We start from the raw sequence: 125,952 nt of genomic DNA, 5'->3' as shown, positions 1-125,952 counted from the left end.
CACAAACCCCAGACTTTAAGGCTGTACTCTCAGTTCCCACCAGGAAGGAGGGCTGGGGTCCCAATGCCAGGAAGTCTCCAAGTTTTCAAGCAAGTAAGTGTTTCTGATCAAATTTCAGGATGACAGTCTAAAACAGATGTCTAAGGCAATTCAGGTTCAGTTAAAAAAACATAAATCTCATCACAATTTAGACATGTATATATTTTAAGATAATTTTTTTAAAATTTGAAGGGGAGGGGGGCAGAGCATATGTGAAGAATACTTGAATTCAACTGCAGTATAGATACAACTGAACCAACTGTTTATTTACAACGATTCCTGAAAGTCAGCAGCCTGAATACACACCAAGATAGCAGCAATTACCTGGTCTATTTAATGATGCCACATGTCCTCCCTTCTGCAGACAAAGAATGATTGTTCGGAGGTCACTGTTTAGTTTCTTGCACGAGGGAAAATAGTACGTGCAAACAATTCCTTGATTTCAAGAGATTAAATCATATCTACGTAACAGCTGTGAGAACAGCATGAAGTTGTGTTGCTCTTCGTAATCAGAAGCACATTTATCTTGCTTCTGAGGAGGACAGAAAGCTTCTCTGATGTAAATGTGCCTTTAGAAAGTGAGAACTGAAGACATTAATATAAAAAAAGTCAAATAGTTAACTAAGTATTTCATGAAACTATATATATAAAAATTGAGTTATCACAACTAAAGCAGCAAATCAAAATCTGCTGAGGTTTTCTGGTATAACTAAAAAAAAAAGTTAGTTTGTGTCCAAGTTCAGTAAGTCAAATGCTACCATTGACACAACAAAACTAAAACCCACAAGAGGAAATTGAAAAGTGCACAATGAAATTAATAGTCTTGGATCAAGTATTTATGGAAAAATGGAAATGTTTTGTCCGGTGGACTTGATAAGCGAGAATTAAAAGGAGGTATTAAAGTTTATCTGATCCAGATTTGGCTTGCCGCTCCACGTAGAAGAGGATGTAGGCCTTGGCCTTTACCACAGTCTCCTCGTCAGTCAAAGTTACAGTACTGTCGTTGAAATGGAACCAGCGGCCTTCATGAGCTGCATACGCCGTGTAATGTCCGGAGCCAACGCTGTCAGCAGGGGCGGGCAGGGAGAGAAAGGACAATCAGCAGGAGACAGACCACCTCATTCTCCCATGCGTTCTCTACTAGGGCTAAGAGACTTCGGGCCGCAGAGGAAGAACGGAACTGACAGCCCCCCACAACAGTTGGTAAGATGCTTCCCTTCTTAGTCTGTGGAGCTCAAAGTTCTCCAAATTACACGTAAAATAACCACTTACTGGGATGAGTTGAAAGGCTGTTTTGTATGAACTTACTAGCATCCCACAGGTTTTGTGCAAGCAAGGCTTCTTGCAGCACTGAACTTCCATGTTTGCCTACTTAGAAATCAAGTCCATCATCTGTTGCTGTTATTCAAGCATTAGCTATAAAAAATTTCACTATGCTCTATTTTCAGAAATCTTTCCCATTTCCATCTAGAGACACTCACAGTCTAAATAGAATCGAAAGCACTCGCAGCAAAAGGAACCCCAGAATATCAAGACAACAATTTTTCAAGTTCATCTTAAACAGATCCACATCCTGAAGCCACAGTTCTTGAATCTAACATACGAGAACTATAAACTCACCCATTGTCATTATGCTGCCACCCCACGATAAGGCCTGCTTTCACTCGCTTACGTGTTCTAACACACGCTCAATGGTTTCCAACCATCTACTTCCCTTCTAATTGTCATCAGCTTTCCTTTGCTGTCCATGTAGTTTTCTTATGACTCGGAAGCACCAGTCAGATGCACTGTAGGTGCATCAAGATAGCATCACGCTATCATAGATAGCTATAAGAGCTGCTACGTTTAGTAGCCAAATCTTTCTTTTTTATTTAAGAGTCCAGAGCATTCCTCTGGAGAAAGCAAAGAAAAGGGCTTTCTGGACAGAACTACTGTTTCAGATCTTTCAGTTACATTCAGGTATCGGCAAGGTTTTGATTAATAGGGCTTAGTTTCTTTAGGAAAACTCCTGTCACAGCGCACACCCATAGAGTGATTGCCTAAACGACAAGAACGCATTTCTTCCAGGATAAAGTTGTCTTGTCTCTACTACGGTTACTCTCAACAGATCTATCCAGGGCTGGGAAAAGGAAAAAAAGAAAACAAAACACACCCAGCAACTTTACTTGAAAATACGAACACTAGCCAGCCTTGTGGCACAGCTATCGGCATTCGCTTTGCAGTTCACTCCTGTAGCAGGGACTCTAAAGACAGGATCGTTGCTTTCACTGCGCCAAGCTGAAGCCTACAGTTGTTCCAAACATGCACACGCATTCTTTTGACATAAATGCACGTGTGCCTTTCAAAGTGAGTAAAAGAGGAAAAAATATTTTTGCGTAGTACTAAGAATTTCAAAATGAGGGGTTAACTTCTGGAAGGACCCTTGATTAACGCTCTTGGTTTGGGGCTTTCCATTCCTGGAGGAACTTTTCTTTCTGTCTCACACACTTTTAGTCATTACCCTCAAAGACGGCCAGTGGGCATTCACAGGAATAATTGGGGGAAGTTCATTCAGCTTCGTTCCACGCAAATTTATAAATCACTGCTTATTCCCACCAGTAAAATTACAGCCATTCACTAGGGACCGAAAAACCTCAATTAACTCTGCAGGTACGTTGGTAGGGAGGTGGTCTCTGCCGAGCAGCAGGCTTACTCCATGGACTCACCCGGAACCATGATGCACGACGACGGCCGCAAGGTCATACAGACAACTTTCTGGGCCACTGTTCTCGGGCTGTGGAGAAAAAGAGAGAAAATTCTTCAGGTCGCAATAGTGCCTGCTATAATTTGTAATAAAGATAGGTGGCATGGAAGAAATTTCTACAGAAAGTATCACTGAGTCTTCATACCTCTAACAAGTAGCATTTCATGTCTAGGCCTCGTAAGGGAAACTCAACATACGTATCAACCTTGTTTCTCAGATATGCTGTCCAGTGAAATCGTTTCAAGTGTAAGCATAGCACCTAGGATTTAAAAAAAAAATATTTAAAGAACAGATGCATTAGAGAAAGAGGCTGAACTTAGTGCTAGACATCTGCAGTAGTCTGTGGGAGAGTTAGGTGTTGGTCTGCTAACAGTTGAGTCGTTATTTCCTTTGACATATTGTCACACTGTTACTTCTCATGCTTATACGAACCTTTGGTAGTTTCTGAATCCAGAATTTTTTGGTGGACTTCTGTTTCTTTTTGCATTTGTGACACATATACAGCTCTGTCTCATCAAGTTCTTCCAGGTCTGTAAAACTGCGAAGACAGTCTAAAAAAGAAAAAGATACAAAAAACCCCAAAACACTCGCACAAAGAAACCTGGTTCAAGACGACATCAAGTGTTGGGGTTTTTTTGTGACATGAAATACAACAAATATGGCACTAATGAGAAGGTGTGTGCATCTGCTGCAGTTATTCCAGTTATAACATGAATTTGTGCAGCATAAAGCTGTGTAATAATGCGTTTTAATACTGTAACACGTTGCAACATGCAGCACTCCCTGTTCCTTATAACATAGCTGTAAGCAGCTGAAGAGAAAAAAAAAAATAAAGGCAATTCACAAAATCTCCATTTTTCAAACAAGATGCCATCCAACATTCGTCACAACTATTTTCAAAAGAAACTTAATGACTTTCTAACAAAGAAAGAATATTCAACTTTTAAAGCTGACTTGGGTTTAGGTACAAAGTGAACCGAGAAAATAATGGAGGTTTGATTAATATTTCACAATCCGCAATACATATATTGACAAATCTGTAAAAATTAACATCCTTTAAAACAGGGTCAGTAGCAGCACTACTGCCCAACTTTGCAGGATTGTATTTATGTTGTTTAAAAAGCAGAACACCCAAGAGCCATTCTTACTACACACAAGGAGCCCATACTTCTAAGCACAGAGCCTTAGCAAATAACAGTAGGCAACAATGCAGATGAGTGCCGGTTGGAAAGACTGGAATACATTAGAAATACTCTGACCACAAAGGAAAACCTCTGCTGAAACTATCTTTGATATTTAGCTGACCTCCCGAAGCACTCCTCGGCCCCGGTTTATCAGTGACTGGGGTAAAACCTGAACGGAAAATTAGTTTGGCACCTTTTTGTACCACAAGATCTCACAACATTAGATGGCAAATGGCACCAAGCCACACCCTGGGTGGGCCTGGCACCTCTGAAAAGTGTATACTCTTAGTCCTGGTAATGATCTCATTATGCAAGCACTCTTACCTCGTAGTGTGCACATTGGTCCGTTTTCTTGATTTTTAGTACGTTTATTTCTGAACTGACTCGGAATATCTAGCGAAAGGTCTAGAAGAACAAAGATTGTTTTTAAAATTTAGAGCTGACTAGAACAATGCCTAATCTTGTCAGGCTAAAACTTTGGTACAGTCATGTGACATCTAAACAACATACCGAGCTTCAGCTTTATTTTTCTGCCTTAAGTCACCTGGTATTTTGAAAGCAAGAGGCACCTTACCTAGGAATGGGTCAAACTTTCTAGATTCAGTCCCACATATTAGGCAGTTGACTTCATTTTGAAGAATGCCTCCAAAAATCGCTGTGACAACAGTAGACGCTCCATTTCTAGACAAACCACATCGGAGAGGCCAAGTCAGTCAGAAAGTCTGAGCTTAACTTTCAATAGCTGTTAACATGTTTACTGCCTACGACTCACCACTGCTAGGCAGAGCGGTTTTGTCTCTGTCTAACAGACAGAGACCCAGCATTTCCTTCACCTCTGAAGTGCACAGTGCAAGTATTTAGCTGCTATAACACTTTTGCTTTATTTCGTACCTGGAGAAAGCGCGAACTGCGTACGCTTTAAGCAGACACTCGGAATTTCAGTGTTGAAAGCATTCCGGTTGATTGCATTTCTATAGTGGAGAGCTGCTGCTCACAGGGGTGCAGTATTTTAACCCTGTACTTAAGGCTGTTTCGCAAACAAAAATTCTCCCCTCTTAGGTAGGTCGAGCAGTTTTGTTTTCATTCTATACCCTTTTTACAAGTTTGACTTCTTAAAGCACATTTCTGCACTTCACTTCCAAAGACAGCTTAAGGTGCATTAAGATAGGATAAACAATGTGCATCATCATAGTCATTCTCTATGCTTTCATTACGCTCTCGATCTTTTTAGATTAGGTAATGGACTTACTTCTCGTAGTCCAATTAAAAAAAAACACGCATTTTGAAGTTATATTATTATACAGCTTCTAAACTTGCTAGTTTGTGCTTGCAGATCTGATACCACAAGCCTGCAGAAACCTGTGTTCCTTACCTGCACTCCACCTACATCTTCACAGTTAATTTGAACACTCCTTGTGGAGCAGAAGGAAACAGCTGGCCAAATACACGGGTGCTCAGGAAGAGAGCACTCACAGCATATTTATTCCTTTATTCTTTTACTGTAGGCATTTAGGCACATGTGACCTTAAGTCACCCTTCATTCCTTCCTTCCTGAAGGCAGCTGACTCTACCTCACCATGCACTGGAATAGCCATTCTCAAGACAAATTTACAGTAGAGACATGAACTTTTAAATTCCCCTTGGCTTTTGACGCTCAGAATGCTGACAAAAGAAAATTGGTTTAGTTTTCTAATACACTTCAATTCTAACAATATTTTAGGATTCTTTTGTGGGATTTTTAAGCATCAGCAAAGCAACATAAATAGGCTAAAGAGCACAGCCCAAAGCCTAGGCTTTCCCTACTGAAGCATCTGTAAAATCCTGCATCCCTCAGACCTGCTTACTGTGTTCCTAATTGGTATAGGAAGGGAAAACTCACTCAACTCTTACATAGGGAATCCAGCCACTTAGGGACCAATGTGCAGGCTGAACTTTCCTTCCCGAAGCAAATTAAAATGTTTTCTCTCTGACAGTTTCAATCTGAGAGCAAACACAACGGGGTCAGAATTCAGACAAAACAGTAGTTTGAGAGGTACAGAAAGAGAAGAGAAACACAGGGAATACCTCTGTTTCAAGACACACAGTAACAGGAAAATCAGAATTACCAGGAAAAAAAGCAACATCTTTAACTGTGTCAAGAGATATGCAAATACAGCAAGATCATCTGCAGGAAAATCAACTTCAAACTAACTGCATTGCTCACTCATTGATCCAGGAGGTCTGCTGACAATTTAAACCTACCAATACTTCACCATCTTTTTTGTTCCTGTACTGTTTAGGGCATCTGTTACCCTAAGACAATGAGATTGTCTGAACAAAGAATTCTATATGGTTATAGAACAGAAAATACAAAGTGCTTTTTATTTCAGGAAGACCAACGAATTAAACTGTGTTTGCAACTTAGCCTGTATGCTCACTCACACCTATGAAAAACACTGACCCTTTTGAAAGGAAGCACATCCCATAAGATGGTAATCCTTTATCAGCAGCTTTGTAATTCCTAACATTACAGAGGCACTAAAGAGAACTTAAACAAGGAACCATGAATTGGAAATTCCAGATCCACCACGCACAGACCCATACAAAGGCATTAAGGTTTTGAAGAAATTAAAAAACATTTCTTACATGCAACACTTGTTGCTTGCAGACAGACTAGAATTTTCTTGCAAAATTACTGAACGTGAAACACCATTGAAGCCACCCTGGAGTTCGAGGTGTAGATGGTCCAAAAGGTAACGCATGAACTCGTGGGCATCCTGCTGCTGGTATCCCCTTAAGAGAAAAGGAAACAACAGCAACAAAAATCACCAAACATGTCGGTTGCTTTAGTGCCAACATACAGAGAGCACCAGGGCCACATGAAAGGACCTTTGCTCGTTTCATAATCGTGAGGAGACATTACAAACACATACCTATTTTGTATCAAAAAAGATTTCCAAGTAGCCTTTGGAAACACATAGCTGTGTCTAGACAAACTAAGCGATTTCGGCCATTCGCAGCTCTTGCTCTTTTGTGAGGGTGGAGAAATATTTAAGTATATTTTAGATAGATAGGAAGAGACCTTTTGGAAAACAACCGGGAGCAGCAGAGACGTAACGTTTGCTTACCTATTCAGTTAACTTTAATTGGCCTCACCAAACTCAGTCTGTGCTAGTAACACCCCAGGATTCGTATACATGTTAATTAAAAATACACAATAGCAGCAGCGACCTCCCCTCACTCACATGGAGCGTTTCTCCTTTTCCTTTGTTACTGGCTATGCTTCATTAGTACCGCGGCGGAATCGTTACCAGTCACGTTCGGGCAGCGCACTCTTCATCCCTACTCTGACACTACTATAACTTATGGACAATAATTGACATCTCAAATCTGGTGAAATCCACAAGACAGACACCTCAAAACAAGTTGTTGACATGGGATTCAGAGGCAGTATTTTCGAGCAGTTCCCATTCAGCCACTGATCCCACTCACTTTGGCAGTTCCAGGTGTTTGCTTGCCTGTGTTTGTTCCCCTCCCCACCAAACCTAATCTTTGGTGCAAGACCAACACCTGCAAACTTATCTTTGAGTTTGTTTTCCGCATGCATCTTTCAGCAACAATACGAAGTCTGAAATAATTAGGATGAAAGTGAGAGTTCTTTCCTCTTCTAGGGCAAGATCTATAGCCATGCACAGAATTGCAGACCACCCCTGCATAACCCACACACCATTTGTTGGGAGAAGGACGTAATGGTGGGGTATCCACAGCATCTCTTGAGGAGTTGGATTTGGTAGGATACAGCTCCAGTCTCAGGGGTGTCAGGTCATCAGCAGCAACGCTGCTCAAAAAGTCACCATTATTATTTTGCCACTAACCTCATCAAAGGGAACAGAGAAGCCATCAGGGTAAAATATGCCTGTATTTTTAAGCTAAATCAGGCATCAGATTTGTTAACAGCTGCTGTTCATTTGCCCCGAGATGTAGAGTGAGATGAAGCCAGAAAGCACACAATGAAACAGCAAAAGCTTTGTGCAACACCAACATAATTATGTGCAGGTCTTCGTAGGCCTCGTTACAAAATCCCTACATAGTAGAGTTGGCTTTCCCTCTTCCTCTTGTCCATTCTTTTAAGCTGCTTTATCACACTTCCCGTGCCCCTTTTCCTCCTCGCTATTCCACATAAGCATTGGCAGTAACTGTCACATAGGAATTGTCTGGGAAAGAACAGAGATGGTTTTTATGCTGCTGCTCAGGGGAGGGAAAACGTCCCTGAGATGTCCTAAAAAAGTATTGCTAGGGAGTAACAAAATAAAAATGAGATAAAGCCTTTCCCTTGTGTGGAATTACAAACATTTTCTTCCAAACTAGCAGCTTTACAAGAAATCACCAAGTTTGTAGGTAGATCCTTCGGCACCCTGAAAAAACGTCAGCAGCACTACCTACCTTCTACAACGGAAAAGCTGGCGCACAGAAACAGCGCTGTGCTTCACAGGCCAGAGGCCTGTACAGCCAAGAACAGGACTTACTCTCCCAAAGTTCCACAATAGTTACACATTACTGTGAAGCACGGCAGTAAAACAGAACTCGGCCTCAAAGCCACGTGTTAACTGCGCGCACTGTAGGATAATTTTGAAGTTGCCGAGAGAACGCAGGATTTGCTTAGTTTACTGAATACAGATACGGTCGATTTAATAAACATAGAGGCAATCATCAGCAACAGCTGAAGATGGAGTTTAGGGAAAGTCTTTGCTTCAGACACCTTTTCAACATTAACTGCCTCACGGAAGAGGCACTGATGTATACAGCACCCTTGCTCTGCAACAAATTTGATGAAATAACCTTCGGAATCACCGCAGCGTTGGTTGTGCTCCTGGTGCATGTGTTTATACTTGCATGCAAATATGATAATTATAAAAGATTCTTTGGATTTGTTAAAAAGTGTTAAGTATAGATACAGATCTTCAAAAGAACATGATGATATGGATGATGCACTGTTAAAATTAAACTACGATCTAAAAGCCCGACAGCAAAAAGCATAGTTTCTCTGATAGTCAGCTAGCTTGTGTTTCAAGCCCAGCTCTGACATTTTTTCCAGCCAGCAACAAGGTAGGATATAAGCAGGAACAGTTACTAGAAGTTGGAGCATACTATCGATACAGCAGTAAACCAGCAAAATACACATCCTGCAACTCAGCATGAGGCTACAGAACTATCTTGGCATGCAGCAGCACAACAGCAGCAGACTTTATCCAACAGTCAAGGAGCAGGACTTCCACAGCAGCATCAGAGCTCAGAGGCACTCCAGTCGTGCTTCACGATACGTGATACTCTCTCCTCCCTGTACGCAGTGCGTGACGGAGGGCCACGGAGTGCAGCAGCAGCGGTTGTTTCTATAACCTCCTGTAAGAACAGCACTCGCAGTCCTCGGAGGCAGGCACAGCGTGCCTTTAACAACTGAAATCTCTTTGGGCTAAACCAGTTCAACCAGGTTTCCCGCCATGGTTTCCTCCCCCTGCCCCACCACGTCAGGTCTCATAAGCACAGCCAAAGTGGCTGGTTTGCTGTTAACGTGCTACCGGCTCCGGCCCTCTTTCACACGTATGTCCATCCACCTTCTCCTCCCTATCTCTCAAGAAGCGCACAGGGCAGAATTAGAATTGTAGCATCGTTAGCATTTACAAGGTACAATTAGCACTGAACAAATTACAGTTTTCTCCCTGGATCATGTGGGAGCAGGAATCTACTGAGCAGCTGACTGTTTTCCATGTGTTTTAATGAGTTCTCCTATCAATTAATCATGGACATCTTCCCAGCTAACTGGGAGTAACAGGGAGGGGGAGAAACCCAACAAACAGCACTTTTTCTTTCAAAAGCTGTAATAGAATCCACAGTGCTGAAAATTTGCTTGAGGAACTTTAACAAACTGATTTCTCACTTAGTCTAACAAGAATTATAGTGAAAACTGTAACAGAGAAACTAGTCAAGGACATTATGGATGATGTTCATTTGCCTATAATGTTTTGGTTGCTGCTTGCAACTACTGGTATTAAACTTCCTTGATTCTCATAAGCCAAGTGAAACATAGTTGGCGGTGTGAAGAACAGAACAAACAGATTTGTGTTATTCAGGCTACTCGTAGAGCAGACGTGTTCACAGCATCTTTTCAGCACTGCTGGAAATGTAACAGATAACAGAACATCTTTACTACCTGAGAACACGGAGCAACTTACCTTCGGCACAATATATCCTAACAGGTTTCAGTGCTCCTTTGAAAGAGGTTCAGGGACCAGGACAGGGAGACCTTTTGGAGAGGAACGATACTTTGATTTACTTGGGTAACCTTTTTTTTCCCTTTCTTTTTATCGTCTTTTTTGTCAGTATGGGCACAAAATGCCTAATTACGCACAAGATTTTTTTTCTTATACCCTTATTTCATGTCCAGCTGGTGACTACAGTATTTTGAGAGAATCAAGGAAGTTTCAGCCAGTATGTCTGCATTTAGGCCTGCAGGTGCTGTACCGTTTTTCATCTAACTACATCACTTTCTTATTGCAGCCAAGCTTAGGTTCTGTCAACACCATGCCCTTGGCAGTTGCCTACCAGTCATTATCTTGATTCTTCTGCCCTTTGAAGCACTGGCTCAAAGGTACAACTACTACTGGTTCAGTATTTGAGATGTTTGTCCTCTCCAACACTGCTACATGTAGCATGTGGTAGTAGGGCGGGGAATAAAAAAGCACTACAGATGAACACAAAACTGTCGACCAAAGCGAAGATCCTTTTCAAAGCATATTTGTGGGCGCATGGGAAAGCTGCACAGAGCGCACCTCACAGATTCAGCAAATTTTAGAGTAGGACATCAGCAATACAAGGCTGCAATCAAAAATATTTTTCTTATTCTACAAAACTTACCTAAAATTTGGCATGATTTTCCAAACAACATAAAATAAAGACTCTGGACTAAATGCAGTTTGGCTTCCTTGCCATAAAGCACAGAGGGTCTTTCTGAATTCTTCCACCAATGAACTGGAAAGAAAGAAAAAAGCTGGTGATTAATATGGGTTCATGCAATGAAACCTCTTACAGGTTTTACTAGCTCTATGGTAGAAGTATCAGACATTACTTTGGTTAAGATTGTAATGATTGGGTAAATATCCTTCCCAATACTTCAGAGATAGTATCCTACCCATAACACTAGAGAGCAACACAGGTTAGGAAAATCACATTTTAGGCGTTGAGGACTCGCCTGGAAATCTATCCACCTTTCACCATTTTGCTGTAGGCTCTAACATCATCCCTTTAACGCTTGCTCGAACGAGCTACACCGTGTCAGTCTCTTACTTTGACTTATTTACTTATTTTTATTTCTTTGCTTGCAGACATATCCCCGTGACCATATTTTAGCTGTAACTAAGTAACGTCATGTCTGGAGCACATACGACGAGCACTTCTTAAGTGCAGTTGCGCTCCAGTGCTTTCCGACCTACCTGACTGCTTCCCCCTGCACCATCAGACAAGCAAACTGCAAATCATACGCGTTTCTTTTTTTGTACAGCCAGCTACTTTTCGACGACTCTGTCCCCCCGTGAATCATTTCCCTGTGATTCTGCAACACTGAAAGCATTTAGTGGCTCTACTGCCCGAGCGTTTGCTGTTTTCCGTAAAGTTCAGTGCTAAGAAGGAACATGCATCTTACACGTTGTTATCCCCCTGGCTCCTGGTATGGTAAGTTCGCCTGCCTGCCGTCTTCCCATTCCTCAGCTCCACAGCAGGCAACTCTTTGAAGTAACAGCAAAACTGCTGAATGTTACTACAGAAAAAGGAAAAATGAATTAAATCCTTAAAGGGCAGAGAACAAAGAGAATATTACGTATTCTGGAGCCTGTTCTTTGAAATGCATGAACGCAACCGCATGCAGTGATAGAGGACGGCAATCACGAACAGCTCAAGATACAAGAAATACTGTAGCAAATACTCATCTTCTGCAAATGACTGAGAAGATGTGTAAACATCGTCATCATCCCAACCACCTGAAAGAACTACATTTTGGCTCTGCTTTGACTAAGACACACTATGACAGACAGAGGTCCTGGAAGACATTTCCTAACAAACCGGACTGCACCTGCTGAGGAGGTTCTCTCCATGTCTACCCGTCACCTACCAATCCTAACCTCTGCTACCACAGTCCTAGTGATGGAACATAAGAAGCATTCCTGCCAGCGGACCCTGAATCATGGAAAAGAAAATGGAGACCCCGTAGTCCTGCTATAACCCGACTCAGTAGTCTCGCAGTGAAGCAGGCAAATTCAGAAATGCAAAAGGACAATTACAGAGCAGTGGTGGTCTTCACAACAATTCAAATGAGATCTAACATCTCAGCACTGCAGAAACTGTTCTTCCCACTTCCATGAGACCCCATCCCTCAAAGCGCTGTCTCTGCTTTCACAGCGACCACAAACATCAACACGTTTCAACATCCTCAGCAAAGAAAAGGCAGTCTCCTTTTCCACCAAAGATACGGCAGGCTTCCTCTGGAATGCTGCATCACAGCAAGTCCCTCACACTGCATCCATTCCTGCAAATCCAGGCCCGCTTTCATACAGTGGTAACTTGTCAAATTCCCTTGCCCAGTGCAACAGCACAAAACCACTCTCACAGAGGTGTGGGGGAAGCTTCGGAGGTACCTGAGTGACTGAAGGATTGCATTCATGAAACACGTGTTCCCCAGGTTCCGAAGGCCTGTGGCACAAAGGGCAGTGGTGCTTCCCTAGTGGAAATGACAACAGTTAAGTTAAAGAAATACTTACCAGTGCTTTTCTACTTTCTCCCCACAGAGCTGTCACTGTTCTGTCGGCATAGATTTAAACAATAATAAACGACACCATTTGAAAAACGCAGTTTCAAAGCAAAGGAACCACCTCACAAGCTCAAACTGCCTTGAAGCTCCATTTTGACATGAAACCTGTTTCTTACTCATTCCTGTCAACTGAAAACTATGCTACATCTTTTCCTGTGCAATTAAATCTAGAATAGAACAACACAGAGTTAATCAAAGGTTTTTATTGCAAAGTATTTTGGTTTATATATGTTAAGTATTCACACTCCAATAACGTTCAGTGAGAACTGGACAGGAATTTTCCCTCAAGTGCCTTCGAAAGATGAAAATACCACTTCTCCATCTACTCCCATGGCTAACATGCAGCGTGGCAGGCTGCCGGTTCTTTTTAAGTTGCCAGCACTAGCCTGCTGTCTTGGTGGGGTTTTGTGGTGGTCAGGAGGGTTTTTGAAAGACAGACAACAGCATTTATTTGGGAAAGACACAGTCAACTTAGACTGCGCAAAGAAAAAGCAATGTGTTGAACGAAAAGAAGCAAACAGGAGTTTCAACAGGTTAGAGCAATGTTACCCAGAGAAGAGCTTGCTTTTGCCAAATAATCTTCAGGGTGGGGTAGGAGGAGAGGGAAGAGAAATACAGACAGTATAGCATTTATGATTTCTACAGTCCACAACACTTGGACACGTTCTATTGTCTACAAAATATCACACTGAAAGTTCATAAGTTTTTGGGTTCCACCAAGCTCATACTGCTCTGAAGCTCCATCTTGACATGAAACTCTTCTTAAACACAGAGAAGCTCAAAGTCTAGGTCAACAGAAATGCATCAGAATATCAGATGTTCCTTTGTGAGAAGGGGCTCTTCTAGGTGCATGGTCAGGTGACGAGAATGATAGAGTGCACCAAGCAGAATTTGGGTAACTGACTGTAAGTATTTCAAGCCTAGGCCAATTATAAGGCTCAAGAGGTTTAGAAAAATCCCTTAAGCTCACTGTACCAGATCCGTCATACTTACATTTACTTTTAATAACTTGCTGTTCAGAGAGGAGTTTTCCAATAATTTTCTTTTCCTATGTCTGTCTGATGTAAAGGCTGAGCTGTTGGAAAGTAATTAAAAGAGGTTACTTACTATAAGAATAAAATATTGTGTGAAACGGAAAAGAGATAATCATCTTAATGTTTAATACAGTGACTGCATCTGCCATCAGCTGTCATTAAGACAGCACAGAGCTTCCCGATTGCAACATGTGCTTTTCGCAGCGTTAAAGCATCTCCCCCAGAGGTCAGACGCACATCCTATTTCCAACACCAATGTCCGAGTTCATTGCATTAAGTTATGCACACTACGGTATGCGCCCTGGGCATATTGGCATGCTACTTCTCATCTAAAATATAGATCTTTTTCCTTAATCAAAGGAATAATTAACAGAGTTCTCCATAAAATACTCCTGTCAGAAGAATCATCTAAACCTTTAGAAAGACAACTTCAAAAAATCAGGACAAAGTAAAGTTACCAAAAATGAAAAATATCTCAAGTGCTAGCGCTTACGCATTATAGCTGACTTCGCTTACTGAAATAAAAATAACACATGAGGTTACAACATTTGTGCAATACTAACACAAAGTTACAAGAACAATTAGTTATTCTTTTCCACATCACTGGAAATTACTGGCTCCTCAATTCTACCAGCTTATGACTTCTCTCTAATCTAATAGCAAAGTCATAACTTTTTCCAGATTTTAGTGGTTTAATTTTTTTAATTAAAAAGTTCTCCAAACATTCAAAAACTGTTAATACACACAACAGAAGCCTCCACCGTATCCAACAGTGCTAGACAAAGGCAGAAGAAAAGCATGTCTCTTCTGTACAATTCCAAGTTCATAAGCCAGCTTAATCTGTTTGGAAACCAAATGATGCAATTAATATGAAGACTACTTCGACCTGCATTTTCACTTCAATTTCTCTGCTCCAGAATCTTATTCTGGTTTTGACAAACTATGATTCTGTTCTGGAAATTCTCTCCCATTTATATGGAAAAAGACAGTAATTATTGGCTAGGTAGCAAGAAAGTTAACCAATTTCTAAATTCCTGTATCACCATATACCGTTTCTACAAGATTCACTGTACAAGAAACAAAACATATGAGACCAGCCAAATCCGTTTCCTTCTGCACCTCTGCTTCTCAGGGCTGACAAGGATATTTGAACATACACAGTACCCCACACACAGAAGGACCAAAGTGTGTATACATACTAAATAAATACATACACATATAAATCAGAAATACCACTTAAATGATGCAATATTGTAAGTCCACTCACAGCAGTCTGGATGTGAACAAACCACTTACTTTTCCAAGTTCTGTAGGTGCTCTCTGACCTTCTGTACCAGGCCCAGCTTGGTATCATTGACTACAAAGTCATCACAGCGATAACTGCAAGAAAAACACTTGTCAGAGCGTGCAAAAGATTTCAACGAAGTACTCCAAAACAGTCATCCAAACCTACGTGCGGGAAGCACTGAAGTGATTCAGTGGAAGATTACAAGAGGAACAGGGAAGCACAACGCCTACATACTGAGCTTGGTTCCCTCCAAAAACTAGCCCATAGCAAGGGAAGGCACAGGCACTATCTTATTGTATGTTTTTTCCTTCTGGCTCAGTTCCTTATTAGAAATCAGAAGCACGATGTACTGAACTCCAGTTCAACAAAAATTCAAACATATGGTGTAATGAAGAGCAGTATTAGTAGACAATCCATAGAAGATTTATCAGAAAAGATCAACTGCCATCAGGCAAACAGAATATAAAGGTTTTATTAATGTATAGCATAAATCAATTTATTTTAATACTGTAAAGCTATCATTACACCTGAGGTGTTGGACAGACACACACAAAATGTGAAAGTGTTTGCTACGGAAAAAAGACCAGGGAAAATGAGCTAAGAGATTACGTGATTTGTCCAAAGTCACACCAGAAGCCTGTAGCAACTTGCACCTCATGCTTTAACCACAAATATCACTCAACCTCTCATATAGTTTTTATACATACAGAAACTGTTATAAAACTTAAGCGTATTTTGATTTTTTTCAGGGTAAGTGTGCAAAAGTAAGTAACGGAGCTGAAAAAGAGAGAGAAGCTGACCCCCCACTGCCTCAAAGCAAATGTAAAGTGAAGACGAATCAAAATGGCCTCTCAGCAGAAGCCAGTGTTACAGAAGTCTACAGTCCCGTAGCGTTCTACACAGATCTCACGTTTCCCAAGAAACAAAGATGTTCATTACAATTTAATATTCAAACTGTGGGCTTGTAACGCCTCATATAGTGCACAAAGGCAAAGGTTACAGACCACTTCTAAAGGGGAGGGGGAGGAGGGTCTTTTACGGAATGCCGAAAAAACCCACACCTTATTTCACTATTTTCCTGAGTACATGTAAACCCACGGTGCATGTCAACTTGAAAAAACAAGAGTGTATCAAAGACAACTGTCACAAGGAGAATGCTGTTGCAAGATGGCATTACTTCTGCTGCTTTGCTGTATTTTAAATCCCTTGCTTTTCTTGTCCTCACAAAAAGGAGGAATAGCAGGCCCAGAGTGATGTGGACCCTCTTATCCACATCACTTATCACATCAAAAAGAATGTTTTCTTCCATTTGTGAAGGAAAGACAATGCCTGTATACAGGGGCAGGGTACTAGAAAGGGGAAGGACGGACAAAAATCCCCTTGAAACCAAGAAACAGAAATGCTGCAGTCAGTAAGAAAGCCCAGCCCTGCAGAATCCACACCTGCACCTTGGTAAACCAAGAACTCCATGCAGCCTCCTTGAGTCCCTCTCCAAGGAGGCGGTCAGCAGAGCAGCAGCCTTACTGCTGTGCACAGGAGCTGCAGATGACATTTCACAGTACTCTGGCATGGTTAGCCAAGGGCTAACTCAAGAACTAGATAACTCATCTTCTGGCATGAGAAACAGGAAGGAAAGAAAAGACTTAGCCGCACTTGGACCAGCTCTTTTCAGAGAAGTGCAAGAAAAAAGGAGCAGAGACATGTCACAACTTCCCTTCCTGCACGTCCCACGAAGGCAACTCAGCTCTGAGCAGTGTTTGTCAGCCCTGTGCTGATTGTGAAGCATCAAATCGCAGCCTCGAATTCTGGCAGGCAACTGAAAGCTTCCTGTGAAGAAAACTGACTGACTTTGGACATGCTTAGTAACAGCTATACGTTTAATAGCAGCTATTTCTCTGCTTTCCCTTTGGCACAGGACTGACTCAAATGCAAAATGCATCCTCAGGTTACCCCTCTGCTGGAGCAGATCTGTGCTTCCTACATTAATGAAGCCATTGACTTCAGGCACAAGTGGAATTTACAGCGTTCTTTGCTGTATAAATCTGCAATGTAGTTCAAAGGCAACAGTATGGCTAGTGTTAGTTCAAACACTGAATTCTTAAAGAGACCACAGAGTGGAGGAAGTAAAGGCCCTTGCCACCAAAAGAAGGCTGTAAGACCAGTCTGTCCAGGATCTCTGTTGATTTTTGCCTCTGAGAAATTAGTATGACTCTCAAGATTTCCAAACACTGAACACAACAGTTACGGACACTTACGCAAGATCTAGAAATTATTAGATAGCTATTGTTGCCAGTAATACTTTTTTTTTTTTTTTTTAAATTTAAAGATTGCCACAGACCTAGTTAGTTTGGGAGAGGGAAGGAGTCTGTAAACATGCTTATTTTGCAGCCACATTGTACGTAGTGCTATTCAGCTTTGTCAGCCACCTACAATTACCTACTGAAGTGTTCCTGCGTTTGCCACTCTCAAAGGACAACACACCTTACGGATAACCATCAGAGCAAACTACCCAGGCCAGCTTTGATAAGAAGTAAACATGGTGCAGGTGGATACAGTACAGCCCGACTCCTCCTTAATACCAAGCGTGCCCATACTCCCAGGCATCCTAGCACAACTACATTGCTACTCTAGTTGTGTAGCTACTAACATTTATAAAAGGGGAAGGAAAGCAGATGCAAGCTCACTGAAAGCCTCTAAGCCAACTTATTGCTGAAAGATGATGCAATACTTGTTCCCATGCCCTAAAGATCATGTTAACTTTATTCTTAGTCTGATCTCACATGCCAGTTACATCTTTACACAAAATTGCAAGTTATCACTTTCCCCAAGATGCAGGAATAAAACCAAACGCATCATTAAATGTCAGAGTCCTCGCAACAGTGGAAAAGTAATTTTAAGATTCACTTAAAACCCAAGAGAAGATGCTTCTATTTCTCTTTTTAATGAGCGGGTTTTTTAAACCACACTGAGCATTTAGCACTACTACTAGAAATAACAGCGCTACCACCAGTCTATTTTGGATAAACAAAGTAAACAGCATAGGAAGCAGTTTATGCTTTAAGAGCTTAAAATTTGCTCAGCCTACACACCTTAAAGGTAAGCTGCCGAGAGATGACTTCCTATAAAGCTGACGTTCAAGACGTGTTTAATTTGTGACCCTCAGGATTATCACCAATTAACAACATACCTGCTTGCATACAGCAGCTCTACAATATGTTTCTAACAGCAATTGTACAGAACAAATTCTATACTTCGGGGAGGGTCTCTCGCATGGATTAGCACAATCTTTTCCTCTCGGTACACCTTCTATTTTTAGCACCTCTGCTACCTCCAAGGCCTGGTCTTTTCTGGCCTGCTTTGCTGCTAAAATGGCAGCAAGCCAGTGATGTACGCACTGCTCTGGGAAACGCTCGTACTTACTGCTGGCCATTTCAGTAGGTTACAGAACTTCATGCTATGTTTAAAAGCTCTGATTGGATTTCAAGAATTAACAGGACAAGAAAAATTACAAAAATCCAAGTTTCCTTAGTTGTGCTAACACTTTATACGAGTGTATACAAGAACTCAAGTTTCACTGTCTTGATACAGGCTTTTTACTTTCTTCAGTTCCCACTGGCTGTGGAATGCAAAATAATGGTCCTAAGCAATCTTATCTTCGGATGCTCATGCACTAGCACAGTAAATCTGTGTTTTAAATAGAACCACCACCACAAAAGGAAAGACTGAAAAAAAAAAAGGCACTTAGTTATTTTTACATCAGCTGGAGGGGGGGACACGACACAGGGACAGGACATTGGCACAACCATGTCCCCTGTAAGAGACAACAAGGTGGCTACTGGGCAGAAATCTGACCTGCAAATTGTGTCTGGGATTAAATGAACACGGGAAACATATTATGCAAATATGTAAACAGGGTAGCCTTTCTTCTGCGCTAACCAACTGTCTGTGCACTAGCACAGAGAACACACATTTACAAGAGTCCTCTTTCAGGAAATGTACTTCTGAAAGCAGGCTTCTTACACGTATCATTTTACTTCTTGTGCACAGAAAAACAACCACTTAACACGGCAGGAGAAAGCTTGAAGAGAAAAGAGATCTGTACTTCTTGTAAACTCTTTGTGATTAGTACTTTAGAACTACCTGAAATCTGATTTCCTTCAAAAAGCAGAATTCAGGAGGCTGTTTTTCTCAGTGCTTAGGGTCTCAAACGTAATTCAATCTGGAGATTTAGTATTGCATCTACTGTCTCAAAAGTGACAAAAGAATTAAGAAGAGAGTCATACTCAGAATAAATAAAAGATTAGCATTCTCTCAACTGTTTTGCTGTGAACAGGAGGAGGACAGAGAAGATAGGTCAAAACCCTCTGGAAAGCAAATCCCTAGTTGCCCAATACTTAATGATACTTCAAGCATGCCCATATTTTTCAAAACCTTACCAAATTCACGAATATGATAAAAACCTCACGTCAGATTAAAAAAAAAATAAATAAATTAACCACTGTCCCACCAGAACAGAAATATTTTCCTTTCAAAGCTGTATTGAAAGCATAGAAAGAAAACACGTAAAAGAAAACACGTAAAAGAAAACACGTAAAAGAAAACACGTAAAAGAAAACACGTAAAAGAAAACACGTAAAAGAAAACACGTAAAAGAAAACACGTAAAAGAAAACACGTAAAAGAAAACACGTAAAAGAAAACACGTAAAAGAAAACACGTAAAAGAAAACACGTAAAAGAAAACACGTAAAAGAAAACACGTAAAAGAAAACACACACACCTAGGCTTCCACACTGGAATGCAATTACAGGAGACTGCTTGATCTGGTTTTGGTTTACGGCAAGATTGCACGTGAACTAGTCACAAAATTCAGTAAACCACGGGAACTTCAACAGTCACTTAGTATTTCTTCCCCTTGGACTGACAAGAATAGCTAAGGCAAACCCTGGACTGCGCTCTCATAAAATTTTATGACCCGGCCAAAGAAAAGCAAAGGATTAAATGCCTTCTGCCTAGGAAAGAGCCCCATACAGGCCTGTTCACTGCTACTATCATGCGAGCTACAGAACACAGTAAATTAGGATTCACAGGATCAACATAGAACAAGAGTACTTTACTCAACTCTGTGCAGTAAACAAAACTGCAAACAAAAATATAAAAGCCAGTACTGCATCAAAACATCTCCGTTATTTTTACAGTAAAAGTAAAATTCTATTATGTCTTAGGATGGTATTTTCTTGACTTTCAAAGTACTGAGGTTGCCCACATTGCTAGCATAAAATATTCATCTTTAAATAAAAGTTCACTTAAAAGCAACATGATTGCATAAACATAGCACTGTCTAGTGGACTCATGTCTACACTGAAGAAGCTAACAAGTAACATTTAAAAATTCAATCTTCACAGTAGCTAGTTATGACTGGAAATCACCCAACTATTTGCTTTAACTGGCAAGCACTATTTGACAGCAGCTCCTAGAGTACTGTCTGAAATAAAGAGGCAGAAGTTGGTCTGAATGCTTCCTGCTTCATCTTTACATCTCTAAGCTCATTTCCACAGAAAAAAACATGCAATAACAAATCCAGGTATCTTTTTCTAATTATCAGAAGGGGAAAAAACTGAAATATCCTCAATGAAAGTAAAGGTATACTGCTTTTGAAACTTGTTCAGCTTCACATTAACACAGGAGAGTTATAATTTGCTAGTGAATTACACGCAACAGGAACTCCCCAAGGCAAAGCTCCCTACAATTAGTGCCAGTTCATCCATAGATGACAGCCTTCTACTTCGATTACAGCAGAAAAGGCATCACATGCTAAACTGCTGCTCATCTGTCCTGCCACAAATATGCTGTGAAACACCAGTGAGCTTCCAAAGTGCTCACCTACCTGCTCCCCACAGGCACAGTTTGTTTCAGGGATAAATCCCACAGTCCTCAGTTTGGCTGCCTGTCTCTATGCAATGCCCATATGGAGTTTGGGATAAGGTCAGCGAGACGCTCTGACTCATCAAGCCTCAGCACGCTGGGCATGCTACTTGTCATGGTAAATGGAGATACAATCAAGGCTTCAGCTACCCTGCTGAAATTCCTCCACACGTTATTACCTTCAGAGTGACTAGAAGGCAGGTCACACTTCAAACAAAACAAAACACCATAACGTAGGATTCAGTGGTTAACAGCATTAATCCGGAAAGTGGCATTAGCTTCCCACAGCTGTTCCAATGCTGGCCACCACGTGTCACTTTGAAAAATTTTATGTTTTCTATTGTTTTCACGTAGGAGTAGATAAAAACGCTCATTTAAATAAAATGTTAATAGAAGCTACATCACAAAGCTACTCAAACCTTTCTTCTATGCTTAACATCGGTACAGCTTTTGTCATTGCTGCACACACCATCTGAGTAATTTTTGAGTTGCTCCAAACAAAATTTCTTCAGGTGAGACCACTTAACTGTGACTTTACTTACAGGGGATAAAAACATTTGTTACAGAAATATTCCTCATAGAACTGGCTATCCAAACTTCAGCAACCAATTTTTCCCTGATGAAGTACACAAAAGACACCCAATTATTTGAATGAAATACCCATCAGGGGAGCTATATACTCAGTAATTGTACAAGATCATAACACGGATTTATGATCTGTGGGATCTGCACTGTTCAAATCCTGCACTGTCACACCACACAAGTAACAACACATATGGGAAACGATGAATCTAACAGGACCCGGGGAAGCAGCTGTCAACAGTTTTGCCTAGGGGCGAAGAGGATGGAAGATGTGGAATGCACAAAAGCATTGCTTTCAGTAGCCTTCTGGTCTTTGCTCTCTGAGAACAAGGAAGATAGGGAACCCGACGTCACGGGCATAAATATTAAATCTCTCTAAACAGTGCTCATGTCTCACTCTAAGAAACTGATAGAAAAAAATCAGCCCAGGCCATTCTTCTGTTCAAAGAATCACTTCTGTGATTCTGCTGCTTCATCTTGCCAGAGAGTTGATGCTGCTTCCCTACAGGATCCAGCACTTTCCCAAACTCACATAGGTTGCATTGAGTCTCCAAAAAAAAGAACAGACTTCCTTTCAAGAGTGAAGAAAAAAATTACTATGGGGAAAAAACCCCAAAGAACACACACACCCCTCAAATTCACACCTCTTGGGTAGAAACTACAGTGTATTACTTTACTTTCTGATAAATAAAGGATACGTGAAAGGCTCACTAATTTGATGGAAAGTGTAACTATAACCAAACAGCAGCTTTTGCAATTAAAATGTTAGGTTCTCAACATGCCCCAAACAAACAGAAGCAACTCCAAACCACATAAAGAGCAGAAACTTTTTCAAAGAAATGCCAAGTCATTTGAAATGCAGGAGTTTAGCCACAACCAGTGCTACAATACACACGCAAAAGCAGAGGGTTATTTCATAACTGTTTTTAAACAGTCAGGTCTGGAAATCAAGAGATGAAGTGCTCAAAAATGTATGTAAAATAATGCTTCACAGAAGTCTGAAGGTTTCATCTTCTAGTACGTAAAAAGTCGTCAAATTACAGCATTTAAACCCTTACCAGTATGTACTGTAACTACTGCAATCCATACACACAGTATGCTGAACCTTCTCTTGTTTTTCTGCTTTCTTATGATTGGTCATAGGAATCTGTGCGTCTTCATAATGCTTTTTTGCATGGCCATTCACATATCTAAAATAAATGAAAAACAACAGAAGTCTTATACTTTTAAGCCGTTACTTAACCAACATTCATTGAAAATAAGAAAAAAAGGCAGCCTAATAAGCATGCAATATTTATAGAGGCATTAAAATAGGCAATTCACCTGTGTGAAAATGCTAGTTAAATTTTCTAACTTTTTAACCCTCTACTCTCCCATGTTGTCCAAATTCATCTCTCCATCTCCTTCACAGCAACCACAAACCGTCATCCTTGTACCAAACCCAAGGTGTGTTCACAGAACAAAACGATGCACCTTCACAATGGAGAAAAGCATTAGCTCCCTTTTTCCATAGCTGTAATGTGGTTAGTTCTCCATACTGCCTTTCCACACACTTTTCTTACAGCTCTACCTTTTTCTGCACTCAGCACTCACCATGGCTGTGATTACTTTAACAGTGTGCTGACCCTTGTATGAAAGCACATCTGTTATAAGCTTCCCCGTTCCACAGGACGTTTTAATATTGGAGCATTCTACATTTCATACAGTTCATGAATTTGAATGGCTCTACAGCTTGCTGAACTGAAAATGAAATCTAAAATCCTACAGCTCTTTTGCTGACACAATGAGCATTTCCACACTCAGAATTGAGAAAACCCAACATCTTTTATTAAAGCAGTGTCATTAAAAATGCAAGAGCCTTAAGTATCAGCTGAAAATCATTAACACTTGGACGTGCATGGCCAGACCGCGGGTGAATTCCCTCCTACCCCATTTCTTGCTTGTTGAACTCGGTAATGCTAACCAGTGGGAACTCCACACATGGTCCACGTGAAGGCCTTTGTATTCTATGCTCCTTCTCACATGCAGGTGTAAATAATTCTGCTACTGCAGCTGTGCTAGTGACGGCACTGAGCCACAGGGTTACCCACGTTGCTGTGCTGGCAGAATCCTGCAGCAATTATGTCACAACCCGAATAAGACAGTTCAGCTTGCAGGAGTTGGTTTTCTGCCCAACAGTGCAAGTGACAGGTTTTTAAAGCTATAGTTATACCAGAAACACTCTAACATGGTCAGTAATGTTCCCAATGACTCCAACCTGAAGGATGTACTTCACTTGAAGATCTGAAAAGCTCTATTTCTCTTAATTTCAAACATTATCTGAACAGAAGAATATGCTGTGTGCTTTCATGATCAAAAGTGTTCCAATTACAAGGTATATTACATTCTTCACACTCAGTTATTTTCCATTCTAAGGATGGGAGCAGTTTGAAAACTCAAACTGCATAAATAACTGACTAAACGTCTAACTGCACACAAGAAAAGTCATATATAGAGAGTAACAGTATTTTTTTCAAATTGGTAACAAGCAAAATATTCCAAACCTGTTTATTTCACACCGTCGTGTAACGTGAATTAACTCCCCCTCTCTTAGCATTCACCAAGTATAAAATTTATATAAAATAAATGAATAAATAAAATGAGGAAAAAAAGGGGTTTGTGCTGAAAACTCTGAGTAACAAACATTATTAAAATTGTGGCACTTACTTCCACTCAGATCAAAAACAAAAGCTAGGGTTTATTGAATCCACTTTAAAAGACAATGTCACTAAGTTTAATGATGCTTTTCCAGAATAAAAGCATACCTGCACCGGTGCTACCCTATAGACGAAAATACGTTCACATCTCCGACACTGTCTAAACATCAATACTAACTGCATTCTCAGTAATACGTGCATCTCAAACCTTTATGTAGCAGCACATTTTCTACAATTATCCTGACATATAAGTAACAGCATTGACTACTATCATTCCTCTACAAATTCTTTTGTTGTACTTCCAACTAACACAGACAAAAGTCAGGTGCACTCTAAAGGAATTCTGATGGTAGCTAGTCCTTACACGTTACAGCAATAACTTTGTTCCAAAACTACACTATGGTACATTTAATGTATTTTCTGTCTAAGCTGGACAGTTGCTATTTTCCTCAAAATAAGCTGTGTCAATTTTGGATGTGTGGGTTTCCAAGGATTCTTACTGGTTTAATCTTATTACAATAGAAACATCTTTTACGGAATGGAACTTTACAATAATCCACTGAATTAGCAGTTCTGCAGGCACTTTTTGAGCTGAGCAATCACATTCACCGTACACTTTTCTTTTGGAAAAAAAAAAAGATGTTGAGTATAATCTCTGGACTCTCATAAGGTAGAGCAAAGAAGTGTGTTCAGCATAAACATACAATGCTAAATGACCTAAACGATTCTATGATAGGTTTATTCAGGGTATTCAGGAAATTTGCGAATGAACTGCCCCGGAGTTGAGCAACAAAGGAAAATGATAAAGGTCTGATTAAGAGATTTGCACACTAACACTTTGTACCCACCTTCCACAATGGACACTTGAGCACGTCAGACAGACCCACGGACTTTTATTTGACCGGCACACTATAAAAGATTTAAAAAAAAAAAAAGCATCAAATGAATTTGCTCTGATATTACAGTTGTATAACACATCCTGAACGCTGGCAATAGCTCTGCTGACTCCACCTTAGGAGCAGTTACATAAAACAGCCAGTCATGTTCATTAACCCATGTTAGGGACTAAACTAACAGACTGAAAAGCGATTGACACTAAAGCACGTTACCTTGCTTTTGCCTTGGGTTTTAGTCACAGGCTACATGTTTATGTTACTTTCCATGGAAAATTTGAATTTTTTTTGTTTGTATTACATCCACATGAGGTCTGTTTGATTTGAAATACAGTACAGAAATAACAGAAGCACAAGCAGCAAAAACACTAGTAAAGTTTGAAAACCTGTCTTTTGGCTTTTAATAAGGCAGTCCACTAACACAGGAAAAAAGCCACAGCACTGCACTTGTGTTTCACAACACTAGTTATACAAGAAGCCATTTTAAAGAAGATATTGCAAGAAAGCCTGGCAATCTGATAAGAAGCACACAGAATAAATTACTATGGAACGCACAATAATATGCAGTTTATACAATACATATTTCTATGCCGCAGTGCTGGTAAAGGCTTTTTCCATAAAAGTTTTATCCTTTCAGTCATGCACAAGAAGCTGAAAGATTAAAATGTAATACAGTGCTGTGTTTCGCAATCCATTCAAGACACCTGAAGATGTTATCTAATTTTTCAGCTGTCTTAGATGTCTAGAAAACTTAAATTAAATAAAGACAGATATTTTTAAGCTAAAGGGCTTACAGGGAAAAAACAGCAGATACTAGAAAATAATGAAACACCATCCCAGGGTAGAGTCACAGAAACAGGATATTCCAACTCCTAACCTAACCCAGTAGCGAAGTCTGCAAATTCACACTAGAAACAAAATCTCAATAAATAACCCATGTAGGCAGAACACAGTAAAACAGGCAAGCAGAGCAAAGTTTCCATCAGTCAATTCAAGAAAAAGTATATGCATCTTTATGAACAATAGCAATTTTGGAACTACAACCAAATAGATAGTTGAACCCTCAAATTTTGAGAGGAATTCAATTTGGATCATGCCATTGAAGGAAGGATGCTAGGATATATAATGGTTAGATTTGAATGAAGCAAAATTATTAAAAACTACTTGTTACCACGGAAGTTACAGAAATATCATTGCCCTTTCAAATTCCCAACTAATATGATGAGAGAAGCAAAATCAAATGCTAAGTGCACTTCTGCAAAGGCAGAAAACAACAATAAAAAGACAACTTCAATAACCCCAAAAATACAAAAGGGTACGATGCCACCCAGTTTTTCTACACGCTATAAATAACTGCTTCTCAGAGCAGTCAGACAAAAGAGTCACAGTGGAAAAATAAGATATCCATCTGTGAGGCCGAGGGAAGAAGGGACAAAGAGAAAAGGATTAAATCCTAGCATACATGTAAATTATTTATATTGTTATTTATTGCAGAAAAGCTTGAGAACAGCCTTCCCTGTCTGGAGTCACAGCTTAAAGAAAGGAACTGGGGAAAGTGAAGCATGCATAGAAGCTGCTCCAGGCCAGGATCACCTTAGCAGATTAATCCAAGACTTCCAGCAAAACTCAAAAATATGTTCACCAAGCCACAAACCATGGTACCTATGAAACTGTTAATATCAAAGACTGTCAGAAAAAAATAAGCTAACAAAAGTGAAAAAAGTTTCTTTAGCAAATTAAATGCTAATTAAAAAGAAAACGCAAGGAGGGGGTCAATTTTTAACTGGGAGAGAAGCGACTAGCTTAGCTGTTTAGAAGAGCTAATATACTTTCCACTATTACATTTCACCTTTTTTATTCAAATCAGACAGCAAAAGAAACTAGCTAATTCTGCTTCTTAAAGAATTGTTTTCTGGATTTGAATTCATTACTACAAATAGTTGTTGCATTTCAATTCACAGGCCCAATCCGAGGAATGTTTTAAACTAAGAATTTTACTATGTTCCCTGGAAAAAAGCACATTCCACAGAAATATTATTTGAAGTAACTACTTTAAACTCTTTAGTAGACTCCAGAATGGTTTTCTTCAATTGCTGCAATAATTACTTTACTTGAGAAACACATTTTCTCATGTCTCAGTTTTCTGGTTTCCGTTTCCAAAAAAACAAATTTTCCTATGTCTGAAGTTGACGGGTTCCCACAACTGTGGTGGTAATCTTGCAATAGATAGAGGACAGCCAGGTACAGCTGTTCTGGCTTACATTTCAAGTTAGAAAAGTAAAAGAAGTTTGTCTAATTTGACCAAACGTTAGCGAGAAACCCAACATTTGGCACCGGCCAACAGAAGTGTAAGGAAAGACCTTACACAGCCATCACCAGTTACAAATGGGCTAAATGGACCACCAGTCTAACCTGATAAAATTTTACCTTCCTGAATTACGCAAACTGAAAGGTAAAAAATTAACCAGAAGGAAATGGAAGCCAAAACCATTCATGCACTTAAACACAGATTAAGTACTGCACAAAGAAACCACTACCCTACACTTTCCTTGCCAGGAACATGAAACACTCTTCCTAGCTCTAAAATCCCAGCAGAAATTTCCCACTTTTAAGTAACATTTTTGTTTTCACTATGTTATCAACTGTAGACAGAACTGGTTCACAAGCAGTATGTCAAAGCATTACAATGCAAACTACTATTCCTACTTTCCACTGTGTACCAGATAATTACAATCTCACATTCAGGTGTTTTAAATACCAGAACTGCTTGCTTGTCAAGTGTTAAATTACACTCAAGTAGCAATCACTCTGCAGAGTTCATACCAGGTTTACGTGTTCTGCACAAAGCCAACCAACAGGCCCACCAACTCTGCACAATGTCAAAAAAATAGTGTCCACTAAAACGTTCCATCATTCACATCAGAGAATAGGAAGAGATGGCCGATTAGTTTGCTTTAACTTTTAGGATGAACTTTGCTCCAGTTGCATCACATTAGAAACGTGTACTTTGTCCTCTGCACAAACATCTCTGCCCACAAAGAACTCAACACGGAAGTGACTCCCAGTAAGATTAAACACAGAAGTCGGTATTAAGTTTGTGACCTACAGATTCTCTGTTCTGAGTGAATTATGTAATTGTTTTTTTTAAAGGTTGCTGAAGATCGCATTCTGTATTTCTCTGAGGTTGGCTCAGTAGATACCTGCACTAAAGCTTGGCTCTCTAGGTATTCCTCAATTCAGATCTCCAAGCAGTTACTGTCTGTTACTTACTATTAATAAATTAGATCAGGCCAGGAGCTTCAGGCATTAGTCAGGACTGTAACAAGACAGGCACCATGGAATGCACAGCAAAAGCGCAGTCACTGCCCTGAACTGCTTAGAACCTAAATTAAAGGTAGAGGGTTTGGCTTCATCTGCAAAGAAAATGCATGTTATTCCTACCAGATGTGGTACTGATATGAAGGCACTGGTCTTAAAAGTAGACCAGAAACAAGAGCCACAGATCCATAGCAAATTCCTTCTGAATTCAAAGCACATCACACAGCCCTGGAGAACTTGGCCCTTAAAACAGACTTGGGTGTTCAGGTCTTTCAGGTCAGACAGTTACACAGAGTCATGAGGAAAGACTCCGAAACCCCTTTGTACAGGTACGTATGTCTTCCTCCAGTAATCAGTACTGCAATAGGGATTTGGGGTTTCGGGGTTTTTTAGCGCAATTTAAAAGAGGAGGAGAAGTGGTGCACTAGATTAGCACCCCCTGCTTTGAAATAAAGTTATGTTCAAGAAACATCTTAATCACATTAAAAAAAACTTTATTATCTTTGTTTGTTACACCTTATTTAGCAGTATACAGGCTAAGGAACACTGGCTGCTTTCTCAGCTGGAATTGAAGTGGCTACCACAACAGTTACCCAACTGCCTCATTTTTCTGTATTTTTAGAATAGCTTCAAGTGGTTAGGCAAAGATAACACATGTCAAAAGAAAAGGGAAAGCAAATCTGCAATGCCACAATGTTGTCTGGAGCAGTAAGCAATTTGCCATTTTACATCAGTACCAGCTTATTCAGACGCTTAGGAACATAGTATATCCCTTCCTGTTACATGATGAAAAATTATCTTTTACAGAACAAGTTCTCTAAGTGAAATCTAAATCTCACTTGTTATAGAGCCTACAAAGCCCTCTGTAAACGAACAGGAGTATCAATCCATCCCCAAGAGAGGAAACAATCAAACACACTACATGCAGACTCATACACAACTATGGGAACGTTCTAAGATGTCCCTCCCTCTCTAGCTTCCACTTTCTGTAAATCACCCTGATAAAGAATGTTCATCAAGTTATGCCAAGCAGAATGAGTAAGATATGGCTAATCAGTCTGGCACTCTCATTGCTGGGCCTCCACCCCATCTATCCTCATGATCATGCAAATACGTACTTCTGAATCCTGACTTTTTTTTTTTCTTTCTTATTGAAAACTGACTCCAAGTTCAGTCTTGTGAAACAGGAATGCTCCTGGCAAACACTGTATTATTCCTTACAGAACAAAGCTGCAGATTTCCACTGTAGGAAAGTTACAACTATGTAAAAGTATACAAACAACCCATGAAACTAATAGCTTTGTTTAAATAGCACACTGCATAATTTAGAAACTGGCAAAAGAAAAAAAGCAGCAGGAAGAGGAGGAGACAAACAGGAAGCAGTTTCTGTAAGGCAGCCAAGTTCAGAAACCCATAAGATACAGTGTCCACCAGAGATCTGGTAGTAGCACAGCCACGCAATCAATGCAAACCGGTGACCTCGCACAACCGACCTGAGGCCACAGCTACTACAGAACTGTGCTTACCTCCAGGTTTTAATAGTCCTTTATTACATCACTAAAGAAAAGGCCACAAAATATCAGCATAGTAAGAGCAATGTTTTGGTCCTTCTGTTAAAAGATTAGGGTCATTAAACTATTTCCAATAGTCTCCACAGCCTTTACAAACCATCCTGGACTTTGCCCTAAAAAGGAGCTGCACCAACACTACTATCTTACTTGTATAATTATATGGTCAAACTACAATGACATAATAACCTGCCTAGAAACATCTTCGGACTAAGTGACCTTTTTTCAGTTCAGATTATGTTGACATAATAGGTCGGCTACACTGATACAAGCTAAACTGGAAAAGGCCACTGCTACTCCCCTCAGCTTCTGCACAAAGAACAGTATTTACGTAGTTGTGGCTGCACTGGTATACTGACACTGTGCTGAGCAAATTGTCCCATAAACATAAGCACTTGGTGACAAACATGTATATGCCACATATGTATAGCAAGCTGTATGTGTAGCATGTCCACACATGCTATATGTATGCACATGCTTATACACACATATCTGCATATCTCCAATTAGGAGGAGACAAAAAAAAAGGACAAATACTGTGAAAAGTATTCTAGAGAAACAGACCTACTATTCCTTCCCATACCTTTAACTTCGTTTTGCCTAACAATCCCTCAGTGCCCTGATTTGGTAGCAAGACAACATTACGCTACATTTTGCTCCTGAAAGAACCTGACAAACGCAGTAAAAAAGAGCTGAGCAGTCTCCAGTAACCACACACGAAGAAAAAAGCAGCACAACAATCTGCATACCAAAATGTGAAACCCCTGCTTTGTGAAACGTGATCCATCTGTCTGTGACACATCAGGCCTAAGGAATCAGACTAAAAGTTGCCTCCTTCAAAGATCGGGAAGAAAAGGCAAGGGAAACTTGTAAACAAAAACTCCTGTGAAACCATCACAAGTGGTGGGAATACAAAACTCTGCCACAAACATTTAACCAAAATTATGCAAACCCATTTAGTAATAACATCTCAAATGTTTTTCAGTCAAGAGGTTCAGAGCATTTCCCAGAGAGCCCTCTTCCATTTTACAAACTGAAAAATGGAGAATGACCGACCGAATAACTTACCAAAAGAGTTTTAAGGTTATCAGCATAGATCAGAACTGAGCCTACTAGCCCTAACACCTTAGTCCTTTACGTCATTTTACTTGCAGGCAAGGGTAGCACTCTACACAAAACTTTTAACGTGACTTACCAAAACAGCTCTGAATAAAACACCTAGAACTTCCCACATGCAATACACAAAAAGTATCAGGCATCTGAGAGAGTCATCTACGAAAGCCAATATTCTAAGTAGGAAATTGCTGAAGTTATTAGTCTATGAGAAATATCAAGGAGATGAACACGTTGGATGTGATCCCTCCTCCAGGCTTACGTGCTGGGTTGCAAAAGGGTTCTGCCCACCACTGGAATTTACAGCTCTGGAACTCCCTCTGGATACAGGCACATGGTCTTTTCAAAGACTGAATAAATCACCTGAGGAGTTTGCTCCACAAAATACCTGTTCATTCAAGATCTGAATGCCTCAGATTTAATGCACACACCTCCTACCCTTGGAAGATGTTCCTTCCAGACTGCTCCTAAGTGCTGAAGGAGGACCAGCATTTCCTTCTGTTAAAGATGGCACTTCTCATGAATAAGTAGTTATTCAGAGGAACAGTGAGACAAAGCAAGAGAGAGTGTGACTTTCACCAAACCTGGCATTTAGAGCTTTTACGTAGGCTGCAGTCTCCACAGCAATGCATATCCATACATTCTATATTCAAAAATCCACCAGATGAAGCATTCAGTCACTGGAACGGAGACTGGAACCAAGGATTTTTCCACTTATAATGAACTGTTCAAATCACAACATCACAGAGCCATGTGCACTCTTTCCTTCTGGCCCATAAACTTGGTTATAAACCAGCATATACAATAAAACAGCTTTTTAGGGCAAAAACTAGAAGTCTGACCCATCACAGAACATCAGTCAAGACTGCAGGACATGAGGGTACGTGCAGAATTGGACACACTCCAACACTGAAACAACACTTTAGTAGCAGAATCAAAGAAACCTAAAAAATACAGGCGTTCTCCAAGGTAAGTCAGTATTTTTACAGGCAGCACGTATGTAACAGGCAATATAAACTACTTAGTACTAAGGTACACATGTATTAACACAACTGCTCATGTTCCCAGTTTTTGACTTCGCATTCTTTTGTGTATTTAAAACGACAGTTGCTACAAGCACACATGCAACTTTATTATCTGACCCTATTGACTGTTGGCATTCAGGAGGAATCGAAAATACTGAAATGAGTATCTCAAGTAAGCGTGTTGGTAAAATCATAAGACAGGACAGGCATTAACATACACAGAAACGCATGAAGTCCAAGCAGAATGCTAACGTGATTTGACAATCTCAGTGTAAGTTCCAGAACTTAAATACAGAGTTAAACGGCTATGGCTGCTGATTGTTTGTTTTGTTTTTTTTCTTTGTTTGGGGTGGGTTTTTTTGTTTGTTTGTTGGTTTTGGTTTGGTGGGTTTTTGTTGTGTTGTTTTCTTTGGTGGGTTGGTTGTTTTGTTTTTTTTTTGGGGGGGGGGAAGGGGTGGGAGGGAAAGAATGGTATGTTTAAACTGTATACACATCTGGTAAAAGTATCTGCTCTATGTTTTAAGAAGTTAAGCCAATTCCAGATGAGTAACTGTAACGAAAACCGGGTGACTGAAAAAGGAACTAAATGTTACAAGAGTATTTTTAAAACCTTTTAGTAGACTAAAGCCCTATTCTAGACTAAGAATGCAGGAAAAAGGAACATCACAGGCTTTGAAAACTAGAGACATTTTCTACATCTTACTTACAAGCCAGCTGCTTTACTGTTTAGGTTTTAAAGAGTATTCCCATTTTTTTTTCAAACTTCATTTCACAAACATAAAGCTCTTCTTTCTAACCTACCTTCAGCCCTATTATAAGAAGTTCATAAACGGACTGAACTTGTTCTAAACTGTTTGATATTAGAAAAATAAATATTGTGTTTAACAATATTTTACGTTGTTTCATTTGTTAGACATCTTTATTGCCTATTTTAGAATAACAGCATTCTAGTCAAAATGAAACCAGATAGAAGGGGCAACGGTTTTTAATTATACGGTTTAAAATGTTTTGGTTTAAAATCAGCCAGTACCCACATACTAGAAGAAAAGGTAAGAAAAGATGAAATTTAAACTCCATTTAAATCAAAGCAAGAGATTGTACAAGGAAGCAAGTTTCCTGGTAAGCATTACTAACAATACAAAAATGCTAACCATTCTTTCAGTGTTTCATACCCTCATAACAGAGGTGCACAATGAATAGAAGTCTCAACAGTATCAAGTCTTAGCCTGACTCAAATCGCCTTACAACGTAAGAGAATTCAAATAGACTCTGAAGAACAAAGAAAGAAAGAGAGAAACAAACAAACAAAACTACCCTCACCTTTACAGCTATGAAAAAAAAAAAACACCAGCTATTTCTTCTGGCATTATCTTTCAGCCAAAACCAGAAAGATTAAGTTTTTAGTGAGAAAACAAGTAAGTCACTTTGTGATAGTGAGTGAACTTACAAAATCAACTAATATTTGTGCTCAGGCTTAATGGCACATGTGGTTTCCTCCTCTTTGTCACTAAATAAAAGCATTGCTCACTCTCATACAAGAAATTTCAGACAGTTACAGTGAACCACTCTTAAAATGGAAAATCCTATCTCATTCAGACATATTAAACAACAACTGAGTAAGAATATAAAACACGGGTAGGTGAACAATTTTTCGTAGAATAAATAGGTTGAAGTCCCCAACACATTCCTAACATTGAAGAATGTCTGTCAGAAAACAATGTAATTAGCTTTATCTACATGCAATTCACTTCCTCATTTAGGAAGCCTTACATCGCCTTACAGTTTGGTATTTTCATTACGCAGTTAGAATTCCACAGTGAAAAACTTGGAATTTAAAAAACGCATGCTGCATCTGCCTTTATTCTTAATCCAGTCACGGAAAAGCAGACAGGTAGGTAAGAAAAACTACTTTCAACCAGTGTGAACAGACATGTCAGTTCCTGAGGAAGTGGTTAACTGAACTGGCCGGGGTTGGGGAGGTGCAAAACCGAAGTCGGATCACCTACAGCAGCAACACACCAGGACACACAGAGCACGCTGTGCTGCTGCTTTCCTTATGGTAAAGAAATTAAGGTCACTTAACACTACCAATCACACACATAGATGCTTAGCTCTCAGGATACAGTAATGTGATTTTCTTTTTGTAATTTAGTCTTTCTTGCCACATGTCAAGTCAAACTTTAGGTCAAGAAATGTGAGTGGTTGACTTTTCTGCGTATACCACATCAACCACATCCTACCCGAAAGCAACAGTGAGAAAATACGCATTATTAAAAAAAAAAAATAATAACATATCAGTAGCAGGCTTATTTTACTGAACAATCACAGATGAAAGCACTTTTTTTTAAAAAAAATGTTGCCTCTATTTCTCCTTTACATTCTAAAACCAATTTCTAGTGGTTTGGCTACTTTGAAAACTAATTAGTATCCAAATTTAAATTCATACATACACACATATATGTATACATTTTAAAATTAAATGCTTTCTAGCCCTCACCCATATTGTTCTTCATTATTGCAGTAGCATGCCAAGGAAAAAAAAAAAAAAAAGTTACTCAATCTTTATGTTAGAGCGAGACACACAAATATTCATTTTCAGACAGCAGCCAGAAAAAGCACAGCAAAGCCAACAGTGTAACATGATTTTTAAACTCTTAAGGAAAGCAATCTTCTTGAGTCAGTCAGCAATCAATCTCAGGTTAAAACATTCAGGCTGGAAATAGGAGGGAAAAGAGGGGAAAAACAGCAAGAAGGCTTCTTGCTTTCTTTATATAACCTAGTAGTTAATTTACTTACTTGTAGTCCCCACTATTTCATTCCTAATTCCCCAATACGAAGCAAACAACACATTACTAACCGTCCCTGTGAGCAAAAGGAAACCAAATGCTCAGTGGACAAAAACGTTACCAAATGAAAAACTTACAAACCAAAGGTTAGAAAGGAGTTTTAAAAAGGGTCATGGCTATCTTGAGAAAATGCACCTGTACTTTCATGCGGACAAGCAGACGCTCATGTTCACACAGAATCCGAAATGCTGTACCTATTAATTACTTTCAAAAATCAGTATCTACCTGTCTGGTATTGATAAGGATCTCCAGCCCCCGCCCCCACGCCTGATAGTACCAGGTTGCTTTAAAGTTCAAATGTCTGCCTGCAATATTGGGGATCGGGGAACAGCCACAGCTAGCTTCCAGAAGGATCACCTTATTTTGCCAGGCTGCCTGTGGGTATTGTGATTAGATTCAAATGGGTAGTAAAATCCGTCAAAGACATTTCATAACTACATTTACAAGATCCAAAATTACACAATACATTCCAAAGGGGGGGGGGGAACTCCAACCACTAGAAGATTGTTTTGACATACCAGTTAAGATTGCTGAATGATAAGTGTATTCATCATGTCACATACAGTTTAAAACACCCCTTTATAATCAATAAAATGAATCATTAAGGACAAGAAATCTTATGCTGCTCCCATAACAAGGACAGCATAAAGCAATGAGTTGTATCAGATATTATTCCATTTCACTCTACAATAAAAACTGTTTCCTCCAATAATCTCAAAATAAAAACTGGAAAAGCTTTAACTAGTTTTCAGATCTAAAATTCTGATTAAGTTGCATTTTCTAAGGTCCATGGATTATTTTAATTAATGGCCTTTAACCACTTTTTACCTAGGTAATGAATGTTTGTTAAAACAGAAAGCGAAGCATGGACAGGTTACTAAATGAAGTGAGTGGCACTGATCAAACAAGAAACAGCTCAAAGCTTAATTTCATCCCAAATATCAGGTCTGAAACTTTCACTTTATGAACCTCAGACACAGATGTGACAAAAAAATTAACTAGTCTAACTCTGTCGGCCTTAGCACCTTGCAACAATCAGAAAAAAAAGAGTAAGAATAATAAATCGGTCTTGTTTAGCTCCTGCACATCTTGAAGGGCTTGGGAAAGGCAGGTGAAAATTATCACCTTGCTTACATTTAAACCAGCTGTAATGAGATTTGCACTAATCTGTGGATAAATCAAGAGCCTGCCATGCACATGAGTCTTTCTCCTACCGACTTGAGTGTGCCTTATATAACCTGCTTCCACAACGCCTCAGACTATCCTGTTGCCTCACCATATGGGGTACACTTTGAAGAGTCATTTCAAAACACTGATTTTTAGTTAGATCATGAAATACTTTGGAACAGTCGGTAGTAAAATTTGTCCTTCAAAATCATCATGAAGATTAGAACTAGTTTCTAAACAAAAAATAAAAGTATTAAATGTCTGACTGCTACCTTCCTCAGAAGTGGTCTCTTTCCTCAGCTAACACTCAAGTTTTCTGATGGATTGTGATTTTGCCGAGTATAAACAAATTTTTGAAAAGAAAATCTAGGAAATATTAATCACCATCATTTTAAGTTTATTGACTTTTAAAAGATATCAAGCATTTGAAAACAAAAACTTTTTTTTGTAATTAAAAGGAAAATTAGGTCTAGCGTATGAGACTGAAGTTGAGACCTTTACTCCACCTCAATAAACACGCAACTTCTAATAGAATCACTTCCAGAGCACTATGCTCTATCACATGGGCAAAGATAACTACTGCCCCCTTGGCTTGCTCATATACCAGTAGCCAATTCAAATGGAAAAAAAAAAAACAAACAACAAACCACCACACACAACGTTTTAAAGAAAACAAGACTGAGTCTAAAAAAAAATCCAAATCTAACAAGCTTTATTTAAAAAGACAGGCAGGGAATGAATTTAAGGAAATATAACAACATATAAAGTCTGTAGAGTTACTAACAAGCATTTTTGCATTGCAGTGACCAGAGAAACAGATGAAAGACTACTCAATTTTTGAAAATAAATTTAAGTGACCAAAGAAAAAAAGGCAAATTTTTTAACATATTTTGTCATTTAAAGTTCAGGATAAATCCGGTAATTTCCAGGCCACATTAATTTTCCAGATGTAGGGTGACAAATAACCCTCGCCCATACAGACCACTAGTTCCACACACTGTCCATGAGCTTACCCTGAGGCTACACGTTGCTGACTGACCAGAATTTTTCACAGGAAGAAGGTCCTATCTACCCCTCTCCAGTTTCAGTGAGTTGTCTCCTCTTCCTGGATTCTAGTAAGAATGGACCTCTAGTAATGAAAAGGAAAAAGCAAAAGTAGAGACAAATACTCCTCGAGATGGAGAAGAAACACTAACAAGGAGCTAAGACGAAAAGGAAAGCAGAGACAGTGCAGTCTGTATCTGAGCTTTTACAGTGTATTTTTTTTTTTTGGCACTGACTGCAACAGTTAAACACCAAAAAACACAGTGTGGCAGAATGCTGTTATCTACCCCCAATGAAAAGAGAACAGTGTAACTGATATAACGAAGAAAACAAAAACAAAAATTTGTCTGGGGGTGGGGGCAAACAAGAACACATCAAAAGCAGCCTGTCCCACTACAGCATGTTCTTGAAAGTCCTCCTACTCAGCCCAAAATATTTGCTCTCACATATAAATAAAGCATTCAGTGATCTTCGAGGTATTCTGAACTAACTGAATTCACTAAGTATTTACTAAACTACTTCAAACACAGAAAAAAAGGTCACTAATTCAGTGCATGGATTGCCACCATAATCATCATTCAGTAGGCCTCAAACAATTTCCTCGTACTCCGTAATTTTTATGGTCCCAGCGTCATTTCAGATGCCACAATGTATGTTTCTGACACACAGTGAAATTAAAGCTCCCATTCAACAGAAGTTAGAATGAAAGGAACAGATGCCAGGCAAATATATTTAACTTTTTCAGGAAATACCAGACTACAGCCAGAACTGCTCTTCGATATCTAACAAAATTATGTTATTTAAGAAAAAAAAAAAAAGTATTCAACTGACAGTGAACGCAACAGTTTTAATCATACTTCAGAAGTACAATTCCCCTTTAAAAAACCCAAGCAAACCACTGAATGTCTGTTTTGGCAGACACAATCCTATCTGCCTGCAGCTTTCTCCTAAAGAACGAACTTCAAATTCTACATTGAACAATCACCGAGTCCAGTGAGAACTAATGCATCCTCAATCATGCAGAAAAAAAAAGTGGAAAAAACTCTTCAAACTTGCACAGGCATGCTTGGAAGACTGCAATCACACTTAGGTGAGCCATGGCTCCTTGTGGTTTCATGAGTCTAGGAAAAGTTGTTGAGAAATACCACATCTGAGCTGTTCCACAGTACTTTTCATAATTACATGATTTGCACAACAGTGCTGAAGGTGTGGCACATCATACAAATTCAACTGATTCAGTCTGTGACACTTTGCCTCTTGCCAACACCTCCAGCTACTCTCCTTCCAAGTTCAGTAGAAGTTTCAGAAATTAAAGTGCATGGAAAGACTGCACTGTAACTGGAATTAGCAGAAATCTGCATGCAGTATTTCACGTGACAGCACTGACAAAAAGCCATTTGCAGCTTCTGTACGATTTCTACTTCATATATTCATCTCCTCTCCTCTTAAATGCCCAGTTACAACAACCACCACCATCACCTGCCTCTGGATCTGCAAAAAGGCATTCTGTGCTCTCTTTTGGTAGTCTTAAAGTTCCTCAAAGCAAATATGTGCTGCTTTCTGCATCGCTTACTGTACACAGCACGCTTGACCACATTCAATACTCGGGGGAAAGCACGCTATTTTCTAAACAGCAGTGCTTAAACTCTCAGACTTCCAAACTACACAATAGTAACATAACAGATGTTCTAGAGACACTTAAAAACCAACATACACCATGACTCTTTAATTTGGAGCAAAAACATTCACACTTGTATCAACACACTTGTTGTCAATGCTTCCTCTTACTGCTTTTCAAAGAGTCTTCCTACATCACAAGACCTCCTTAACAACTCTGTCAGGTAGCTTTCAGGTGAATTGATTTTGGCCAAAGGAGCAACTCAGGCCACTCCTCTAATCAATTCCCTAACTTCAACAAAGCTAGCTTCCAAATATCAGCACCAAATGCAACAGCCCTCCATTACACAACGACACAATACTCCATATCAAATAACAATATTCAAAAGTGCCTCCGTGTTACCTTGTGAAGTTACTGCTGTCGTAAGGAGAGTCTTTGTGGAGAGGTGAGGAAAAGGTACTTAAACAATACGCATCACACAGTCAGTTTGACAATTCCAGCGCCTCAACTCACGGCACCGCAAGACAGCAATAAAAATAGCCACTGGCAGTCTGAACCAAGAACGCGCTCTCCAACCTATTCTGCAACGTTTTGCCATCGCTGGCAGGGCACGTGGCTGCCAGAAAGCTTCCTGCATCAGTATCTTCACTTACTCTCCTTTTCTGGAAAGGTCAGCAGCAACTCAGAACAGGACTGACGACAAGTCCCGAGTCATTTTAAGACAACATGCTTGATGAGAGATGCCTTATTATTACAGACTGCAGAAAACTATCTTTTATATATTCTTCTCCGACTGAGACAACACCAACAACAAAAAGAACTAAGCCCACAGAACCTTAGAAAACAGCATCAAAAGCAATAGAAAATGCACTAGATTTTGACAAGATATTAATTTATAGATGGTATTTTCTCTGTTTAATTTTACATTACCATGCTGCAGCAAAACCAGCTGTATTTAAAAAAACAAATGGTATTTATTGTGAATTGATAGAAACCAGTATTACATGTCTGTAAAAAATCAATCTCATTAAAACGAGCACCAACAAGAAAGAGAGTACTCTACACACCATTAAGGAGTTAACAATAATCACATATTACTGGCTGGAACTGAAAAGGGAGGCACTACATTTTACTGTGACAGTAGGAACGCAAAATTCATTTTTAAAAAGAACAATTTTAATTTGCTTTAAATTAACAAGAGCCTGCTGTTTGTTCATCAGAATAATTTAAACTCAATGTACCTACCTTTTTCTCTGTCTACTTGTTAAAAATTCAATAGTTACCTATGCAAGTACTGCGCAACGACTTATCTTAATTTTCTTAAAGAGCACAGCAAATAGAGACACTCCCCTAAACATGGCATCGTCATCAATCTATTCGGTTCCCCAAAGTGTCCGGAACCTTCTTCCTGCCTCCCAGCTGTAATAAATCAGTTGATTGCCCAGCAACTGGCTCTCCCTGTAAGTGCTGGTTTGGTAGAGGCACCTCTGAACAACAAAGATTTTTTTCTAATCGCTGAACTTCTTTGTTAGGAAGCAGCATGCCTAACAGGATCCTGTAGCTGTAAACTGGCTAATTTTTGAAGTTGGAAAATTGTAACAATACCTGAGCATACATTTTTAGTTTTGGCAATTTTATCTTTTTAAGGTTTCCTGAAGGGTGGTTCCTTACTGCCATATGCTTCTGGTTGAGGACTTTGCTCATCTTTGATACTCTGAAGGTAACAGCCCTACACAGTTAGACTTCTTGCTACTAATTTTTTTTCAGTAAAGAAACATTAGAGACAACAAGTTTTCCTGTGCTCCTCCTTTCCTTCTAATCATTCTCCACATTATTCCACTGTAAAGTGTACTCCCCCTAAAATCAAAATCATTACAGAGTAAAATAACCGGTTTTGCCAAGGGAAGGAGCAGCACTACCACACCTTGGCTCCAGGAAACTGCAGTCAGGGAAGAACTCAAGTTTAAATTGCAGCCTTCCCACACAAAAGCACAGATACCGCGAGACAAAGGACAACCAGCCTTCCATTAGAAAAAAAGGAACGTCTTAAAACATATCTAGCATTTCAGCGCTCCCTGATCGGTCATTCCCGAAGGAGGCTTTCTCTCCAGTGCCCACGGCACAAGAAGTTAAGCTGCTGCACGAAGCGGGGCCTACTTCCTACGCTAAACCTGCGCGGCTGCATTTGCCTTCATACCGAGCGTAACCAAACACGTTACAGTTCTACTGAACAAAAACATGTACCAAAAAATGACAACACTCATCGGAGGTTACCTGCGTAGAAACGTGATATGACCCGTTAGAAAGCCAAGTTTAAAACACCTTGGGCACAGCACCTTTAAGGGGAAAGCCCCTGAACAAACAGGATCACGCGAGGGACGCTACCGAAGACAGGACGCATTTCAAAGACGGTAATTTGCATTATTAAAACAGCGAGCAAAGCACTAAAAAAAGGTGACCTCTACGCTCCTACCGACCCACACAGCGGAGCAGGTGAGCGTGCTTCCAGAGCCCCCACAGACCACCTGCACTGAGCTACTCCTGGATGGCAGGGGGGGCCCAAGCGTCGCCTTCTGCCTCAGCAGTCCAATTAAAACGACACTCTCTAAAGTATTTTCAAAAACATCTTTCTGAAAAAAAAAAAAAAGTAATCTCAGACTGATTTAAAGAACACACTGACCCTGCAGCAGCCACCGGCTCCTCTCCGCCCCGGCCCCCGCGGCCAGGCTTCCCGGGGCAGGACCAAGCGCGCAGCTCCTCCGGCAGACAAAAGGAGCGCGGCGCTCTCGCGTTCCGCCGCGCCCGCGGGGCTGGGGGCGATCGCCCAGAGCGGACAAAGTCGGCGGCCCGGGCCGGCCGGCCGCGCAGACAAGACCCTCCACCCCCGCCGAAACATGTGGCGGCCGCCTCGCGGCTCCCCCGCGGGGAGCAGGAGCGGAAGGGCCAGCGCCGCGGCGCTCCCCTCCCGCCCTCAGAGCGGGGTCCCGCGAGGCGGCCCCCGGCGGAGCGGGGAGCCGGGGCGGCCTCCTTCCCTCCGCCGTGCCTGCCCCCGGCCGCGGGGCGCGCTCCCGCCGAGGGGCGGCGAGGCCCGCGCCGGCCGCGGGGAACAAAGGAGCGGCCGGTGGCGGCGACAGGCGCCCGTTTCAGAGGGCGGCGGGACGGCCGGGCCACCTCAGGCCGGGAGGGCCGGCGCCGCTTAGGCCGCGCCGGGCGCACTCACCGCTGCAGCACCAGGAGGAGGGCGAGCCCTGCGGGAACTTGGCCGAGTCGGGCGCGATGCAGACGCTGGAGCCGAGGTGCGGGCACTCCATGGCGGGCGAGGCGACGGGGCACGGCGGGCGGCTCCTCACGGCGCTACAGCGACGGCTCCGCGCGCACAACAGCCATCTTAAGGCCGGTCTCGCGATCCGCGCGCCGGGCTTTGCGGGCAGCCGCCCTCCCGTCCGCGACCAGCGGTTCCGTCACCCCGCCTCCCGCCGGGCTTTCCGAGGAGCCGGCCTCCCCTCCGCCGCTCCGCTCCGCCCGCCGGGCTTTCCGCGCCGCCGCTTCCCGTCCGGGCGAGGCGGCGCGGGGCGACTCTGCCGCCCGCCTGGCGGCGGCCGTTGGCTGCGCTCGCGCGCGGGGACCCGCGAGCCGCGCCTCGCCTCCCGCCGGCGCGGGCGAGAGAGAGGCCCCGCTCGTGCCAGGCCCGCGTGCAGCCGCCAGGGCCTCCGCGGGGGCGCGCGGGCAGGGAACGGCCGCGGGCTCCGCCGCGAGGCCCCGCCGGGCCGTATGGGCCGGCGCGGTGGCGGGGATCGGTCCTTCCCATCTCCGCCCCCTCAGTGCTTCACAGCTTCCCGCTGCAGGTTGCCGCACCGGCGCGCGGTGCCAGGCCCAGGCTCTGGCCCTCGTCACTCGGGGCACGACCCCGCCGACGCCAGTGCAGGCTGGAGCGGACCCGCCTGCGCCACGGCCCGCCGCACCGCACGGCCCGTGCGCTCGGCTCACACACACTGCAGCTTCGTGCGCGCGAGCGGAGGCGGCACGGAGCGTGCGTGCGCCAAGGCAGATGCCGCGTTGGAGCGATCTGTTCTGAGATGCAGAGCCTGCGGCGCATGCTCACGGCCCCAGCTCTGTCCTGAAGTGCGCCGTGGTTCGACCTCTCCCTAGAGACCACAGCAAGTCGTCGTCTCGTGTCTCCTATGGTCACTGGCAAACGTCTTTGCCCCATGCTTGCTTTACAGAGTTTCCTGGCCTCAAATTGAGCTGGTTACTGAATTTCCCACCCTATGACTGTCACCTTTAAGTTAAGTGGTAACAAAAGTACAGATGTTGTATTACAGCTTTTCCAGACAACACACAATAACAATTCCATGGCTCCACAATTTTGCATGCCTACACCAGATCCATACAAATCTTCTATTGAAAATACTCGGTTCCTTTTCAAATGCAGCAAATCAAGTCCACCACCGTTAATACCTGGAAAAGTGCGGATGTTTTTAATCTAAGGAACAGCGACAACTCCTGCATATTAGGAGTTTTAGACCTTTTTCTCTTGCCATAACTACTGTGAGAAACACAATTTTGCCACTGGTTTTGCCTGTTGTGTGACCTGCATATAGACACAAAAACCATCTATCTTGATATATTTCACATGGCACAGCACTATTTCATATAAAACTATTTTAGAAATTGACAGTTCTGTTTGGATTTTCAGTTTACATACTTTAAACATTGATATCAAAGATGCCTTAGTGGTCACAAATCTCCTTGGTAGAACACCGTTCTCTACTCCTTTTCTTTTTTTCACCGTTTACACAAGAGGGGAAATTCAGAGCATGAAAGATACAGTTTTCCACAGCATCAGAAACTACTTGGACTACTCGCAATGGAGTTAGTCTGTATTTCTAGCTGTGTAGTTAGAAGCAGAATTAGTTCATAAATACCAAACTGTGAACTAAAAGGCAGATGTTATCTTGACACAAAACCATGGAGCTTCCTTACGTATCCCCCATCCTTCAAAACTGTCACATTTGATCAATCAGGCATGTAACATTCCCAACATACATTTTACAGGTTCTACGTATAGTTTTCTAACAAGTATTGTATAAATAGAGCAAAAACTAATTAGGAAGACAATTTAAAAAATTGTTTCACACAACACAACTTTGATAAACATCTAAGAATTACTTGTACAAGTTTAAGGAGCAAAAGGTGGTGGCGTTAGCATGTTTATATATTAGCCAAGGGGTCCTTTCATTTCTTCTCTGCCCTCCTCCCTCTGCCACACTGTACAATGAAGGCATACATTAAATTAAAGCAGCAGTTTGACTGTAGTTGCTTTCTGTTTTTTCTAACCAATGCCTACATCTAATTCTCTTGTCAAGCCCCACTCATCCTTACACACAAGCAATCAGAAAGAAACCTCAGTTTTCAGAGCTTTTCAAACCTTTTCTTTTCAGAGCTGCCCTTCTCATTTTTCCCCTCCGTACCAGCATCACCTGACATTCTCTCAGTACTATTTTGCAACCAGAGTTTAACCAAAACAGTCAGTTCTTATCTCACTGCGTGGGTTACGTTAGCAGTGTATTTAGTCTTTCAGAAGTAAAGAACTGGTTAACAAGGATTAGATATGGTAAAATAAACATGTTTACATACTTTTAATTATCTTCTTTAATTTTAGCACTCCCACTCATGACTTTACAGTTGATATAATATACCTGGAGAGGGGAATCAATTCCTTTTCTAAGTAAACAAAACCAGGGTCTGTCTCAAAAGAACAGTATGGCCTTGCACAGCCACGGGAGTTGAACCCCTGCCAGCGTGAACGTCTACATCTCAGGCAATGCATTGAAATCAGTAGAGCTACCATACTATATATTATAAGAGTTTTTATAAGCATAGCCATATTGGAAGAGTATCTTCTGGCAAGGTACTAACAGATCCAAGGATGAGGTAAGAGTCAATAGGAGAGGGCCATCTTGTTTCCCCAAGCCCCTCGTGAACTTGAGAGAGTAACAGTCTGAATGGGGCAGCCGATAGGAATGAATGTTGCTGTTTCAGGAGGGAAGGGAGAGGGACAGAGGGCTAGTAGTACCGTCAAGAGAAGATGAAGAGGAAAAGGTATGATCCATTGCAGCAAAATTAAACAGCAGACTATGGAAGAAATGTCTAGAGATACAAGGCCTATGTACTACTTTCTCTTAGAGTTCCTCTTTTAGTCCAGAAGGCTGCAAACTTGCAAACTTCTCAAAGAAAAAATAAACATGACTTGTCTAATTTAAGAGCCTTTGACCATCCTCTATTACATTTATTTTAAGATGCAACTATTCAACTCGAAATAGAAAAATGTCCTTTCTCCCCTGCTGTGGAGTTATTAAGATCCCCATAAAAAAAGAACAAAAGGCGCTTGGAATTGCAGGGAGGTTGGGAGGGACTGCATAACTCTGCTAAGCACAGCACTTTCTAGAATGACACGCACCAGTTGAAACTTCTCTGGGCAGCATTTACCTGGGAAAAACTACTAAACAGAAAAGTTTCGGTTTACCAAAACAGGTGCTTCATCTTCCATCCCTCATGTTTCATGTTTAGGAGGCAAAACCATCCTCACACTCTTTGACACTTAGTTCCTTTGTGAGACAATACTGGAGTTTTATTCCTTCTCTCATTCGTGGGTGGACATCCGTTCAGTGAAGGTCTCTAAACAGTGTGATTTTGCCCAAATATTTGCATATTTCTTCATTTTAGTTGCCATGCCCACAGCAAATGTGGTAGCCTTTAGATTTTTTGTCTCTAGTTGCCAAGATAAATACTTGAGTAAAGATGATTCAATCTATTAGGGAGTCGTGATGCAACGCAGTTATCACATACGTGAGGATGCACGAGGACAGTTTAGAAGAGCACTAAGTAGATTTGTAATGAAGCCTCTTTGCCTACTGAAAAATGCTCAATAATGCAACTCTGAGCACTCGGATCTCCAAAGTGCTACTATAACAAGGGAAGTTTTAAGTGGTTTGCAGTGAGGCATAAATGTTGAATGCAGAGGAAAACTGGAGTAGAAGCTCTGGGAATAATTTTTCCTTTTCAGTTTGCTTTTTCTGTAAGATTTCTTGAGTACAAATCACTTGATTTGAAACTGGAGTCCCAACTCTTGCTCCCATCCTTCCTCAGAACAGAGCAATTTAGATAATAGCTAAGATAAATCCTAAAGGTATGCTCATAATGGGCGCAATCAGTGCAGAACAGGAGCCTGTGAATTAGCATTATAAATTAGGAATTTCTATGTAATATAGCACATCATCGTCTCTGCTACAACAGAGATATTCTACACCACATCCTCTTGTGGGATAGATGCAGTCATCCATCTATGCTATAGGCTCCATCTGGGAGCATCTGAGCTTAGAATTTGGCCCTGAACTGGCATCTTTCATATATACTAACAATTTACAGTGGGGAAGTTTGCCTAGAGGGTTCTTTAGTTCTGCTGTATTTCTCAGAAATAAAATCTGTGGTCTTAAATATTTGAAAATATTAACTTGCCTCCTTTGTCTATGTATTATGATATGGTCTAATGATGCAGTACCAGAATTTTCCATGTGATCTTGGCTTCCTTCAAAATCAGTAGATGAACATCACCCAATGGATCAAGTGAAGGAGATTGTTGCCTTAGATGACTTCCTCATTTGCTGTAGAAATTGGAGAGCGTGAAGAACGGAGGATGCTGAAGGAGTGGAATGAATGCTATCCTGAAGAACTTAATTCAGTCTTTGCCAGACAATTCTTGCATGCCACGTGGCAAGTTATTTAAACCAATTTTTTTTACTAAGTAGACCTGTTTGCTTAAGTTAGAATTCTAACCTCCTTCTCAACTACAGCTGAGGAAAAGAGCCCAGCTCTGTTCAGAGCACACATGTTGGTGTCTTTCTATCTCTATGCCTAAACATCCGTCCTCAATTTCTAGATTAAATGCATAAAGATAGAAAGAATATTGTCTCCCATGGCATGGTTCTTTTCTAAGTGGTAAACTCAGAATGTGTGGAAAGAGATTGGCAGATGCCCTGAACACTCAACTGAAAAAGGACAAGCCTTTTGCTCTGAATACATAAAGCAGTAAACACTCTAAAAACACTACATGCCAATCTAGACCTAAACTTGATAAATTGAGCTTTCACCTCTTATTTCCCAGAGGTGTAAAAGTGAAACATTCAGATATGATGGCGAACAGCAATCGAGACTACACAGAAAATTAATTCTTTACTCAGTGCAGATGCAACACTGAAGCAGACAACTGGCATGGAAAATATCAAGAGAAAACATCAGAATATAGGTAAGTTCTAATACAGGGTCTCAGCTCAATAAAACTTTTAGTAGAGGCAGGCCTAGCAGCTCTGTGAGCTACGTGCCATCTCTGCAGTGGACGGAAGCTTAGCAGCATGCACCTTTGCATGAAAGCACGCTACAGCACGTTAAATACCACAAGCACATTTCCGGCAGCATGTTGTCACATCAACAAATCTATTTCCATTTCCTGCACGTCCTCAGAAAATAAAGGCCACACACTTTTTCAGCGTTTGATCACAACATCACAAGCAATTCCCTTTACAAGGTTCAAGACTCTTCTCTAAAAGGCAAGATGCCCAAGAAGGAAAAAAGTTTAAAACTCGGCAAATGCTCAGAGCAAGCATCTGTGACACTATGTAGAACATGAGATTAAAGCGTGTAAATAGGCATGACTCCCTTCAAAGCATGTCCACGACACTTCTGTACCCGCACCTTGAGGGGGCGGTGTGACACCAAGTATTGTGCAAAGGTGCCAGTAGTGCCAGAGGGCAGAAGTGCTCTTCATTCCCCCTGCTTACACTGTCACTGTAAGAAACTACCTGAACTTCTATAGGATTAATGGTTCTCTCCAGTGCAAAGGAGGGATCCCTCATTTCTTAACGAGTTGCTTCTTGTGGGGAACAACATTGACTATAGCAGTGCAACCAGATTAGACTGATACAGATTCTATCTGAACAGAAGATTGCTTTTTTTTTTAAAAAAATCTAATTCAGGTAAGTATCTGAGGTCTACAGAACAGCTGTGTTCCCTTAAAACACACAGAAAAGAAGGAAACTGGCCAAAGAAATAACATGCTATCGATAGGATCCATGTGGGCTGGATTGTGTGCAAACATGCACACACGTTGCTTTTTTTTTTCCTTGAATATTTCCCTCTGTGTGTGCGTGTACATATATACATATGTTTCTCTAGAAGGAAGTTCCTTCACACAATCAGATCTATGGGTTGGATTCCCCAGGTGGTATACACTGGAGTTGTTCCATTAACTTGAAGTTCAGACTAGCTGAGAAGCTGCCTTTGTGTTTCCTTCAAATGAAATCAACAGGTTGTTTCACTCCTCTTTAAGCCCATGAGTCAGAGTGAGCCAAAGGCACAATTTGTATGTGCTACTGTCAGGAAAAACACCACCTTTTCCATGGTTTATGATTGCCCAAAGAGGTGGAGCATTTCTGGGCCTTCACAACAACTTGGTCTTCCATGAAGTCTGTTTTAACAGATTTGATTTTGAATTTTTAAAGTCTTATTCCAAACACTTAAAAATGGTATGGGAAGGTCCTAGGATGAACTGGGTGAACTACTATGACTTTTTTCACCTCTAACATGTTATTTCCATGTAGAATATTACTACAGGAAAAGTATCCTGTTTCTGTGAACTGTAACTCTATGCAAATTATATCACTTTTCCCTCTACATTAAACATGACTGTTGATAGCCAAAAATACTCTACAAGCTATTTTTGCGTCTTTGTTTGCTGTAAGCTACGAAGGCATCCCACCTCTGCTGCAGGAACTTGCTTCTAGTTTTGTACAAAGATTGTTGCAGCCCACTATTCCCTGTACTGTACTGGGCACACACTAGATCTTGGTTCTACTTTATCGACAACAAAGAACTTGAATACTAACACAAAAGGTGCCAATGTCTCAGAGCATTTTGATTCTTAAGCGTTTTGACTCCAAAGAAAAGTATCCCTGGGAAAAACTTGCCATTGTACACAAAGACAGTACATACACTTCACTGATAACTGAGTTGAATGAGACTTGTGTTAGCCCACAAATGGCAGTACTTTGTCCTGTTTGGAGACGAGCTCATTACCAGAGAAACAGGAATTTTGTTGCCATGTCACAATCGTATCCTGGGCTGCATCAAAAGCAGCGTGGCCAGCAGGTCGAGGGAGATGATTCTGCCCCTCTACTCTGCTCTTGTGAGACCCCACCTGGAATACTGCATTCAGCTCCGGAGTCCCCAGCACAAGAGGGACATGGAACTGCTGGAACAGGTCCAGAGGAGGCCACTAAGATGATCCAAGGGCTGGAGCACCTCTCCTACAAAGACAGGCTGAGAAAGTTGGGGCTGTTCAGCCTGGAGAAGAGAAGGCTCCGGGGTGATCTTATCGCAGCCTTCCAGTACCTAAAGGGGGCCTACAGGAAAGCTGGAGAGGGACTTTTGACAAGGGCGTGTAGTGATAGGACAAGGGGCAATGGATTTAAACTGAAAGAGGGTAGATTTACATTGGATATAAGAAAGAAATTTTTCACTCTGAGGGTGGTGAGGCACTGGAACAGGTTGCCCAGAGAAGTTGTAGATGCTCCATCCCTGGAAGTGTTCAAGGCCAGGCTGGATGAGGCTTTGGGCAACCTGGTGTAGTGGAGGGTGTCCCTGCCCATGGCAGAGGGGCTGGAACTAGATGATCTTTGAGGTCCCTTTCCAACCCTAACTATTCTATGATTCTATTCTTTGGGCTCAGTTATTCCCAATGTTGAGTAGCAATCTGAATTACGAAAAAGGAGACCATTGGTTCAGACTTCCTTTCCTCACTCCATTTGCTTGACATCTGCTAATTCAAAGATGGGACGGGGCCTTCTGAAATTTTTCTGCTCTATCAGGAACTTGAAACTGAGATGGTAAAATACAGTGAGAGGAAGATATTCAGCTTGTTCTGAAATAAGAAGCCATCAGGACGCCCTATGAGCAGTACTAGATCTTTCAAAGCAGTCTTGCTAAGCTCCAAACACCAAACTGATTTACTCATTATAGCAAAAGGTGAATGTGCCAATCGCTATTCAGTGCCATAATCCAAGAGCTTCTATGAACTGCTGATACAGACAGCCCTGAATTTTGAAGAACAGAGATGCAGCTGAGTTTTCTGAGATTTTGACTTGCTTCACATGAAAGGTCAACATTCAAATATATTTTTCATCATTTAAATGCATGGCATTTTGTAGATGGGGAGGATCAGGAAGTTAGTATGTAGCATGATACAATTCATATTCAAGAAAACTATCTGAAGATCTTTTATAGAATTTTAAATCTGCAATGCCTATGATTTCTTTCACTCAGAGCCTTGTACAATTAGACTCAATATAACTAAGGCAAGTATTTAAAAATATCTACAGGTCTACCTTACTACTTCTCTACGGGCTAGACTTTAGAATTACCAAGGCAGACTTCTGTAATGCCTATGTGACCAGGAATATATGATAGACCACGAGAAATGATTTACTGGCACTCCCTCAGAAGTGCTTAGTAACTCATCCACACTCACATACTGCAACCATCCCCAATTCACTGTGACACTGTACCATGTTAACATGCATTTCTGTATGTTCTGAGATCTGTGTGTCTAAAAGAATGTAAGGTGACATATAACTGCAGTAAAACCTTTCATTAATATGATTCCCTTTTGTTAAAAGTGGATTTTAATAACAGGGACCAGAATAGATGTTCCAGTCAGTAAACATGTAAGTTTGGTTAAAACCTGCTTTTGGGGTCCTCTCCCGCCCCATCACTAGTCACGTAAAGATAATTAAGCAACAGCTGCAAAACTACATTCCGATGTCTTCACTGATTCACATATCCCTATCAACATCATTCCGTATTTCATTTGAACCACTTCCCATGGTTGAAACACAGAAGCAATGTAAAATAGACTAAAACCAGATGACTAATCACCATCTATCCCTACTCCATGTTAGCACAGATTTGTAAAGTAGCAAATAACTGGAAAAATGATGCAAGGATCTCATCACAGTGATCCTTTAATTAAATTATTATTGTTTCAGTAGAAGATTACTTTGAATGTTCCATCGTGTCCTAAAAATTACTGCAGTCTAAGCAATGTGAGGTTTCATTGCTGTACTAAGCATGGTATTTAAAGCAGGTAGAGACTGCCAGGCCTGCACTTAGAGCATAATGAGATCTTACTCTTGTAAACATGACTGAGTATCTAAGCCTAAGAAATTATTAAAATTGTGTTGTGTGTAGTGTAGTTTAAAAAAAAGGCTTCTAATTCAGGACACCCAGTTCTTCTTTGTCTTACTTAATGCCACTTCCTGCAAGCCCAAGGGAAAATGTCAGGCTCAAGATCTTTCAGGTACATGAGGGCTAACCAAGACATGCTTGCTGAATGTAGGATAATTTTCTTTTGATGCGTAAATGTAACAGCTGTAGTAATCAAAAGGCTAATCTAAATAGCCAGAGCATTTAGGTACTCATAAGCAAGGCATGGAATCATCAATCTTGTTCTCAGATTCAGGCCTTAAGGTTTATATCACTATTGTCAGTATTTCTGCATGAAGGTAAAGCTTCTCATCACAGTCTTTCTCTAAGGCGACAGAGGTTCACAAGCCTGACCTCATTACAGCTTCTCATCTGCATAGACAACACTGCATTTTGCCATTCCTAGGATAAAAGGCTGGGATGGAGCCACTCCACCCATGAAGACAGGAAGGAAAGAAAAAAAACTTGAAAACGGCAACTTCGGATTCTGGGCTTCTGATCAGACTGACTCCAAACTTTGCCATACCCATCCTGTCTCCTTCTGCTTGAACACCAACCACAGCCACAACCAGACTGGTTGTCTACGGTTGTGGCACAGGCATTTCTGCTGCCAGCAGGCTGCTATTCCCCACAGCTATATTGCTAATGTCTAGAGTCAACGCTGGCTGTTAACTACAGAAAGAGAACTGGTGCCTCACCTTGGCATGTGGGAAAATGAACGGGTGTTGTTGATGGTGCTATAAACCCATTAGCAATATGAAACCACAAGTATCTATGTACGAGGAATGTATCTAAGGCTCAGGACTACCTGCAGACTTTACTTCTTCCTGCAAGTATGTGCACTGTATATTTTTTGTATGTGTTGTTGGCACATGCTGCTTATATTGTTTGCAAAGTATTCTGTTCTCAGAGAGACCTACAAACACTTCAGAGTTTTAGCAGTTTGAGGTTATAGTTACTTAGCTGGCTGCAAGTCGTCAGGGATTGTGAAAATTTATCACTAAGGGCTGAAATTAAGGGATGCAAAATTAAAAATCCATCTGACTTACCATCATCTGGACAGATTTGTGCAGCTTATGTGTGCGTTGCCTGTCAGTGAAAAAGTCGTTCCCATTCCCAGCAGCACCTCTGTAAGCAAATGGTTTGCAGCAGTTCACGGTTCTGTAATAAGAGAGGCTATTCAGGAATGCTACAATCTACAGTACTGGGTTATGCTGGTCCCCTTTTACCCTATTTGCTCTGATAATGTGGTGACCACTATGTATGAAATATAACATTGCAGCTCTGGACATAGGCTGCTGCAGTAAACAAGCTGGTGGGAGAACTCCAACAGCCACACGTTCCAGAAGCTGCATGAAAAATCCCCTTGTGGGGAGGTTTCAAACCAGTGGCAGCACCACTGGTGCACTGCCTTTCCAGAGGCAGTACGGGCCAGATGTGGACTCCCTGCATTCCTGGATGACAGTTAATATTTTTAAGTATTTTTTGGAACATATTATTAAAATATAAGCAGAATACATTTCATTTAAAACACACCGATTTTTCATGCCTTTATGCAAAGAACTGGCCCCCATTTCCCGTTCTCTCTTTCCCTACTCCTCGCTCCCTGGCTTTTCCAGTCACTATTAAGAGATTCACATTTCTGGAAAACTACAACACCAACTTCTTTCACACTGGCTTTAAAGCCAACATATGACTGGGAAAATGTTTACCAGCAAGACAAACCAAGCAAGCTTTTTATGTCTCCAAAGCTAATAAAATACTGCTTGGAGCACAACTTGCCTTGAGCTTCTGGATGAGCAGAGCTCATTCTTCAAGCCCAACATGAGGAGACGGCTATTTTCATCATCCTGTAGTTGCTTAAGCATAGGTTCTCCTGTTGATTTAGAACAGTCTCAACCCAGAACACTGAGCCATAAATACATCTGGAGCTAAGGATGAAGAAGAGTTAATATTTATCTCTCTAATTTTATTTTAAAATACATCTTTAGACCTCTTGATGTGTAGCAGACATCAGTGAGTCACTCCAGACAGCTTAAAGATATTTTGGAAAAAGCTGTACAGCGAGTTTTTGGGTTTGGTTTTGGTTTTCTTTTTTTTTTTTTTTTCCAGTCACAAGCACACTTGGCTTATTTATTTGTATCTGTTTTGTAACAGAAGGAGAACCAGAGTTGCATAGAAGTTAATAAGCATGTAACATACCTCAGCCACGGAGACGCTCCAAGAGAAACGAAAGGACCTCTGGTCTGACTCTAGCCAGCCATCCTGTGGGGTGGTGACAAGGGGCCTTCGCATTCATCCCCTGTGCAGCAGCATGAGCTGCAGTGAACCTCTACTCTCAGAACAAAGAGCACAACTGCCCAGTGGAAGGAGGAAACAGAGCAGTGAGACCATTTTTCCAAACTTCCCCAGTTCATACTGCTTTATGGGTCTGGCTGGCTGCAATATGGAAAGTATGCAGCATCTACAGATATTTACAAAGGTGTAGAGACAGAAATTAAGCAGAAAGAAGTCGGTCACACAGTCAGAAACTGAAATCCAGCATGGGGACTCCTGGTACCCTGTGCAGATCACTTCCTTCCACCCTGCCAGCTCAGACACCAGACAAGGCCAGAACTGACGATGTAAGTATCTGAATGCCTGTCTTCCCTATAGCAGGACTTCTGTCTGGCTGCTCCTGTGGCATCTCACATTTAAGCTTTTGAGCCAACACCATGACCATGTGTGTGAATGAAGCAGACAGAGCAGAGGCCGGCAACAAAAACGATCCTCTTATTCGGAAGAGTATTTCTGACAGGATCCAGGAGTGCAAAGCAATGAAAACGCTGTGTTCCATCTTTAGCAGAATGCCTCACTTTGCTGTACTCTGCTTCTTGACTTGTTTGCTTGAGCCTTTTTTTAACCACACTTTTAGGCTTTCCAGTGTGTGCAGACGGGACAAATATAGTGACTCACAAGCATATACCTATTATTTAGTTGTTAAATAAAGCCCACCTGAGAGCATCATGAATTCACATTTTAGGTTTGCTGGAAACTTCTGCTGGAAATTTGTTCTGATCTATTGCCACATTGCAGAGATCCTTTCTCATGCCCCACATACAAGCAAATCCTCCACATGTTTTCAACCAAGAAGAGAGAAACCCTGTTAGTCACAGCAGTGACCGCAGAAAAGGTTTTGGCCTTGAGGTTCTTTTATTATTTCATACAGCTTTACTAGGTAACCTTTCATAACATAGGATACCATTTGTGGTTTTCATGTGGTGGCAGGAGTCACCATCCTGGCAGGTGACAAGGAAACTTGTTGGAGCCCATTTTAGATACCAATTCTTGCTGCACACCGTTCACATAGTCACCACCTCTCCTCCATTCCTCCATTCAATGACTTAGGTCCTCAGCTCCACTCTAGTCTGTGAAAGATCTGAGTCCCTGATAAAGTGGAACCCAGGACAGGCTGATGAATCAGAGATTTTCAAATGCAAAAAAGTGAGGGATAGAGGGGTAATGCCATTATTTGGGTAAATGCAACAGATGAAGAGAGCTAACATTTAATGCTTCTCCTCTATCTGCCTTACAAACTCCATTTTAATATGCTTCAGAACACAATCACAGTGAAATATTCTCATCCCAGTGTCCCCCGTCTACATCTAGGCCTTCAGCAAATCTTGCATCTTCCTGTTTTCTTTGCCAAACCCTAAAAAGGCAAACACTGCAACATTGCAGGGGTGTAGCACAATATTAAAACACAGATTTCAATGGTAATGACTCAGGCTTAATGGCCTATCTGCGGAGCTCATTTTCCTCCTGCCAGCTCCCTCTACCCCTGCAGTTCACAGTTCCTAGAAGGTGGAATGGATTTAGGAACCAACTGTGTATGTAAAAAGGAATATTTTGACTACAAAAGGCAAAAGATGCTACTACAATTATTTCCTATTTTCAAGCAAAAACCAGTCCCAAATATTGTTTACTGAAGATAGACAGCTAGCAGTTTTCCACAATCTTTGGGAAACTTTCCATCGCCCCACTGCAAAATGCTGCTGTCCTAGGGAATGACACACTTAGGACCAGTGTCAGCCACTCTCCTGAATGGGCTCTGGGAACCCACTCGCACACGAGGTGATATTCGTGTCCTGAAAGTTGTATAGAATAAGCCATGCCCTTGCAGAGCACAAAGCAGCCATGGCTAGTCCCTACGCCTACAGTTCATTATAAAGCAGCATATCTACGTCATCCCTGTGACTGAGAACATCTGTGAAGTCATATTATCCATTAGCACCAAAAAGTTTCATGTTTAGCTTTGTATATACTCAGTTTCTTAGTCACTGCATATATTCCCCACATGCAACTAAGCAGATACTTGTTCTCAGAAACCAAATGTAATGCCTTGAAATCACCTGGCAATATATTTGGACTTTTGACTCACATGCATGCCAAGATTGGAAATATTTCTAACTGGTAATAGCTACAGCAGTAAGTACAGCATTCAATCTGCTTCTTTTACGGGTGCTGCTTAACCCATTCTCAGCATCACAGTTTAGTGTACTGCTTAAACACAAGTTGATTTTTCCCAACAGCCGCAACCTGATGCCAAGCTGCTTTGCAGTGATGTTTTACTGTATTAGGTTAAGTTCAACCCAGCAATTCAAAAAAAACCAAATCCTTCTGAAAACATACTCTGAACAAATGAATATACGCACTCGGAGTTTTAGTTCTGTGTCTGATGTGATCTTGCATGCTCCTGTAAATCTGTTTGACAGCTGACTTCAGAAAAGACAGGCTCTAAATCTGAATACTGCTTTGAACAGAAAAAAAGGTTGGGGAAATTGATTTGAATTTGTGCAAGTGGCCACACACAGTAGTGCCTGGCCTTCTCATACAGGAAATCTGGAGTGCTGCCCTGCTCAGTCTGCCAGTTCCCAGCCCATTTAGCGTATACTTTAGAACACGCAAGAAACCTTGAATTTGACTTCACTGGGCTATTCTGCCATAGCAGAAATTTCTTCCATAAGGGTATAATATTCTGGGGACAGCAGATGGAAAATCACTAACATATAGAGAATTTCAGATAGATAGAATATAAATTAGAAGGCAGGGCACTGGATTTATTAATTCTTGCTCTAACTCTGTGGCTTTTAATGACCAGTGATCAGTATCTTGGTTTTGTGCATCATCCCCAATATGCAGGACTTTTTAAAAAGTAGTTCTTACTTTCCAAAGTTGTTGATGTAATGAGAATGAGGCAAGAACAAAATGAAAACACAGCAGAAAAAAATCTACCATTCTGGATTGTGACTCAGGATGTGGACTCAACAGTAGAAACTATGGCCCTTGAGCTTCGAAGGCGGAAAACAGACCTATGATCTGATCAGAGTAAGCCATGGATTGCCAAGAGAGCTATCCCATGGCTGCTCCTGTGTCTCCAGCTCCTTCCTGCCTGGCTGATTGTGCCTCACCAACTAAGAACAGAATTCAGCTCCTGAAGTCGAGATGTGTGGATCCAGGGCTTTGAGTTAGTCTCTCCCAAATTTAACGGACCACAAGCCCCTCCAGCTCTCTTAGATACCCCCCTATGGCCAGACATAAGTGACGTTCAGGCCTTCACACTAGGAAGGAAGGCAGAACTGGGATGGCCGTATGTGACGACTGACAGTACGCAGTTCAGCATTTCCAACCATTATTACATCTGTCAATTCTGCTACTCTCCCTCCTTCCCTCGCTCTTCAGTAACCCTCAGCATATTATTTTGTACATCTAAGCTGCTCATTAAAGAGTAACAAGTGGTTCTGCAGTCGTCTGTGTTTTCATATTTTCATAAAAAAGAACTTGGCTATAACGAGTTGCTTCTGCCAGTCTTGGATCACCTGTAGGAAGCGCTTGTAACCAGCCCTGCAACCAGAGCCAACTAGTGCAGGACAGTCCTATGGTTTTCCCTCGTCTGTGTACACTTTTCATTTCTTTTTCCTGTGTCTCCTTCTCCTACCTACTGTGATTGCAGTAAAGGACATTGCCATGATGAAGTAATTCTTGGAATAACAAATGCAAACAAGAGTATTTATTAATCAAAAAATGAAAGCCAAATTAGAAAACATGAGGAAGTAGTTTCCCAATATGGGAGCCAAGTGTCATTGTTGGGCCTGTCAACTCGTACTTGGAGTGTGGAGTTTGTTCTGTATGTGGTGTGTTGTGGGCTTGACAAAATGAATAAATGGGGATGGGCTGATTTTGAGGATAGAAGTAGTGGGGACCCCAGAGGTCTTTGCTTTTGTAATCAGATTAGCAGAGCTCAAAGGTTAAGTGAGATAGAGCAGAATTTCCTTTGCTGATGAACCACAGAACCTGTGCTGGCCAACAAAACATGCATAGCCATTTTCAAAACAAGGCTATTTACACATGAAGACGTTTACCCATGTCCATCTACTTGCAATACTCAACCTGTGTGTCCACTGCAACTACTGCCATCCTGAAAACACAAACAGGAACAAGGAGCTGCTCTTTTTAGCGTACTTAAGCCTGAGCACTGCACAAAGCAGCAGTAATCATCTTGGCTGCTGGCCATAGCAGTCTCAGTGCATTACATTCATTAGAGCTCACGTACGTATCTCCTGATGGACAGTACATGTTCAGACATATCACGGAAAACAACAAAAGAGTAACTTTTGAAACTAAATTAGTATTTTGCTAGTCTAAGTTACTTAGGAAGATAGTCTGCAGTGAGATCACTTCCTATGCCCTGAGGCATAGAAGAAACGCATAGCTCTTGAACAGCTGTAACAGAGGGCTGACTTGGTTATGGCACTACCCAGGTCTAATCATAAATTCCCCCGCAACAGGTGTGTTCTTCTCTAATTTTCTTTACTTAATGGCCATGCAGAACTGTGCGCTGGGAAGTAATGTCCTGCCTTTTTTTCTGTTCCCAATTCTGCATACAAAGATTGTGAGAAAAAATTGGTACAGAACAATTTGACTGAAAATAACTGTGCTGACAACAGTGCATCTTCTGCCCTTTGAAATATACCTCAACAGAATAAATTATCTGTTTTTAAAGCAGCTCTGTTTGTACACTGAGAGACTGAGGTTGTGTTTAATACTTCATTGTGTTTGTCATGTCAAGGTGCCACAGAAGCTTAAGTTTAGCGTAATTTGGAGAAAATCAGCCTGTACTGTAAACCCCTGCTTAGCTAAACCACAGTTGGATGGTGATAATGTTTTGGTACCATTGCTACAGGGAACTCTTGTAGCATAAGCTAGCCAAGCTCTACCACCTTCTCAGCGGAGAACAGCAGAACTGAAACTTTTGCAATGACCTGCTCTGAAGAAAAACAAGGTAGAAAAACTGAGGAGCAGAAATAATGCTAAGCAAATGCATATTCAGGTCAGATAGCAGCCTGCATTTGATCCTGCTTTTAAAAAGGATTCATGATCCTTAATTGCATCAGGTGGGGAGTGCTGCCTGCTAACTGGGGCAGGGCCTCAAACTTTGGGGACTGTAAGCCAACAGGTGGTTGTGGTTTGGTTTTTTTCTTCATTATCCACATCATCTTTCATCCTCCTTGCTCTTAGCTCTATTTACTGCATACTGCATTGTAAATGTGTATTTTAATATAGCAGACACCCACATTCATGGATGATGTTTTTCAGCGTAAAGAGTTGCATTAAACTTGTCCTATGCATTTTCCAGGATGATTGTCACATCAGTCTATATGCTACTACTGCCTTGGCAAACACCACTGAAGTTAGATGGTGCAAGTCAAAGATTCATGAACCCACAGCACAAAATTTCAGCCTGATTTTACACACTGAGCACCCAAATCTACTACTTCTCATAAGCCCCACCAGTCTATGAAAACCCTGCTCTGTCTCCACTTTGGAGTGATGCTGAGATGAAAACCAACCGCTAGCAACCTAAAATTTCTTAAAGATAGAATAAAATGGCAAGCCCTGTGTGGTTTGTGCAGAATACAGGCAGGTAACTGTTAGGGAGCTTTTTTTTCCTTTTTCTGTGGCTTGTATTTTGCAAGCAAAGAGCTTTCTATTCAGCTAGCCTTGAAAACACAAGCACTGCCTAGAATTCCTCCCGAGGATGTCAAGGCAAATTATAGCAGAAACTGGGGAAGGAGAGGTGTAGATTGTGAAAATGCAAAAAAAAAGCTGAGGGAGATTCTAAGAATCAGAGCATACTTCAGCATGGTGAACTTTTCAAGAACACTGTCAGTAAAGAAGAAGGAAGGAGATATGAAAAAAACAGTTTGGCAGATAGCTCAATTCATACCCTCCTACACAACAGGGTCTTTTTGTAGAGGGGGTAATTTTCAACTGTAATTGGTACCAGTCTTAGCAGCTTGTCAAACAGGTTGCCAGTTATGTGAAGGCTGATGACAAAACAATTTCTTCTACAGAAACCTAAAAAATTGTGTTTCCAAACTTCCAGCAGGTTAGGGGAGTTCCTGCATACAGCAACAACTGTGTGCTGATAGCCCACATGCTTCAACATAGTCAGCATGCCCCTCTGCACAAACATGATTGTGTCCCTCTCTTCTGGACAATGGCACTTAAAAACTCCTGTTAAAAACATTTCCACTATAGCTCATGCTCTCTCCCTCTAGATTACACCTGGCTGAACCAAAACAAGCAGAAATACAATCTAGGTTTACAAAATACTAAGGAGAAGTATGACAGAGGAATTGTACTCAGCAACCTCTGCTTTCTAAAAGTCTACAGGACATTAATCAATTGCTGCTGCTCTCTGCAGCCTGCCTCTGCCTGGCTGGGGACAATAGGGCTACAGAAGAACAGCAACAATAGGCCAGAATCATGGTCTGCAGCACTCAGTTTAAAACGTTATTCCTCAAGCACCTTCAGAAGAGGACATTAACTTATACCCTGTGCTCCTTTTTATCCCTCTCCATACGTGTCCTGAACATAATAACATTAGACTCTAGGGCTGTTTCTTCAAGAATTTTCACTCCTCCCTGCTTCATATGTTCGCTTGGTTCCAAGAGCTTTCAGCTTAAAAAAAAATTCATTCCTGACAAGTTATATGGTTTTTGTGGGAAGTGTCCAGGTCCCTCTGAGTTATTAACAGTTCCATACACAGCTTCACTTCTTTTCTCCTCCCTCCAGTCCTCTGAGTGGCCCATTATGCTAAATCACACTGATCCAAAAATGAGAGTTGAGGGAGACACTCTGAAATAGGCTAGAAAAACTCTACTGTGGTATGGCCCATAAAAAGACAGCTTTTTTAAGCATGTGTGTCTTTGCTAAATAATTTCTGAAGTTCCGCATTTATATTCCCTCCCTAAGTGCTGGAGTCTGCCCTGTGAGGAGCTCACTAAAACTGAGGTAATGAAGGATATGATCAGTTTTCTGAGGGTGCTGTGACCTAGAGGCAGGTCTGATTACATCATTTGCTTTGGGTTGAGTCTCAGGAGCTTTATAAAAGGCAGTCCTAAAAAGAAGGAAAGAGACAAGGGGAGAGAAGGGCAATAACTCATTAGCAAAAGCTCTGTACATGTGCATTCTGCTATTTGCCACATATCTACAAGGGAGTTTCTTCAGAGCGCGGAGAAACCTGTGAACTGTCGGAATATTTTAAGTCTTTCCTTGAGATGTCAGTCAAGAGCTTCAGTGAAGTCACAGTCACCGCTGTGCTTATTTTCTTCCTAAAGATACAACTCTCAGTGCAAGCGCCGTTGAATGGTAAAGTCTTTCAGCTTTCTATTTTATTGTCACTTGTAGCTTAGGGCAGCTAATGTGTGCAGCAAAGGGGCATCTTTTAATTATTACTATTTCAACAGCATGCTCAAAGTTGTATATTGTTGCAGTCTGCAGTTGCTCGGAGTTGGCATCCTTATTTCAACTTCTCAGAATAGGTATTCTGACATAAACAGGAAAAAGAAATTTGTCCTCTGATGCAGTTTGTGTTACAGGCTTCTTGCATGCTCAGTATGCCCTGCTTTGTGATCTTTGTGTTTCTCACAGAATGACGCAGAGACGGGCCCTTCTCAGAGTTAGTGGAAGCATCACACCTTTCCCTCTGCCCTGTTTATTTTTAAACCAGAGGAAAAGAATGCAATCCCTGTGAAGTGCCCCATGTACTAGACTTCATTCTCTTAGATTTAAACAAGACCAGTTTCAGGAGGTCAGCACCCTCTGCTCTTTTTAGGCGTTAATATTCGTCTGTTCGAGTTGATTATAATCCATTTTCATTCATTCAAGCTAATTATAATCCACCTAGTGTGATTATAGGATATGAGGGAGAATCATTGTAAAGGGTTGTGTGAGAGAACTTACTCAGCACATATATTCATTGGACAAAAATCTGAGAGGCTCAAGCATAATTCAGAGCAGTCAGCTTCATACCGAGCTCTGCCAAGACAAGCATTTTACCGAGTTTTTTGCATGAGCTACACAAGGGGTGGAATTCAAACTTTTAACATCACCTTCTTATTTTGGGCATATATCCTCCAAAAAATGGCTATATTCTCTAGCAGAATCTCCCACCTGAAGGGCAGAGGTTTCTAGAGCTTGGTGCTTTCCAGCGTAACAGAATAAAGCTTGGTGCTTTCCAGGTGCTTTCTCTGATAACAGAAGGGTTGGAAGTGAAAAGATGTGTCAAAAAGATATGTCTTATAATATGTCCTGAAGGGAATGTTGGAGAATTCCTATCTCAGTACCAAGAAACGACAAGAGCTACAGCATCTGCCCGTCTCCGACATCTTCCCAAGTCAGAGACACAACTCATGTAGATTATTATCACAACTAAAAACTACTCCCACTTTCCCAGCTCCTAAGTGACATTGGAAACGTATTTGTTCCCTGGATATTGATCAGCAAAACACAGATACACTGGCTCTAGGAACCTCCTCTGCCACGCATGGGCATGTAACTGTGTTACTCAGCAGCACCCGCCCCAACCTGAACAAAGTGGCAGGAGAGTGCTCACAGGTACGGAGCTATTGATAGTTCCCTTCTAGATGTGAATCAGGCACTCTGTTGACTCTCCTCCAATTTTGGGAGACTGTGTGATAGTCTGCCTCATCCTCATTTCATTATCAAGCAGAATAAGGGTAATAGCAACCTTGCTCACAGTCTGAGGATGGCAGCTTTTACAGCTCTACGTGTGCATTCAGACAAAATCAAAAAGATTCTGCCATCTGGTCATCTATTCATCTCCTGATCCAAGTTAGATGAAATTAGTGTCAAATGTGCCTCAGTCCTACCTACACTAGCTGCTGTTACTGTGCTCAGCAGTAAAATCATAATCGTAGCGAACTGAAGATCATCAAAATGCTCACGGGCTAAGGAAAATTTCACTTGGCAAAAGACTCTCAGGTTTCATTTATTCTTGTTTCAATTGGTATAAATGCTCAAAATATTGAAAATCTTCAAAATTGACTGTTTTGAGGTTGTTCTAGATTATAAAAATCATAATTTTAACACCTTGTACACGTTTTAATAGGTAGTAAGAGCATGAGCAGAGAGTAGCTATTGGAGTTAAGCCAATATTTCCTCAAATCCTGCTGAGATCAGGATGTGGCAATTTCTAAAACCTGTTGACAGTCAGGTGTTATCTTCATGCAAGTTTTACCTACAGAACATGCTGATCAGAGGACACAAGCACCCACAAAAAAACTCAGTAAGATAATCCTCCTGCCGAGAGAAGGGGAGAGGAGAATGAGGTTTCCCATCTTTAAATCTAAGACAGTGCATGAATTCTTCTATGCGAGGAACCTGGGGACTTCAGCCAGGATGACCACACAGACCTCATTTTGAAAATTCTGGTGTAAAAGAAAAAGGCACGCTGGTCCTAAAGAACTGGAAGCAGAGAGCTTAGTGTTCCCAGCACATATCAATACAAAACACCTAAGTGCAGCTGTTTTGCACATCCCTACAAATTAATTCCAAACATTTCACACGACATTCTCTGGAGAAGAGCTATATCTGTGCCACGCTTCAGAATACAAGAAATGCAGCCAGGCATGTGCATGTAAGGATAAATATTTGCCTGCATACATGCACACACACAGAGGCATGCTGAGTGCAAGAATCACAATTCAGGACTGTTTTCTAAGGAGAAAGAAAATTAAATTTGCGGAGTGTAAAGATCTGCATTAGCCTGATAACCAAAACTGTTCAGGTCTGTCAGGACAAGCAACTGTAATTACACAGCAAGCTGAATGACTCTAAGTAGGTTTCAAGACCAAAAAGAAAAAAAAATTAAAAAGAGTATTTCATAAGTCAGGATATTTCCAAAGACATGCAAAGACACTGTCCCAAGTTCAGTTCCTTAGGCAATGGATGAAAAATTGGTCATTCTAACACTCACTCAAACCCCAAGGATTCTCTGAGTTAAATGGTTTCATGTATCATACTCCCTTTTTTCAAAGTCCATCTATTCCTACCTGTTTCAGCTGGCAAATCCCAGAGCTGCTGTACAGAAATGACTGATCATAGTTTCTCAGAGTGGCAACTGTCAATTCACTAATGTTTTTCAAACTCCACAACTAGACATGAGGGGACTCATTATAGCCTCACTCCATTTATATTGCTTGGTTTCCTAACAGAAAAAAAAAATCAGGGATGTACCTACATACAGAATTTGTGGCTATTCCACAGGGGAAAAAAAAAAAAAAAAGACTGACAAAACTTTTGCTCCAAGGTGTAAGTGTCCACAAGAAAGTCAAGCCTTATGGGCAGGATCACAGGGATAATTATAGTTATAATTTGGGTGAGAAAGCTTCATAATCTTTGAAAGCATCTATGTTTTGCACGAAGTGTGAGGCTAGAAAGACAGACAAAAGTATTGCAAAATTCAGTGCATGCAAATTCAGTTTTAAATGGCAATTTGTTTCTTTACAGAGTAAGAATAATTTCAAATATTCATAGTAATATTTCCTTTGTTTTTAAACAGGGTCAAAATGGTCTTACATTGGTAAGTACTAACTAATTTGTACATACTAAGTTGCGGCTTTGTTCTGTATGTTAAGGACAACATGCCAAATGCACTCTAGTGAAAACCTACAGGGTTCACTATCTTTACCCAGGTTTGGATCTGGACCATTGTCTTGAAATCTGTTATTCATCCATCAGGTTTTGTATCTGGGTGACTGAGAGTTAGTTATTGGGTTTTAAGTCAGCCAATGTACATATCCTAGAAGCAGACACCACTGTTGCTCCTAAAGGAGCATCTGTCCTGCACCACCTAGCAGCGTTAGGGCTGCAAGGCTGGCTGAAGGCTTAGGCATGGAAAGCTAAAAGCTGCCAAAGGAGATGAAACAATAGACAGATGTCGCCATGGTGCAGAGGGTATTTTGCTCAGCTCACTGTGCAGCTGGGCAGCAAGACTATCCGATGAATTATTACTACTTTATTTACAGACATCTTTTATAGAACAGCCATGAGGGCAGAGCCAAGCTCAAGGTTATTTACAGCATGGCAGGAGAGCATGGTCCTGGAAGCTCATGTAAAAGGAAGCAGCCCACCAGCTGGATGTGAACAACCTGAGTTTGCGCTCCCTACAGCAGGGAGTGTTCGTAGCTGCACTGGGAGCGGTGGCAGCAGGAGGGGTCCTACTTCCACCCACACCAACAGCTCTGTACCTTAATTTGCTCACTCCAACAGCTAAATAGTAGTGTTGGGTGGGAAAGACAGGCCCGTGGCACGATTACTGCTTTGCTGACACAGTCCTAATGGGATCCTCATCGCCCCAAACATCATCTGAGATGCCTGGGTCTTTCCCTTTGTCACAAACGTTGTCACGAAAGAAGGACATTAACTACTAAGATATTTTTGCAATACTTCTTATGTTAATACCTTTTGTGACTTGTAGTACAGGCCAATCTTAATACATCCACATGCTTTTTTTTATTTAGTAGTGATCAGACAGAGCCTTTGTAAATACAGCATGATTTCCACTGAACTTATCTGAATGTGCTGGCACAGAAAAAGGAAAATCTGGTTCACAATCAATCAATCAATCATTCATTTTCAACAGAGCTAGCTGAGAAATGCCTTCCAGCTGTGTGGTTTATCTACCATGGAAATCTCAATTTCACACATGCAAACACAAGCTGCAGTGAGCTCAGCTCTTTTGAGGCACTGAAATTAGGAAGGCTATGTCACAGAATTTATAGGAAAACTGCTTTTGTACCAAAAAAAAGGGGTTTTGTTTGGTTTGGTTGTTTTTTCTTAATTGAGCGGGAGTGAGAAACGAGCAAAAATTGCTGTAGCTTAGAGGCCTGTGAGTGGAGTTGCAGATTTATGTCAGGGAAAGGAAAACTGCTAGTAAAGATCAAGGTACATAAAGACTGCAATAACCACAGCATTTTATAGAAAAGACAAAAGTTTCCCTTCAGAACTCCTGATGTTGGTGTGGAAGTTTCCATGCTCTGTTGCCAACTCTTAAGGGCATTCAGTTCATCTATAGTACTGAAGAAGTTAGTGGTACTTCATGACATGGTTTCCACTGGCTGAGACTAGACTTTTATTTTATGCATCAGTTAAAAATTACCTATTTAATTGTCAAGTCTCCAAAGCTATGATAAGTAATTCATTAAAGTCTTCTTGCAAACTCACTACCTTATCAGTGCACAAAACCACCAAACCTTTTAAAATTACTGAAGTCTTTTTAAAATAAAGGCTTCTCACCAATTTTTCTAACACTGCTGTAGTCTTAGCTCCCTGGAAAGTGTTAGATTTCAGTGTCATTGTCTTGCACATCAAGTTTCAGCCTCAAGAAAACTATCATTTCCTGGTATATCCTGATATGTATTCTCCTGGGAAATATTCTTGAGTATGTATATCTCATAGTATGAAATTTATGCTCTTCTGGATGGATCTGTTATTTGTCAAAAAATATGTAGAGGATAGTATACAGTCTTCTACAATGTCAGCATAACATTTATTAGCTTTTAAAAAGAATTTCAATAACTTCAAGATAGTACCATGAAGATCTAAGAGGAGAGAAATTAATGTTATTGGCAGCAAACTGGGGTCAAAGATGTAGGTTACAGAAACATCAAGGCCTATTTATACTGAAAAGCACTGACTGAGTCTGAGTATCCACACTGCAAACAATGTCATGTGCTAACCTATGCCTTGAATAATCAAAAAGAGCTTTAACAAGGAAGTAAGTCTGCCTTTCAGCATCAAAATTGAACTTGCCAATTCTGTCACACACACTATGTTTATCAGATTCACCTCCACTATCCATATCCTTGGAAACTGTTTTTCACATTAAAAAGTAATATTCTCCTGACTGTTAATTTTCCTTCAGAAAAGATCTGAACTTGTTTTGCCACTGATGACCCAATCTAACATTAGATTCTGGTGTTCACAATTCATGGAAGATGTTAACATAGTGGAGAGAGTTCAAAGAAGCCACAGGGGATATTATGGGTTTGAAAAAGAAGCCTTCTAATCAAAGACTCAAGGAAATCAATCTATTTAAAGAAGTGAGAAACTATATCCTTTATGTTATAAGTACTTCAGAGAAGAACAAAAGTATGCTAACAGGAGGCTCTTCAATTTCTAAGCAAAGGATTCAAAACAACCACTATCTAAACGAAGTCAAAGCTAGACAAACTCACAGTGAAAAGCAAGCTGCCAAGGAGAGTAATTATCCATTGGGCACTAACGAAGTATCTTTTACCTGCAATGCTTAAAGGAAGAGTAGATATTTTTACCTTTCTCAAAGATACGGCTTCATTGAAGTAGAAATTAATTCAGGGAGGTCCAGTGTTATTATACAGATCAGGCTGGGTGATCCCAAAACACCTTCCTGCCTTAGAAAGAATCATGATAAATCTTCAGAGTCAAGGAGAAACAGAAATTGCAAGTACCTCTTTTGGTATTTCAATCCAAATGGTCTCAGCTTACAGCTTGCAAACAGCTGCTGGCTATTAATGTGTAATTAAATCAAAGGCAAAACTAAAAATCTCTTGATGTTATCTATTCTTTGTAAATCCTACCTAGGGCAAAAGACTCTGATGAAGAAAAGTTTCACCAAAGTTTGAGCACATTATTGCAGGTCAAATTATCATAACACCTTCCATTTCTGCAAGTTAGCTTTTCACTGTGGGTTACGCAATATTGCTAGATAGAGCCAGACAGTTTCTACAGTAAGGAAAAGTGTATAAGGGTCTGGCTTTCTGTGTACTGAAAAGTATGGAAACTTTCCTCCACCAACATGAAGTCCCTTCTTTCAGCAATTCTCTTCAGAAGGCTGGAATAGCTGTGCTACTGCACATACGCCTGTTCCATAGGGAAAAGTAATTCATGTCAGTAAATAATCCAAAGACTCTCGCAGATCCAAAACTCTACTTGTCATGATTGTGGGCTCTGAAGAGAGACAACACCATCACAAGAGAGTCAGAGGCACTGTGGCTGACTGTGGGGCTGCTGCCTGCAGGCCTAACCTAGTGAGCTGCCGGTTCCCCAAGAGTGCAACATCAACAGCAGTTGAGATTGTCAAAAAATCAAGGGGCGGTAAAGTGTCTGTGTAAGATTTTTGTTGGCTTTTGTCTCTTTTCTGTCTCTCTGTCTACTGGCACACTGGAAAGATGAAATTAAGTTTAGAAAAAAAAAGTCTTAAAAAGTCAGAAAAGGCTCCTTTTCCAAATTTTGGGTGTAGGCAGAAATAGGGGAGTTTTTATATTAATTGCATAGTTAAGGCTTGACAAACATGTGTCTCTGTTAATTTACACAGGTCCTGATGGAGAGAAGGCCTGGCCAAAGAAGTACCCATTTTGTGGAGGAGTATTCCAATCGCCAATAGATTTCCATAAAGATATTCTCCAGTATGATTCTAATCTCTTGCCTTTAGAATTCATAGGCTATAATGTGCCCTCCACTGACCAGTTTACATTGACCAACAATGGTCATTCAGGTAAGGGAGCTCAAAGAGAGCAAGGGATTGTGAAGGAAAGAGATGCTGGAGCTTGTGATTTTTTATTCATGGGCAAACTACTTTGATTATCAGATGAAATTAAGCTGTGATGATGAAGCCATCACATCAGCATACCTACATCTAGAGAACAGGCTAGGGAAACATGGGAACATACTAAGTACAAATGAATTTGCAGTAAGCCGAATTGATTGTGGTTTTTAAATAAACTAGGCTTGTCAGAATTAATTCCTGAGCTTTTCTTATTACTTTGGTTGGAGTGGTCTGAAACAGAAACAGACTTCGTGATTCTGTTGAAAAGAGATAAACTGATAAAATATGGGTGCAATGGGTCTCTGACATTCCAGTCTAATCAAAGCTGCTCAGCTGAATTACAGGAGGGGGAAGCTAGGAGCACCATTCTGTTCCCTTGCCCTGAGATAAAAACCTCTTCAGTGTAAGATAAGACAGATAGAAAAAAAGACTGAAAAATAATTAGAAATAGCATACAAACATGCCCTTCATGGTAGTATTAAATCAAAGTGTCAGTACAGTAGGTAAATGCAGAGAAGATGGAGTGTCCTAAAGGCCTACTATATTGACACAATATAAAATACCAGTAAGCTAGTCTCACCATTTTTGTTCCTTCCTGAAACATTTGAAGACATAGAAATTATAACAGTTACAAGGCCCTCCTTCTTTGTATCCTCCTCTATTGCATAAACATCAAAAGAAGCCGTGTTATAAAACGGCCTCTGCCTTTGCTCTTTTCTGGCATGCTTGGTTAAAAGATCTCTGACATGCAAACATCTCTCTTTTTCTCACTCATTCAGTGGGATAAATCTGCTCTCTAGAATGTCATAAGCTCATCCTTCAGTAAGGCACAACCTCTTAGGACATGGTTGTTTTCCTTTTGATCAATTTCTCCATCAAAACCAGGTTGCTTTAGGCCAGGAATGGCTGGAACCATGAGCCTGTCCCCCACATAATAGTCACACCGGTAAAAGCAAATTACTCGTAGAGCCAACATCACTAACATTGTCAGATCTTGCTCCCCAAAAAGAAGTTAAACTACTTCCTAATGAAAGCCAAGACAAAAATATAACCCCTCCTCAGTAAAAATGCGAATGCACTTCTAAGGTCAGTGCCCTCCTCGAAAGCAGGGGTCATGTGACTCTCTCTAGAAACCTCACCAAGATACAAACCTTAATTGCTCTGAGTAATGAAAAATTAGCCTGTCTTAGAGTGATCGTTATACCATCTGCTGCTATCTTCTCTTATAGCTAGACAGGAAATCAGTAGGATGCTTAATATTGTGGTATCAGTCATTCCTACATATAATTAACATGCTTCACCAGCCAGCTAATCCAGATACAATTACCTACTTCAGCTGGACTGAAAACAGCAGAGCTTGAAAAAAGCTTTTTAGCACTAGCATAAAAATAAGTAGGTTTGCAGCCGTTCCTTCATTAAGGTTTTGAGCCTTGTTTTCCCTGCAAAACATGTTGGGGACACTCCAGAAACAAATTGCATTCACACTGGAAAAAATAAAGCGCAAAGAAATCAATCTGTTCTTCACATAAACCATTGCTTTATGAAGTGCCAAACTTCTCAAGTGAACAACTCAGTTTTTGCCGAGTTGAGAATTACTACTGTAATTTCTACAGGAAAAAAAAATAGCCCAGCCTGTCCTCCACACTGGAGAGCATTAGTGAGCAGAAGGGAGAGTCATGCATACAAAGGTCTCCCTCCGGCAAGCCACGAGACGAAACGTTAGTTCTTAAGGCCTGCGATTATCCTGCTGCCTGACATCAATGCTCTGGGTTTCAGGGGGAGCAGGGAGAGGGGAAAGTTTATTTGGTTTTGCCATACGCTCCTAAAAGACATTTAAGAGGCAGAGGAGTTCAATATAACGAGTTTAAAAATACCATGAGAGACATTAATTTATTAAGCCATTTTCAACCATTATAAGGGGACTGAAAGAAGGCACACGAGCCTAAGTTTTGCTTCAAAAAGTCGATAATCTTCTCTTCAATAAGACTGAGATAATTTTGCGTTCTTCAGGGAGAAGAAAGATTTCCATTAGCCACAATTCTCACACTGAACTCCTTTAGTTTAAGAAAACAGAAAGAGTATATTCTAAATTCTCCTGAATTGCCCAGAAAGGGTTAAAGACAGCTACAGTGTTTATGTCCTACCACAGACTGAGATGGATTTGAGTTAAGAACCTGCTTCGTTCATGCTCCATACATAATATGCCTAGACACAGTATTTGTATTTGCCCTGTGCTTGAAAGCTGTGGTACCATTTGCTGCCATCTCGTTTTGCTTCACTTACAGTGAAAATGTACCTGTCGCCTGCTATGTGCATCAGAAACCTCCCGTTTGAATACACTGCATCCCAGCTTCATCTACACTGGGGCAACAGAAACAAGTCAGAAGGCTCAGAGCACACGGTCAGTGGGAAGCATTTTGCAGCAGAGGTAAGACAAGCTCAGAGCAGAGAAAGAAACAAAGAAGGTTGGGCAGGTCCCGTTGCTTCAAAGTGGGAACTTTATCCTGGGTATATGACTGTAAAAAGCTGCAAAGTTCTAATCCAAGTATTTATGATCTGGGTATATACTAAAAAAATGCATTGTGTACCATAAAAAGGATGGACTCTGATGTACTTTCATGAATATGCCACAAGTCAGGGAGTCAGAATTTAGATTCTAAACTCAGGTCTGGCACTGGGTCACTTGAGTAATTTCAAATAAATTGCTAGATATTTGACACCTTGGTTCTTCTCTGTAAACCAGGTATATCTTTTAGCTGCACAACATTGCTTCTCTGTCTACCTTTACTCACCTTCTTCTGTCCAGTGAAGAACTATTTGTTACCCTTTCTAATCCTAAATTATGGATTTGGGAATAGCTTTTGAAAAGCAGTGCCAATCGGATAATTACCCAAAAATTACTAAAAGAGAAATCAGCCAGAATAATTTGCTTATGCATTACAGCACTTCAGGAATCTATTTCTTCTCTAGTTACATTTAAAACCGTGTTTTCATTCTAATCATCAGAGAGCCTCAAGAGTGCTAAGGTGTTAGTTTTTCAGAAAAATTTAATAGTACTACAGTCAAGATGCCTTGAAGATGAAGTGATCGATTCTCCTTCTCTCTTACTATGTGTGTGGGGGCATAACTCAGCTACAGTGAGGCTGGGAGCAAGAGTTCCAGGACCTTTTGCTTTTCTCTAAAAAAATCTTACCACTACACCCAGAAATCACTGAAGGATCCCATTCTATTCTCTTAGCCTGAGGTGGCTGCACTCGTCCTTTTTAGCAGCAGAAGGGAAATGTGAGCATGCTCCATACCTCACCATAACATAGCATCTCCTTCTTTCCAGCTGCATATTGTACATTATAACTCTGAGAAATACCCAGATATAACAGCAGCAATGGACAAGGTGGATGGACTGGCAGTTTTGGCTGTTCTTCTTGAGGTAGGATGAAGAACTTTTTTTTTTTTTTGTTTGAATATGCTTTCAATCATTAAGTCATCAGAGAACTTTAACATACAAAATTACCTAGATTATTTAATGATGCTGTGGCTGAATAAAGGTTCTTCCTTTTCTCTTTCACAAAAAAGGGCCAGATTCCATGAGCACATACATAAACAGGAACAAACTTTAAGAAAAAAGGAATTTTGATTATTTCCTTATGTTTTTCAGTAAATTACCTTCAGCTATGTTAAATCCATTTTTGCATTCATTTACAAACTGAGGATCGGTAGAGTTTATCAAACAATGGACAACAGTGAATTTCACTTACTCAAAACTGCCAGTTGTAGCATGAGAAAGTTTTAACAAAGCAGAAAGGCATAGGCAGACACAACCCTGGCTTTAGCCACTATATGTAATTAGGATTTGACCACAGTCTTTGGGTTGCAAACTTCCCAGATTCTTTGAATCACAGATTACAGTAAACAAGTAAATTTAGTGCCCTTTTTAAGATGACAGGACAGCTTTCAAATTTTCCCCTCTAAAACCTCACATACAAGCAATTAAAGATAATAATGATCTGAAAGAAAAATTTTTAGAAGCTTGTACATATATAATTCTGCTTCTTCTTGAGGATTAAAGCCCTCAATAAGAAACTATAAGGATGATTCTTACATGTGAGGCTTATCTGCAGTACAAAAATACCCTGAAAACACCCAGGTTTTCACATTTCCATCAAAAAAGTGAAAATGTTCTACTTGTCAGACAAAGCTTTAATTCTCATTAATATTATCCAAGCTCACTTCCTAGTGGCTCTAAGACTTTGACAATAATTTTGTGTGAAATTTCAGTTCATTTGGAAGTTCCAGCTGCAAAAAGCGTCAGAATATTGTATATTATGCTACAGGATAATATTGGGATTCTGGTTATTTCTAAGCAACGGAGTTTAAAACACACATGAGGGAACAATGGAGATCAGGTCTTTGAAAAACTTTCAGACAGCTGGTGGCTATTACAGTTGATCTAAGGACACCAGTTTACCATGTCTGGTTGTCAGAGGAGTTGCTAAGCACCAACTCTATAGAAATCATAAAAAGGCATTGACTATTAGACTGAAAAGCTACTGGTAGCAGTTGAAAAACATAGTCTTGTTTGATAGTTGAGTTATAGCCTTTGCCAGCGGCCCTGCAGTACCCAATAGTGTCATTCTTTATCCTCCTGGCCTGTGAGAAGCAGCAGACTAAAAAATGTTTGGGGGTGGAAAAATGTGGCTTTGTCTAGAAACCAGCAGATGATCTGAGAAGCCTGTCAGTTGAGAACTTACGCCTGAAATGTTCTCAGAGGAAATGGCTTCTCTTCATTTGCACAGCACGCTGAACAGGCAAGGGTAATAGGGTCTTTCAAGTGCACACAAGAGGTCTTCACTGCAGTTATTAAGACAGCATTATGACAAAGCAGCTCTAAGAGCTCTGGTGTGAGCAAGAGCATTATTGGGATTCTGAGGATAGTGTTAATGCTTTGAGTAAAAACGTACTTATGCCATTCAAGTATATAAGTATCAGGACTGTCGAGACTTGCCTTATGACAGAGGCCATCAAATACTGCTGTCTGCTGTGTGCAGAAGCAAAGACTCATATTCAGACTGTGGTGATTTGCACAGCTGTTAACAGTCTGCTCATTACAGATTGGACCCTTCAACCCATCCTATGAAAAGATCTTCAGGCACTTCCGGAATGTGAAATACAAGGGTGAGTGGCTATAAGCCTGCACTGGATTGAGAATGGCAAAGAGTATCAGATGTCACTCCGAGAGGGATTGAACCAGTGGAAGAAACAGTCCAGTAATCCCAGGCAAACTGGTTACAAACTGTGAAAGACTTACAAATGCAGTGCATTTCTGTGAAGAGTGTATGACTAGCATGCCCCACATGTTTCTGTCTGGGCCTTATTTCTTGCATATGGCGGTTTTTGGTTAATACGGCCCCAGTTTCTCTTACAGAATTCTGATTCAGTATCCAAGACAAGATTTGTACATAAGAACCCTAAAAAGCTGTATTCTGTATTAAACTAGGATAATCTCTGTTAAAATGTATTTTTCTCTTCCCAGTGATATGACAGAAAGCATCCTACTTACTGGAAAACAAATGCACTTCACTGGTACACTACCTGTGTAGCAATGATGTGGCATTTAACACGAATCTCCTATTTTAGATCAGATGGTCCAAGTCCCTGGTTTCAATATTCAAGAACTGCTTCCTGACAGACTGGATGAGTATTACCGCTATGAAGGATCCCTGACAACTCCTCCTTGCTACCCTAGTGTTCTCTGGACAGTTTTCCGACACCCTGTTAAAATTTCACAAGAGCAGGCAAGTTTAAATACAGCACATGTTTTCCTGATTGGTGTCTGCTAAAGAACAGTAAATGCATAATCTCATTTCCTGGATTTCTCTTACGTTCTTGTAAAACTGAAAGATAACTCTTGCTAAAATTGTTTAAGCAAGAAGAACAGCACAGAACTGACATAAATCAAAATCCTATTCTGTTTGTAGATAGCACGTTTTCATTTGACCAGAATAAGGACAGACAATTGTACAGTAATTGGTATAGTATCAGCCTGAAAAATCACAGTCAAGTGAGATTAATTTCTGTTTTCACCATGTACTTACTCCCTGCTTTGAGTCTTTCCATGAGTCACTTCCAGATCATTTTTGTTCAGGCTTCATGTCTGAACCCTGTTCACTAAGTATTTTAGTGCTACTTTGATCCTGACTGACTTAGGTATGATAGGTTGGGTAGACGTCAAGTTCCTAAAAAGCACATGATGTGCAATTTGTCAAATCTTGAATCCCCTGGCTTTTCTCCAACTTACGTTTTTTGTGCTCACCTAATTCACTTTTTTTGTTCTTAGGTGACCACTTACATAGACTATAAACTCCCGTTCACTATCTTCTGATCACCTAATTGTAAACACAGGGGAAAAATGTTATTATCAAAATCTCCGATCAAATTACTGCATGCTCCTTGTTATGAAAGTCCATTCTTAACTTTGACCACTCTGCCAGATTATGTCTTTACTGAAGTAGAGAGTTCTTTCATAAAGTAGCTTTTAGTACTGCTTAGGAGTCAGTTATAGTTGTGGTTCAGCCTAGCCAGCAACTAAATGCCACACAGCTGCTCACTCACTCTCCCCCATCCCCAGGGAATGAGGAAAAGAATTAAAGGGGAAAACAGAAGGAAACTTGTGGGTTGAGATAAGAACAATTTAATAACAACAGTAGTATAAAATTAAAATTAATAATGATGATAATAATACATACACATACTACATATATACATATATTATCATAATATATACGAACAGGTGATGCACAGTGTAATTGCTCACCTCCTGGTGAGCAACACCTGTCCCGTCCCAGCAAATGATTCTGAAACAGATAAGCCCCAACACCGCAATCCTGGATGAGCGAGAGGCTCAAAAAGAGAAGAAGAAAGCTAGAACTCTTGAGAGTTCAAGAGAGACCTCAGAAGAGCAAGAGCACTTCTTCCAGGTCAACCCTCATCTATATACTGGGCATGACATTGCATGATATGCAATACTCCTTTGACCAATTTGACCCTCAAGCCTAAGTCTAAGTTGAAATCATGAGGGCAGTTGTGGGCCCTTTGTCCTGGCCATGCTCCCCTCCAGCCTGTTGTGCTCCTGCACACTGGCAAAAACACCGGGAGCTGAAAAGTCCTTGATGTCTCAGTATCAACTATAAACATCAGTGTTTTATCAACATTCTTCTCATAATGAAACCCAGACTAAAACCAAAACACCAAGCTCCTGTAGCCGCTAAAAAGAAAAACTAACGCTGTCCTGGGACACTGTGCTAGGGAGAACATGCTGCAAAGGGCCACCATGTTTCCTCTCATCCAGTTTTCCCGGCAGAGAATTACTAAGGAGGATTAATTTTATCAGGATGTAAACAAAATACAGGTATTGGTTTGGAGATGTCACACTGTTTACGCATTATTCTGTATGTGGGCTCACAGGCCACTCAAGACTGAACTATTACTGAATGTATCCTCTTCCCTTTGACCACCCCTTTGATTTCAAACACACGCTCTCAGTGATCACACACTGGCATTGCTTTTTCTGTATTCTGGGAGCTGAACAGGGTGCTTCCCTTTATAGTTACTGGCACTGGAAACAGCCATGTACTGCACAGAGAGTGACGACCCAGAACCTCTGGAAATGGTCAATAACTTCCGAAACGTTCAGGAATTTCAAGAAAGACTGGTTTTTATCTCCTTCCGTGAAGGTAAGTTGTATGAACACTTCTATGCAAAGAAACAGTGCACAGTGATTTGTGTAGACTTGAAATACTGAAGTGGCAGTCCTGTTGCACTGTATCACTACAAAAATACAGCAATCTCATTTTCCCAAAGTTCACTTTGTTCCCTTTTGCTCTTTTACTACATTGTTGCTTGGGCAACTGTACGAGAATAAGGTATTCAAAGAGTATGTAAGAAGCTTTTTCCCACAATGGGTATCAGGCAAGCCCTGCAACCCCTCTGATCAAAGGCAAGGAGATAGGAGAAGGAAAACATGTTTGGCCTTGTCGTGCTTAGCAGAAACACGTGCTGTCACTCCAAACACTAAACAATTCTCTAGAGCTGAGCTGTTTCAGTCAGCACAAGTGCTTGAGCTGGCCTTGGCTCACCAGTGACATTTGCTGGCCCTTAGCAACATCAGGATCGTTTTGATGCAGACCACACGTTTAAAGGGAATCACAACTTTGCCTTTCAGGGAGACCGTTTTTGGGAAATTACATAGAATCAAAAGAGGTCCTTGAGGAATTCAAACTTGACAAATAAAAATCATTCATAACCCTGGATTGTATGATCCAGTGTTACAAATAAAAAAAACAATTGCCATCTTACAAGGAAGAATTGGTTTACAAGCTTAATTATGCAGTGTTACACAATCATAATGCATAGGTTTTTGCGGGATGTGTGTGTGGGGTGTGCACAAAAACCTCCATCTGGGGTTTAGAAGCTTAGCTGTGCCCCACAGTAAAGCATTTGAGTGCAAAAGGTATTGTTCCAATATCTATGTTGTCTTGAAACAAATACTCTTAAGCAGTTGTGAAGCTGGCACACACACTGAAGGCAGACGGATCTAGGAAAGTCACTATACTCTTTGAATTCAGAGTAAAAGATTTTAAAAGAAAAAGCAGACTTCACAAAAAAGATTGGTCAAGCAATAAACTTTCAAATTAATAAAATGTGTTAGTACATCATTTGAACTTTGCCTGCTAGTTTCTTCACAGTTCAGACGAAAGAACAGAAAACACAGGAGTTGTCTACATTGGGAAATGTCACACACCAGCCCCTGCAGGGACAGTTCTCCCTGCAGGCATACTGCAGTAGCTGTTCTTGCCATTCCCCTCTGCAGACAGCCCCTTTCGTAATGTATCTTTTCTAATAAAGCTATGAAAGTGAAAATCAGAGATCAGCCAAAACAAATCCCAGACAAGACAATTCTCTGAAATCAGTGATGATTTAGATTTGTCACCAAAAGCTGGCTGGTCTCTTTGTCAGATCAGCTGCATCAAAACTCCCAACCAGAGCACTGTGGAGCATCAGCAGCATTTGGCCCTTATTTGAAGCAAATCTTCATCTTTGAGATAAAATCCAGGGACAATTTCAGAGGCCATTCTGTGGGTGGGAGACCATTTCAGTTCTCATGGAAACATTTTTAAATCTTTCTAAAGCTTCCCATAAGAGGAACGTAATTCTACCATGAAGTTTATTTTGAGTGCCTTCTCTGGAATTATTGCATGTAACTTAGTAACTATTTAAGTAAGTATGTTTGTGCTACCGTCCTTGCTACTTAAGCACATTTCCCTCATTGAGTTCTAATGATTTATATCTTTGTTTCTCTGTATTTTTACTGGTGTAAAAAATATTTAACAGTTCTGAGCTGACTGACTATATGGTTTGAACCACAAGCCATGACTTCACATTCTCCAGCTCTGCATTAAATCTCTACATTTCATAATCTCCAGAGCTCCAAAGACAAATGCTACATCCCCTTAACTGCTGCGTCTCCTGACTTTTATTTTATTAACCATTCTATCTGCAGTTATCCACAATCCTTAATAGCCCCATGATTAATATACAAACTGGTATTAGTTGCACAAACAATATGTTGAGTAAACAAAAAGATGGCTAAATAGTGAAAATGGGAAAGAACTAGAGTATGTCAGTCCTTTTTCTGCTTTTGTGCATTGGCCAGCTAGAGATATCCCTCCACCCCATGGCATTCTTGTATGACCAAGAAGAGGGTTAAAACTTTCTTCCCAAACCCCCAATCTCAAACACCGGCTGCCAGTTAGAGAACTAGTTGGGTCCAGAATGGCTATGTTAGCAATCTTCTTCAAATCTCTGCTCAAGTCAGATTATGTACAATGATTTTGAACAACCGAATCAGGATTTGCAATACAGCTGCCAAGTTTCTGAGACTGTAATGCTTCCTCTGCAGAGTCTTTCTTAAATCCATGCACAACTAATCTACTATAGCAATGTCACTGCAGAAACACTCACTGAAGTACTAGAAGTTCTAGATTGAGCAGCTACCTTATGTTTAAGACCAGTTCACTGCGGAATCCTACAGATCCAACTTGTACTTTTTGTACCCTTGAATCTTGAATTTTGAGATTCAATACCTGGTGGACTTGGCAAGGGTATGTTGCTGATTGCTAACTGCATCCATGAGCCAGTGATTTTCTGAGTCGGACTGGTCAGTCAGAAATGAGAAATGCAGTTTTCCATCCGTTTCTTAAGCTGACCTTTCAGCACCTGACTACCTTCTCTGTGCAAATCATACTCTATACTTAAAAGTAAAAGGTAGAGAATTACAAACCATGATCCCAGTAACTGAAAATCAGATACTAAGCTTTTCATCCAGGAATCTCTAAACACTTCACAGAAACAGTGTAAGCATTTATTATTTCCATCTATGGGGGAAAATCTGACCCAGGTGTGACTGTTGCTGCAAACCAGTGCCAAACCCAAGAATAACATTTGGCTCTCCCTCTGCTAAGCCACATTATTTAGCTCCCATGCAGAGGCGACACCAGCTATAAAAGTATTTTCAATGTATATTTAAAGTTGCGACGACTTACCAGAGTTGAACTGTATGGGTTATTGCCCAGCCTGCCGTTCTCACCCAAGAACAGGTCTCTATGGCTACGAATGGCATTGCTCAGTGCTACTTTAATAAAACCCCATTCAATCTAAGTACATTTAATTAGAAAAGCTCATTGACTCTATCAGTGAACCATAGAAAAATGTCCTACTCATTTCAAAATAGGTACTCATTGCCCCTGTAATCTCACATTCCACCTAATACAGTCACAAAGGCTCCCTCACAGGTGCAGCCCCTCACCTCAAGGAAGAAGAAAAAAAAAAAAAAGGCTTCTGTCAAAGCACAATTAAAGTGCACCCGGTTGCTGCCTGCAAGTGCCCAGCCTGATGCAGCCAGCTGTACCCCAGGTAGGAACAGAGCACACTTATTAAGAAGGGAAGGAGAGGCCATACACAGAATCATGGCTTGAGCCAGGCAACTACAGAATTTGTGAAAGAAATCCTGTTGTGCACACCTTAGGCGCCTACTAAAGCAGGTTTGCAGAGCAACTTTTCTGCCTTTTCAGTGTCGACTGAGGGCTGCCATCTTCACCTGAGCACAGACGCCACGAGACCGGGTCATTGAGCTGGTTCTTGTATCAAAAATGCAAATGACTGATGTGTTCAGACATCCACATTTTGATGCCAATAATTAAAATCTAAATTTCATGCTCAGTATTAACAAGTACCACATTTCAAAATGTCTCTAATCTTAAAGGATTATTCAGCAAAACTCAAACAGGTTTATAATGTATTTTGCATGTCAGCAATCTATTCCAATGAAATAAGCTTCACATATACACGGCTGAAATGCGTTACGATGTTCAAACCTTCCACTGCCCACAAATCAAATGGGAACTGGTGTCTAGTTTTGATTATAGCACCATGCTGAAATACTATCTAATTAAATTTTGCAAGAAGATCTTCTCAAACAGAAATGCCTCCTACCCTTTCTCTTCAAACCACAAGCCCTTTTTTTCTACATTTATCTATTTGGTGTTATATTTTGTTGTCCATTTGATGCACCTTTACTATAACAAAACTCCCTTTTTTTAAAATACAGTTTTTCTTCAACTCCATGGATTGCAAGCTGCTTCTGTTCAGTTAGACTTAAAACTAATAAAGCATCTAATCGGTTAAATGGGATAAGGTTACATTCCTGTTTTCTCAACAGCTGATTTAATAAGAGGAAATATTTAGATGGAATACCTGAGACCTGTCAGCTTCACTCTGAAAGAGTTCTGATGTTGCTTAGAGAGAAACAGTCATTTGATAAAATATAAAAAACAATGTGTAAATGAACTACGAAAACATAGTTAAGAAAAGAATGCTTACCTTCAGGATCTTTGAGAAGGCCAAAACAAAACCCAACTTTCATTGTCAAAAATATATATGAAGGTCATTATGAAAGACAGCACTATAGTGATAATGCTTAACATCTCAATGTAAACATGAGATCACTCAGTTCTTTATATTAATATCCTGTATTCATTCTTACCTTCTCAGATGTCTTCAAGCAGTGTTCTCAACAGCAAAGTGTATCACTCTTCAGCTGCCCACATTCAATGGTGGTGTTCTGCCTTGAAAAAAACAAAAGGCATCAAATTTAACAGCCTCAGTTGCCCGGATTTAGTTCTTCAGTTTTGCTTATGCTCTCTTACACACTATAGTGCTGAAATCCAAAGAGTTTCTGATCTGCTATGCCTTTGCCTGCATGTTGGCTTTGTGACTTCAGCGGGTGTCTCAATTCACAGCATTGTGAAATATGGATCCAGTTTTGGGATTAGGACCTTCCAGTACACATCTAGGCAAAGCTATCCATTCTGTAATCGCAAAGTGGTATGAGCAGGCTGTAGGAACGTTGCAGATGCGGAATGCAAATGTTATGACAGATTAGAGCCTAACCTTCTCCTCTCAAGTAAACAAAACTAACTGTTTTGTATGCTTTCCCTCTTTTCCTAGGTTTTGTTGTTTCTGTTGTGATAGCCTGCATTCTGGCAGTTCTTATCATTCTTGCAGTAGCCTTCTGGCTACTGAAAAGGAAAAGGTAAGATGTCTGGCTATCACATCACAGGAAAATAAGTCAAACCAGATTTTTCTTCTGACACAAAGAAGTGCTTGTGTGTCCAAAATGTTGCACATTTTTTATAGTGATAATGTTGGATCATTTGTAAGATACGATCTCTTCCTACAAACTTTGATTTGCTTTTATCACTGTAGCTGTTATTTCTCCTGTGTCTATACTCCAAAGTAATTCTATTTTATTGCCAGCAAAATATGTTTATGTGGCTAAAAAGTCTCTACTTGCTGTGACCTTTGTGCCACAGTGGCCACCATTCTGCCACTGTAGGAATGGTTGTTTTCTGTGAAAAGCAACCATATAGTGGTTTTTCCACAAAATAGTAATTACTGGAACAGCACTCTGGTACAGAGAAAAATAATTTCATGCATGCATAAAGGACCATTTTAAGTAACCAACGGTGCTTTTCCTTCATTGGAATTACACTTATTTAATAAATTTGTTTTATTTTAGCTGCAAAAAGGGAAGTGAAGAAAACAGAGGAGTCATCTACAAACCAGGCACATACAAGGAGGAAGAAGACATCTCCAAACTTTGATACCCTGTTTTGTCACAAAAGCCCCTTTTTGTTCATAGCACTGATTTACTTTGCATTGGTGGAACACATCTCTTGTTCTAATAAGCCTTGAGTGTTCTAAAAACATAGCAGCCAAAAGTTTTCTGTAGCCCTTGCTCTCTTGTTTTCCAAGGAGATATGATCAGTGAATACTGCTGAGCTAAATTCCTCACCTCATTCTTCTCATGTTTGCTGCTTACTAGGTCTGGGTCTTTTAACTGATTTTACAGTTAAAATCTTAAACTATAATTTTATGGTTTGCTTAGCACACAGGGATTTTCCCACAGGTATTCAAATCTGAAGACACTCGTGGCTGTGAGCACTATTCTCTGCTAAATCAAAGTATTGGGTTTAGCATCATGAATATAAACAAGATAAAGCGTAATGTGGATCTGAGATCAGAATTTGAACTAGGTTGTTTAGCAGATACAGTTTTTTAAATCACAGCAAATGATGCTAGTACATTCACCAGTGGCTTCGTAACAGAAATATTAGAGGAAAAGACAAGTGTAAATGCAATGAGAGCCACATAGATTATTAATGGGCTTCAAACCCAGGAACTCAGGGCTGAAAAACACTACTGCTAGAAGAACAGCTCACTTTCCAGTATTACACAGCCTCACAATTCTGCTGTGGAGGTCAGACTCTGTCACTGGAATTAGAGAAGCATCTTGTCTTATTATCCTGCTCTTATTTATAGTGTGTGTTTGAATGATGTGGATAATGCAGTTGCTGCTGCTTTTAAGCAGACTTGCCATTTAATCATGAAATCTTGATTGATTTTACAGTATGTATTACAACTGCAATTATACAGTAGATGGTTTCATTGATTTAGTTCTCTGAATTTAGTAATTTAATTATTAGAAAGTAATCAAAATTCTCTTTTCAAATCTCATAAGCTAAATACTCTTCGAGTCTCATTACGCATTTTTGAAAGTGAGAAGCATAAACCTAACGCTGTTTCCACTGAAGACAATGTGAAACTTCATTGACTTCAGGAAGAATAGAGCTCAGCCAGCCTAGCCCCAGAAGTATACAGAATTCCTCTTGAATTTAACATCTAAAGTGAGGGTCTGAAATGCTTGTACTTCAGTATACAGGCAGGAAGTGACTGAGCACAGGCTTATACCTAAAGTAACTTCAAGTCTGAATGCTGCTAAACACTACTGGCGAAATTCCAGTCTGAACTTTACAGTTAAATCCAGTTTAATGTTACATTCAGTAGCACCACCACCACATTTGCGATTTTAAACAAATAAATTATTGTATGTGTTTTCATCTGTTTAAAGATGGCAGATGCATACTTATGTTTTAGATTCTTCACCTTCTACTCCCAAGAAAATTGTTTGATGTCAAAAGTGAGCTTTTGAGCAAAAGGAGAAATAACTTACTAATACTGTACATGAAATTAAGGAGCATAATCTTACAACTAAGTACATTGCATTTGCCAGCATTTTTATCTCGCATAAACAAGCACACAGGGAACATTACTTACTCTTTGAATACAGGTGTTTAAAGACAAGAATAGATAAATTTTTATGCTTCTTCTTCGGTTTCTCCTATTTCTTTTAGAAAAGTAACATTTTAATTAGTATTTTAATCTTCAACTCAGCTGATTAGAAACATCGATCCATGACTCTCTTTTGCATGCAACATCCTTGGGATCTGTAAAAAGAAGCATAAAACCAGAAAGAACTGTGTTCAGAAAGAACTTACTTCAGGACATCCTATCACAGTAAGAAAGTCTGAAGTCAAATTGGTACAACTTTGTCCGAATCGGTTCACCAGTCACAAGACTATTCTGCTAAACAGTGTGTACAGAGGGACCATGATAAATATTTTATTTTTACGTTTTCTCCACTGTGAACAGTGTAAGGGTACAAGATGCCTCGCACAACTAAGTGTATTTCAAAATTTGCTCAGCAAGCATTGAGTCACAAAAAGTTCTATCTATCATATCTAATGTACGAAAACAAACTCCAAAGGATTACTTTCAATATATACACCTAAAAGTTAGTGCCCCCCCCAAAAAACAAGTTTTAACTGCTGAATAACTGTATTAAATATAGAAGCTTGAAAAAAAGGAAAAAAAAAAGGCTTCTTGACTTTAGCTAAAATGGTGGAAGAAAATGAAGTTGCTTTGCTATTGCAAAGTTTACTGTGTCGAAATAAAATGTTATTTTCATTAATTCTGTAATAAGATCAATACATTCATTCTCATCCAAGTTTAAGATCTAGTCCTCAATTTTAAATCTGTTACCCATAGTTAAACATACAAATTTAATAATGAATCATTTCTCTTATTATTGCAGAAAGCTATAACTGAACTATTAAGTTCTCAGATGTATGGTATCCATGAGGAGGTTTGAACTGTGCATTTCAAACAGCTGCCTGACAAAAGTCAAGTTATGAAGAAAACAAATATTGATTTTTTCCCTCCCCCTGACTTCAAGAAGGCATCAGTTGCTCTCAATGTGTAGAGAGATTATAGAGGATATTAGACACTATCTGAAAGCCGATGAGCTAAAAGGAAGTCACTGTTCCTGCATAACAAACAGTGTTTCAGATTCCAAAGGGAGCCACCTGTAGTGAAGAAGGTCTAGGTCCCCATGAGGATCAGGGTAATAAAGGATGGCGTTATGCTGCCTTCATAGTGAGGATGCAGGAAAGTCTGCAAAAATAAAGATAGTTCAACCAAGTAGCAGGAATGTAAGTAACATCCAGAGTTCTCGACATGAGAAGAGATGGTTGGTAGGTGAAATAAAGGTGTCATTTTAAAGAAATTACAGCTTTTAAAAAACCCAGAGTCCTGTAATATGCAGTATGATAGCTGCAGCTGTCTGTCACAGTTTCATCCATTCCAGTGCTCAGGATCAGCGAGTAACCCCAAACTGAAGGAACACAGCAAACTACAAAGATATATGAGAAAATTAATTATATCCTGTGGCTGGGTAGCTGGAATACCCAGAATTGGACAACTTCTGAGTGGAATACTCCCCTCGACTTTCACACTACAAATAAATCATCAGTATGTACCTCTGCTCATTTTACAGTGGTCTAATAATCTGCCCCACTTTCCACTTCTCCTACCATTAAGATCTTATGGAAATGAAACTGATGGATGAACTCACGAGACCTGATTCCATCAAGTGGATCAGAACAACCAGCACCACTGCCAACCACTGCTTTTTTATTATTTCCAAGTAACCAAATTTTCTGAAATTCTAAAAGAAAACTGTAAATAGGTATTTTTACGCATTGAGCATATTTTGAAAAGTCAGTTTATGACTTAATTGTGGTGCAGAGTCTTTTAAACCACAAATACAGCTTAGGACATAAAAATTCAAAAAGACACTATGAGGTTTCTGTTATTACCTTACAAAGAATATTTAAATCTTATTCACACTTTCACTTAATTTTATTTTCCTTGTTTTCCCTTCTACTTAAAAAACCCAAACATTTTTCTTCATCATTAAAAAATGTAAACTGGAGCTTAACCTACCCCATAGACCTCTTTAAAAGAAGGCAATATTTGTATATTCCACATTTCAAAAATGCCAGATAATCAGGAATATTACAGAAAAGTAAAATCTGGCACCTTGTTTCAGTCTTGGCTGCCTATTCAACAAGTAAATGTTTACAGACGGATTTCCAACTCCTTGTACTTTAATTAAGCTTACCAAAAGCAAAGAAAAGACTTTGTAACACAAATACACAAAATTTCCCACCATGTTCATTTTTCAGAGTTGATGAAAAAACCAGCAGTGAGTGCTGGATGGCCTTACAAGGCTGTACAACACTTAGAGTGGACATATCCAGCTGCCAAGAACAGTGCAGGCTGACATGACTAAGCATCCAGCACCAGGATATGCTGAAGTCTCTGCTTCTTTAACATGAACGTTTAGTACGTGCTTGGCTCCTCACAAATTAAGTAAGAGAGATGGTGGCTTGGAAGCCTCGGGGAACCAAGCAGCTCACACAAAAATGTTTTGGTGGTAGTGGGTTTAGATCATCTGGTCACATAAAAAGCCCTTCTTGACCATCCTGGAGGCTCTGCCCACATTCTAACTGAGCCCACTTACTTGCATAGCTTTAGACAACTTACCTATTCACTACTTTTTCTGAAACTTATAAAGTTGTTCTATAACCAACCTAACTCATTGCAGCTTCTTCACTCATAAAAAGGCTTTCTACCACAATACAGCAGCTACAGTTTTAGAACATTGTTCCTCATCAAGAAAAGACTATTGGCCAGCAAATCACCACCCGATATCAGGATCATCCAAAATAAGTAATTTTATTAATAAAAAGCATTCCTATGAATGGTGAGTTGTTCTTTGCCATTCTCCCAATTTGAGCTATTTGAAAAAAGTTTCAAAGCCATTTTGCAAAAATGATTTTGCAAGCCTTTCTATTTCTGACCAGCTAAACAAAAAAGTAAGTGGTTAAACTTGGAAATAATACCCACCACTTGTACCTAGCTCTTAATCAGCACACCAGCTGTGACAATACAGTAACTAAAACATAGTTTTTTAATGTGAAATTATGAAACAAAAGTTCCCTGGACGACTTTTAGCATGTTACATGAAACTGCACAAAGTTGTTTCTGTGGTATCCTAGGGCTACAGTAAGACACATAAACGAGCCACTGTTGACTCTCTTCAATTCTTAGTACAGTCATAGAGAAATATGGAGCGATTGTCCATGGATTGAAACCGCTATACCTCAACGGAAGTAATCCATATCATAACTTACATTAGCTGCAGATACCTAGACCTCAGAAGGAAAAGGAAAAAAGACCCTCAAACAATTCTACATTTAAAATATGCGTTTTTATCAAATTCAGCAAAATATACATATGTAAATGATGTAAAACTAAAAGCTTATGACAATTTAAAAGAACAGAACTTGGAAATTTTGCACATTTTCATTAATACATTAGTTGTACTTGAGCAAAATATACAAATTGCATAGTCTGAGAAAAAAAAAAAAGATAGTTCCAAAAAAGAACTCAAAAATTCAATTACTTTGTTTTCTTTTAAAAACATAATTAACAGCTGTTACTGAAAATAATATGGAAGAGTTTCTGATTCCAGAGAGGTGAAATGGCACCACCTAGTGACTTACAGATTAGAAAATCAAGTCAGGAAAGTTGTCAGTTCTTTTGCTTCCTCACAACACTATACATTCAAGTTTGGAAACAATAGCAAAAGAAAATGCAAAAATAAACATGAATGCTGGAACACTTACTACGTAACAAGGAATTGAAAGTCAAGTTCATTACTCAAGGATTATTTTTCTACCAAACTAGGTACCTACACTCTTTAGCATATTAAAATGTTTTTGGAGGCACATACGATATAAATTTAATAGTCACACACTACCGACCCAAATATCTTCCCAGGAAAGTCAAATGTTTTTTAAGCAATGGCAACAACAGCTTATTAAGGAGTGTTCTATCAATTAATGATAACACACATAGCAGCCAGAATTTATGAATAAAAATCAAGTAACTTTGGATGTATCTAACTCTTCACTGATAAAATCAAGAAAGGCAGTGGCCCCTTCAATTAATAACAACACATCATATTTGCACAGGCATCATGATTCTACGTGTATATGTTCACCAATTCGTATTTCCAGCAGGTTGCCAAAAAGCTGCCAGCACAGAGCATTTCTAAGCTATTTTCACAGACCTAAACTTCAGCTGCTTCTGTACAGATTGCATACATTTTGTAAAACCTTCATTCATCAGAAAAATACAGACAAAAAGCAGCATGTTTGCTACTTTTTATATTTTTTCCTCTGTGTTTTTCTTACAGGAATATATTGAAAAAAATTTCAGCCACATTTTTCTCAACGAGAAGTCATATGCCCTCTGGAGGACTATCAAGGAGGGCTTTTCCTTTAGGAATTGCTATACCAAAAGCAAAAGAGTAGAGGAGGTTGCACAGTGGAGATTCTATACTGCTCAGACATTTTTCACCCATGTTTCCTCTTTTGTTCTTTGCTTTCTGTCTATATTTAACAAATAGAAAAGAACACTTTCTTGCTTTGCTAGAGAAGTTAAGTCTCTAGCAACTCAAAAAAACCCCACCAAAACCCACCAGTCTAAACTTTTAGGGTGTCTCACTCTAAAAAGTGTGACAGGTTGAAATTGTAGCGCCAGATAATTATCTTTTACGCATTGAGAAACTGAAAATACTTTGTGAAGAACATTACAGCGATCTGTAGCTCTGCTCGCTTCTCACTTATCCATAGCTCTATGGCAGGGCAAAGAGTACTACCTATTCCTAATTAAAACAAATAGGGTTACCTGTTTATTTTAACAGAGTCAAAAGCAGTTAAGAAAAGCACCAGATAGTAGAGCTGGCATTGCTCTACACTGCTGCAATCTTCAGCAAGAACAAGTTAAAAAAAAAAACTCATCAGGGAAACCACAAAAGAGCAAGCTTCTACAAGCTACTACAGGCATGGACCGCATTCCAAGAACATAGGGATAAAATCCTTTCTGATTAGAATAAGCACTAGGTCAAACAATTTTATCCACTAACTTCAACGTATACAGCTGGCCTAGATCAAATTATTTCTCTATTTCTATGAACCACTTCACCACAGAGATACCTATTTTAGCTTTAGCAGAGCACAGAAGCACGTATTTGAACAGACTGCCCTTCCTCTTTCAAAACTGATTTCAGCTCAAGCTGAAATTTCTGCCTGCAAGAATGGCTTTCAGCTGACATACAGTAAAAACGGGACTCTTCTAATCAGTCTTTTGAGAATCCCTGCAGAGCTCACTCTAATTTTTACAAAAACCTGCATATCTTCAAAATGTGATTTTTTAAAAAAAACTTTATTTGCAAATCTGTGGCGGTATTATTTATAAAAATTAATTGTCACTTGTTCTAACCATCATGGAGACAAACATCGTGGAAGTCCTCAGACTCCCATGTGAAATCATGACTTTTCCAATCTCAGCTACAGATACAGTCACGGGACTAAAATAGCAAATGCTTCTGGTCATAAAAAGCAGTAAAATAAGGAAAAGACGTAGATTTCATAGATTTCTAGGTTGGAAAAGACCTTAGAGATCATCGAGTCCAACCGTCCCTAATCTCCATTAAGAGTATCTTCTCATTCTAAAATTTTGTATGAATACCCTGAAGGAAAAGGCATGCAAATAATTCAAAGAGAATACATGAACAAAAATGCCTTTTTAGGACTAGCTGTAACTGTATTTTGTCTTTAAGTTGGCTGCACTAAACTTTCGACAAGCTAATGTTCACACACTGAATTAGTTACGTAACTAAAAAAAGATCCATTAAACTAGTTCCTAAAATTAAAAGGAAAAAAGATAATTTCTACTACTTAAAACCTAATAATAAGGGACGTCACTAACATTTAAATTTTAAGACCCTGCACATACTCAAATAAAAGTGGCAGAAAATTTCATAGGAAAACTTGCTTGCACTCTAAACCTCACTTTTGATGTAGGTGAACCTCTGCAGAGGGAGGCTGAGCTCACTTGCTGGAAACCACTGCTCTAGACCAAGAAGGACAGACTTGCAGTGGAGTCTTTCAAGAGGCACCTAGGCATCCGACATCTCTTTTAGAAACAGAAGGAGCACGAACCTTTAGATCTTGAATTCATGAAACTAGTGCGCATGGTAGTGTATTATCAGGGTACGGGTGGTCTTTGATGACCAAGTGAAAATCAGAAGCACAGAGCAACTTTATTAATTGACAGTATCACTTAAAATATTCTAACTATGCTAAACTCACAAAGATGGTCAACATACAGAGGTGTTGATCGCCTCAGTCACCTCTATAGCTGAATCTTTTATTATTAAGGTAATCTAATAATTGGCACAGTTAACACAGTCTTCATCTTGGTTGCAAAGGAAATACTTAGGGCACTCTGACTGACTTCACACTTCATTGCATGCTACAGACACAATCATGTCTCCACACAATACATGCACCTGTGTCTGTCAAAAAGCTGTCAAAAGTCCAGTGGAATCAGGTATCTAATTCATTGATATTGAGAAACATACACCAATCAACATCAGTGTGGGCCACCTTTTCCCCAAAGCAAGAAGATTTTGGAAAGATTTTTGGAACACACATCGAAGTTTTCACTTGTTATTTGGAAGTTGAAAATAAAAACAGTATCTTTTTCTCTTGGTTTAACATCAGAAATATAAGTGGCAAAACCCACCTCATTACCATTTTGCACGTATTACCTGAATTATATACGAAGCTACCCATAAAGGACATTTACTGTTTGAGTAATTAAAGATTACGTTTCTGCCATAAAATGGTAATTATAGGGTAAGGTAAGTACCACAGAATGCTACCCATGCAATTCCAGGCCAGTGAAGCAAGCTGTTGCTTTTGCACTCACACACAGTCACTCATCCGACATTTTATACAGCAGTCACAAGACAACATATCATGATAGCAAAGGCTGCCATATCACACTGCAACCCACTTACTAGAAAACTTGACTATTAATTTTGTGTTCTCATTTAGATGGAATTTAAATAAAGGCAGAAAAACACTTTTAAAGGTCAATTAAATATTTCATTCTATATCCTTAAGCAAAATGCAGTTCGGAAAGTTTATTATCATTTAATCACTTTGATCTTTACAGAAAGAGCTACAGTGTCATAAATTGAGGAAAACTGGCAGGCAGTAATAACTGTAACGCATAAAAACTTCCAAATACATGGCTGAAAGTGAGCTTGCTCTAACTAATACTAACTTTTAATGAAGAGCTATGATAAATGAGAAGAGCTATGAACTACTTTGGTTTATACTGTCTTTCTTTCTAAGAGGTGGCCCTTACTGTAGAAGAAAGTTCAAGGGTTAATCAATAGGGTTAACCCCATTAGCTGTGTTTGATTTCCAATTTGCATCACAGACTCAAGTTTAAAAACTAAGTTCCTCAGTTTTATTATTTGCTTTAAGGCTGTTATTATTTTATCTTCTATTACAAAAAACTAACTCTTGAGAAAGTATGTTGCCACACAGAACTGTTAGCTATTAACTGTAAGCTACTTAAGGAATCCCCAGTGAATGGGAAATATCATATGACTTACTTCAAGTGTCTGTCGTAGGTAAATCGGAATAGCTCCTGGAGCAGAACAGGAAACACCACTGCAAAGATGAGCACGTTGCCATACTGATGCTTAATAGCTACCAACAATTTGCACAGCAACGAACCACACAAGGGAAGAAAGCAACAGGGAGACCAGCCAGATGAAAGCCCTTGAATCAAAGAGGGGGGGGAAAACCACAAAGAACTGCTGTTCATATTGCATTTTCCACTAGCATCTAAAATTTCTAATAAGGCTCTTCATAAGGCAAATAAATTGGTTAGAGAGTTGCAGAGTAAATACCACAGAAGACATACATTCTAAAGAAGAGCACGTTTCCCATGACAAGAAAATATTTTTTAATTTTAAGAAAAATTAAACTAGCAATTTAATCTCTGATGTGGACGGGGTGGTTAAAAAACAGTTAAATAACTCCACCCATTTATGCAAACTACATTACTACTGAAAAAAGATTACCCTAATTACACTGGGTGAGAAAACACAGAAAAGCATGACCAGCTTCTCAAACCACTTTCAGTAAAGCCTGTTTCCTATCGTAGCTACGGTTCTTGGGAACACCTCCGAGGCACCGAAAAGGAAAGAACGGCGACTCGAAACGAATTAAAAAGCAGATATGAAAACGGAGGGCCTGCCTAAACGTCGGAGCTGGCACAGGCTCAAGCCGCAAGCAGAGGGCGCGGGGCTCGGGGCCAGGGTGGGACCCGCTGGGCGCTTCTGCCCAGCACCCGGCGCCGCGGGGCGGCTGGAGCGGGACGGAGGGTGCGCAGCCCGGTACCCAGCGCCCGCCCGTGCCCACGTTCTGTATCGCGGCGTTGAGAGCTTCCTCAGGAACGCGCCGGGAGCAGCCAAAGCTCGGGCACCACACCTCTGGCGCTTTGCCTGAGGCGGCCGGGCGCGGGCCGGGCCCGCTCGCGGCCGGCGGGTGCAGTCACCGAGGCTGCCCCCTCAGCGAAGGCCCCCGGCGGCCGCCCGGGCCTGCGCGGCCGCGCTCCGGGACCGCGCCAGGGCGGGTTTTCTGAAGCAGATGTGCCCGAAGCCACCCGGCAGCCCTCGCTGGCACGCCGGCCGGTGGGCGCGGGGCGCCCCGAGGGGTCGGCGCCACAGAAACACCTGAGGAGAAACCGGGGCTCGGGCGAGCCGCCGCCGCCGCCATTTCGCAACAGCGCCCGACCCGCCGGGAGGGCCCTGCTAGCAGGACCGAGACCGCGGCAGAGCGGCGGCCCGGCCGAGGGGAGCGCCGCCCAGGCCCGGCTGCCTCCACCCTCACACCGCCGGCAGCGCGGCTCGACCGCCGCCCGACCGGGAGGGAAAGCCGGCCGCCAGCGGCGAGCCAGCGCCCGGGGCGGGCGGCCCACGTCGGAGCGGGCACCGCCCCCGACCCCGGTGAGGCGAGGGGCCGCTGCCGGCAGCTCGGCCCCGCCGCGCCGTGAGGCGGCCGGTGCCCGACCTGCGCCCCCGCCCCTCACGGCGGGGCCGCCCTTCCCGCCGCCCCGGCCGCTGCCTCCGCAGCCCGGGAGGTTCCCCAGGCGCGGCTCTACGGCCGCCCGCCCGGACCGACCTGGGCGCGGCCGTGCGGGGCACCGCGGGCTGGTCTCGCCACACCTCCTCGGGGAGACGGAGGGAAAATGGCTTCAGCTGCACGTTGCGCTTCACTGGGGGTTTTTTGGGTGGTTTTTTTTTTTCCTCTCTTCCCTTGAAAGAGATAAAATGTAATGTAACAGCGTGGGCTAAATAGGACATGGCACTGCAAGAACAGTTAATTGATTGAAGACTATTTTTAAAGGGTTTCTCAGCCCCACACTTGGCGCAGGGAGTTGCTTCACCATTTCCTACTTTCAAGTACACTTACCAGTGCAATTCCGGAAAATTACTTACGAACAGTAGTTAAAGACACACGTAGTTGCCTTTTCCCTGTATTTATTGGTTCAAAGTATAAACGTGAGTTTTACAAAGCCATTGCATTTGAGGTGCGGAAGCTCAGCAGCAGTATCCGGCAGCGCTAGACATTAATGGCATGGACAGAACTTGCTCAGGCTTCTTGGAAAAATTCCATTCTTCATCTAGAATACATACCAGAGTTAGTTTCTATGTTGCCTGAAAAAAAAAAAAAAACAACCGCACAAAACCAAAACCTACCAAAAAACCCTCAAAACTACAGTAACACTAAGGATTTGCAAACAGCCTTGAAAATAAATTAAACATTCAACTTCTCTTAAAAAAAAAAGCATAATTGACATAATAAATTCGCACTTCATTTGCAGTTAATTGGGTAAGTAAAGGCTGCACTTTTCTCTACAGATGAGCACATTGCTAGTGGTCCAACAAAAGCACATATGTGGATGAAACAGTGCTGAAAAGGTTAAAGATGGTTTACGTAAGCAGTTGATAAAGGTGGCAGCTCGGCAGTTCTGCAGCCTGCCATTTTCTGTCCCCAGAGAAGTATGTCAACAGTAGCATCATCTCTTTATGCTGTACCACAAAGGTGTTAAACCAAATCATAAAGGTTAATGAGCACAATGGTAATGTTTCCCTGAAAAAAAAAAAAAAAAAAATCACAAAACATTTTGAAACAAGTCCATCAATCTGAGAGACCACTGCCTAACACAAGGCCTCTGGGATACCACTCGTAGCTGTGTATCATGGACACTCCTTTGGAGTGGTGGCATAAGCAGAAAAAGGCACAACTGCAGTATGTCATGTCAATCAAGGTAGGTATTTAAGACGAAATAGGGCAAAAGTCTCAACACTTAGTGACTGTTCACTGAATTCTTGTTCATTTTGGAGTCAGTACAATGTATTCAGTAGTAGAGTTCAAATTACACAACTTTCCACAATTCATTAAACATGTTAATTCCTCAGATGAGGAAAATGCTTGTAAGCGGCTCAAAACGTGCAACTTTATTTCGCAAACTGAAGGAACAATATGTACTGAATACGTGCTCAGAGGAATTTATGTAACATTTGTTCACACCAGAAGCTTAGTGCTGATGTGCTCTATTGAAGCAACTACAAAATATCTCAGAGCCCTAAAAGTTGTCTTCAGTATGTTTTGCATTCCATTCCATGCCCTTTCTGTAAACCTCTAGATGGCAAGAATAACATTATACAATATAAAAGCTTCGTTTTTCTATCTCTTGAAGATTAGAATCTTTCTAAAGAAAAATTATTCTGATATCTTACATGATACTGATGACTTAGGTATTGTTCAAGAGTCCTAAAGAGCTTCCAGCCAGTCAAGTTGGAAAAAGACTCATTTAGGAAAAAGGCAATTTACCAGATTATAAAAGCTGGATGCATTCTACACCTGTTCCAAGAACTTGCCTCTAGTCTACAAGCGTGCACTATTTGTATAGTAATTGCTAGTCTGTAACCAAGAGTAGATCCAGGAACTGTAATAAATCACCATTTTTAAGCACTGTAAGTATGACTGCTATTTCCTTTTAACAAATGGAAAATGCAAATGCATTTAAAATGTTACTGGGATGCAGATGCATATCACTAACCTCTGCAAGAACTGAAGGACTGACAGAAGTGATTTTAGGACTGCTGAGCATCTAGAACAAGTTCAGATCAAGATCTGCAAAATAATGTTTAAACAGCTGGTCCTAAAGCAGCAAACTTGTCTGCCAGAAGCAGTCTGGAAAAAATGAAACAAAACAATGAAACAAACCAAAGCCAACAAATAACGTGTAACAAGAACATAACTCTAACCTTCTGTTGCTTAAGGTAAAGAGACATTACATCCTTTCAGTTAAATACAGTTTTAGATGAACACAGGAAAAGAACAAACTCTAGAAGCTAATTGTCATCCATGCATTTCCCATTTATTCCTTAGGGTACCCACTTGGGCATCAACCAACTTTTGTCTTAGGCAGACAAAACCATTCTCTCCTTAGGTTCGCTCATTTTCATACCAGTTGTGAGTTATTGCCAAATCACAATGATTTGAAAGTCAAGAACTATTGCTAATATAATAGCCAACAAATATTCTGCCAAATCCCTCAACATTCAGTGTCGAAGGAAGTTGGACAAACACTACTCGCTACATTAATTCATGGTATTTGTGCCTCAGGTTACTTGAGAGTCATACCGTTCATATAACACTAATTTAAAACAACAAAAAAGGAAGTGTTAGCAGCTTAAGTGAGTAGATAATGCTTAATCAAACTGAAGATTGTCTCATATTATCTTTATTCTTTGTTCAGAAGTTACTCTGGAAGGTTATTTCATGGCACTAAATGTCTGGAATTCCTTATGAAGCTGAAGGTCACTGAAATAATAGATGTAAGCAATCACTACAGGAATAGAGGCTATTTCAGGAGAAATCGAAAGAACAGTCTAGTTTGGGAACAAGCAAAGCCGTACAAAAACCCTTGTGGTTTGCCACTGAAGTTAAACAAAGTTTTATAGATGCAACTCAGCTGGACACCATTCCACAACAGATGTATCGAAAATAGAGTGGAAATGTCAACTGTATTAGAACTAAGTGGAATATTTCATACAAAATACTCCAAAAACTTTTCATTATGTAACTTTTATTTGAGACACGCATCGTTGTAAAAAAGTTCACATGGAATAATAAAACCACTGGAGTGTGAAGTTTTCTTTAGGGGTTGGGTTTGGATTTTTGTCTATACACATCAATATACAGTTAATGATTAGGTTTACAAGTTAACCACATGACAAGTTCACTTTTATCTGCAGGAGCTTTTCACATTACACCTTTATACCAGAGATAAAATGTGCTTAAACACACACAGTAGATCACTTCTATTTCAAAATTAAGCATTTTCTCAAGGACTATACTTTTTATTCTGAATTTAGTAGCTATATAGCATTAAAATAACTGTAATTGAAGTTTTACTTGCAAAAATGTTTGTAAGGCCATAGGAATGCACTAAAATACTTAAATTCACCAGAAATAAGAAAAATACATGGAAATCCTGCTTTTGTGGAAGAAAGAAATACAAGTTTTATTTATAAGAATGAGAAAGGCATTAGCAGTTCAGTGAATGGAGGAGGAAAGAAGACCTATTATCACCTACAGACCAATCCTTAGGAAGTTTAACAGCGCAAAATTTCAGTTACATTAACAGATAACTAAGTAACAGATGCATTTCACAAATAACACACTTATGCATTTTACATACTATTCATGTACTTTCAAATCATTATCCATTCACAATATTTTAATGCGATATGTATATTCAAGACTCCTTTATTCACTTGTGAAAGCGATCCGCTTAATTCACTTGACTTCAGCAGAGTAGTATGGGAAAGGTACTTACAATGGGAAATACTTTCTCTAAAAAGAGCTACAGGTCTGAAAAGCCAATCAGCATTTTTGAGACTGTCCCCCCAAACAGAAAAGTGAGCTCGTTTAAGCTTTAGCAATAATAGAACTTCCAGACAGTAAGTAAATCAAATATTATATATATACTCAACAAAAACTTCTTGTGCATGTTTTGCTGAGCACAGACTGAAAGCTAAAATTGCAAAGCACTAAGACCAGTTTATTTTTTGTTTGGAGCTTTTTTTTTTAAACCATATAGAAAAGTATCAGTCAAGATATAGTGCATAGACATGGGGCTGAGGGAAAGCCTTCATAAAACTCAACAGCATAAAGCAGCATTTTTGTTTTATCGAAATCCACCAAAAAAATGTCTGCCTTTCCTGAATGGATAATGGCAATTTCTGAAACAAAAGAGAAATACATTTGCTGCTTAATGAATTACAATTAGATGACTTTCATTCTAATGAGCATTAGAATACTAACTACTTGAAATACTAACTACTTGACTGAGGTATAGTTAAGAGTCCTTCAAAATTTAGATTATATAGTCTTGAGCAAAGAAGCAACAGAGACTGCACAAAACAAACACAGTGCTATTAGAAAAGCCTGAAGTACCTAGCATCTGACACGCAGGCAAAACATACCAGTTATCATCACCTGCTTGTTTAAAGGAAAATAGGGCTAAAAATTCCCAGTAAAACATACAGCTGATTTGCACGCTAAGATACAGCACATTTTTCAACGTCTGACAAGGCAGACTGTACACAGAAAGAGGTCTATACTGACCAAAAGTTAGCACACCAATAAAGTGCAGCCACTCAGCCATTTAATACTGCTGGAGAAGAAGAGTGGGGGCAAAACAAAGAAAGAGAGAGAAATCTGCATTTTACCTTATCCATAAGACCACATGAAATTAGAAATCTTCAGTTTCAGCAGGGGACAACAAAATTGCATTAAATTTTTCTACAAATAGAAAAAGATGAACTTTACATGAACATTAAGCAAAGTGAAGTATTTACTGCATTATTTTATCATGCATAAAGTGAATTTCCTATGGTCTTACCTCACATTTATGTACAGTTTAGCACAGCTAAATGTAAGAAAATAGCAAGTTTTTTTTCTCCCCTCCCCCCCGCCCTCCCGTCCACAGAGCAGATACCCCAATTCGCTGCTGCTTCAAGAAGCACTTCATAGACTCTACTACTTACAGGCTCTTTCAAAGGGAAGTTCATGGAGACTAATATTGAATGAACATTTAACCACACAGCGAAGACAGGAAAAACAACACAAAGCATTCTGTAAACAGTGCCAAACACAGAACATGTCAGTTTTGGTTTGCAGACAACCCCTGAGATAAAAATCAAAGTATTACGACACCAAATAAGTCAGAGGTAAATTACTGAAAATAAACAACATTCATAATTGGTGTCACAACACTTTCTGTATAGAAGCACTTTTTTTAACCATACAGAAAACATAACTGCTTTAGCCTGTCCAAGAAAAACATCAAGGGTAGACAAGAGAGCAGTTAGGGTTGCTTTGTTTTTTTCACTAAACCTTGTTGCAATGAAGATTCTTCTGTTTTAGTGCAGCAACAGCAGTTTATGAGATTCACCATCTAGTTACAATAAGTATTTCTGTTAAACTATATGTGGGGACAGGTTGATAATCACGTAAAACCCTATGGAACCAGCTACTCATGTTAAACCTTTTAAAATCAAGAGTCTTTAAATCTAACATGGTTGGCCTGTTCACTTTCAAAATACTTACAACAGACCCAGAGATGACAAATTCAGTACCTGACACCACAAAATGAAATGGTTACCTGTGGTAACAACCAACTCACTGTTTACACCTCTAAACAATCAGTGACGCAAAAGCAAGCACATCAGACATCAGCTTTGACAATGACAGAATGCACCTATCCCCTAATAACAAACAGGCTGACACAAAAAACTTGTAGTTAAAGCTTACAATGGTCCAAGTTTGGCACATGAACAAAACTAAAGCACCTGTTTTAATTGCTCATTGAGGAAATTTTTCAGAAGACGATAAAAAAGTAGTAGAACAAAGACTAGGTTATACAATGCTCAGTTGAGTAAAAAAGGCAACTACGTTTCAACTCTGCTTCTAACAGTCTAGGTCACTGTACCAGTTCTTGATGAAAAAACAACTTAACTGCTTGAGCAGACCAAAGAGGGCTTCACACATTCAGCATTAACTGCGTAACTAACAGTACACAGCTCTAATGTGACCATTTCCTTAGTGCCTGAACTTGATAAACTTCAGCAACTGCGTGGGAAGCTAGTTTCTGGACACCTCGGTTGTCAAGGGTCAATGCTTACAGACATTAACATCTGTAACATCTAACTATCCTTAGAATTACAGTAGAAATGCAAGTTGCCTTTAGAAGCAGTCATTTCTGAACAAATGAATCCAAAGAGGTTACTCAAAACTCATGCATTCAGCTTCCACAAGCCACTTAAGTGACAGTGATGAGGCCGATTTGTGACGATGATTTCAACGCCAGAGCGCACTTCCTCATCAGAAACAAAAAAGGTGTAGACAGTTTGAGCTGACAAAGGGAAGTTAAGTGAGGAAAGACACTGTGTTTATTCAAATAACTGAAAGGTGCATCTGTGAATCAGAGTGTGACTGGCAATTCAGAACACAACTTTGCCAAGTCTGGTATCGAAAGAAAAGCAACATACTACATTCAGAATAGAAGCCATAGCTTCTGCAGAAACAGATTTGTGCATCAAAGAGACGAAACCCATACAAATTGTTAAATGCCAATTGTTACAGTAATTCTTATCACTAGAGTGTTATCATCCATACTGCAGTCATGGCCACAAGTATACAGCATAGAAAACAATGGAAGTGAGACTTAATTTTTTCTTCTGGCTCTTCTGCTTGGAAACAAATTTGTTTAAAAAGAGAAAGAAAAACCTGCACAAATCTGTTAAGAATCTTACTTACAAGTCAAACTGTGCAAATGCAAATGTAAGATTGTGCTGTAACAGGCAGTAAGAGGCCAATATGGATGTGCAAAGTTAAAAGAAACATAGCAGCTCTTGCAACAGGCAGTAAAACAGAAAGTAAAAAAGGAAAACAAGTTAACTCTTGCATTTGTGTCTCCACTTCATAGCTTCCATATCTGAGAAAGAAGAGCCTGACAGGTCAATAGGCTTAGTGAGCAAAATCCACTTGGTATTTTGTGTATCGCAGTCTACGTTCAATGGAGCTCTCAGCAGCAGCTTGGTGGTATTATTTCTGAGGCTTTGTGACCCTGTGCTTTCAAAGAAGCAGAAAAGGTTCTAAGTGTGCCGCAGTCTATCATTAGAAGTTCATCAAAGTAGCGTGCATCGAAAGAAGCTGCTCTTCTTAGATCGATTTTCTGTTATTTTTACTGGCCCACCTGCCCCTGATGAACTGTTGTCGTTCTGAAAGAGAAAAAAGTATTAATATCATAAAACACAGAAAAAATAAGTCTAGCTTTCCTAGGTTCCCTCCCCACCTCTCCCACCCTTGCAAAACAATAACCAGAGCAGAGGTGTGTTGCAACTTGAGCCCTCAATTATCCAGACTCTGTTAATCACTCAATAAAACTGCCTATTTTAAAAAGAAACATTTATCCAACAATCCAGATCTCAAGTATTAGATGAAGGAGTGATTATGTAATTTGATACTTCGTAAAGCAAGGATCACACTGTCACATTTTGAAAGAATGTATCAGTTTCAGGCTGCTTAGTGTTAATGTTCAGAGAAAATAAAGAACAATTACACGCTGATGTGTAATCAAGTGTGATAAAGCGCTGTTTGCTCAAATTTGATCTCGCATCCACTGTAATCCCCAGGAGTTTTTTGGCAGGGCTACTACTTAGCCGATTATTATAGCAGTCATTTCAGTGTATCTAGTTTGCATATCAATTGGAAATACAAACCATTTTTCTGTTGAGCTTTGTCATAATGTCCCGTGCAAGTATGAAAAATGCCTGGTGAGGAGCAGAAATAAAAAATAAAAAAAGGTGAGTGTTAGTCACAAGAACATTAAAGACAAGATAGATTTGGAGTAGCCAGACACATCAACAATACAGTATTCTGTAGGTCACTTTGAGTTGCAAGGCACTCAATATACAATAGCTGTTTACTTAAAACTGCAACAACCACGCTTTAGAAGAAAAATCTATTTATTTTTAGTCTCCATCCCTCTAATCTCTGAAGCAAATGAACAGACTTTCCCATTGCATACCCCTTAGGGGAAAAAAAAAAATATTGGCTGAAGAGAAGGCTGCATGCACTAATACTTTTTTTTTTTGTGCCAAACTACTGTGTATTGCAACTAGTAACCTTCAGAGAGGTTTGAGGATGGCATGCCTGGAAATTCACATTAGATTTAGCTTCCTCTCTGTCCTCCAGAAGTTTTGCTCCTGGGCTACCTATAATGCTATTTATGCTTCCAATATCCCTATTAAAAAAAAAAAAAAAACACTCAGCATCTCAGACTTCTATGTATGAAGAAGCAAAGAAACTTCTGCAGCAGAAAAATTCTGCAATTTGCCAGAAGCAGGGAAAACCAAGATTTTAGGGTATCTGGAGATAGCAACAATCCAAGGACAGTTCCAGAATGTAAAAAACTGTAAATGTGTTCCCGAAGACAGACACTCATTTAATGCAAATAAGTCACAACAAATAAAATAAATTCATTCACTTGTTATCATAAGAACATAACAATTGTGTAATTTCCCACAAGTTAAGCATTTGGTAGAAAGAAGACTAAATTGTTACTTGCTGAATGCTTATAGCAGCTGCATTTTTTAATGCTTTTTTCACTATTCATGTGACAATTAAAAAAAACATTCAGAAAGCCAAGTCATTTGGAGTAAGCACAAACTGATGTTGTACTTAATGACCTACAGGAGTTAAAATGAAATTGCAGGGCACAGCATGAAAGAGCAAGTCAATCATTTGATTGACAGGATTAATGAAGACAAGTACTTTTTATTAGGAGACTATTGCTATCCGCCGTTGGTAATAGCTGCTCATGTTCACCCTTCCATGGTCTGCTGTAAGAATCATAACGACACCAAAAAATCAGATCAAGCACTACTCCAGATGCAGCACAACGCCACTAAGTCCATTTCAACTATAGTGTATAACAATCATCCTGCAAACAGAAGAAAACCGCTTGGCTGGCACGGCATCAGTCATGTTATTTTAAAGTAATAATCTCTTCAGTTTCTAGTTAATTTGTTAGCTACATGATCTGAATTAAGTATGTTTGGAGGACTTTTAAAAGGTATCCCAACAATACACATGGAAAGGCTTTTAGATGATCAGGTACAGGAACAGCATTTAAGAACAAGCCTGTCTTATCTGAGTGAATGAATCTTAATGTAACAGCTTTTTGATATCACATTATTTTCTCATCCACACTTTTCACAGAGCTAAGATCCCTCCTCCAGTCTCCCTGAGATGACAAGAGTGATTCATTGTAAGACAGACTAGAGTTGAGCCGCTCCCTTCCGATTCTATTTCCTTATGCTCTCATAAATAGCAATCTTGTGTTTTTAGCACAAAGTTTATTCGTAGGAAAACAGATTGCAAGTCTATAGACAGAGTATCACAAGCCGCCTTCCTCCTCTAAGACCAGCTTATGACAGTCTATGCTGATGCTGAGGTCCCTTCCAACCCTAACCATTCTATGATTCTATGTTCCAGCTTAACACACAAATCTTCAGCCTCGTGCACAGCACATATTTAGTAGTAACCTCAAGGCTCCTTGACACAGTAGCATGTTATACTGAAAGTAAAGAATCTCGAAACCCATTTCCTGCACAAAGCATTGTTCTAAAAATATACCTATTCCTTGTCTAAAAGCACTTGCAATTTAAGTAGCAAGGCACAGACGCCTGAAACAATTGTTTGCTACAATAATAGTAAACCACTCTTAATACCCATGTAAAAAATAATTCCAAGCATTACTAGAAAACAAGAAATGCTGGATTTTACAGTAGCTCTCTAAATATAACAAGACTGGTGACTCAGGAGCACAGTTGGGACTTGAAGTCCCAGATCAGGTGAGAAAGCCCAGTAGATCATGAAACATGCCTCCATAGTATTAGTAGTTCAAGAAACACACCTAAGGGTAACACCCTTCTCTTACCTCTTCCACATTTATGCTGGATTTCGCACTTGTCTCCAAAAATTTGATTCCGTAATCAATTGCTAACTGTAAGAGAGGTTAAAGTTTTTCAGTGTATTTCAAGTCCCTTTGTAAAAAGAATGTTTCACGTAGGTTCATATTAGAATAAATGCTATATGCTGGACCAAGCTTTAAAATCAAAACCAAACAAGCTTCATTTCTGCTTTTCCCTTGCAAAAACATTAAGTTACTGGACAATTATACAAAATATTAGAACAAGCCATACCCTCGTGTAAATTCAAAACCAACAAAGAGACTAATTGCTCACAAAAAGACTTATTTAGGATCTAAAAGAACATTAAGATAGAATCAACATTGATAAGGATTTATGCACCAGATAACTACACACTATCCCATGAGCTGTGTTACTAGCAACTACACTACTTTAGCTGTGTACAAGATAGATTATATAGTATTCTTACTTGTTTGTTTGTTCTGCAGAACAATAATTACCTAAGCTTTAATAATGTTATTTATGAAAAAGAGTAAGAATTCATCACGGTGAATTGAGTACAACATGATCAAACTATACATAAAGCTTTATATTGAAATTTAGAATACTTCATGCTCTAGCGAAGGTCAACATTCTTTACAGGATCTTCCCCTCAAGACAACAGTATCATTAAGTTTATTCAAACTTGAAGACAGTCAAGTGCTGCTTAAAAACAAAAAACCCAAACCTGGCATCCTATGATATATAAAAGTTTCTGAAAGAAGAGGTTTGAGGCTCATTCTCTCATATGCCTAAAACATAGCAAAAACCCAGCAGTCAAAATCCTAAGAAAAGTAGGCTTCTAAATAAAGTCACCGAAGCTTACCTTCTCTCCTTTTTCTTTTGAGACTTGTCTTTTTTCATTCATATCACATTTGTTACCCAGGATCATTCTTTCTACATCTGAAGAGGCATGCTGAAAGAAGAAAAAGTAATCTCTCAGAAACAAAGAGCATAATTATTTAAAAGAAACTTACGTGTCAAATCAATTTTTATTTTAAAAAAGTTATCTAATATGAAGGCATTACTGAGAAAGAGATTGACTTTTGAAATAAGCCATTGAATATTTCAATATAAAAATTGGTTGGAATAAATACTCCTAGATTAAATTTGCCTGAGTATTATTACAGATCAAATAGAGTTCCATCGAGCAGGGACTGTACAGGTTGCACACAGGCACTGGCATTTGGCTATTCTGGAAATGTAACATTAAACACTTTAAGGTAAAGTGGTGGATGGACATCTGGGGTATTTGGTTTGAGTATCATTATGAAATACATTGGCATTTTTAAAATAGATTCTTAAAGACAGACTTGTTAAGTAATAATCACTTCAGCAAGAGAATTTTTCTAGCCCAGTCACTATTGGATCAAACTGGTCACTAATAAAGTAAATTTGCTTGGGAGCCAAAGAACAACACTAAAGAAAAGCCCATGGATTTTGTTTAAGGAAAAAAAAAACCAGTAAGATTCTGTTATGTAACTACAAGCTTCACTAAAATTCAGGTTTCTCCTCTAATTTCATAATGACCTATCCCTACTTGACAGCATGTCCCATTAAATAACTTAAAACAAATTAGCAGGAAGCAAGCCTACCTAAGACCAAATGAAAAGGTCAAAAATCTCTAATTGGACAAACACACAACACAGTAACAACTGAAATTGTAAAAACAGATCTCTCATCATCCCAGTGAAAGGCAGACACCCTAAGATCTTGCTCCTTCCCATTCCTTAGACACACCCAAAAGCAAAAAAAAAGAACAGTAAAAGTCATATAGTTTATGCTTACTTTTTAAACTTCAGTTTTCTGCCTTCTATTCCTAGATGAAGGAGATAATATTCTCCCCAATTAATAACCACTGTTGCATTCACTGCACAGTCTAATTTGGCCATATGTGTTGGCTACTCTAATGAAAGTGATTCATTTACTTGATCATTATTTGTCCCAGGGAGATCATAAGATGGAATGAGTTAAGAAGTACTTTCCAAACCACCTACCTCCTCTATGTTTCTTATCCAGTTTTTTATGTTGTCAAAAGACTTTTCATTTGTGATGTCATACACCAGCATAATTCCCTAAATAAAATTAAGAAAATTGTTAGATGAACTAATGCTATTGGCTAACTTCTGATATATGCTGTTGGTTTGACTACACTTGCAAGAAATTCAACATAAAATTTACACACCTATAATCCTTTCTCAAAGCATTATGCCATTGCTGAGAATTTACCCAAAATATTATTATTTAACACCTTTCGCCAGTGTTAGAAGTCAAACACATCACCAATATGAAGTTTTAAATTATAAGCCTATAGTTAGGAAAAGTTTAGAAACTCTACTACAGCAGCAACCACGACACTTTAACTAATTGTTAAAGCCACATTTAGAAGCAGGAGCTTCAAGCAAAGATGACAAACCTGTGAGATCCAATCTGTTGGGGCCAGTAAATACTTACAGCAAAGCTGACCCTAGGTGCTCTCCCAGAAGCTTTAGCTCTCTCAGACAGCTATGTACGCCTACTAACATGGGCTCTCAACAATTAGCAAAGCACAGGAAACCGCACAACAGCTGCATTAAGGACAGATTGCCAGGTTCACCTCCATTCCTTATTGCCTTTCCAATCATTCCTCGTAGGACAAAGAAAAGTCCTTGGCCATGGACTGGGAGGTGGGGAGAAGACCATGTCACTGCCAAAACCTTTTTAAGTACTAGAAAGCTCTAACGCAGAGCCACAACCGTTACTGTTTCTCTCCATCTCTATCCCGTAACAGTGGAGTTACTTGGACTCACAGCCAGCCTACGAACGGAACAGATCTGTTCATACAGAGCAGCAAGAACATGTAGTAGCAGCATAGCTAGTAATCAGCAAGTTGAAATTAACAGTGTTCCAACATAAAGTATCTGTTTCGTAGCATTAAGAGCCATTACAAGCAGCTGTACCACAAAGAGTGCAGGCTCCAAGTCAGTTATTTGACTTTAAGTCAAATGGAGGGAAAAAGTAACAGTAGCTTTTGTAGGTGACTGTATTTCTAGTTCAGATTTTGCATTCTCTACTGACTGAAGGAAAAGCAATTCAGTGAAATACACTTTTAATATTAAAATGATTTATTACCTGTTTTTCAAACATTTGAAATGTTTTAAGGGGTTGATTGTGTTAAAAACTTGTCTGATCAAAGCAACTTAGCTTCTTATTATAATCGGCAGAAATTCTAATTATATTTTAAAAGACAATAGGGCTTGAAGTTTCATCACAAAAACAGGACTAGACAAAGCACCAGCAAGTTTAAAAAAAAAAAAAAAAACACAACAAACAAACCCCAACCAAACAAAAAAGCCCCACAAAAAAAAAACTCAGCCAAACTACAAACTTTATTCCCTGCATCTCAAACCACAACCTCCAATTGAAGATTTACATGATATAACCTTAAGAACAGCAAACCAGTTACACTAGTTGTGCCTAATTTTTTTTGAAGTGAGAGCACTCACCATGGCTCCTCTGTAGTAAGCTGTTGTGATCGTGCGGAATCTCTCCTGGCCTGCTGTATCCCTAAAATTCAGTGAAAAAAACTATTTGTTGGAGGTGATCTTTACATCTTCTGTACTTAGAGATGTATTTTTAAACAGAGTAACAATGTATTGATATTCATTAAGAAAAAACAACATTCAGAAGTTGTTTGCCTAAGTTTCTTTAGCCCTCAACATCATCTTCACTCCCAAGCTATCCTACCTACATCACTGGTTACATCAGCACCATAAAAACACCACAAAAGCATTTAAATTTTCACGCAAGCAATAAAATTCAGCACTACACAGTCTTCTCTAGAATAATTAAAAAAGGCAGCTCTGATGCATCTGAGTCCTGCACTAAACAAAAATTAAAACATGCAGCAGTAAATTATTTTAGGATAGTGCATTTTCACATACAGCTAGCTATTAAAATCACCCACTATACCTTAGAGTACTGATATTCTATCCCAGATGACTTCAAAGCAGTAACTGTGAGTGAACAAGAGGACCAAAGTGTTTGGCTACTAGTCACACCTAGGGGGAGCTGAACCCCAAAGGCCTGAAAAAACACAGCTTTTTGACATACATTGCAGACAGAAAATTGTTACCGATCACTCCTGGCACTTCGTATCCTTAGTCACAAGAATTCTGGCTTGCATGCAAGTATCACAGCTATTTTTTCTAGAACTTTGGAAATCAGCAAGAGCCCTACATTCACCAGTAGCATTTAAAGAGTTTAGCATGTATAACACTACTCCAAAAATGCTTATCTGCTGCTATCAGGAGGCTCAGTCTCTACTAACATACCAGGCAAGAAACAGGAGTGTGATCACTCACTGTGCCTCTGTGAGTACAACCAGGTATCAAAGTATCAGAGGAGATTACACTTTATCAGGTCACATATTTTAGTTTACAGCTAGGGAGTTAATACTTCTCTTCAACGTGGAATAGCTAAGTGCGCATTTCAGATAAAATTTTGATAAAATGGGAAGTTGCTGTAACATTCACATGCGAACAGGCTACTTCCTGTGCTACTGAAGCAGAACCACTCCAAGAGCAAGCATAAACCTTATGGACAGTCAATGAATAAAAGGTATGAAACTTCTGGTACACCCAGGCTCAAAATCTATGAAGCATTCCTGCTCAAAGATTAATTCACTGCTCACTGAAAACTTAAATTACTTCAGAATACTTACCATATTTGTAGCTTGATCTTCTTTCCATCTAATTCTATTGTTCTAATCTTAAAGTCGATTCCTGTCAGAGAAAGAGATACTCTGAGTTTTGCAATAAATGAAAAGGAAGTGTTCCGTTTCCTTTCGACAATTTGGTAAGAGCAGACTTAGGCAAAAGAGTTATTCTGAAGTTGTCATTCCTTTCAAGCACTAGGAAGTGCTGAGGAGACACAAAGGTTTTCAGCTGCATCCAACATCTCAAGGATAAATTATTCTGCACAAAGAAAACAGACCAAACTCAGTCTCACTCCTTTACTTAGTCAAGATTAAGAGAGGAAGATTTAATCACAAAATTTTCCCATTTTAGACCAATAAGGTCACTAGTTTGAGTGTATATTTTTCTCCACTTTTGAGTAGCCCCTGCAGTTCAAGTCAATTCCCTCGAACCTCTGCTGGCTCTGAGGAGAAAATACATGCTGTAATCCCTTAGTTCCTTTTCACAACTGCCATCTACTTTTGGAAACTGACATTTAATGCAATCTAATCAGACATCAAGTAAATGGTAAAGCATCACAGGAGATAAAAGCTATATAGTGAAGGTGGCTGAACTGATCATGCATTGGACTTTTTCAAGTAACACCAGTTTACAAGTAACTTGGATTTTCTAGGAAGCTCTAAAAGGCATCAAGAAAACCCTTCTCTCCTTTCCACTCCACTTACACTTCTACATGGTACTCATCAATTCTGAGACTGATTCTGAATACAGATTTTAAGGCATGATTGGGGGGAAAAAAAAAATAAAATCAAAAGGGCTTAATAATACCTTTTAAGGTTTAGAGGGATCAAATGGATCTATGAATCAAAGCCAAGATTTCCAAACGGACTAGCCTTTACCCTGGACTATTTTAACTTTCACATCTCTAAACCTATACTATAACATAGCTCAAATTAAGACTTATCAAGTCCCACTACGTGGCTGCCAGAGTTTTGAATCCCAAGACAGCTACTTCCATGTACTGCCCCCCGCAATTAATCTGTTTTGAAACTAATGGTTCATTTTTTCTTCACTGAATCTTAAATGGTTATTTGATATTTAGTCATAGTTTGTAAAAGATTTGGGGGGTGGGGTAGGTTATTTTATTGAATTTCTGCTTTCCTCAGATGTAATTTAAGTGACAATAATCAAGAGTATCTTAATTGGGAAAATGCTGTTTCTAGCTTTAAGAATTCATCCATCACTTAAACAGGAAGTGACGGGATTTTTTAATATACTACAGCAGCATTTGAATATGAAATATGGACATCATTAACTACTTGACTTTCATTTTTCTAGCATGCAATATTAATATTTTAATATACTGAAAATACCAAGGCTCAACCACGTAATCTCGATATGCTATGGATATGCAGTTTAGCCCATTAGTTAGAATACAAATTATGAGCAGAAATATCTCATCAGCACTTCAAACAGCATATGAAATTAATTGCATTAATTTAAAATGCTATGACTACTGCCACAATTGCAAGTTCCCATGATTCACTAGTAGATTTACAGGCAAAAAGACACTTTTATTAATTTGCATTCTTCTAAAAATGACATAATAATGATATGTACTTCAAAAAAACCTTTATTATTTGTAAGAGAAGTTTGGCAAGTGCTTCCATTTTAAATTTGATAGGATTTTGTGTCTCCCTTTTCTCCTAACTCAGTGCCATACCTAAAACCACAGGTAACTGTATTCAGGTCTGAAAACAAATTACCTTTGTTCAGAATCAATTTTCTTTTGGCCTCAAAGGTTATAAAGCACAAATACAGATTTTTCTGGAAAGGGTATTGCACCATGGACAACAGCAAATTGAGTCAGTTCTAAAAGCTTCTTTGTGTTTAGGCCTGAAGTCTTGGAATTATGCATAACAACCATCGGGGAAAACTCGGTTCAGACTACTAAAGAGAAGTATCTTACTGTGGTGTAAAGATAATTCTGTATGTGCTGTCGACTACTGAAGCTAAGACACATCAGCATTAACAGTGCAAGACTCCTGTAGGGATGATTTTCTGAGAAAACAAGCTTACGCTGCAGTTAGATATCTACGTGCACCAATCCATGCCTTGCACAGACTGGTTTCTTGTGGTTAGTCATTTCCCTTGCAGCACCAAAATGGTTTGTACCACCATGCCTTTGATTGCTTCTAAAACTCAAGATCTGCACAAAAAATATCTTCTCAGAACTTAAGATTTCCAGTAGGAACTTCACAAAATTCTCAAGTCACGATGAATTCCAAAGCTAGAAGAAGAATATAAAGGGGAAGGCCATAAATACCTTTGTTATGGTACTAAGAAGTTTAACAATTGCAACTGCAACTTTTTAGAGGCTAAAACAAACTCCAAACTGGTGTTTCTTTTGTTCTTTCACTTCAGTAACAGGAAGCGGTGTGAGCTGCAAACATTCGTAGAGCAAGCCTGGTGACATGTGCTACCACTTCCTGCCAAGTACGCTTGCATGGCTAAGTACGAGCAACGTTTTGGTCAGTTAGATTCAAATTACGCCACGTAAAACACTCCAGTGTAGTAAAACACTACAGCATTTCAAAATTATTGACAGAAAGTTTCCTTTATCAATGAAGAATTCTTATTTTGCACAGTCACACACTGGGACACAAAACATCGAAAAGACACTCAGGTCTCAAAAAGAAGAGTCAGTCATGAATCAGAAAGTTTGACTGCCAAGGCTCACACGGCTTTCACAGTTTTAAAATGCTATGTGCAATGCTGTTCTCTCCAGTAGGGAGAAGCCACCCAGAAACACTTGAACGTCCATCTGTAGTCAAGTTTTAGAAGCTTTCAGAAAACACAGACTCAAATTAATTCTTAGAACGCAAAGGCTAAGAGGATAATTATTTTTAACTGCTAAAGTGGAGTTGCCACACAAAAGTCTGACACACTGGTGTCCACTTAGCAAGTCAGTACATATTACATACGAATACAAGAGCATCTGTTGCAGGAATCACAAACTTGCAGTCCACAAGGATGAAGTCCAAGTTGAAACCCGAACTGTGTGTTGGTCAGGTCTGCAATTGCTTGCATTTCCCTTGCAGCATAGGGTAAAAGTAGCTGAGGGCTTTTGACCTTCAAAATCCTTTTCAGATCCTTGCTAACATAGGCCGGGGAGACATCCTCTCTCCTCACTTTACTGAGGGTATTTTCTCTCATAGCTTCCAACAAAACCCTGTCAAAGAATACACTGAGCAGAGAAACCTGCACATCAAGAAAAACTCAGTGTCCTTGCTTACAGACTTACACAAAAAGCCCTGAGAGCTGTATGTTGCCACGTTTACCTTGTGCCGCTACGCAAAGGCCATCACCTTCACCAGCTAGGGTATACCGTTGTCCAACACCACACAGCCAGGTATCAGAGGCCAGGGAGACTGGCCTAACCTGGGCCTCTTTTGGTTTAAGCCCAGAAATCATGTTCATCTCATACACTGAAAGCTCTTCTGCCACTACCACTACTTCCACTCCTACCACCAGTCTGCCCCCGAGTTACACGTTCCTTCTTGCTCCAGCCAGCCTCGGCAGATTTACCCATAATTAAGCTGTAATGCAACCATTTTAAAGAGACATTGGGATATATTCCAAAGAGCTGCATTACAATACTAAATATACAGGACTGCCCAGCAGTACATACAGAGAGGTTCCTTTCCCAGCTTTAGTACCAATGATTTTCTGTATGAAACTTCACAAAACTAGTCTGACAATACTTACAGGAACATAAGGACAAACAACATTCAGAGACACTGAAACAGTTCAGTTTGCTACTTTAGTTTTTAGAACAGTAGCTTACTCACAAGGCATCACTGTTTTTGTTCTCTCCTCACCCGTGACTTTAATCCTGTAGTCATCAGAGCTAGCACCTCAGGTTTTTCGGTGCAACAGAATCAGTTTCAGCTAGGTCTACCACTTTTCCCTACACGGTATCACTGCGTCGACTTACAGATTGTTTCTTCTCTTAAACAAAATTTCTGCTGCAGAAAGTGCTAAAGCACAAAGAAACCAAACCAAAGTATTCTGGTTGGAGCGAGTAAGCTGTTACAGTGGTACCAGCAACTACTTCCTGAAGGTAAGGGTTTCTCTGGTCTTCAGTCTGCTTAGCAAGAAGGTATTGGAAGGGCCATGTTCTTGAATAATACAAGTAGTGGAAAACAGACACAAAAGAAACACATACAAATCAATGTAAAAAACCCAAACAAAACAAAACACCACAACACTTAGCAGCCACTGGCAAGCAAATAATGGAATTCTTAATATTTACCTGTATTACACAGTTAACTAGTGTTTTAAGTTAATTTTTCATGTGGCTCAACATTGGTTTGCAGCAGCTGGATCTTACCTGTGAGAAAGCTGTATGATCAGATGACAATTCCTGTTGACTGTAACTCAAGTTGATTTAATAGGTTCCCCAGTTCACTAAGTTCTTAGAGGTTATCTATTTAATAACATTTTCTGCTGCAGCTGTAGCAAGAAATCAGCCAGGAAATCAACCCCTTTTAGGATGCAAATAAATGTCAATCTCTGATAGCATACACCAGTCTGTGTATCTACCACAGTAGAGTATTTCTCCACCTCTGGTGAAGCATTTTTTTTTAAATGAAAATAAAAATTAGTACTCAATATACTAGCATTTTAAATGTTTTGTCTGTTTGCTTGGTTTTTAACTACACAAGCCAAGGGAATTTGAAAGAGTGATCAGACACCAACAATTGGCATGGAAGCTGTGAAAAAAATAATGCCTGATTCGCTTACTAGAAATAATTTCATTTTAGACACATCTATCAAAGAACATAAAAGATGCACCACAGTATCAGATCTTGTTTATGAAACTAAAAATTAAGAGATCTGTTTTGCATGACCAGCACATAACTTCTTTAAGAGGGTGGGGTTTTTATTATCTGCCTACTTATCTAAATCTTACCCTACTCTTTTGAAGTAAGTGGAAGTAGTAAAATTAAATGGAAATAAAATATTTTTCCAATGAGTTTCCTTGATAAACAGAGACTTTGTGGCACTTCTCACTACTGAACATAGATCACAATAAAAAGGAATTCATTACAAGACGGGGAAAGAAGTCAAGGTACAAAGTCTCATTACTCTTTTGAGCAATACAACATCAGAACAACTGGAGTTTATGGAAAGTTGATAACTTTCAAGCTAGACTTGCTCCAAACTTCACAGAATTGGTCCTTCCTATCCTACTGTGTTGGTATATGGGGGGTTTTATTTTTTTCAATGGGCAGAGCTGGAGAGGGAGAAGATTTTGCAACTTCTTTAGTGGAAGACACGACACGCAAGAGTCTCCAAGATATACAAAGGGAAAGGAAAACATTTTCCTGCAGTCACTCAGAGTTAGGGCTGAATTAAAAGCAACTGAGAAATGAGCAAGCAGATTCGTAACCCACCTTCAAAAAAGGGAAGTGAGAGGAGGCACATGACTGAAAATCAGTATGCTTCACCTTCAGTTTGTTGAATTCTGGGAGAGAACTACTTGGAAAATATTTTTCCTGTAGGCTTTGCTTCTTGTGCACCGCAAGCGACTAACTTGCACAGACGAACACCAGAACTAGTAAGCAGCAGTACTTCTATAGCACGGCTCTAACAGCTGGTATTGTTCTGCTGATTCTCCAAAGGACGGGTTTGATTTTGAGAACGCTGTCACAAGCTTGTAATCTCCAAGATACTGCAACAGTACGTGTTTCAGAATCAACTGCTGCCAGTGCATTTGCTTTTCATCATACCGGGGAGAGCGGTAAGCAATGGGTACTGAAGGACACCGAAGCACTCGTTTACACACCCTGCTCACCACAAGGTGACAGACATGAAGACATCAGCACTGATCACACACACGAGCTTTGGGTGGACACACATGAACAGAGCTGAAGAGTTTCAGCATCTTCCATGTAGATTCTAAGCACAGACAGACTGATAGCACAACACTCTTCCAGAAACTTGTTCTTTTCCATATGCATCCAACAGCTGAGGGACATTAATTTGATCCTGTAGGTTTTCTCCACAAGTTTACCCAGGGATCACTTTGTTGTTGTTGTTCTCAGTAGTAGGTATTGCAAGGTTTGGATTAAATACACAACTATTTTTTTGCAATAGCATGTATTTAAGGGAATGTTTTCTTGCACTACATCAGTATGCTGTCCCAATTGATAAAGTTAGAGAAACAAAGCCTCAGATATTTGCTTTTATGTTAGACCTTTCTTGAAGGATTTCGGTAAACATAAGAAATGACCAAGTAGGAAACAAGACCAGTATAAAAGGCAGGGTGGGGACCACTTGCAACACACCAGTGTGTCATACAGCCTCACGCAAGAGAACAAAGTCTAGCCATTTTGAACTTGAACGTTTGGCTTTAGTCCCCAGTAACATCTGCGAGGCATTTTCAGATGATCTCAGCAATGTCTTGTATCACTATGTAAATTAAAGACGCAGTAGTCTTTTACTGCAACCATTCAAAAATACAGCAGATTAACATGAAGCAACACACCAGGGTGAAGGTTAACATATCTTAGAAGTTGTAAGATAAATTTTAGAACTTTACACAAGTGCAACTGGTTTTATTCATCCTTTCCCAATTTAAAGGGACAAAGTTGTATTCTATTCCTTCTGCACAGCCCATAAGAATCCACAAAACACTACTAAATTCAGAGGGGGTTGAATAGGCTCCTTCAGGTTAACTGGCCTTTCTTCATCTTACTATTCTTGCATACATAGAATCTAATACTGGTGTCCTACACAGTGATACACAGAGCAGTGTCTTGCACCTTGAAAGATATTAACAGAGTAAGGTTCTTTAAACACACTACACTGGCAAAATAAATATATACAAATGGCTAAAGTAGTTAAGGCAATAAAGAATGTGGGTGTAGTGTATAAATAACATAAGGCAGTTTCCTGCTCATAAGACCTTGAAACTTACTACCAAGATCAGATCAATGCCCACAATGCTAAGCAAACTGCCACTTCCTTCAGCATGTGTCTCCTCAGCTATGGTACAGCTACCGCTCTAAGGTTCCTTTCTTAAGATAAACTATTTTCTATTTAAGAGCACAAGGGATTCAGAATGCAACTTGTAATTATCAGAATCAGCACAACCTACATGTTGAAACATTCAGGTTTTTGACCACTCAATAACCTAGAGTGTAATGTGATTATCATACTAAGATTTGAACCCAGTGCACTTCGGCCACTTGTTTGTAACAGTGTTCCTATGAGTTCTGCCACCACAATTGTGCATTGCAGTGCTTCAGTGTGAACACCAGAAGATCCTGCAACGTGAAATTCTCTTTTCAGCATTTTGAATTCAGAATTTACAGATTGTTTTGAGCAGACTTTGAATTGCGGTATTTTAAACACAAAAAATACTTGATTCAAAAATTTAAAGTCTATAAAACAACACAACAGTAGAAACTTATTACTGCTTGACATGAACAAAATTACCAACTCTCACAACAGGCCAACTTTAAAAGGATTGGGTTCCTCCAGAATGTCTTCTAGAGTTCACAACCTAGGTACTACAGCTGTATGAAAGTGCACAGAAATTAACTTGTGTCTACTTTTCATTCTATTTTGAATGTAAAATAAGCTACACTTGGTGGTAACTCAGTTTCATCTAAAGTAATTTTTAAATAGATTAAAATTGCACTACTGATACAGACAGCAAAAGTTGTTTATTTTAAGGATTATTTATAGACCAACTGTCTCTAAGAGGAATGCACTAACTTAGCTGCTTTGAGAACATAACTCCTTTCAAGCCAATGCTCAACTGGAGCACAGCAAATGTTAAAATCAGCCAACAGACTTGAGCTGAGGCTATAGTTTCACAGCTAGCTGAAACTAGGGTAGATGCTGCCACTGAAAAGTCATGACCAATTCCTGTTCTCTTTTGGTCAGGTTAGTTTTCACGTGGGCGAGCTCCAGAATTCAGCTCGCCATCATCTGCAACGACAACTGATGGCATAACTTAGGGAACAGGTACACACTCTCCCCCTCTGACTAGCAGACCACATCTCCGTGGAACCATTACATTAAAGCCCTGGTTAAAAGATCAAAAGGTGGCCCACAAGCAGCTTGCAAGACCAGCTGCAGCTCCATGCTAGTACAGGAATTGCTCTGTATTTCACACTCCAACTATGGTTAGACACCGAACAGAAACAGCTGCAGTGGTCTCCCAAGGACCTGGCCCCTTACTCACTTAACCTATAACGCAGCAACAGGAGGTTTGTGCATCCGTCATCTACTTTGAAGCTCTTCTTTCCCTCAGATCTCTAGGGTGTGCAGCACATAGATTTCTATTGCACAAGGAAAAAAAACACTTTGCCACATGTTTTAATGAGTAAGAACATTATATTTTCCGATTTAGAAGGTGGCTTAGAAATACAAATATTTGATTATTTTTTCAGAAGTGCAGTGCTTAACATTTAATAGGCAAGACAAAAAAATTTGAAAATGGAACTCCCGAGAATGGAACTCTCCAGGAAAAGATGATCCTCAATGCCCTGCCTGTAAATCAGATATGCTTGGAGGTGTAGAAAATAGATAACTCTAACTGAATATTGCTGTCAGAAAAAAAAAAAAGCTCACTTCATCCAAAAGTCAGCATCTTAAGACCCAAAAGGTCGAAAAATGCCTTATTAAAAAAACCCAAAACCTTTATAACCAATACTACCTTGCCATCACGACTTAAAGTTCATTATTCACTATTCATATGCTATGCTTCAGTTGTGATAATGAGAACAGGACCAAAATGTTAGATTTGGTTTTGCTCAGTAATTTTTGATCCAGATGAACCTATATCACCGTCCAGTGAGAAATGGAGATGTCACTTCTTTTTAAAAAAGCCTCTTAAAGTTCTAGGGCTCTCACTTGATCTCGATGTCTATACTGAACTGGTTATTCAGAGTTCAGAAATATTGGGGACCATACCATTGTTTGTGTACAACGGAAAAGCTGCTACATAAAAAGCTAGCATACAGAGTGTCCCCGAATTCACAAATCAAAGGAAGAATTGGTAAGTCATTGATCACTTCAGAGATGAAACATCCTTGCATGGTACAAACAATGTACTTCGTATCTTCTAGTCCAGCAGTATCGACCATCAGTACATACAAATCCCATCAGCTGCAGATTAAAGACAGCTACGGAAGACTTCCTGGGAACAGCTAGTACGTACAGTTAGTATGTGTTTAACTGTAGTTAAACACTGCTATAGCCCAACAACTCAGACTGTCAAGCACCTCCTTGAGTGATTCAGGGATATCAAGATAGTGTCAGAGACAGAGGAAAAAAAAGATGAATATCCATGGATAATGTTAGATAGAGTAGGTATAAATTATGCATGATCACTAAAAAGATAGAAGTGATTAAAAAAGATGGGCAGCAATGAAATTTTTGAAAGTTTTATACGAATGCAGGAACACCCCACTCAAACAGATGAGACTTCACAGGCGACAAACCTGCTAAACCTGGAAGGAAAAGTACATAGAATATGGGTATTTCCGGCAACATGAAGAGAGATAAAAACACAAAAAAAGAAGGCACAGGTCAACAACGGTAGTAAGACAGTTCTTAGCTTTGTAACTGATACTCTGATTGAAAGGATCTTTGTTATCTATGAAGATCAAAATATCTCATACAGTAAGACTTATCTCTGTTAAGACAAATCATCTAATCTGGGAATTTCAGTTACAACCTGAAACACGGTCATGTTTTAGAAGGAAGTGTGTAAGGTATCTAGTGAGGCAGCAAAATCAGGCCAAAAGTTAAAGCAGGTTTAAAGTTACTGAAGTTATTTTTAAAGATGTCACTCTCAACAGACTTTCGGAACATCATTTTTATCAGAGGTGTTTTTAAACCCATGTTTTTACATGGGAGCAAGTATGTGTTGTTTGGGTTTTTTTTTGTTTGGGAAGGAAAGGACATGAGGGAAGAAGGGCTGATTTACTTAACTTCTTACATGAATTATGCAATAGGCCTTTTTTGAAAGACTTCTACTACCTAAATTAGCAGGGAAAACCATGTAACTTATTAACAAAAGCCATAGTTATCTTTCTGACACATAACAGTTTTCTTTTCCTACATCATGCAACATTCTTTTAATGGTCACTGCATCTCCTTTTCTTGCATTGCTTAGTCCAAGCACCCCTCTCTCATCATTTCTGCCAAGCCAGAGAAGTTCTCCCTGGCAGCAGTCACTCTCCCTCTTCTTTCTTTCTTGAGTTGACACAGATACCTTACTTCGCCTCTAATCTCATCGGAAGTCACACAGTACAAATGAGACACTGTTTCACTAAAGAAAAGCTATTTCTCTCTGGCAGATGAAAGAAAGGACTTTGTTGGGGTGAGGTGGGGGGAGCAGTCTACGTCCTCCCTGGCTGGCAGACACTTTAGCTTTGCCCAATTTCTTAAACTCAACCTGTTCTTCCCGAGTTCCAGATTTGGTGCCAGTCTCCTATTTGTGACCAGTCTGCTTTACGCATTCTTTGATGTTGCCATACATGTAAGAGAATATCACTGACATTCAGCATCAGTTTTTTTCTTTGGTGCCCAAAGCAGTAGAGTCTGCACAAAGCAGTGGGACTAATACAGGTCATCTTAATCTTGGTCAATTCTTTGCTCTCCCTAGCAGAAGAGAAGCCTTCTGAAACATGCTGCACTTTAGTTGCCTTTAAAACTACATACAATCTAAAGTGTCATAGTTTACATTTAAGAGGAAAGTTTACTATAAACCACACAATTAAACTGGTATTACATGCAATTATTGGTCAAAAACCCTTTAAGATGCATTAAATTACACCCCCCTGCTACCCCTGCTGGGACAGGAAGTTGCTGACTTAAGTTTTGAGTTGCGAGTCTGGCAACTAAAAGCCTCTAGATCAACTCCACTTGTACAAGAGTCTTCCACAGTGTAACTCTATTGAAGTTACTATTCACATACTATTCATGGTTCATTCACATTAGAAAAAGCACATCTATTTTATACATCTACAGTCAGCTTGATGGACTGGGTACTTAAGCTACCACAACATCCAATTAAAGACAAAATACAATATAACATCCCTTGAATTAAAAACAAACACCTGATTTCTATCACAAAACATGAAATAAAGCATCACTATAAATACTGCATGTATTCTTCATAAGCTACTATGAATTTCAGTTAAATTCTGAAATAAGTCAGTTCAAGATCTATTTCCACTAAAAGGATACCCTATTGCAGAAAGGCTAGGAAATTCTTCTAAAAAAAGTAAACAAAAAATTCTCAAGCAAAAGCTATGTCTTCAATACCTCTCTCCAAGGCTGTATCAATCAATGAAGGCATTTATTCTTAAATCCATTAAATATTAGTCTGTGTTCTTAAGTTTGCATTCAAACCAAGTCATAAAAGCAGCCCTCAGCTGCCCTCCTGTCACTCAAACCACCAGATAACACACAACCACGATAGATCTCCATCTGCCAAATAGGAATAGGCATAAAACAGACATCTGTCACGCTGTTTCAGAGTAACATGCAGCAAGAAAGCTGCAACGGCATTTTTAATAAAAGCCAATTTCACTTATGTTGTTGGCCTGCTGCAGAATACAGAAGGGTAACACGATCTCATCAGCAGATGAAAATCAAAGTCTAAGATGTCTTTTGTTACCAGCTAGATGTTAGTATCAAATTTAAGGTCACAAGAGACACAAACTTTAACGCTTTCAACCTACAATGCCTTCAACTACAATGCCTCCTGATCAACATCAGGATAACATCTTGCTGACCACCCATCACATACCCTGAAAAAGGAATCGTTCTTTCAGTTTCATATCTAGCTCCATAATGCTGTCTGTTCCCATGTAAACCCTTGACCACCTTCTCGCACTGTACTGAAGAGGCACCCAAGTCCCAGATCCTACAAACCTTGAACACGCACTTCCATCCTGCGGGTATGAATAATGATGCCACCTGAGACACTTAAACTATTCTCAGCCACTTCAAAGTCTTACTTACAATTCGTTTATTGTAACAACCATTAATAAAGTACTACTGACAACACCTTCCTGTCTCTTCCTTCCCATTGCTCATCTATCATTGACGTGTGTTTTTTCTTCTACAGCTCCTACCATCTGGAGAAGACCAAAAGAAATAGATTGAAAGAGGATAGGGAATGCTGAAGCTTAACGGGAGGGTGGGGAAAAAAAAAAAACAAAACAACAAACCAACAACCAATCTTTTCTCCATCACACAAGTTACCATGGGGAAGAAGAGTAGAAATATTCAGCAAGGCATCATTTGACTTCAGCACATAAAACAGTTTCCATTACACAGTATAGACATGGAAACTTCACTGCAAAAGGGAAGTTGATAATTTTGCTCGTCAAAGGATTTTCATCTAAGTGTTCAAAGGTCAGCATACATGTGCTCGATCGCTGGAGTCGTGTCCTATTTTGCAAGATGTAGGCTAAGGAAAAGTTACTTCTGTAAAATCAACAAATTGTTTCAACTCTCAGATACAGCACTATCTCGTGTGGGCAACTTCCTGCCAAATGCTGATATCATCTTGGATTAAAAAAAATAAATACAACAAATTTTGTTTCAGAGTCAGCAAGCCTTTGTACTAAGTCAGAAACGCTATCAGCTAAAAGATATGACTTGACTCTCATAGTAACTAGTTTAAAAAAAAGTTGAAAGGAATGCAAAGAACAAGCCTTATTATTTGGAATGATAAACGCAATCCAGTTTTACCAGACAGCACTACTTGAACAGCAAGTTAAGATACTTAGAGACCGCAGAATTAATGCTTCCTATTCTTGACACTGCACTGAAACTACTACCAAAATGCACATGAGATGCTCCAAGATAGGTTTTGCTTTTGGAGCTCTTTAAGTGTGAAAATGAGCTGACTCAACTGCATTTTACTTTCCATGTAGAACTGTGCAAAAGCAGAAGTTTCCACTCAGGAAGCAAACTAAACAACATAACCTTACATAACACATTCTCGTCGTAAAAAAAGTTTTATCCCATGTTAAGAGCGAAAAGCTGATCCTCACTAGGGACGACAGCAGTACTATGACTTGTTGACCCTTTTAGAAATTTTCCAAACAGAGCTACAGAGAGCCACACAAAAAAATTTAAAGTTGCTGAAGGCCAAGGACCTGGCTTACCTAAAGCTGCTGAAGGCCAATCTGTGTTTTCACAGATTGAAAACACATCACTTAGAATAGCCAAAAGGATCATCTGAGAGAAAGACTGCTGGTTCACTTCTTACAATGGGTAGCAAAGTTTACTGAAGGTATCAGTTATGCCAGGTAGGTAAGACAAAGACAGAAAGCCTCTTGAGCCAAGAGTCGCCGAAAAGAGAATCAAAAAAGTCTCATCAATTATAAATATACATGCACTGCACTTTTATCCTACTTCTCATGCAACTGTTGGCCACAGGACACCAGGCTGGAAGACCTTACTGTCTGAATCTGTACAGCCATCATCACAGCATGACCAAAGTCTTGAGAAGAAAAGCCAAGGGACCATTTGCAAACCTCCAATCAATCTACAAGGATGTAGCCTTAACAGGCACGTTTTGCATGACAGCAGAAGAACGGAATCTGCAAAGTACAACACAAGCATATCACGCAAGATGACAAAGTAACTACAATTCCTTATTGACTCACTTCTATAATATGAACACTGAGGCAAGGTGAAACACATATTCTATATTAAAGCAGTATTTCCATATCCCCTTCCTACTTTCTTATTTTCCTTTTGGAAAGTGTTTCCATTGCTTTGATAACTGAAGTGTTGTGGTTTAACCCCAGATAAACTACTAAACAACAATAGGAGTGGGAAATTATAAGGTATTTGGTGCTCAGACATGATGTGGGCCCTTTCATCATGGCAACAAAGTCTGCTTTAACTTCTGAATGTAGAATCTGAGAAAAAAGGTTGAAACAGTTAAAAGTTTAACCCTGTGCAGTTGAGAAAAAACTCTAAATGACTCACCTCACTTAAAAATAGCATTTACAAACACAAGATTAAACATTAAAATTTGACATCAACACATCTCAAGCACATACCTTCTCAGACTTCTACAGTTGGTTAAACCAACTCTGATCTTGCTAGCAGGTAGACAGACAGACCAGAGGAGAACTAGGGCACCACTAAGGGCACCTAATATCATGCATACTAATTAAAACCATTGTGAACTGAACACACATCAGAACAATACTGTCATATTAGAGAATCCACTTTTTGGAGAACATGTAAACAAAACAGTCTGGCAGCTTACACTTCAGAAAGACTCAGTGTACTCAATTCAGAATGCTAATCTGGAAACTTCAACTGGCAGGGGAGCCTGTTTGGGAAAAGCATGGCATCTCTGCATCTCCCTCCACACCATGGTTGGCTACGTTTTACCGATGAAGGAAAAAAAACCAAACAGAATCGTTAAAAGTGGAACACTCCTGAGCTCATCAGATGTATTAGTTATGACTGTAAAACTGACTAGCATTGAGCAGCCAGCATGCACTCAGAGAAAGAGTGCACGTGCGAGTGCATCTTCAAGAACAAACAGATCAGATCTACATGGTTGATCTCAAAGTAATACAAGCAACACATGAGGAAGACTGGAACAAAAACCAATTATTTTTACTTAAGCATACGTCAGTACCTTATGAACAGTTTCACTATTTCCTGCATTTTCAACTTTCCTTTGCTAAAAAATAAAAGGCACTGGAAGAAACAAAATATAAGGAGGAAAACGTAACTGTGAAGTCACAAATACTACTTTGGGAATCAGAAATATGCCTCAATTATTAGTAAGTTTCTTCACATTGAATAGTGTTGAAAGTAAGACCCTCAGGAAAGCAAATATAAATTAAGGAAATGAGAGCAAATCCTATATTTACTGAATAAGGTAAGAAAAACCAGCATCACATTCACCATCCTAAAGACTTCAAAGTGAATCAGTGAGAAAAAGAAATATCAAGGGGCTAAACAGTTCAAAAAACATCAAGAAAATAGTTGGAAGATTCACACACCCATTTCTGTTAGCTATCTCTTTAAAAGTGTAAAGAGGAATTTTATTTTTAGCATAGTATCAATGTAGGTTTGGTGGGTTTTTTTAAACTATACAGCATTTATTAATGTTTATTAAGCCTTTTATTCTACCACAGTAAAAAACCTTTTTAGGTAAAATGCTACTCAGATTTTGATTAGCTGGTGTTACTGATACAGCATTTTGAAAATGGTTGCAGAGAGAAAAGGAACGTGCCATTTTAATTCTTCAAAAAATATTTTTTGAAACGCAGAGAATCTGTTCTTAAAGTGTTAGAAATGCCAGCCATACCTCATTCAGTCACTCACATCTGCCTAAATAAAAATTTGTTTCTTCCCTGTGCACCGAGTTCAGCACAATAAAACGCCTGAAGAGGATATGGCATTTGGGTAACATAAAGCAAGTCACACATTATTCCACCTCATCTTGAAAACAATCTCCTTCCAATAAAAAGTCTACTCATTCTTGTAGCATTTTTCAAAGCCAGTCCTCCTAGTTAGTTTTGCCTTCCTAAATACTAACAACTTCCACTGCAGTTTACCCTTCACCCCAAAACAGTGCACTTAATTTTATTTTTAAAGTGACCTCAACTACGAGTAGCTAACCAGAAATTTCAAGCCTTGTCAGACTGAGATTTGGAATCAGTGATACCTCAGCCAAGAACGTGAAGATTTTACTTCTGTGTAGTTCAGCAGAAAAGTATTTTAAGACTGACGAATCTCACAGAAACATAAGCCAGAAGAGTTTTGATACATCACATCTCGCCGTGAGACGAAGGTTAGCTGGGCTTTAGAACCCCCTTTGCACCACCGAATTTACAACTACGCTCACCTTTTGCCAAGGAGGTTCCTCTACCTAGTCTGACCGATAGGCAGTTAGAGCTTCCAGCTCTAGTCGACTAAGGAGCTTGAGGAGATCGACTCCGCACCGCACGAACACGAGCACGGACATGCCTTCAGAAGGGCTGAGAAGGGCGAGGAAGTCTCTGCAGAGCGGGGTTAGTCGCTGTCCCAACACAGCCTGCCGTGAGCCACCGCTCGCTGACGCAGCCCGAGCCCTCCGCCACTTTCCGAAAACCTACGTCTAAACACGAAACGCCCAGTAACGAAAGCGCGAGACGAGCCGACAGCAAGACCGTCCCGTAACCCAACGGGTGCGGCGTTCGGCACTGCGCGTCGGACTCGCTACCGATGTGGCGCGCTGCGCGGACAGCCCCACGGGAACACCGCTTCCACTCCCGCAGGCACCGCCGGCGAGCGGCCCAGGGGCCGCGCACAGCCGAGCCCAAGACAACTGTTGCCGCCGCCGGGGCCGCTGGCGGACCCGCTCGCATCCCGCCAGCCGCCCTGCGGCCCTCCGCACCGGGGACAAACCCTTCCCCCGCGCGGCCTGCCTGCCCGCGCCGGCGCCCCCGACGGGCCCCCAGCCCCACGGCCTCCGCGGGGAACGGCGCTGCCGAGCGCGGGCGGGCCGGGCCCTGCTCCCCCCGCGGGGGCCGAGGCATGGCGGCGGCGGCGCCCCGGAGCTTCCTCCCGCGCGGGGCCCGCAACGGCCGCGGGGCTCCCGCTCACTCCCGCGCAGCGGCCACGCACAAGCCGCCGAGCGCGGCCCCAGCCCGGGCGGCGCCTGCCCGTCCCTCCCTCCCTCCCGCCCGGCGGCTCCTTTCCCGGCGGGAGGGCCCCGGCCAGGACCCCTCCGCCCCAGGGATGGCGACAGCGGCCGGCCGCGGCCCCTCACCGATGGTGGAGATGAAGGTGGTGTTGAAGGCGTCCTCGCTGAAGCGGAAGAGCAGGCAGGTCTTGCCCACGCCCGAGTCCCCGATCAGCAGCAGCTTGAACAGATAGTCATACGTCTTCGCCATCTTCGCTCGGGCTGGCCGCCGCAGCAGGAGGGGACGGCCGCCAGAGGGACGCAGGCAGGGAGGGGCGGGGCCGCCCCGCCCAGCGACCACTCACGGGAGGCAGCGCCGCTGACGTCACGACGCGCCGGAAGCGCCCCGGGCCCGACGGGAGATGTAGTCTGCGGGCGGCGGCGGTAGGAGAGCGGCGGGGCGAGGCGGGATTTCCGGCCCTGGTGCTGGCGGGAGCCGCCTCGTAGCGGCAGGCGGGCGATTGTCCGCACGGCCGCGATCTCTGAGCATCTTCCAGGTGGGAGTCGTTAACGTCGGGAGCCCCCGCAGGCACCGCCTGGCCCCACCGAGCCAAGCGCTCTGCCAGGCGCTTCGCCGCGCGTTTCCCCGTGAGCATAGACGTCATCTTCGAGGCTGAGGGTTATAAAGCTACACACGCTGACGCCAAGTTCACGCTCAAACCGTTAGGTCTGAGGCGTTGCGTTCTTGGTGCTCAAATGGCAACAGATGCCTGAGTTTTCCACATGGAATCACAGAACGGTTTGGGTTGGAAGGGACCTCAAAGATCATCTAGTTCCAACCCCCCTGCCGTGGAAACACACGCATCCTGAATTTAATGCCGCTTGGAGAATTGCTACCACTGAGCAATCAGATGGGCTCATTCTACAAGGGACCGGGCTAAATTCTCCCTGGAAACTAGCTAGATTTGTTAATAAAGCCGTGTATTTATCTGCTCAAGTGACACAATAAAGAATGGCGTAATACTGCGCATCACCAACACACACAGGTGAAACGCGAGTGTGCGTGTGGCCTCAGACCTTCACGGGTTGCTTTGGGAGTGTCAAGGAAGAAACTCGTTCACACAACAACAGAAAAACTGTTTTCACACAGTCTCAAGTAGCGTTACAAATGTCGGCATTCCAGAACAACGTGGCTATTCCACAGCACTTCAATAAACACTTTTCCCTATCTTTTCCCACCAATAATTATCTCTTGGTGTGAGGCAGCCTCGTTATGTAGTCATTATCTGTGTTCCTCACAGGGTATCACAAGGCACTACAGAAACAAAGAGCATTACTGAAACACTTCAAAATGACAGCAAAGAGCTATTGCTTTAATTTAATTTAAAAATTGTAGCCTTTAGGTAAGCTATCAACACAAATCTCTAGCATGGTAAATCACTACAACAGTTCTTACTTCGCTCTTAGGAAAACAAAGGGAAAAAAGCCATTTTCCCCAAATCATTCGTTAGGGGATCATCATCCTGCCAGGCCCGAGCCACCAGCTTCTTTCCCAGCTCCTTCGGGGCTTCCCCTCACCTCCGCGCACTGACGGCCCTCCAGCACCCCCTGCCCAGCGCCCCACTCCTGCGGGTCACGCAGCGGGACATCCTGCTCACCAGCTGCCTGGAGTGAGGCAGGAGTGAGGCGCAGCCTTAGGAGGCCCTCAGGGACCCTGTGATTTCTCCTGCTAGTGTTCCAAGCACCCTCTAAATGGGACTGAGGGTGCAAATGCAATTCAGGTGCCCAACAGCAGTCCAGAGCTACCTGCTCATATGTGTCTCCTATCTGCAGCCAGATCTATTAGTTATAACCCAGCCTACAACTGCAAAAGGTCCTTTCTCACTTTTTTTGGTGTTAATCTGGCAAATATATATGTTGAGTTCTATACGGAATCAAACAAAATGAGTTTTGAATATTAAAGCTCTGTCATACATGGTTAGCCTCCATATTCCAAGCACACAAAAAATCACTCCATGACATTAACCTACAATTTGATGGGTGAAATAGAGCTGAACTAGTCTAACACCTGACTACTGCTGTATTTGTGCAACCTATTCCGAGGAATCACTCCAAACAAATACCTTCAGCCATTATAAACCTTGAAAAAGCAAAAGCTGTTCTGCTCCTAGTCATTAATTATTCCACATCTTCCTTGTTAAGGATCTCGGTTTGGTAGTGTTCCTGGCCAATATATGTTTGTGACAACAAACCACCAAAAACCCAATGACGGATCTGATGTAAATCTCTGTACAAGGTGAATTCAGGAGAAGCTTGTCATGAATGCTAATCTCACTTCCAGTTAATTGTATCAAAATCTAATTTTATATCACAGATGCTGTGTTGTGATTCGAGTAAAAATTTCATTGCCTGTTTGATTGAGACCTCTGAGACACCAAGATATCATCTGATAGAGCAGAATCAAGGCAGCAAAACAAGGATGGGGGCAATTGCTGGGGGTTTTGGGTTTTTTTTATACACTTGGAGACCTCTGCCCTCTTCAGGGTGGAATTTGAAAACATGGCTGCTTGGTTCATTTTTTAC

At 40.3% G+C, this 125,952-nt stretch overlaps 3 protein-coding genes across 4 annotated transcripts; 1 reads left to right on the top strand and 2 right to left on the bottom strand.

The window, feature by feature from the left end:
- Positions 1-284: 284 nt before the first annotated feature.
- USP3 (ubiquitin specific peptidase 3) lies at positions 285-42,235 on the bottom strand. Of its 2 annotated transcripts, XM_086620612.1 has the most exons (15): positions 42,138-42,235; positions 25,174-25,234; positions 22,688-22,819; positions 15,133-15,216; positions 13,796-13,877; positions 12,630-12,712; positions 11,642-11,755; positions 10,858-10,971; positions 6,592-6,738; positions 4,541-4,647; positions 4,291-4,371; positions 3,215-3,333; positions 2,928-3,041; positions 2,745-2,812; positions 285-1,102 (listed from the first exon to the last, which is right to left on the bottom strand). In XM_086620612.1, exons 1-15 carry the CDS (start codon positions 42,226-42,228, stop codon positions 937-939), a joined length of 1,563 nt encoding a protein of 520 aa, XP_086476738.1. In that variant the 5' UTR covers positions 42,229-42,235; the 3' UTR covers positions 285-936. The 2 variants fall into 2 exon arrangements, with proteins under 2 accessions (XP_086476738.1, XP_086476739.1); XM_086620613.1 differs by lacking the exon at positions 22,688-22,819.
- Positions 42,236-60,834: 18,599 nt separating this feature from the next.
- CA12 (carbonic anhydrase 12) lies at positions 60,835-81,382 on the top strand. Its single transcript, XM_009980212.2, has 10 exons — positions 60,835-60,925; positions 64,140-64,160; positions 67,935-68,114; positions 70,451-70,593; positions 71,497-71,592; positions 73,274-73,337; positions 73,800-73,957; positions 75,769-75,895; positions 80,727-80,811; positions 81,298-81,382. The coding sequence occupies exons 1-10, from the start codon at positions 60,835-60,837 to the stop codon at positions 81,380-81,382; spliced, it is 1,050 nt and encodes a 349-aa protein (XP_009978514.2).
- Positions 81,383-96,961: 15,579 nt separating this feature from the next.
- RAB8B (RAB8B, member RAS oncogene family) lies at positions 96,962-123,667 on the bottom strand. Its single transcript, XM_086620290.1, has 8 exons — positions 123,517-123,667; positions 106,712-106,772; positions 105,495-105,555; positions 104,007-104,084; positions 102,836-102,925; positions 101,979-102,044; positions 99,757-99,807; positions 96,962-99,255 (listed from the first exon to the last, which is right to left on the bottom strand). The coding sequence occupies exons 1-8, from the start codon at positions 123,638-123,640 to the stop codon at positions 99,163-99,165; spliced, it is 624 nt and encodes a 207-aa protein (XP_086476416.1). The 5' UTR covers positions 123,641-123,667; the 3' UTR covers positions 96,962-99,162.
- Between the last annotated feature and the right edge of the window lie 2,285 nt (positions 123,668-125,952).

The sequence above is a fragment of the Tauraco erythrolophus genome, chromosome 14, assembly GCF_009769465.1.
Source record: "Tauraco erythrolophus isolate bTauEry1 chromosome 14, bTauEry1.pri, whole genome shotgun sequence".
In the NCBI taxonomy this organism is placed as follows: Eukaryota; Metazoa; Chordata; class Aves; order Musophagiformes; family Musophagidae; genus Tauraco; species Tauraco erythrolophus.
The sequence above is the reverse complement of the archived record's forward strand: the minus strand, read 5'-3'. Positions and strand labels throughout refer to the sequence as shown.

Coding starts and splice junctions, on each gene's coding strand:
- USP3 (XM_086620612.1), bottom strand. CDS start 42,228: ATGGAGTGCCCGCACCTCGGCTCCAGCGTCTGCATCGCGCCCGACTCG. Junction 12,713..13,795: donor GCAAGTTATTAAAAGTAAAT/GTAAGTATGACG, acceptor CATTTCCACTAG/GGAAGCACCACTGCCCTTTG. Junction 1,103..2,744: donor GTCGTGCATCATGGTTCCGG/GTGAGTCCATGG, acceptor CCCTGCTGACAG/CGTTGGCTCCGGACATTACA.
- CA12 (XM_009980212.2), top strand. CDS start 60,835: ATGTCAGTCAAGAGCTTCAGTGAAGTCACAGTCACCGCTGTGCTTATT. Junction 70,594..71,496: donor GGAAGCATTTTGCAGCAGAG/GTAAGACAAGCT, acceptor CCTTCTTTCCAG/CTGCATATTGTACATTATAA. Junction 73,338..73,799: donor CCGGAATGTGAAATACAAGG/GTGAGTGGCTAT, acceptor CTCCTATTTTAG/ATCAGATGGTCCAAGTCCCT.
- RAB8B (XM_086620290.1), bottom strand. CDS start 123,640: ATGGCGAAGACGTATGACTATCTGTTCAAGCTGCTGCTGATCGGGGAC. Junction 102,045..102,835: donor CAAAAGAAAAAGGAGAGAAG/GTAAGCTTCGGT, acceptor CCTCTCTTACAG/TTAGCAATTGATTACGGAAT. Junction 99,808..101,978: donor CCAGCATAAATGTGGAAGAG/GTAAGAGAAGGG, acceptor GCTCCTCACCAG/GCATTTTTCATACTTGCACG.